Source organism: Lepeophtheirus salmonis, chromosome 11 (assembly GCF_016086655.4).
Source record: "Lepeophtheirus salmonis chromosome 11, UVic_Lsal_1.4, whole genome shotgun sequence".
Lineage (NCBI taxonomy): Eukaryota > Metazoa > Arthropoda > Copepoda > Siphonostomatoida > Caligidae > Lepeophtheirus > Lepeophtheirus salmonis.
Window position 1 is genome coordinate 9,007,845 of NC_052141.2, and position 144,179 is coordinate 9,152,023.

Here is a 144,179-nt window from a genome sequence, read left to right on the forward strand (position 1 = left end):
CCAACAAAGACATCCACGAGAGGCTTAGTACTATGCAGAATGTTGCACGTCTTTAGTTTTAAGATTCATACTAGTGATGTTAATTTTTGATTTATTTGACGAGTCTGACAGTTTACTGTATAAGATCTGTTATATAACTTTCGACGGTGAAAATGGGCGGTAAGTATGTAGCCCGGAAAACATGTTGGAGACAATAATGTATGACGGCAAAAAAGGTGGACGGCAAGGGTGCTGGAGGCCAAAGAGTGCGAGGCAAACATGTTTGAGGCAAAGCTGCATGTCACCGAATTTCAAGTATCCACTCTCTTCAATTTTGAGGTAGAATTGCACGGGCAAACTTATACCATGGACCCCTTATGGTATTACTTAATTTAGACCGTTGTTAACATCAGTTACTTGTTATTTAATTTTGGAGGGAGAGAGGAAATGAATTACCACTAAAGATTTACATTTCAAATGCAGGGAAAATATTATCATTAAATAAAAATTCCTAAATATTTATTTTATCATGCATTTTCAAAACACTTTTTTTTTTTTACAGAGAAAGGAAATAATTAATTATTAAGAAGATCAATTTCACCTACTTTAAGTGCAATATGCAATACACCCAAACGGTTAATAAGAACAACTTGTTGACATAAATTACTGATAATCCGTATATATATTTATACATATTTAACAGAAATAGTTACACTCAATGATAATATATCAACGTCATTTAATTAATATGTGTGGTGCATCAACATAAAATCCATCTTGAACAAAAATCAAGATAGGGAGAAAATCCCAATTTGTTTTTAGCTTCAAATAAACATACAGCCCATTTTCTTTTTATTTAACACATTTATATTTACACATCATATAAACACGTACAATCACACGTAAAGACACATGAAAAAATAACTTAAACTTGTGGTGCCCTTGCATTATTTTGCCGGTTAGGTCTCCGACTGCAGTCCATCCTGTACGTCTTCTAGGGATAGTGCATTTTTCATCCAGCGGCCGACATCAGAATTCATTAAGAAGCTGGAGAGGCTGGAGACGAATTTCCTTGAAAAGGTCGAAAATTGTCCACGAGCCATGTCCACTCTATATACATTTAGGGTATTCATAAACCAGATGAAGTAGTTCTTCATCTCTTAAACCACACCCACGACATAGTGGGCTAATTAAGGTGATAGGGTCGGCGTAGGAGACAATGCCCAATGATAAACTGAACCAAGAAGCTCAGTTTTCCTTTCGAAATATCCAAGAGATGCTTCCCCCTTCCAAGCTTAACTATTGGGAGGATCGCACGGGTTTGACGACAATAGTCAATGTTCGACCAAAATGTCTACCATTTGTCTATGTAATGGGTAAATACCTTCTCCCTAAGACATGAACGAGGGATACCAACAATTAGGATACGAGGTTGATTCAGAGTTCCAGCTCTGGTTAGTATATCAGCCACCTCATGTCCAGCGACATTACTGTGACCTCTAAATCAGGAGAGAGAGAGAAGGACTTCACTAGCAAACAACCTCAAAAGAGTTTTGGTATCTCAGGCAAGGGAACTCTTTGTCTCTATCGATCACAAAGCTCCAATGGGTGCTTGAGAGAAGTATCCAGATGCGAAATCCACAAAGACCCCATTTCTCACAATTATCTTTAATCCAAAAAAGAGCCTCCTTTATAGACAGCATCTTGGCATGTAAAACACTCTTATGTATTTTTTTACTTCAACCATACAACTCAATATTTCATAGGCATATTTGAGTCCATATTAGGCTTATTTTATTCAAATTTCTGGGATGACTTAAGATACCCATGAATTATAGCTATATTTTAACATCGTTATTTGATTTGAAAGACTTTTATCAAAAATGAATTTCTTATTTTTTTATTGTGATGATCGATTTTGTACAACTATTTTTTTATTATGTATATTTATACTATACATAATTTGTCAACTTTAAGTGCAATTTATAGGGAATACAAAGGGTTATTAGGGATAACGTGTTTATAGAATTTGAGGATAATTCATCGTTGAAGAATACAAATGTAATCCCGTGTCAATTTTGGTAAAAATCATCACAACTTAGTTTATTGTTGACGGGGTACATACTTCTAAGTATAGCGTTCTAATGATTTGAAGGCTAATTACTTTGTATACAATATATATATAATTACTTTTGATATTTACATGATAAATCCATACCTACGGTCCTTGTACCTAAGGTTCAATTCAAAAGTTACTTAAGCAAAACGGATTTATTAATTTATGGTCAAAATACATATCTACGCCATATTCCTTAGCTATGTAAATATTTCAAAACAAGCATGGAACATAAACTATTGACATTCAAATACATAGTACAGTTAAATAATTGTCTTTAAGGAAGTGTAAATGAATGCTTTAAATCCATAGATTGTATCAAATGTTGTTAATGAAGGTATTATTTAACTATTTAAATTTCAGGGCGTTAATTTTTATACTTCTAATTAAGAACTGGGGTACTTTTTTTTATATCTTAAGAAACTCAATCAATGTATTTTTAAGAAAATCATTAATTATGTTAGTTATTTTATTTTTATTTTGTTTTTGTTATTTTATTTTTATTTTGTTTCTTGGTATTTTATCTACGAGGCTCGTTTGAAAAGTACGTGTAAAGTCCGAGAGATGGCACTGCTGGCTCGTATCAAGGTTATATTTAGTTAGTAGCATCTCATGAAAGAATATAAACCAACTTTCAGCCAGATCCGTCTATTTCTTTCTGTTTGGAACTTGTTTGAATCGAGGAAGTGGAGGGATTTTCAAAAAATTGACGAAAAATAATTTCGTCTGTTGATTAAATATTACTTTATGAGAGGGTTTAAGCTCTTTTAATAACTAAAGCAGCCGAAATTGAATTTGATATTAACACCCTCCCGCCTATTTTAGAAAATCCTCTAGCACAAAGTACCTCTTAAGAGCGGGGCCAGGGGCACTTATCCCAGGGCTTCCATAATTTTTTAAATATTGACGCACAACATATGTACAGGGTGCGTGGACAAAGTCTGCTGCTTCAAAAATCAACAACTACAAGCTTATTTTATAATATTTATTGATAAAATAAAAACGAATATCTTTATTAGGATATAGAACAGCTATCTATTCAATGTAGCCGCTGTTTGCGGCCAAAACCCACTCAATGCGGCTACGAAACCGAGAGCAGGCATTTTGGATCTGCACTGCTTCTATCTCACTGAATTTCTCTTTGATATAGATGATGAGAGACTGCTTGGTGTTATGGGAGGAGCGGTTGGTCATGTTCTCCACGTAGAACCAGACAAAGTAGTCCAACGGGTTCAAATCCGGCGATGAGGGAGGCCAAGAGGAGAAGGGTACGAAAGCAAAAGCATTGCTTTTCAGCCATTCTTGCGTCCGCTTAGCTTTGTGGGCCGGAGCCGAGTCCTGCTGCCACATCCACGGCCTGTCTCGAAGATGTGGGGCAGCATGACTTGACCCTCACTTGACACGACGCCAAAGTAGATAGTAAAAAAATATATTTGAATATTCTTCCATTCCTGATTTTTGTTCAAGATTGTATTTATGCTAACTCACGAAACATATTAATCATTAAAGATGGATATACTATTAAATAGTGTAACTATTTATGTTAAATATGTGGCCTTTCAATATAAAAGCAAGCGGAAATGATTTTTTTTTTCTTCAAAATCGAGCGTAAATTACCTTTGTATTCGTCAACGACAAATTATTCTCAATCTCTACGAACAAATTATTCTTATCAATCCTACAAATTTCCCACAAATTGCACTGAAAGTAGCCAAAATTGATCTTCACAATAAAAGTATAAGAAATTAGCAGATTTTATGTATAAAATAAAAGTTAAAACTATCGATTAGAGTCTTGGGTATTTCAAATCATCCCAATTATTTGAATAACTAGCCTATACTTTACTCAAATATATCTATGAAATATTGACCTGCATGTTTAAGTATCTGTAATAATCAAATGTATAAAGATTATTTTCTTTTTCCTTCAAAATTGTTTTTGTATTGATGCAATACATATGTACCCGTACTTGAAATAATATGCATCCATGTCCGACACAGGATATGATGTAAGATTATACCACCTTTTGATATGGAATAATTTTAATTATGATTCGCCATTATTCTAAAGAACAAATATACACAATGCAGGGATAAAAATGAACCAATATATCTTTTTCTTACCGTCAATCCAAAAAAATATATATATACCGGGTGGACAGTTGAACCTTACACAGTTGTATTATATTGATTTGAGAGGTTCTCTGTGAGGAAATTAGAACATCGCAGTGAGATTCAAGGATTAGGACATCAACTCTTCTTCGTGCGGGTCATACATTAACAAAGGTAAAGGAATTGCTCGTATGACCATTTATAATGTTACGAAGAAGCTGGACCACAACGAGACCATAGAGAGGAAGCCTAGTGCTATGTCACACAACATTTTTGCCTCCAACGGCATTGTGGTGCCCCTGATCTGGTTCAAGGATGGTTACAAACTCCGGGTAGGCATATAAATGGTTTTTCATTAGGGATACTTCAATTTATTTCCCTTAGGGATAAAACAACGCCTTATTTATTTACTTTCTTTGACTTTTAGAAACCTTATTTGTATATATTCTATCATGGTGGAGCGATATACACTTGATCAGCAATTGCAAATTATCCAAATTTATTATCAAAATAATCATAATGAAAAATAACTGATTTTCATCGCAAAATCATCTTCAGTGATGAATCCCAATTTTGGCTCAATGGCTTTTTTAATAATCAAAACATGATTTATTGGTAAGGCAGCAATCCACGAGTCCTTCCTAAATCATCATTGCATCCTGAAAAAAAATCTGTTTGTTGTGGACTTCATGCTGGAGGGATTATTGGGTAATATTTTTTCGTTGATGATGATAATGACCACGTTACTGTAAATAGAGATCGTTATCGTAACTGATTTTTTTGGTCCCCAATGGCAAGTTATGGACTGGACAAAAATGAGGTTTCAACAAGACGGTGCCATTTGTCACACAGCAAACGGCACAATCGATTTATTGAAAAGCAAATTTGGTGAGCGTGTAATTACGAGAAATGGATGGGTTGATAGGGTGCCTCTATCGTGTGATTTAACCCCTTTAGATTATTTTCTTTGGGGTCATGCCAAGTCATTGGTTTACACCTATAAACCCACAACGTTAGAATAGCTCCGAGAAAATATCGCACGCAAAATTGCTGCAATATCCCTCAATTTATTGGAAAAAGTAGTGCAAAATTGGGTTCAGCAATTGGACTTCTGTAAATGTGCTCGTGGGGTTCCTGCTGGATAAATTGATTTTTATAAATAAATGTATAGATTTATAATTGGTACGGAAAGAATAAATTTGGGAAAAATCTTAAACGTTTTGTGTCTTATTCATAAAAAAGTTGAAGCGCTCTACATGAAAAATCTTTAACATCGACGTTTTCAAGGACAACATGCTCCCCGACGGCAACGTCTTCTTTCAGCTTTATGTTTCCCGCCTCACACTACAAAAATTACTCAGCTAACATCATCATTTTCTGGGACAAGAGAATGTGGCCACCATACAGTACGGAATATCAATCCCTTGACTTTTTTTTCTGACTGCATATCGAGAGTAGGGTCTGTATGATCCATCACGCTAACGTTGAAGCCATGAAGAGCTCCCTTTCGACAAGGAGTGGGCTGACATGTATTAAATTTCATTCACAATACTTGCAACTCTTGCACCATCAGTGAGGCCAATGGCACCCGAATAATACAAATCAATTTGATATTAGCCTTGTATCAGATTTTTTTTTCTATAATTAAAGAAGAGCAGGTTATTTTCTCTTTTCTTTCCATGAGTGTAAATTTCAAGTTTCCACCCGGTAGATGTAATGTATAAATGTCAAACATTAATTCCATGTATTGCTTTACCTGCAATACTTAGTATTAAGTGCCTTTGTGACGTTGATGCATTTCATGCCTTCTCTGTGGATGCTTAAATACACATATTTCAGTCTACGTCTATTTTTCCATTTGCTGTACTTTTGTTTGGACAACATTATAATAACTACAGAAGTACCTCAGCATAAAAACAATCTTGAGCAGACAAATCAAGACAAAGAAAACAATCCAATTTAATTTTTGTGTATATGTTCTGCAGAAGTTGACACTAGTATCCGCAAACTGTATATGTTCCAACAAAAAAATTAGATGGGTAATTTTACAGGAAGGAGTTACAGTACCTCTTGGGATGAGGATACCGCAATAATTGAATATTTCATGGAAGATCGATATATTTATGTGTTACAGGAAAACTCACTGCACTTTGTTCACCCCCAGAATGTTTACCTCCCCTTTTCACTGCAAGACAAATTCATCCTGATGCAAGTTCATGGCAAGAAAGTTAATCCTGAGAAAAAAAAAAATAATAATATTTGTATACCTATAATATAATCTGTATATACACACATAATACGGTTTGTGTGTATGTGTCTTTTGTGGGTGCCCTAGGAGGCTGAAACTTTGTATGGGTGTATCTTTTGAACCTGGCCAGGCTAAGACGAGGGTGTCAATTTTCGAGAGTGGTTATACAAGGGGGTTTACCTAAAACATACAAAACATGCTTTTTGGAGCTCAAATAAACTAGATTGAGCTATACATCAAAAAGTGACTGGTGTCTCAAAAAACAACTGTACGAATAAGGACGTTTTCTAAATTTATTCAAAATCAAAAAATTTAATGAACGAACAATAAATATGTGAAAATTGGACTTCTTTTTTCTTTTTTTTTTAAGAGGTGACGTTTAACTGTAAAATCTGTTATTTTCCGAATAATTTTTCCATTTTTTTCATCAAAGTCAATTTTATAAGAAGGAAAACCACAAAACGACGCATTTTGTACATAAAATTACAGGCCTAGAAAAACCTTATAGCATTTTCAATTTTCAAAACATTTTATTATATTTTTTTTTTTTGCAATAGTTGCAAAAATGAAGCAGTTACTGAAGTTTATTTTCTTTAACTATTTTATTTTCCATCTTTTTTTGTTTTTTTAAGTACGAAATAAATCTCGGTAGTTTTGTGTTCCTCTTTACAATGCCACTAAATACCGTTCCCTACTTTTTTTTTTTTAGAGCAAAACTGTTTATTGCAATTTTCTTCGAGAATTTCAATTTGACAATTTTTGGACTAAAATAAAAGATGGACTTCTCATCAAAACAAATGTTTCCATGGATATATATCTGATATGTTATTTGAAGTTTATAACACTATTTAATAAAAAAATCATAATAATACATTTTATATAGTATACAGCCACTATATTAAAATGCATTATAGAATACCCAAATGCTCGCCCGCACCAAAATGGATCTAAACATTAAAAAAGAATAGTATTGACATTTGTTGATCTGATTTCCATCTCCTTTCTTGGCCCAAGCAACGCTGGGCAACCCTTTACTAGTATAATATTTTATATATAAATTAATACTTATACGAGAAGGTGAAATACGTACTTTGTATATTTTGATTGTATAAGTTCAAAATGTATTTTGAAAATATACAATAAAAGTCAAGATAATTTGAAACAATCGCCGCAAGGAATATTAATACCATGTCTATATTTAATTTAAGGAAATAAAAAGATCTTCAAGATATGTAGCAAAATGATTGCAATCTGCGGAGTCGTTGTCAGTTTTGGTAGAATTGGAGTCGGGAGTCGGGAAATTTCGACCGAGTCCGACTACAAAAATTATTATAATTGGTGTAAACAAAATTTATTTATAATCTATGGCTTATATTCAGTATGTTTGTAAAGTTATTTTCTAAATGGTTATAAATTATTGGTATTAAGTACTATTAATTTATGAAACTTATTAAGTTCCTTAATTTATTAATTTGCTTCACAAATTTTCAACGTGCTTTATAGTCCATACAATCACAATTCCTAAACACTTCTAAAAGTATAACATTGACGTGAGAGGTTATGCGGATAATCGTTCCTCAGTTACGAGTACGTAAATTATTTTTCGAAACTTATGTATTAGCAATAGATAGATTTTGATCCTTTTCATTTCTTTTCCACCTAGTCTTATTTCTAAATATTTTCTTTATACATAGTTACAGTACAAATATTTCCTACATATAACTAATAACTACCTATATCTATAAATGCAAACCTTATTTAAAGTATATACACTCCAATGACTCAATAATACTTTAATTGGCTATAAAATATATTAAGTAAAAAATAATGTGTGTTGGAGTCGGACTTTTTGTACCGTCTCTGCTGCCCTGGTTAAATCAATTTAAGTTCTTATATACATAAATTAGGAACTTCTTTATTAGGATAATGAGTATATTATTGAATGATTCAATCTTTGTGTTAAAAAGTAGAATAAAATTCTACAACATACCGATTTGATTTTTTTCATTAAAATCAATGTATTGTTCGGGATGATTTTTCCTCGGGATGAACTTGTATTGGGGTGAAAAGAGCGCGCGGTGAACTGTACGTATGTGAAATTAATGGCCACTGATGAAAATCTGGTGAAATTTTTAGCTGCCCTGTTTCTTTTTTGTGGAATTGGTTATCTGAAGAAGGTTCATTTTCTTTTCCTTAGATATAGTCATTCATATTTAATTCCTGAGTAGTGAACTTCCTTTCCCAAATGGATTTAGTTATATTCAAAACCTGATTGAACATCCGTGTGTGTGCTCATAAAACACGGCGCGTAATCCTGTGGGTCTGTTGCAGAGTTATAATTGTAAGCCCTTGTTGGACTTGTAGAGTAGAATTGGGGATCGACATCGAAGTAATTCTAGAGAATATCCTTGTTTATATCCTTTTCTCCTTTATCATAGCTGATTGTTGTTCATCCAATGAAACGTCATGGGCATAATTCTTTCTCTTGCCAAAATACTTTTAAAACTATCAGGGTTACCATGTTGATTTTCGTTTTTTTTTTAAAATTCCCTTTGTACAGTAGATTTTCATCACTATTAAATGTGTTATTTTTGGATATTCTAATACAAAAGTATAAAATAAAATCATTCCGTGGTACATTATTAAGTAGTGATGCTACGATTAATCGGAATCGGAGAGTTGGGGTTTTTTTTTTTTTTTTTTTGAAATTAGAATCAGCATCTGAATCGGCACAGTTATTTATTACTTTCCTAAGTTATGAAATAAAAAATATTAGATATATCGATCAAGATATAAAAAAACTACCATGTGAATTTCTTATTTGACTCTCTTAATTTTATAAATATTGTATTAAAGAATTTAGGATAAAAAAATGCTCGAAAAATGAGAAGAAACATATTCAAACCAAACTAAAAGTGAGCAAATGTCTTTTAAACAGATATTGTTATTTTAGAGGAATAAGTTTCGTAAAGGGATCTAGGAAAGGTCATATTTGCAAAATCTGCCATGGGATTTCTTGCACTGAGAAAATTAGGCTCGGAAAAAGCTCGCTGGGCAGAAGAATCGCCTTACTTTATCCAAATTTTTTCTTGATAGTACAAAACTGGCCTGAAAAGAGGCTAATGGAAATGAGCTGGTCAAGTTTTTTTTTACCAATAGGAACGAAGGCTTCTTCAATCGTGGAATTATGAAATAGTCTTCAAAATGAACAAAATTTATCCAACAACACAGAACCTTTCTAATAAAATTAGTCAATGTTTCATTTTGTTATTGTCATGATTATTTATACAACGCGATATACACATTACTAGAGCCACCTTTCGGGAAAAATTGTTGATTTCTATATATTGTACATATTATATACATTATGAGCAATTGGAACCTCATTTAGAGTCCATTTTTATATATTTTTGACATTACCAAGACAAAATAAAGTACTTATGAATGCATAATCTAGGCATGTTTGGTTCTCAATTTTTATCGATTTTCGATTAATGTTGTTGTGGAAAGGGTGTCATATAGTAAAAGAAATAACCTATCTACATATTTCAATGATTTATTAATTTTTACCTTGCTTCAAAGCTTAATAGAGTTGTATGACCTTAACCTAATATTGTAGAGTAATGACGTTTTGCATAGGGTAAATATCTTATCACTTGACAGCTTTTCCACACAAGCTCATAGCCAAATCCGAAAAAAGTAGACAACAGACCCCCCCCTAACTTTATAGATATCAGAAATAAAGAATTAAAAATTCGGAAACATTGACTTTTCGTTCGTAAAAAAATGGAAACAAACAGTTATATACATAGCAAACACTCATATAATTTTCAGATTAAAAGAAAGCGGATTATACCTGGATTGAGGCTTTTATGAAGAGGCCTGAATATTAATGATCTATGTATGCATATATCATAATTATATTAGGGAAATAATGTGAATCGCAACGTTCATAAATCCAAAAATATATATGTATGATCATATATTTTGAAGGGTATTTGTATATTTAATTCTTCTTTTGAATACATAGTTGTGCTAGACATTTATATCCACCAATCAAATGCTTCAATTCAAAAATTGACGAGTACGATGTTACCTAACTAGCACCTTATTTTTTTTGTCAGCTGTAGATATTTCTGCTTCTATTCTCTTAATCAATATTGTGAACGTTGATTGTTCTATTACCATTAGTTTTTGTTTTGGTCCTGTAAACAATTATAATTGACTCAGAATTGGCTAAATATCAACTTATTTTGAGTCTTTTTTAGGTTTCTACTTGTATACAAGTTTGTGAGACATATTAAAGGTTTTGAGGTGAGATATGTAATTGGTTTAAATATTATAACTAGTGATGTAACGATTCCAAATAAAATCCCGATTGCTGAAAGTTTTAAATCAATCATAAAAAATACAATTTTGCTATCAAGCGCTTCCACAGAATTATATATATGTATATAGTTTTATTTTTGAAGGGTGTGTGTGTGTGGTTTTTGGAATTATTTTTTGGAAAAAACTATAAAATTAAGTTTGAAATATTAAATTAAAAAAAAAAAAAAAATCAAATATACAATTTCATATTTAATTTTTTTTTCAAAAATCTACAACTATTCTCAAAAAATTAAATTTTTTGGAAAATAATATCAAAAACTCATGGTTTCATGGTTGTTCTCAAAAAATTTTTTTGGAAAAACATTTAAAAATCCATAGCTGTTCACGAAAAGTTAAATAGTTTTGAGAAAATTTTCTTAAATCAGAAGCAATTTACACAAAAATATATATATTTTTTTTAAATTTCCAAAAATCCACAGCTGTTCCCAAAAAAATGTCAAATGTTAAATTTTTTGGAAAAAAAATTCAAAAATCTTCAATTGCTCTCAAAAAAATTCAATGTTTGGAATAAAATTTAAAAAAGTCCCCAGTTTTCTCAAAAAAATAAATTGTTTGGTAATTTTTTCAAAATCTCCAGCTGTTCTAAAAAAAATTTCAAAAATGAAATATCTTATATAACATCTTTTGAAAAAAAAAACAACATTCAAATATTAAACTTTTTTGGAGAAAAATTAAATTAATTTAGATGTATTAAAGTTTTAGAAATTTTAAATTTTCTAGTAAAAAGCAAAAATTCCTTAATATGTGGAGGGGGTCATTTTTTTTTTTTTATAAGTTGGACAATTAACAAATAATATTTGGAATAGCAAATTAAACATTATTTTCCAGATTCCGATTCCCAATTATAAATAACCGTCTCATCACTACAAGTTAAAACAAGCAGTTATCTCACAAACATAAAAATATAATAGGTATTTTGTTGTAGTGCACGTCAATATTCCTGCATTTTTTCTCCTAATTAATATTTTCAACGATGATAATTCAATTAAAACTATCTTTTGATAAGGTGCCTTGAACAATTCCTAACAATATTAAATAATAATTCCTTATTTGTGAAGAATAGGACAACTACCAAACAATTTTGGGCATTTTATTTGTTTATTTTCGGAGATAAGGTTCCGTGAAATAAAAGAAATACCGACGTAAGAGACGTAATTGGTTTAAAGACAAAATACAAAAAATATACAGTGTATTTTTTGTTGTTTGTCGCTGTTTATTTTTCTTTTGTTCAAATCTAGGGGTGTCTGAAGGGGGTCGGCTGGAAGGGCTGTAGACCCCCCCTCCGAAAAATAAATTTTTGCTTTTTACTAGAAAATTTACTATTGGAAATTTAAAAAAAGATTAATATTTGAAATTCAATTCAATTTAAAAAAAAAAAAATTCAAATAATTTAATTTTTCAAATTTTTTTGTGAACATTTTGGAATTTATCAAATTTTTTCAAAAAATTATTTGAATTTTTTTTTCCAACAAATGTAATGGATTTTAGATTTTTTTTTTTTTTTAATTTAATTTTACATCAGCAGTGGCAGATTTTTGATTATTTTTTACAAAAAATTATTTTTTTGAGAATAGCTATGTACTTTTTTCCAAATTTTTTAGATTTATATCAAGCCCCATCAAAAATGTAATCCTGTAGACGCCCCCGTAATCAGTTTTCTGAATGTTAATTGGTTCAATTGGTCATGAACGTTGTTAACTTATTTAGAGTTTGTAAGCAAAGCAAATGAGAGCTTCGCCGTTTTTACGGCGAAATAATAGAAATCCCTTAATAATAATTTTACAAAATGTTATAACAATAATGTTTATTTTCGGATGAGAGGTTGCATGATTCAATAGGGGTTACGACGTGAGATATGTAGAGGCTTAAGTCATGTCATTGTTGCCTTGCTAACACAAATATTTACTATGTTCTTTATTGCCAACTGTCGATGTTTCTACCTTAAAAAAATCTATCAACATTCTCCCAAGTTGGGGAGGAACTCCCCAACTTAGTGTTCTGAACATTCATTGGTTGAATAAAAATTATCTCTTTTTAAGGCACTGTGAATTATTCTCCGCAATTATTCAACAATAAGTATATAGCTGGGAAGACTGAGTCAACTATTAACTAATTTTGGCCTGTTGCCGGTTTCTTTTTCTTCATATGAAAGGTTTCGTGAAACACAAAAGGTAACAATGTGAGATGCGTCATTCGTTTAAAGACTTAAAACATGGGATTATCTTAATAATACAAAAATACACAGTGTATTTACTTTTTAGTTGTGAATATTTCTACATTTCCCCCTCATAATCAGTATTATGAACATTGATTGGTTGAATAAGAATGAGCTTTTGTTAAGGATTATTGAATAATAATTCAAGAGTCAGGAAAAATGAGCCAACTACCAAATGATTTTGGGTCTTTTTTCAAGTTTTTTTTCGGAGGAAATGTAGCATAATACAATAAATATAATGACCGGAGCAAACTAAAGTAATATATATCGTCCGCTAGGTGGTGTTACAAGCCTTAGCTTTAAAAAAATGGCACATCCCCAGTAGAATTTTCACAGAACTTTCTCTGCGACTAATATGCGTTTGTAATTTTTAGTCAATAATATTATCATTTAGGGAGTTGTATTATTTTGCCACAAGATGGCGCCACTCTCTGTCGCTTTGTTTATAAACGAATATAAGTAGATAACGTTCAGGCCCCATTCGTTTAAAGAGTTAAATCACAGCGTTACCTCGGTAACACAAAAATGTACAATGCATTTTATTTTCAACCGTCAATATTTCTGCATTTCCCTGTTCTGAACATTGATTGGTGGATTTAGAATGAGCTCTTGTTAAGTTCCTGAGAACAAGTCCTAATATTAATTGAATGATAATTTCATAATTAGAAAAAAGTGACTAACCATCAACGGATTTTGTGCCTTTCTCAAATTTCTTTTTAGAGGAAAGGTTGCGCGACACATTCAAGGTAATGATTTGAGAGATGTCATTACGTTTTTTAAAGACTTTATATTGGACTGCGTAGGGATAATCACAAACAGAATGGATCTCATATTTATCTGTTTACATTTTTGACTCTGTCACTCTTAATGAACTCTTTAAGGGCCTTTCTACTTGTTTCTCTACAGGGCCCTCCTCAATTTAATAACTTGAAAGAAGGACTTAACATATTATTAGTTACCTTTGTATTAATCATTAGGAGCTCACACGTACTTATCAGTCAGCGCCCTCCTTACGTTATATTTGATATACGCCACGTACAATATTATATATATATGTACTTTTTTACATAGTTAAAATCCTCCAATCTACTTCTAAGCCGTCAGTTGATAAAAAGAAGCAGTGCTTATGTGTATATCATATTATTATGTTTGTGCTCCTTGTGCCTGCCTCTCTCTCCATTAGTACACCTATTCTTAATTAGAACAGTGTCTATCACTCATTATTAGGAGTCGAGATGTGTTCTCATTTTAAAAGCTGTGAATCTCTTACTAATTGTAATTAAATACGAGGGAGTTTATTGATTTTTGTAGGGCGTTTAAATTTTTCCAGAAAGTTTTTTGTATGGAATTAACTCAACATCAACGTGCTTTGACATTCCACACAACAGAGGAAAGGAATGAGAGTTGGAAGACTTACTACAGAGGCCACTTGGATGTGGAAAAGGATTCCCTAAGTCGTTGTCGTGCTCACAAATAATATACATATTGGTTGTATTAATAAGACTATTATTAATAATGTTACTAAGTGAGTCAAAGGCAGTCTCGGCTTTAAAGCCCTGGTGGGACTTTGCATATATTTATTCTGTCATTGCTCTTATCCTTGTGGAGATTTTGTATCTCATCACCTCAATCCCGAGCTTATTCGTCTCTTCTCATTCTTCTTCCTCCGATGATGATGATGTGAGTTGCTTTAAGGCATAATCCTTCACGTTTATGTATACATAGTGTTGTGACAGTCTTTATTTAGGACTTCAGTTTCAGTCCGGTCGAGTTCAGTCCGGGATATCAGTCCTAAAAGTGATATAGTTTGGTCCTTGATGATGTCAATACACATCATTTCCTCTTTTTTTTTCAATCAGTTCTAGTACTGACAGTCCTTAAGACTGACAGTCGTAAGGACCGGTCCTAAGATTGGACTGAGACTAATAAATAAGGACTGACACGACCTGTACACCTATACACCATATCAATTCTATTTTCCTTCTTCTCATTATATGTATGTATAGAAGATCAATTCAACCACAACTCCTGTTGATAACTTTGATCACGAGTCCATATTCCCAATGTATATGCTTATCGTTTTCGTGTGTCTTATTTTGATGGACTTTGCTTATACGAGGTAAGAGCGTGTTTTATTTTATCATTTATGAGGAATATTCGCATTGTTTTATGCAAAAAAAAAAAAAAAAAAAAAAAAAAAAAAAAAAAATGGAGGATTATTGCAAAATATCTCCATTATAAACATTTTGGACACTAATAATGTACATTACATTTATCAAAAATTACATTTACTAAAATATGTTAAAACCCAGGGTGGTCTGAAAAGTTTCCAATCGAACAAATATACTTAACATTTTTTTCTGAATTTTTATATCTCAATAAATAACTTCTTGTAAATCTACACACTTCTTTTAGCCCCCTCCCATCTCTGTAAACCGACATTTTTTTATTGCAAAATAATTGTTCACGAGACACTATTTGTTTTTGTCTCAATTACTCCGAGTTAGATTGACTTTGACGCCTCAAATTTGAACATAACAAGCCTTTATATCTCTGCTACTACTTGAATCTATTTAAAAGTTACACTTTCAAAAACAAATATTTAATGATAGCTCGAACATCGATTGTGTCCATTTTCACACAAACACGATCCTCAACTCACTCGAACGACTGATATATAACAACTACGCCTCAAAAATGCCTGAAACTTTGGTGAGTTACTGTCAAAAGATGCCTAATAGATGTGAATAGCTTTAGTTTACGAGTACGCCCATTTTCACGTCGAGTTTGGAAACTTTTCAGACCACAATCGTACGTATTAGGATCCATATATCTTCATTAGTTCCTTTATAGGAATCTGAGGCTATGAACTCGAGTGAAAATCGAGTCACGAGTAATTTAATTTCGATTTCGTGGGAAATCTGTAGTCGAAGTTTATATAAATTAAGTAAGGCTTAAGTTGGAATTGCATGTAAGAGTCCCCAGACATATTTAGTAATAGTTGAACAAAAAATGTCATTCGAATCAGAGCACCAGTTCTCTTCTCTGCCTGTTCATGAGACATTTTTTTACTCCTTAGAGTCAAGCCTCGAGCTTATGAATTCGAGTTTAAAACGAATCTTTTAACTTTGATTCGGAATCAAACCTGAAATCACAGTGTAATGATACTTTATTGTATTCGATTCCGAGTTATAAGTAAGAATATCGAGCTCTGCATTGTTCATGGGACATTTTTTACATATTCGAGTCAAGGCTATGAACTCGAGTCTTGTAAATTTGATTCGGAATTGAGTCTAAAATCAGAGCGTACTAATACTTAATTGCTATTTGAGTACAATATCCGAGTAAGAATCTCTATTTCTGCATTCTTTATGAAAACATTTCCTTTCAAATGTTCAACTCAAACTCTGTATTGCTTACGCGTCGTTTTTTACATGTTCGAGTTAAGCCATGAGCCTATGAACTTGAGTCCTCTAAATTTGATTCCAAATTGAGCCTGAAATCGCAGTGTAATGATACTTCAGCTCTGTACTATTCACAATGACATTTTTTGAATGTTCGAGTCAAGCTACATATGTTCTCGACCTTAAAACGAGTTTTGTGTCGTTTAACTTTGATTCCAAATCGAGCCTGAAGTCACAGTATGAATTGCTACGCGACTTGAAGTTGCAAGTGAGTTCGACAATGTTGACGGGACATTTTTTCTATTTTTCGACTCAAGTCCTCGAGTCATTTAACTTCGATTCCGAGCCGACCCACAAGTTGTAATTTAATAAGACGTAATTGCCAATGAATTCCTTATGTTTCTTAGAATATCTATGAATTTAAGTATCCCATTCTAAATAGTTCACTATAAACTTATTACTCTAGAGTATTTGGATAACTAAAAGTGCATAATTTTTGTATATGTAAGTTCCTAATGATCCCATAAGTCACTGCCAAAAAGGAACTTTTATCATGACTCTATTAAGAAACATAAAATACAATAGTCATTTCTTAAATATTTATATTTATTTGTATGAGAACCTTTTCGGATTGATATTTAAGACTCCTTCATTTGAATGATTCCCTTTTTCTGAAAATTTAGTTACTTATTTGGCGCGTCAACATCAAAAAAATCTTGAACATTAATAAAATAAAAAAAGTGAAAACCCCAATTTTTATTTTACTTTATAAATCCAAACATCCAATATTTCACAGACATATCTGCGGTAATTATATGTATTTTATTCAAATATATCGCAGGAGTTTAGTTACATTAGTTTAGCAGCTTTATTAGGTTTACAATACTTATATTGGCCCTGATACGGCATTTCAAGTTAAATCTATATAAAACATTTATTTTATCAAATCAACGACCATGGATAATGAGTGGATGATGATTGAGGTAGTTTCACTTCTGCGCCGGACTACCCTTCTCTGATATCATCACTGCTACTAGAGCATCCCGGCTACTGTTTTTCGAGTCAAAAAAGCATCTGAATGATGGCTACGATATAGCCAAGAGCCCAAGAGTGGTAGGCCAAAAAAATTGAACTCAAATCAGGTCAATTAAGCTTTTCAAGCTAAGGTGTTTGTGATTTTTCCAACGACAAGTCTTTCAGCCGCTCTACAGTGTTCAGGGGCATCACTAATGAGGTTGGGACCTCTCTACGAGCTCGTCAGTGGCCTTTTCTCACGGAGGCCCACCTAAAAAATCGCTGTGAACCCTGCAGAAACAACATGAAATTCTAAGACAAGAGCTAATGGCTGCCACACAACCCAAATATCAATCCTCTTGATTACTCCATATGGTGGGACATCGAGAGTCCGTCCTGTAAATTGTGCCATCCAAATATTGAGGACCTTAAGACCTCCGTCAATCAGGTTTGGACCGAAATGTCCAAGGACCACTTCATTAGGGTATACCATAGCTTCCTGCGCCGTATTGGAAGCTGGGGGGGCGGCCATATTATATAATTATATAGAAAATAAAATATTAAGGGACTTTTTTTTCCAATAGAATGCAGAAAAAATGTCTTTAAAATGAAATGGTTTAGTATTTGTCCCCAAAGAGTCTAAATTCTTTTGACAGGACCGTTATACTTGTATATCCAGCTCAATATTTCACAGAGATATTTGAATCAATTAAAGTCCTTGTATTCAAATTTGTGGGACGACTTAAGATACTGAAGAAATTCAATCCTTTGAAAAGAAAATAAAAAATTGGAAAAAAACTTAATTGCTCTTCCTTCTGCATATAAATGTATAAATTCTTCAAATCATTTACCAGTTTTTTTAATATAATAAACTTAAAATACTAATCATTAATTAACAGTGTATGACATTTAGTTATGTAAGCACTAGGCCTACTAGATTATAAAGGAGCTTATGCTTGAGAGTGTCGAATAAGTTGAAAAACTGGGATTTGAAACTTCAAAATATAGACCTTTTCTAGAAATAACTCTTCAAGAAATCCTCAGTGTGACTCTTTGTTTTTCATGAGCATACCCACACATAAAGACTCAGTACTTATATCAATTCATATGTGTTCTCTCCTCCAGAATGAAAAAAAAGATAATAAGAGTTTGAGAAACAAAATTATACGATTAGAATACTAATGAGTCTCTAGTGGGATACTGCTGAATCAAAATGAACGATGCAGTCTATGATTAAAAACAGGCAGCAGGAGTACTTATAGCAAAGCTAAACAAGGACTGCAAGGCTGCCGTTACTTCTAAAAGAGATTCTTCGGATGATTAAGAAACAAAAAGTGCTCAATAACAAAAAAGCCAGTGCTCCCGCTATGTTAAATACAAAACGCCTGCGAGAGCTTATTCAGTTTTACATAAGAGCGTTGATATTTTATTCCGATCTTAACTGAATACATAAGAATGATGAGTTCCTGAGAGAGGAACAACAATATCAAACAGAAACAGACCTACATATTTGATGCTACATTCAAAACACCTGTGATATTTCATTATTTAATATTAGATTGTTCTTTCTTGGATGTAAAATTAGTATATGTACATCAGGGTGCACTACATACCGTGGACTCGTATACACGTTCAATTTTATATGCACACGCCTGCAAAAACTGATTAATACGACTACATTGCTATTTACTAAATCAAAGTATGGATAATCTATCTATAAAAAAATTTCCATTGTTAAATTAAAAAAAAAAAAAAAATACTATCAAAATCCATAGCTATTAAAAGAAAATTAAATTTTTGAAAAAAAAAATCAAAAATCCACAGTTGTTTAAATAATACTTTTAAAATTTAAATGTAAACTATTTTTTATTTTGGAAATTGTTTTTAAATAGTTTAAAATTATACTTCTTGGAAAAGTTTTTCCCAAAATTCACAGCTGTTCCTAAAAAATTAACTTTTTTGTAAAAAATATTTCAAAAATCCATAGCTATTCATAGAAAATTAAAATTCTTGGAAAAAAAAATGAAGAATTATTTTATTAAGAAGTTTGGATATTTTAAGGTGGGGTTTCAGCCCCTCCATCCCAACCCTTGTAGCGCCCCTGTATTGGATTGGGTCTTTAAAGCTTTGGAATGAACAATCTTACCTATTTGGAAGTTTGGGATTGGTAAAACCTTGCTTTTTTACATCACTAAAATTCGCCAAAATTAAGTACAAATACGATTGATAAGTATATATTAATTAACTGACTACAATTTGATGAGCTTTTCATGCATGATGATTGATGAGACAACTATTTGCATATTAATAAATAATATTAAAATTAATTTGCCTCTCTGTAAATGAATGAATGAATGAAAAAAACCTATTCAATAAAGCAGAAAAAAAGTTTTTCAATTCATGAAGAGGATTAAAGTGTATTTAATAAGTTAAGTATTATTAATGTATTCATGTAATGGAAAATAAATTTTATTTACAGGGGCGTCCGCAGGGGATTGCCTGGAGAGGATGTAGCCCTCCCAAAATAAAGGAATTTATGAATTTTACTAGAAAAGGAAAAATTAGAATTTTTTTTCGAAAATTTAGAAATTTATTGTAATTTAATTTTTCAAATTTTTTTCCAAAAAGTCTAATTTTCTTTGAATAGCAATGGATTTTTGAAATTTTTCTACAAAAATTTAATATTGTGAGAATAGCTATAGATTTTTTTTTTTTTTTTTTTTGAGAACAGCTGTGAATTTTGAAATTTATAGCCAGAAAATTAAACTTTTGAGAATAGATTTGGGTTTTTGAAATATTCTTGCTAAAAATTATAGCATTCGAATTTTTCTTTCAAAAATATGATATATGAAATCTATTTTTCCCAAAAAAATTAATTTTCTTTCAATTGAAAGTAATTTTTAAATTTTTCTCCAAAAAATTAAATTTTTTCAGAATAACTGGATTTTTTTACAAAAAAATTAATATTTGATTTTTGGGATCATCTATAGATTTATGATGTTTATTTAGATTTTGTTTTTTCTTTTTTGATCATAGTTAGGGATTTTTGAAGTTTTTTTCAAAAACCATTACACCATGTGCCAAAGTTTAAAATTCTGTATTCTTGGCTTTTTATATTTGCTCTTATGTTTTAAAAAACCCAGAAACTTAAACTAAAAATTATGCTCATGTGTTCTAAGAGGATGATTTGAAAGTTTCCGACCTTACAAAGATACAAAACATTTTTTCTTAATCTAAATGAGTAACCTTTTCCAATATTTTGAAGGAGGCACCGTTTCCCCTTCTGCATTAAAAAAATAGTGATTTAAGAGAGTAAAATCTTACAAGGCTTCTTTTCATAACTAATAGCTTTCTATACTGTACAAAATTAGGAAAATATGTTTATACCAAGTCCATAACTTATTGCACGAGCCTTTAAAATATGACTAAATACGTATTAACAAAATTTATAAATAATTAGTATTTCTATATTTCGTATAATAGTATTTGTAACCACTTCCTGAAAAAAAGATAACATTATTTAACATTTTTTTTCTTCTTCAAATCATTCTTTTTGTGGTAAACTGATTTTAATTGTGTCTCTTAATTTTTGTTTTAAATTAGGTTGGATATATTGTTTCATATATCACATCATGCTATACTATGACTTTGTTCGTAGGATGATAGTTTTGATATTTATTAAACTGAACTTTTTCTTATAATGTATAAAATTAGGATATAAAATTGCGAAACTAATCGGCCCGAAAATCCTAGACTGGTCAAAGATTATTATGACTTTTTGTCGAGCGAACTAATTTGTTCCTTCAAAAAAGTTCGTTCAATACAGTTCTAAATAAAAACTGATTCTAGAGATGAACTGTTGATTGGTTCATGATTTGAAAATGAGCCAATTCCGATACCATCTTTATGAACGATTCGATGTTGATTTCTTATTAATATAATGTTTAAAAAACGATGTACTTGTTTTAATGTTTAACTTTATATTAATTAGGGATCGACAAGCCACAGACATAAATATAACAATCATAATTATGATTATAATTAGTTGTAAATAATTTGAAATTAAAATTGTATAAAATAGTTAGTTCCTCTCCGCTCTCTGGAGTCAATAAATTTTTGGTTGGCTCATATACATCACCCCCACTATAGGAAGACTCTTATTTTCAATGGATAGACCTGAATTTTTTTTATGTAAGTCTATTATTATTGCACTTATTCATGAGCGTTTGAAGGATTATATTTTAGGGAGGCCTTGTTTTGGCGAATTAAAAATTTAAAAGAATTCAAAAATTATTTTTTTTTTGAAATAAATTTCAAGAATGCACAGCCTTTTAAAAAATATTCAAAATCCATAGTTATTCACAAAAAAACTAAATTTTTTGCAAAAAATTAGTGAAAAATTTAAGTTTTTGGACAAAAAATTCAAAAGTTAAATTTCAAAATTTGTTGAAGAAAATTTCAAAAATCTGCAGCTATTCACAAAAAATTAATTTTTTTATTAAAAAATTCAAATATTGAATTTTTTGAGAAAAATTTCCGGAAAAAAACAAAAATTCTTATATTTCAAGGGGGTCAGCCTCTCCATTCCAGCCCGTGCAGACGCCCCCTTATTTTATTCTAAATTAAAAATGAAAGAAAACATAATTTTAACTGAGGCCCCAACAGGTAGAAACCCCTCGTCTTAAACTTATGACCCTCACTACCTTTTATATATATATATATACATATATAAGTAAGCATTGGCATTTATGGAATTGGGATTATTGTCCTGATTCTGATACCAATTTCGATGCACCAGTAATTTGGATCCAACCCAAAATTTATTTCGCTCATGGGCCGAGTCTCAACAGTTATTCATACTATTATTAATCTAAAAATATATATATTTTTTAATATGTATACCTTCAAAAACTCAATAATTAGTTTAGAATAAAAAATTGGTTTATAAATCGGGGCAAAAAATAAATCGGTCTTGGATTTAAATACGATTAAATTTCGATCCATGGTCTGAAATTGCGGTCTGAATCGGAATAATTGTCCAAACTTGTCTAGAAAATAATGTAAGACCAATAAACACTTATTTATTCAAGCCTTTTCATTTACGTGATTAAAGTCTTTAGCTACATGTAAAACGTAAATATTGCAAGTGTGCCAATATCCTATCATCCTCATCATCTTTTTGGAAGATATTTATAGGCAAAACAATTTATAAAAACACTTGATATTTAGAGTAGAATGTGAGGAAAGGAATAATATATTTACATTTTTAACAGCTGTTGTTGAGGAGTTAAAACAAAATATGACCTAGAGATTGATTGTTAAATAATTAAATATGTATTTCGAAAAGAGAGTTTTATGGAATACTAATAATAATTAAGGACTTTATCAAGTAATAAGGATATTAATTGTTAGTAATATAATTACTTAAAATTTCTTAATTAGTGATCCTATATACTCATACATATATATACTTCTATTGGCGGGAGTATAAATATACATTATACCATGTACAATATACGTTTCTAGGAAGGTTGACCTCCGAAATATTGTAATAAAAAAATTGCCATCATTAGAAAATTTACCGCAATTGCATGTTATTTTTGCATACAGGCGTGACCATAAGTTTTAAACCTTTTTAAATTGTGTATATTGAGTGATAGATTGATCGTAGAGAAAAACACAGTAACCAAATATTTTAGAAAATTTATTAAATTTTATTCTATATTTTATAAATTATTCAATGTAACTGCCTCTTTGATTGATTACTTCCTTTAGACGTGATTAAAATGCTTCACATTCTGCATGCACCATAGATTTGGTAAGTTTCGCACATTCAATCTGAATTGAGGTACGGAGATCTTCCAAATTTAAATATTGACGAGTTTTTACCTTCGACTCGAGATAACCCCACAAAAAGTAGTCGAGGGGGTTTTGATCTGGACTTGAACGGGGCCACATTCATATTTGTCCCAAAAATGAATATTTGCTTTAAGCCACTCTTGACATTGAACGGTGTTATGTATTGTAGCTTTATACTGCTGAAAGGTTACCTCACCTGAATCGTTTTAGATTAATTGGCTTTGTACCAATGAATGGCCACAAGATCCAAAACATATAAATGTAGTCATCCGTCTTCATACGGAGGCCTTCCGGAATAATAACCAAAGGAAGCGTATCTCTTTACTTGGAGTACCTCCCCAGACCAAAAGGGATCGACTATTGACCCGTTTCGAAATTCTTCTTTGATATTATATAGGTGATTTTTTGAAGTGCAGGGTGTGGTTTTTAACCTGTCTGAATGACCCATGGTTATGATAGACAAATTTAGTATATCTGGTGTATAATTTGAAAAATTAGAAGAGTTTTATTTTATGTCAACTATCTGCAGATAGAAAAAATATAAACGGATATACAATATACAGTTCTAGGAAGATTGATCTTCGAAATAGTATCATTAGAAATTAACCATTGGTGGAAAATTAGCTCTGTACAAAATGGCCAAGAACTATTTATTATTTGTATAGTGATTCATCTACCAATTTGTGGCATCTACGGATGGGAATGACCCATCTTCAGATCTGTAGATAGTTTTCCCATCCGCAGAGAACCTATTGAGCATAAATATTGGCCGTAGAAGTTGTATTGTAAAAAAGTTTTGAGAAATTTGGCGAATCCCTTTATGGTTCTTGAAGGGGCTGGAAGTTGTTTTTAATCTTCCTTGATGCCTCCGAGCTTAGACTGTACACCCTATTGACCTGTAACATCGGGTATTATATAGGTGATCATTTGAAGTGGTGGCGGAGGTTTTTAATTTGTCTGAAGGTCCTACTATTAATACACAAATCCAGTTTATTTAGGTTACAATTTGAGAAACTAAAAAGATTATTTTAATATTGCCCATCTGCAGATAGGAAAACTATCAAGGAACATACAATTCACGGTTTTAGGAAGACTGATCTCCGATAGAGAAATGCCTCCATGAATATTGACATATGTTGAAAATTGCCTGCAATGTTACCATATATGAAGTGATTTATCTACAAATTTGTCTCATATTCAGATGCGACTGAGGTTTCTAAAGACACGTCAATAGTTTACGCCCATCTGAGAAAAAACTGTTTTTTAATATGCCTTCAGGTTCCAAGTTTATACTGCACAACCTGTTCACCTGAAGCGGATGCCATTCTATAGAGGGTACTTTAAAGTGTTATGGATGGCTTTTAACCATTCTTTAGGTCCACGATTATTCTACACAAATCCCGTGTGCCTGTGATGTAATTTGAGAGATTAGGAGGTCTATTTTATGTCACCCATCTACAAATGGGGAAACTATAAGCGGATATAATATATATTGTTCTAGGAAATTTGATCTCCAAAATAGTGTCAGCAGAAAATAACCATGAGTAGAAAAATTGACTGCAGGAATATTATCATCTGCAGAAAATTTCCCATAATTACACTATGTATATATAGTGGTTCATCTACCAATCAGTCCTATCTACAGATAAGGCTGATCCATTTAAGGATCCGTAAATAGATTTCCTATTTGAGTCAATTATAAGTTTATTATTCAAATTTCTGGGATGATTTAAGATAACCAAGAATTTTAGCTATAGTTTAAAACCTTTATTCGATTTAAAAAACTTATCGTAGTCCCAATATCGCTTATCTTAAAAAATATTTATATTTTCCTGTGCCTTACTTTAAGTGCTATTTACCCAGTACCCAAAGGGATTATTATGAGTATTTTTGATAGAAATAGACAAATATTTTAATAGTTGAGGAATACAAATGTATTGTACAAACAATCTTGGACATAAATCAAGAGGGGGGGGGGGAAATCCCAACATATTTTTTACCTTCATATGTACATGATACATCCCAATATTTTATAGCCACATTTGAGCCTATTAAAAGCTTACCATTCAAATTTCTGGGACTATTTAAGATACTCAATAATTTGAACTATAGTTTAAAACCTTTATTTGATTTAAGAGACTCATAGTGGTCCTGATATGGCACATTTTAGGAATAAAATATATCAATTTCCCCTTTTTTATTTATTGTGAGGATCAGTTTTTTGACTACTTTAAGACCCAAGGAGTCATATCAAAATACAGCTGTAACCTACAGTCAATTTTCAGAAAACAAATTTTAAACTTGTTTTTATGTTGACGGGTCGGATATATATAAATATATAGATTTGTACTACATTTTGATCGTGACATTCTATAAACGATTAGCTACATATGTATTATTGATTCTTTTCGAATTGACTTGGATAACAGCTATATATTTTTTAAAGGAGTATAATAATAAATATTGTTTAATGAGATGATTATTAATATTAAAGTATCGTATTTGATGAATCTTCAAGGAGAAGACAGGATGGAAAACTCCTCCTTCATCGAATTACAACGCAAATGAATATTTTTTTTAACTACCTTCCTACGTAATACTTATAGTATTTAACCTCTTACCTACACAGCCTAATAGGCAAGTAATGGATGTAAAAAAAAAACCCGTGTCTAATTATTATTTGAAATAAAATTCTGTTAAATATTGTTATAGCTATTATAATACATATATAATTAAGTTTCTTATTTGTTTATTTGATTCACACAACCTCTCTCCTCTCTTTATTTTGACACCTTTTATGAATCATATTTCTCTTACAACAACTTACATGTGTACCTCCAACTGTCAAGTCCATCGCAATAAAGATTATATATGACAATAAATAGTCCTTACTTAATGTGTATTTAAATGAAAGAGAAATAAACAAACATGGCCGCCGAACAAATACCTTCTAATACATAGTGTATTGTGTCCATTTTTGAAATCCAAGCGAAATAGGGATTATTTACACATCTTTACCTTGATTGCGTCACGCAACCCTTCCTCCAAAAAGAAACATAAAAAATGCCCTAAATCATCTGGCAGTCAGCTAAATCAGTCAACTTTACCAAATTCTATTTTTACGTAAAGTACTCTCATAAAATCATAAGTCTTATTATTATTAAAATTCTAGAAAGTATTTTATTCGATACTGCATCATAATATTGCTGAATAATATTTTATTAAAAGTGTAGCTATACTTTTGTATTTCTATATGACAGCATAAAATTTCCTCAGAGAAATAATGAGATAGTCAATACAAATACAACGAAGGATCAACAAGGAATTGTATTCCTGTCCTTCTGGAAACGGAGCATAATTATAGTATAACTTATTACTTTGTTTATTTATCAAAAAGAATAAATTATGAAACATACCATGACGTATCAAGTCGGAGGAGGGAATTATCAGCTGACAAGAAAATAAATAGAGGTTTTTTGTGTTAACAACGGTGTGAGTATCGCAGTAAAACTCAATGGGATTTTAAACAGTAATTATGACTACAAACATTATAAAATGTCAAAAATCCGAGCTAAGTTTATATCAGTAGAAAAAAAGGTATTACATTTTTTTTATATAAAAGACAAATTGAAAAAAAAAAAAAAAAAGTTTCGAACATTTTGACATTTAACCAAGATGAATCTTTATTTATTGCTATTATTATAAAAATTTCTCAAAAGCGGGAGCCTTTGGCTCCTATGTTTCCGGTGTTACATATCAGATTCTAATACAAAAGAATATAATATGAATAGGATTCTACGTGGTGTACCCATTTTGTTTGTAAGGATGGATTCCGAAATTCATTTCCACGTTTCATTAGGTAGTATTCAGTACATGACTCTAGTTGTTTGAATATAGGTTTTTATATGCTTAGAAATAAAGGTGAACTGCTTCAGGTGAGGTGTTTATTTATTTATTTGCAAATGTAATAAGTTTGAGGCTTTCCTATAGAAGGCCAGTCTGATAGAAATCCATGAATACAATGTGTATAAAAAATATGTTCAATATAAAAGTGTTGGATTTCGGTCTGAAACGGTCGAGACCGGTATCTTTATTAATTAAGGAAACTCATTTGGTCCTTGAAAAAAGCTCGTTCTCAAAGAAAATGGATGAATCTCATTTAAAATGTCTTTGATGGATTATTGATGGCGTCAGTTGTGTTTCAAACTGGTGAACATTGACCCACAATAACGTCATTCGATGTTAAATGTGGACGAAAAAATCAATCCAATATTTGAAAACGATTTTATTTTGGTCAATATTCGCGGTCTGAACGGAAATATAGTTTAGAAATATGCGGTTTTTTTTTTTTACCTACTAGACATAAATATAGTGGGGAAACAAGGGATCAAAGGTAGCGTGGTTCTTTTACTACATTTCATATAAGTCCATACTCTTCATAGTCATGATGTAAAAGATATATTTGGCCAGTTTACACATAAACCAGCAAGAATTGTTCTTCAGAAACTTGTTTCTGGATTACGGTTGTTTCTTTGACAAGTAATAGTCCATTTCTATCAACAAATAAGTCTTTTAATCCTTTGGATGTGCCGTAAATTGCACTTAAGCCCACAAAAATAATCTTTGAAATAAAGGAATGAACAATTGATAGATTTTAAGAATAAAATGGGCCATATCGGATCCCATATAAGTCTTTTAAATCAAAGAAAGATTCTAAAGTGTCGGTAAAATTCTTGGGTATCTTATTTCACTCCAGTAATTTAAATACTTGTATATGAAATAAAAAATATATTGGGATTTAGTCCTTTTTTTGATTTTTGTTCAAGATTGTTTTTATGTTGACACTCCTCATATATCTGTCCTACTTTAAAGCGTTTTTATTTTATGTCATCACTCTTGAAGTCGACCATCTTTTTTGAAGAGGCGTTAACTATCAAAAACTCGGATCCGTTTTGATTAAAGAACATGGTGAATTAATTATTTATCAATCAAAATCTCTTTGTTTGTTAAACTTTTTATATTAATTGTACTTCTGACATTAAAGTGTATTTATGATAAGTTGAAAACAATACCCAATACATTTTATAGGGACTTTTATGAGCTGATTTCATTAAAATACAGCTGCTTTTCTGCCCTATCAAATTGAACCCTTTCTGTTTTACAAATATCTAAGAATTAAAATCATTAGATATTTTTTCCTTTAGATAATTTTGAGAAACTTGTTCATTTTATTTAATAACACACTATACCAACAACTTTGCCTCCAACATGGCTTATCAAGCCATCCGTAACCTCAATGAAAACAATTTATGCTTCCAAAATAAATCAATGTATTTCCTAGTAGTTATTTAAAAGAGCCAAAGGTTGTGTGATTATTTCACAGTATTTCGTCATAATTATAATCATGTCATATTTTTACTTTTAATGTATCATGCAACCTTTCTTCTGAAAAGAAATAGAAAAAATGCCCTAAAATAAGTTTGTAGTTGGCCAATTCTTCCCAACAGTTGAACAGTTTTCTGATGTCTGATTAGCTGAAGAGAAGAAGAAACGTCGACAGTTGACATATATTTTTGTGTTAGCGGTGTAACACTTTGGTATTTGTCTCTTAAAAGTATAAATCTGGCAAATTATATACTTGCTATTATATGCTATTTTAACATACCTGTGTTTATATTTAATTTAAATCTGAACATATACTGAAAATGCACATGAATTATGATATGATATACGAATGTGGTCTGAAAAGTTTCCTACCTAACCAAGATACTAGACATTTTTTCTAAATTTTTATTTTTATATAGCCACCTTATAACTTTACACACTTCTTCCAAGGATGTTCCCATCTCTGTAATACTTCTAAATAGTACTTGGCGTTTTTATCTCCAAAATAATTGTTTAGGGGACGCTTTTTGTTATAGGTTCAATTAGTCCGAGTTAGATTTACTTAGACACATCAAAATTTAACTCGACAAGCTTTTATACGTCTGCTATTGTTTGAATCTATTTGAAGGTTAAAATTTAAAAAAAAAAGCTCAATAACAGTTCCTTAAACGATTCATATCAACTCACTCAAACGCCTGTTTCATAACATCTCCGAGTCACAAATGACTGAAATTTTGGGGATTAACTGTCAACAAACATTTGATAGACATGACTAGCATTTATTTATTAGTGGTGCCATCTTCACGTTGAGGTCGGAAATTTTTCATATTCCCCCCTTTCATAACAGACCAATCAGACAAACAAACCGAAACATTGAACATTGAAACGTTATACCTTCAGACAACTACAATATCTCATAAAAATGACTACATGATTATTTCTTATATCAAAAAAGATGAATATGATATACACAGGGTGCACTATATCCAGTGCACCCTGTATACACGCTCTATGCTGCATGTAAAATACCTGCTATATTTAATTAATTCTACTAAATGGTTATTTCTTAGATCAAAATATGTTTCTGATATACATCAGGGAGCACTATATATATAGCAATCGGCGGCTTATTTTTATATATACATACAGACAGAAAAAATGTTGTATAGGTATAATATTAATATATGTGTGCACGTAAGTTTTTTTTCAGATATGATTAGGATATATATTATTATCATATATTTTAGATTATTTACATCATTATATAAGATGATATGATTCCGTTATCGAATGTCTACATCCTCACTGTACACTAACAAGTATGCAGTGTGAAATAAATACTGTACTTTTTGTCTCTTGGAGATTGAAAATTCATTTAGTCAAGTTGTTGTTAGGCGAGCTAATTCGGCAAGTTGTCTTCACTCCCCTTTTGAGATTTTTGTGACCGGGAGTAGAGTGTTGCTAAAAAACATTATTGCCCTTGGCGTAGTTGGTCTTCAATTAGAGAAGGGCAACTGTGTCAATGACCTACAAGTACTCCTCTACCAATTCCAGACTTCCTCTAAAGGCTTTTGTTGTCGTCCATCCGCTCATAAATCTTCGTAATAATAACCTTGATAACCTTGTCAGGGATGTCCGCAGACTAATATATATATTTTGTTTTGGGGGGAATTTTTAGAATTTTTTTTTATTTAATTTGAAAAGAAAATTAAATTTCAAATATTAAGGTTCTTGTAAAAAAATCAAAACATTTTTATTGGGGAGATACAACCCTGCTTAAAGTAAAAATAGATATCTCGTCATAACTCATAACTACCTTAAGAAGCGTGGATACAAGATTTCTTTTAGCCTTCATCTCAGCTCTCCTTGATCTGATGAAGAAATTTATTTTACTAGAATTGCTTGTTTTTATTACTTTAACAGTTGACATTCTACTAAAAAATCGGTCAACAAATTCATTAAGCTTATGAAATCTATTCAAAGTTTCATTCAGGATTGGACACGCTGTAAATATATGTTCTATGAACAGTACATAGGCATATAATTTATGTATATTTAATATTTAAAGGTCAAGGAATAAAAGGTTGTGTGATGGGGAATTTCATAATCATTTGACCATCATTGTTTTTCTACGAACAATACTTTTTTTTAATAAAAGTATACATAATTAAGAAAAGTTAAAATATATAATAAAGAATGATCACGGAATGCCTTGACCTACACCAACAGATAGCAAACATGATATTTTACTCGTATTTTAATTAAATGGACATATATTTCTTACCTTCCTTTTGACTTCTTCTCTCTGTGTAATCTTCATATGAGTGAGAATGTCATTTTATTAATGAAAAACGAAGTTTATATATTAGAAACAAAAAAACGGTTGTTGCGTGTACTTTTTCTTCCTTTTGGTTCATTATTTATGGTCACTAAAACCGGGTTTCCGGGAATTGTCAGGGACATTAAGAAAAAAAAATGAATTCAGAAATATTTTGCTTTTCTTAAAAGGAGATTAGGGGTTTAGAGAAAAAATATGTTCAAGTTAAACTGTCATTTGCTCATCTTTCAAATTATTCTCAAAAATCCTTTGTCTTATTCTCTCTTCCCTAAATCTTATAATTAGTGATGGGATGATAAAAATAACATAAAAACCCGGTTAAAATGCAATTCCAAAAAAAAAAAAACGATTCTGCTACGATTCTACTAAAAATTCGGGATGCCGATTCTTGTAAATTTTAAATAGTAGTTAAAAAATGCAATTTTGCTATTAAAGGCGTCCACAAGATTATATTTTGCTTGGAAGGGACTTGGTTTTTTAGATTTAAAAAAAAAAATGTTTAATATAATTTTTTTGGTAAAAATTCCAAAAATACACAGCTGTTTAAAAAAAAAAAAATTCAAAATTAAATTTCTAATATGTAATTTAAAAATAAAAAGAATTCAAATATTAAATTTTTTCAAAAAAAATTTCAAAAATATATGGTTATTCACATAAAATTTAATTTTTTGGAAAAAAATTGAAAAGTTAAATTAAATTTTATATATTACATTTTTAGAAAAAAAAATACAAATATCAAATACAAATATCACATTTTTAGAAAAGAAAAATCAAATATTGATTTTTTTGGGGAAAAAAAAAAAAAATTAATTATGTAACCATGGGACTTCAAATTGTTCAGAAATTATCTTCCGTGGGCAGCCGAGTGGCTTTCATTTTGTCTGTAAGGATATGGCCATTGTAGAAACTTTATGGCTTCATCCACAAGTCAGAGTATATGGCTCTGGAGACTATAGCACGGCTTTCTTGGCACTTTTTAGCAAGAACGTTAATGGGAGTTGAGCCTTCACGAACCGGATCAGACCTACGAGGAAACAGGGAGTCCGTTTTTTCTCACTTTGGTACTAGTGCACTTTTTCTTACAACATATACTCCGTCGTAGACTATGCTCTTTTGATATCTAAGTATTTTCTCAAGAAATAGACCGACATGGCTTCCTACTAACTAAACATAACCTGGATACTCACCAGTAGTACCATCTCTCGGACTTTGCACGGACTTTTCAAACGACCCTCGTACTAAAAATGTTTTCCCCAGATTTTCCTATTCAATTTCTATGCATTATCATAGATAAATCAATACGCAAAAAAATCCCGAACCTTTTTTTTCTTCAAATTTGCATATTAATTCCTCATTGTTTAAACGGCAACTCCTCCATAACTCTATGGGTTTTCCATTAATCTAAGGTTAAATTGCCAAAAAATTAAAAAAGAAAAAAATCTTTTAATCTGATATGCTACGAAGAAGCGGATAATTATATACTTTGGTTAATGGGTAAGTATATACATATGCAATTGAAGAGGTAATTAGGTAGAAAGTTGCAATTTTTATTTGCACATAATGGGTTTAAACCATTTTGGAGAAATGGGGATTTATTATAGCCCTATCAAATTGATGAATTATATTCATACACTTTTTTTTACCTTCATTAAAGTATATTTTAATTACCTTATAAATACTTTACTTATTACACTCGTAACTAAATTCATAATGAGGCCTCCACTTCAGTCCTTCAGTCTCAAATAGCCCTTTATACTTAATGATACTATACCATAGATGCTTAAAACGAAAATAATAAGTAAAAATTTAAGGTAAATACATCACTAAATAATTTTAAATGTATTTTGTCGAATTTTCTGCTCCTCTATATGAGTTGGTATGTGATATTTGTAGGAAAAAAACCCCCCCATACAGTTGAGATATTAGAAAAGGAAAAAGGCAGTGCCTCTTTTTTCCTTTTTGGGCATTCCTTAATAGAACAATTTCACCTTACGTCATCAATTGCATCATCATTGAAAAAAACACCTTTTTGGGGACTGAAATTTGATATTTTTAATTCATAAAATGGTCAAACTTTCAATAAACCTTGATAAAACTCAATCTCATGCCTTTATAAATAAAAAAAACTTTACAGCTGTATACTATATTACTTGATGCCAATTATAAAAACTGATATTTGTATATAATCAAAGTAATATCCATTGAAAACCCCTAAAAAAATTATATTTTGTACAATTTTTTTTTGTTGATTGATTAGGATTGTTAGAGAAAATTAACTCATTCCATTTTAATAGTTAATTCGTATCTACAGCACGGAAATAAGATTATATAACGACGTAATAGCATAATTTTAATACATTTTAGGTTTATATAGATAATAAAACAAGACAGTTGAGCGATAATTTATTGTATAGAGGGTAAAGGTTTTAGACCTCTTATTTGCTGGTCCAATTTTGACATGTTCCAATAGTACCCTATTTTCAGTAATATTAATAATAAAAGGGTTTTATTGTATTAAAAACTTGGTTGTTCTGGCCTACCAAAATGAACCTTCATTAAGGTATTTTAATTACTGTATAAATATTCTACTAATTACACTGATAAATAAGTAGATAATGATGCCTTCACTTCATTCATTCTGTCTCAAGTGGTCCATTTAATACACACACATAATGAGTGCTTAATTCAATATTGTGACGTCACGTGGAAAAACTCTATAGATTGTCGTGGTGTTAACAGCTGGCACTGAAAGAAGAGTTATTTATAATTTTTGATGTATTTAAAAAAATCTTTTAAAAATATTGATAAGTGCCATCTTCTCTCATCCTCAGTCAGGCCAATATACTTAAAATTAAGGTATATTAACCATAATGTTTTGTACTGAGCCAGGCAGATATGACATAAGGAAGATGAATTTAATTTGTTTCTATTCCTACGTTCCTTCTCCAATATAAAAAATAGTACTTGTTTTAATATTTGTTACGTGTGCTCTTTCTTCTTCTTTTTTTCATTGTTTAATAGATCGTCGTGGTGTTAACATCCCCCTCTAAAAGAAGAATTCTTGCCTTCCTTGGTTTAAAAAGTGTTTTAAAAATGCATAATTAAATATATATGACTTTATATATAATTATAATATTTCCCATGCAGTAATGCTATTTTAAATGTGGAAGTCTCTCCTCTTTATAGTAGCATCAGTTTATTAAATTGGTTTTTACGTTCAAAGGTGAAGTTATGCATAGCTTAATATTAGTTTGTAGGTTCATTATAGGTGCTTCGTTGGGCACATCATTTGCAAGGCATATATCTTTAAAAAACTTAATTCCCAGTAAATCTTCAATATGTTTTCAACTTTTAATTAAATAAATTAAGACGGGTTACGCCATCTATCGTGCGTGTACATGTCTAAGTGATATCGTTGATCTTATGTAGTGCTACACATTTTATTTTTTTCAAACTTTTCAAGAGTAAAATTTAAACAGAAAGTTTTGTGAGGACGATTATTTTACAAAATCATCTGAAAATAGTGCATGGCACATTTTTTATTTAATATGTGAGCCCTCAGCTCTAATTATAGACTGAATACAAGGCCTAAATCCATTGCATACCTTGACATTGTAGTCAGACTCGAGTTTGTTCCACTACTTTATGATGGAAGTCCAGTCTAAGGACTGGACATTCCTGTGAGGAGTAGCACACATCCTCTCCTTCAGACGCTACTAGATAGAGTTGTCTAGGAAGGTTCGCGGCTGGAGATGAGGGCAGTCACATGTTGACGTACAAAAGTACGAAAAGTTGTCTCTCTGGAAGGTCTGGGTTTTAGCGGGCTGATGACACGGAGCTCCTCCTTGAGGGAAAACAAAGTTGTCCCTGAAGTTTTTTTTGCCCAAAGTAGCACTTTCTTATCCAGAAGTTAGATGTAACCACCTGCACTGAGCCGCTCTTTTGTCTACACAAAAATGGGAGAACAGAATTTGCATGTACTCTCCACAACATTCCAGATCATGGTGGCGGTTAATAAGTCCCTGGTATTATTACTTGCGTGATTCGTCAAAATCTGTCAGTCTTGCCCAGCAGTCCGTAGGATACATCAAATTGAAAATTATAGCAAGCTCGATTACGTGATGGTCTAACCTTGTATTTCTATTAACCTTGGGTTATACCATAATGCATGTACGACTGTTGTTTGACTTTCACCAAGCTTTTAAATAATAACGTCATAGAGTAGGATTGATTGTGCGTTTTTTTGAAATTTGTCTGTCCTGCTCAGCAGTCGGTACTATACATCAAATTAAAAAAATTTACAAGATGATCGAATAATCTGGATTTGTTTTTTCTTAATACAGGCGTTTCATGTTACTTGAATATCTGTTCATGTTAATGACGGTCAATGTTGACTCCTTCAAATTCAATTTGAGGCACATCCAAAGAGTTAATAACAATAAATTGACGAATATTCGTCAAAGAATACCAATGTAAATCCACTTTCAATTTTGAATATAGTGATTCCATCCTGCTTTTGTATTGACGGGCCACAATTAATAACTGATTTATAAGTGTTTTAATACTCATGTTCATGATTGGGATCTAAATCCCCTCCTTGGCCAAAATGAATAACATTGATTACTCCCTGTATATTTGTTTACTATTTCTTATCAATTCATCTTTGTTTAATAGATTGTGTAATCTAAATGATCTTGTAAAGTAATATTGTATAAAAACGGCGTAGCTAAATGTTTACTTACAGACAGACAAGATATCATACTTACTTATATCTTATTTTGATTGTACTCTTCTACCAGAAAGAGTACAACCTGTCTACATATAAACATACCTTTATAGGCTCTATCATACAAAATAATTCTATTGCGAGACAAATAGTTTTTTTATACACAAATCGTATGTCATGATGTTCACATGAAAATGTCCAATGTAAATACGAGGCCAGTCTGTGTGAATTTGGAAACAAGTTTATCAGCTATTCATTATGAATTGAAACCCAAAGAACATATTTTAGTCAATATATCCGCCCTCAGAATTGATGGTGAGCTCCAGATGGTGGCAGAAGCTCCTGCATACCCTCTGGATGTACTCAGCGCACATGGAGGCCCAGGATTTTTTGAAAAAGATCTTCAGATCCCGGGTAATTTTGTGGCATCTCCCCCAGGTCTTGGACTCAACGTGTGTCTAGATGGAATAGTCTAAGGTTCTGGGCTCTGCCGTAGCCAATATTTATTTGCCAAGAAGTGCATGTTGGCCTGGATTCACTCTTGGGCTTTCTTTGAGGTGGGGTAGGTACTCCATTTTGTTGGAACACCCAGGGAGAATAGGAAAAATTGCGAACCATGGACTTGATCCATGGGAAAACTTTATTTACCAGAATTTTGATTCATTAGCCTTTAACCTGTGTGCTATAGGGAACCAGACGGGATTCATGGGTTTTCTATTGGATCCAACCAGGGCCTAACATCATCACTTAAGCAGGGTGTTTGATGGGGGAGACATATCGGTGCTCCTCTAATACATCCGCAAATCCATCATTCTGCCTGTTGAAGACAGTGTCAACAATAAAGGGCTTCTCATCGAAAAAGATTACTATGAGTCCACTGGTTCCCTGTTTCATCCTCCCTTATTGATACCCTGGGCACTGCTGATGGGCACTTGTTCATCTTCCTTGCCATATCAGCGATTGAGGAATTTGTTTTTTTACATTAAGGCCGACTTTAGACTGTTGATGGACTCGGAGAGTTTCCTGCCTGTGCCTGCAAAGATTGTGTGAGGTCCTCCCCGACCTTGAACCACATTTATACATTGTAAATGGTCTTCTTCGAAGGCCATTCGGCTCCCAGATAACCTTCTGGGACAAACCCCCACGGAGGAGCGCTGCGATCTCAATTACCTTCTTGTAGTGTGTGCTCATGGTGGCGACAAGGACAATGGTATCTTTGTAATCGACAGTTAATTATGTGTTGTACAACATTGCTTTATGGAGCATTGTAAAAAATGACTCCTAACTTTGAATTTGGTAACTGGTTGGAGAGAAAATTGTGTTTGAAAAAAAATGAAATAAGTATACTTAGCTTAGCTTAGACTCATATATAAGTCATTCCATGGAAAATTTACACAAATACTTTTTTCATCCGATTCGAATAACTTTTGTTATGTAAAATACACTAATATTTGGAAACTCAAAAAATAAATCTTAGATCTGTAACTTAATTCAGCTTTGATTTAGGAGCTCTTTTTCATGATGAGTTTGATCTAAAAGTGTCGTGAAGACCTTTGCATTGCATTTGTGGTGAATCCAATCATCATTTTAATTCCTCTTATTCATCCTCATTAAGGGATGGAGTAAGGGACATCGGAAAGTATTCATGGTCTTCGAACGAGTAACTTTTTCCAACATTTCCGAGTAGGAACAATTCCTACCTAAACCCTTGTTACTACTAAATACGGAGTAAAGTTTCTGTTTTTATACAGCTGATATAATTTTCTTTTTTTTGGGTGGGGGGCTTTGGAATAAATAAAAAATCCCAAATTAAATTTTGTTAGAAAAAATTTCAAAAACTATATTTCAAATTTTTAACAATGTACATCTATTTACAAAAATTTCAAATATTAAATTTTCTATTAAAAAGCAAAAATTCATTAATTTGTGGGGGGCTACAGCCCCTCCATTCCGCCCCCTGCGGACGGCTCTACAGCTAAGTTGCTCTCCATAGAAATATTCTTCGAATTGCTATGGTTACTACGTTCATTTGCGATTTCTTTTATTGTCAAATACTGATATTCTATAGTTCACTGATAATTGCATTCTCAATTACCCATTTTAGATTGTGTAAATGAGCCTTAAGGAGAGTCTTAACTTGGTTACTCATTCAGATGGGAATAACAGGGTGTGGAATTAGTAATGTATTTATGTATTGAATTGTGTTTCCAGGAATGATAAAAGACTAATAAAAGATTTGACTTAGAATCACCCGACATTCTTTGAATCCTATCTTATAACAACTAGTTCTTGAGTACTCTTGACTAATAATGATTACATTCTCTATACTACCTATTAACACACACAGAATGAAATCTATGTACCTAAATACCTATTATTTATGCACTCATTGCGTCAGAGTGTCTTACAATAGATATCTCATCCTTAAATTTTATTGTGAGTCATTTGAATAAGTCATTTCTATTGGGGATGGGATTCAGTCTATTAATTCTATAACGGTCTACGTCTATTGTTCTGGGTGTCCTTATTTAGGTCCATGGTCCAGTCCCACTTGCCAGTCCTAAAATGAAGTAAAATCCAACAATTGATTCAAGAATCGATTCAATAATATACTAAAGAACCTCTTCTTTTTTCATGAGGACGCTCCCATATAACTACTCGAAACTATACTAGTTATATCAATTCATATGTTTTCAGTTCTCAAGAAAAAAAATAATAATAATAACGCGTTTGAAATAAAAAATTAAAATGTTGGGATGACTAATGAGTACTTTAGTCTTTGGAGTGCTCATTAACATCAACAAACACAATTAATTTTAACATACGAGTGTTTATATTTTATTCGAAAATACAATGAAAATGCGCATGAATTTGAATTATAATAGTGACCAATAACAAAAAGACACAGAAACAGTCCTAAATATTCAATGCTAACTGCACAAGCCTGCAATATTTCACTAATACGTCTACATTATTATCTATTATATCAATATATATATATTATATAAATCAAGGATCACTATATACAGTACACCCTGGATATACGCTCGATGCTACATGCAAAAGACCTGCCTTATACCATTAATACGACTATGTTGTTATTTCTTAGATCAAAATAGGTTCAGATAGAACATTTTGCTTTATTAATATAATAGATTTACCCCAATTTTGATAATGGAGGAGGAGTATAGCTTTTATACTGATCTCTGTCAGCAAATATGTCATTTATCAAAATTGCCAACATATATCTATATTTTTTTTTATTTAGACAGACGAAGGTTTAGATAATTTTCACAACTCTGCTGATACGTTAGTCAAAACTCCGTGAATAATACTAAAAAAATGATAAATTAACCAAAATAAATCAATAGATCAAGTAAAGATAGTAATTAATAATTAATTATCCATAATTTATTTCTATTACTCTATATCTATTTAATTTCACGAAATATATACAAATTTATTCGAAAAAATAATTATAATCTCCTATTGTAATTTATTATTATTCAAAAGCATGACTCTTCAAAAAAATATCCAATCTTAATGTCTCGTAGCAAATCCATAGTGCCCATGTTGCGTGTATTATAAATAGACTGAATTGCATACCTATCACGTGAGTTTTGCAAATCTATTTTTGTATGAGGCTTAACCCCCCCCCATACCCCCCTGAGGTCTAAATATACTTAGTGCTGTGTTGGTTCTTCTATAGGACACTAGACTGTGATTGAGTCCTGCATATCAGTACCAAATACTTATTAAGTTCAGTCCTGGATCTGGGTGACGTTAATCAACTTAAGATATATTTAGGACCCATACGATTGGTCCTATAACTTGATTGGACCGAATAAATATAGACCAACACAACACTAATTATGACAGACAATGATGGTTCGTGTTAGTTTTTGGTCTGAAAATCTTAGACCAGTCTTAGACCATGATTATTTTTAGTGGATGGAACTAATTCGGTTCTTTTAAGATGATCGGTCTGGACCGGTCTGAAATAAAAATTCTGAATGAATCGATCTTATTTAAAATTCGGATGAACCGATTCTATAAATGAATTGTTGATGATATCGATAAACAATTAGGTCATTAATCATGTTTCTACAGCTCATAAATCAGGAGTGAGGAGAAAATCGGTTAATAAATTCAGACCGAAAAAAATGGGTTCACGATTTGGAAACGATTAAATTTCGATCTGGATCTGAGATCGCAGTCTGGAACGAAATATCATTCCAAGTATGTCTAGGAAAGTCTCACAAACTAAAAAAGAAGTTATGTCTAGGGCTTATTCTATAAAAAAAATTGTGCAGAACGTCAGTTGTATTTCAAAATTGTGCACATTGACCTACAATGATGTCATGGGAAGATAAATGACTAGCATACATCTTATTTATATTACAAGTGTGGAGAAAATCATCAATCCATAGATTGATACCCAAAAAAATCGATCCACAATTTGAAAAAAAAAAAAAAAAAAAAAAATCCGTCTAAGGTTTACACATGGTTACCTTTATTATATCACACAACCTTTCATCATAAAAGAAAGAGGGGGAAAAGCCTGAAATCAGGTTGTAGTTATCAAATTCTTCCTAACTATGGAATTTTTATTCACAGATTTTCAAAGAACTAATTCGTATTCAACCAATCAACGTTTAAAATACTAATTAGGAGCAAAAAAGCATAATCATCGAGAGCTGACAACGAAATACACCCTGTTTTTGTGTTAGTGAGGTTACGTCACGTCTGAGATTGCGGTGTAGACTGAAATATCGGTACAAATCCATTTAGAAAAATCTTTTTAGACGAACAGAAAATTTTTCCGTCTCGAACCAAATCTCAACACTAATAATTATTTGTAAGTTTTAATTAAAGAACTATTCTTGTTATTTGAATGGGGAAAAAAACACTCCGCATTCCGATTCGTCTATTATGAGGACGATAATGATGAGTTTGTTGGAATGCAATGATGAAGGGGTTTTTGATGATGCATGTCTCAAAAAATATCAATGAACAATAAATGTAGTTTACATAAAGAATTGGGCCTTTATCATTATTCGACATTTTGTTACGCTACAATGAAAAGTTGAGTTGTTCAATTTGACGAAAATTGAAAATGAATTTTATGTAGAGTAGATGTATTCTAGATAGATATGATCAAAACCATCTATTCTGGTTACTCAAAGTCTCAAGAAAAATTATAAAACTTATAGTAGCTACTCATAGAAATCATAGATCAGTCTGAAATTGTTATAACTTTAATTGGACCAAACTAATTCAGTTCCTTAAAAAGAGTTTGTTCTGCACCATTCACAAAGAGATAAATGATCATTAGTTCTACATTGGTCCATAAAAAGAATAGGGTATGAATAAACTAAAGAAATATATATCAGTGTTACCCACAAGGTAGTTCGACTTTCTGTAGCCTGGGCTAATATAAGTATTGAAGGCGATGGCGTCTCTATTATAATTCAGAGAGGTGTACTATTTTGTCACAAGACGGCGCCACTCTATGTCGCTTTATTTACAAACTCATATATAAACTATAAATATAATTTAAAATTCGATTCAATGACGTCATGGGAAATGAAAGTGTTTCATATGGCTACAAATCATACAAAAGGGGTATGGAGAAAATTGGTTAATAGAGGGAGACCGAAAAACATCCGCCTTGTCCCGAAATATTTGTCCAAATCGGACATGAAAAATATATTACTTAAGACCCAAACAAAAAAACAAATCGGTATCGACCCGAGGAAGTTTCTTTTATTTCTTCAAGCCTTCAATTAAGATAATTACTATGAGTGAGGATCCACTAGTCAATGAGTACTTTATAAATGGACTCATGATCCCGGATCAGGGACTTCTTTGTCCTTATAAGAAGTATTCCTTCTTTATTTCCTTACTATGTTTCCTTTTTCTTAATTTACAGATCCTTAACATAACTGAGCTGATACAACTTTAAATATTAATGTTAAACCTGAAAACTATAATATAGAATATAAAAAGGCGGCAAATTACACTTATTACTACTTAACAAATCCTTTGTGTTACACTTAGTCATTTATGAGCTCACAGACTCTTGGAACACCTCTATACTTGGGGTTTCTCTCCTCAAGAACGAAAAAATAATGATAACAGCTATAGAAAAAAAATTTTTTTTTAATTTGAAAGAATGCAAAAAAAAAAAAAAAAAAAAAAAAAAAAAAAAAATGCACACCAACAAATGCTTAGAACTTATAACTTCCCACCAACAAATTCTTCTCCGAGTACAACCAGGACTTACTGAGAAAAGACCTCATTTTACTATTTGTCTTTCGTTGAAACACGTACATGTTATGACTTTATACTTAGATGTTCTGTCTTCAAGTATTAAAGAATAATGAATGCAGCTTTGGAAAATAAAAAGTCCTGTTCAAATTTCCAACTTGAAAAAGTAACTTCCACTTTCTATGACATGTTTTATACTTTCATCTTTAAATACTTCCGTTTTCGATACTCAAGTCGGCTCAGAGTCCGACAAAGAGTTAAAACTACTTCCTTCTAATTCCTGAGCAAACACACTCGTATTTACACTTGATACTTCTCTCCTCAATGCATAAAATTACCCGCTCAAAATGCTTAGGATTTACAACACTACCCATAACTCATGCTTAGTGCTACTTTCCGTTTTTCATGAGACTTATATTTTATATTTAAATGTTCTCTCCTCAAGAATAGAAATATAACGAAAACAGCTTTAGAAGCTGTTATCTACAACAACTTTTTTCAACTACAAAAAGTAACATGCTCCTCTACGCTCATATTTTTTAACAATTCTACTCTTATAAAAGCCCAGAGGAAATAGATCAACAACTGACAAAAAATACGTTGTAGTTCTTGATAACACTGTCTCATTTCCAAATATAAAGATAATATTAATGATAAAACAATTTTATCATGCAACTTCCATTTTATAAATAGAGATATGAATACGTTAAGCATTTTTTTTTGCGTGTGTTCAGTGTGTGATGTAATGTTTGTTGAAAGTGTCCTTAATGCATAGAATCCATTCCCTATTTTGTATTGTGAAAACTGAAAAGCCTCTTATTTATGGATTATATTTTTTCCTTATCACGGTTCTTTTTGAATTATTGATAGAATGAATTCTTTTTAAAAAATCCTTGACTAAGTATATAATAGAGTTTTGCTGTGGTACTCAGTCCGAAACAAGGACCAACAAAACACTATGTGCAACTCATAAATAAAGATATAGGAGTGGATCCATAGATTGAGACCGAAAAAATTGGTGGATATATTGAGACGAAAAAAAATCTGTCGACAATTTAAAAACGATGAAATTTCGGTCTACGGTTTGACATCGCATTATGGAGTATTTGTTCAAATCTGTCTACAAAAAATCAATTAAGACTAAACCAAAAATGGGCCTATATCGGGCATAGCTACTACACATTTGGATGTTATGCAACAGATAAAAAAACTTTTTAGTATGTAATAGGGATTAATTTGTTAAAAAATTTATATTACAACTAATGATCTAAGGGATAGGAAAAAAAGACGGCATTTTAGGTTTGGATCGGTCTCATTAAATTTTTTGCCTAGACTTATTCCATAGAGGAATTGTTCATGATGTCATATATCCTACAAAATGGTGAATATAGACCTACAAAAACGTCATATAAAGTTAAATGACGTATAAAACATAATTTCAGAATAAAGGAGAAAATCCTTGGTTCATGGATGAATACCAAATAAATCACTTTATATCACGAGGTTACCTTGCTAGCACAATAAAATAGAGTATATTTTGTTGTCAACTGTCGATGGTTCTGCTAATTTTCTATTAATTTGTTTTCTGAACGTTGATTGGTTTAATTAGAATAAGCTCCTTTTAAGCTGTGATTGAAATTCGGGAATAATTACGTAACATCTACCAATTTATTTTAGGCATATATTCTGTTTGTTTTGTGTTGTGCATGATACAATAAAAATGATGTCGTCACATATTGAGACTCTAAAAATAGATTCAATTTGAAAACTATTTATTTCGATATATGGTCTGAGATAGCGGTCTGGGTCAAAATATTGGTGCAAATCTATCTATAGGGTATTGTAGTACAATTGGAACAAACTTTGATCTTATCCAGATCCTGTATGAGTGAAAAACGGTCCTATTTCTTCCTGTTCATACAATTTCCGTTTCTTTTCTTTTTGAGTCAGTTGTCGAGATGGAGTACTTTAATAGAAACACAATCACCGAATTATTCCTTTGGCATCAAAAAACAATCGCCAAACTCATCGGCTATCCCGGAAACACAGTCTGGAGGGGCGTTAAGAAGCTGGAGACAATACATTTGCTTAGGGTCTGGATGAGGTCAAAGTTTGTTCCAATTGTAGAGGACTGTTCTACGTAAGTTTGACTTAGCAAAGTTTAGATGCAGTTCATATTCGCCGGCTTTAAAAATGTCTATATATTCGGTTCGATCTTAACTGTTGTATCTCGATCATATTAATTATGTAGCTAGGGGAAGAAGAAAAAAATAACATATCAAAATGATTGTCTTTTCGTTAATCAACCATTGATTAGTGTATTTAATAGTCTTTGATTTTTAATTGTAATATACATTCAGTCGATCCATCATTTTTTGGGATTTCAAAATGACAAAATGGAAGAGTTACTTAAAATACCACGTGATGTTGATATAAAATTACAAACACAACAAATATTATAGCTTTATAAATGTACAAAGTTCATATGAGTTGACCAACTTGAATTTCTCAACAGAAATAAATGATGTTCTCCTCAATCTGTTGTGTGATTGAAGCTTGGGCTGCTCCAGATAGTATGGGAGCTCATTTACTATTTCTTCTTCATTATTAATTAATTAATCGTTATTTTCTTTTTTTCTTTTTCCACCAGCTACTTAATTAATTTGTTCGAAATACAACAGTAGAGTTCGAACCGATAATATAACATAAAAGAGCGGTTAATAAGTCAATCAGAAAATTACCGGTTATGGTAGAGCACTACCTTGTAGAAATAGTCACTTAAAACCAAACTGAAAAAAGAAATATTGCTTTCGGACCGAGTATCAACACTAGTAGGTTTATAATAATAGACTTTGTCAATTTGTACTACCACTAATTTGCCTGTTTGCCAACTGATTAGAGATATTCAACAACAAAGTACATTACAGATGGGTAATTCCATGAAAATAATTTATCGAGGTGCATAAATTAGTTAATTTTATTCTTTACTTTTTCCTGTTTGTTTTATAATTACATGTCTTTTTTTTGATCAATTAATTATCTACCTGTTTACAATGTTTCCGTAATTTCTTGGTGTTTTACGCCCACGGATTTTTTTGAAGGGAAATAAAAATCTTGCATTTTACTAACTATTTGATAAAATAAGTTTCATTTAATTTTGTATCATTAATTACATTAAATGTTGAATACAAGGGGATTATATTACACACTGATATAAAGGACTTTTTAGAAATAAATTAAAATATTAATTTAAATAAAACGTCATTAATAGAGTTATAGATAGATGTAAGTCCTATTTAGAATCAGACTAGAATTGAGGATCGATATTGGAGTAATTCCTCCATATATCATTGCTAGATTCGGCGAGGAGGTTTTTGTTTATTTATTTTATCCCATAGCTGCTCGCAGCTAATTCAATGAAACGACAGCTGTGCTGCTCTCGTCTCAAACATTCTTCAAATTGTCAGGGTGTCCATCTAAATTTTAGGGCTTTTTTAACATACTGACAAATCATATCATTTCTATATAGTCATGGTCATGACAAGTTGAATAATGTTTTGTAGGAAAACAGCTGAGCTGTCATGACGCTTATAATAGATCAGCTGCAAGCAGCTGTGGGAGTAAGGAAATAACAGAAATCTCACTCCTTACTTAACATATAGGCTTAAATTACTCTGACGTTGATCCTCACTTCTAATCCGATCTCAACAAAGACTTACCCTATTAATTCTCCAACAGCTCCTTAACGTTAATATACATGTTTCCTGAGAACACTCACTAATTATTACTTTATACCTGGAAGTTACCCTCTCAAGAATGAAATAGTAATATAAAATTTAAAAAAACCTGTTCAGCCTCTTTCATTTTCTAGGACATATTTTATACAATTCTGATAATAAGTGTAAGTTCCTGTTGAAATCGGAGTAGAATCAAGGATCCACATCGGAGTATTATGTTTATTTCCATCTTTTCATGGCTGCACGCAGCTAATTTCATGAAACCTCATGACAGCTGTCCATCTCTCCTCTAAAATATTTTTTTAATTGACTAAGTGACTGCGTTATTTTTGGGCCTTTTTTTTAACATACTGGAATGTCATATTAGATTCCACCATAGTGATAATCCTGACAATTTTAAAAATGTGTTGGAGGAAAGTAGTCAGCTGTTAACTATCGTGGCGTTGCCTTCAGTTGCAAGGAGCTTTTAGAAGAAGGAAAATAAATAAACATCTCACTCCTTATGACTCATGGGCTGAAACGTCGAGGGCTTCACAAATAGATGGTGGTATTTTCTCTTTAAGTTAGTACCAGTCTTCAACGACAGCTGTCAAAATTTAATGAGAATCTGTTCCTTGGTTTTGTGAGTAACTGTGCTAAGTGATACGTTACTTTCTTCGTTATTTCCAAAATAACGGATCGAAACAATTTTGTGTTTTTATTTTACACCACTTTTTGATGCGGGAAAAAAATACCGTTCAAACTGAGCAATGGCATGAAAAGTGACTAAAACGTGCCACTTCTTGCCTTTTTTGCTTCATTTTTGTAAATATTCTCGAGACTTGGTAAATAAGGCGTTCAAAAGGTAAAGAATCAGTTGTTTTTTTTTAACGCAACTTTTTCATAAAATTAACCAAAACTTTTCAAAAAAAAAAAAAAATTAAATTCATGTTCCAAAACTTTTTGACGGTCTGTTGTACTTAACTAATTTAATGAAACATCACGACAGCTAAGCTGCTCTTCTCCCAAACATCCTTCAAGCTGTCGGGTTGACCACGTTAATGTTCCTTTAAAAAAAACATACTTTAAGATCATATTCATTTCAATTATGGTAATAACTGGTCACAAATGATATTAATTCTTGTAACGTTTTGAAATTGTATTTTTGATTTATAAGGAGAAAGAAAACGAAAATCCTCTCATGTTATTCGATCTTTTTAAAATATTTCAAAGTATGTGTTCATTCGATACCTTTTTATGCATATAATAATATCCCTCATTGCAATAGTATTTCTCTTTATTTTCCGTTCAAACACTTCGTAACTTGACATTGAATTGAAACCAAAGCAACTGAACTTTTTATTCTAATAAAGAGATTACTACGTCATTTTGCCATCTACTAATCATTTGGGAGTTATTTATTGATTCATAGGATTGTATATTAGGGTGGGTTTAAAAAAAAAAAAAATCGAATTTTGATTACTAGTAGTTCGGAAAAGTTGTCAGTTGGTAATTTTTCTTTTTTTCTAGAATGTCCTTTTTTAGGTAGCACATCTAGTCAAAGTTTGAAAGGAGACAAAACTAATTCATTTCGTCAATAAGGATTTAAATACATCAGTAATCATTATTTTGCATTTATTAATTATGATAGACCTAATTCTAATCTATAAGAAACATTAATAAAGTATTTTTCTAAAACTACACTTTGGAACAAAAATAAAGAATAGCATAAGACAATTTTGATCGTTCCTTCCGGAAAATATAGAAAAAAGTATGTTTATAATACGCAGATCATTTTAATTTTCCAACTTTTCTCTCTTTTTTTGTTCCGTAAAACATTTTAATAAAAATACCTGGAAAACACGTTTTATAGGTAATAAAAACATCTATCAAAGTTATTTTATGCAAAAATGAACTAAAAAGTTTATTTTTAGTGTCTAAATTCACTATTAAAGAGTGTTTACCTTTTTTTCATAGTTTGATCGAGATGTGCGACCTTACGAGGATGACCTCATAGGACAATGCAATTTTGCATAGGTATTTTTCATACCCTATGACAACTTTTCTGTACTACCCATAATCGAGAGTAAAAAAAGTTGGAAATCCAACTGCTCAATTTGGTATATATCCGTTCTAAATTTTATATCTTTTTAGTTAACATCTACAAGTGTTTTTTTTATTATATTTAATTAGACTAGTAATAGTACCCAGCATTTCCCAAAGTAATAATAAATAATTGTTATAAGTCATTTTTATAAATGGACTTTGAGTTCATAGTAAGGCCGTATCGTTATAATATATGACTTATTGGCGAATAAATTAAATTGGTTATTTACTATAGGGAGTTAAAAATTAATCAATAAAACTTTGAAAGATGAAATGAAGAAATATTTATTCTTCTTGTCTATTAAGAACAGTTTAAAGTTTCTCTAGAGTTTTTTAAGGTTCTCAAACATCTTAAAAGATTGCATAAATATTTTATATTTTATCAAATAAGAAAACAAGTATATAATTATAACTATTCTTATACTTTTTTCGGGTATTTTGATCATAAGATAAGCAGCGGAAATAGAAATATAAAACTCCAATTTCCCATTTTTATGAATACCGAATAGTTAATAAGTATTGCACCGCCACTTTAATTGTATCATTTGAGATGATGAGAGAGTATTAATCATAAAGTTGGGCACATTAATAAAAAGACAAACATTATCTATATTAATCTTTGCCAGATTTAGAAAATAAAAAACAGTCTCAGGATTGCCAATTACAAAAAAAAAAAAAAAGAAAAACACACACGAATAATTAAGAAACAAGTTGAAGTAACCATCACACCATCTACTGAATTCATAAGACAGTGGGTACGACTTCACTGCGTCGTCTTCGAAGCGGTAGAAGAGCCAATTTAAACCCTGAATCTATCAAACAATCTTTTTAAACCAACCTTGTCATGTTCATAACCGAATTTACAAAAAAAAAAGTCCCTAGACCGGTCGAACATGTTGAAGGTCCCAGGTGGTCCATTGAAATCTGAGCACTTACTAATTCAATAATTCATTAAGGTCAAGTGTTTTGAAATAATTCATTTTTGATATATTAAAGCATAAGCAATTAGTTTCAAAACAAAACAAACTTGAGGTATCTAGCATACGTACAAGTCGAGAAAGTGACACTTGTAGGTTTTCGACAAATTTTCATTTGTGCACTCCAAGCAGTTGGGCGTATCCAGGACCACTGCCTACACCGTCAGCAAGTCCGAAACGTTGGGGAGGAAGAAAGGCTCTCTCAAAAAGGACAAACTGGACCCGGATAAGTTAAAGAAAAAAACCCTTGCCAAACCCCTCAAGTCCATGAGGGCCCATACAAAGAATCTCAGGGTTTGAGACCCAACTGTTCAGAGAGCTATAAAAAAGTGTACAGAAAGATCCTTGTGATGGTGGAGGGGCCCCTTTTGACACCAGCAATGAAATAAATCTATCTCTTGCGTTGCTTGACTCTTTTGAACAAGTCTTTTGCGTTATTTTGAACTCTTTTTTTTTACACATTTGACACCCTTACAACCCAGATGCCAAAACCCCCTAGACTAAACTTTTTGTGTGCGTCTCGAGAGGAAGGCCTGCAGTGTATATCATAAAAACACCCAGGCCCAGAAAGCCACCGTCACCCAGCACTGGGATGCTATTTTTGAGGACTACATTCGCAGTGGGTGCAAGTCCTTTTGCCGCCACCTAGAAGCCATCATTGCCACTAAAGACGGCTACATTAATTATTAAGAGAGTTCAGACACAAATCTGTTTTTTGTATTAATTTTATTGAAATTATATTGTTACTTAATAAATTATATCTTGTTAAAGTTTAAAATCCAAAGCGTTCAGATTTTAATGTACAACTCAGTACATTAGATTAATTTATCTTTGATGTCTACCATATCAATTAATATCATCTAAATACTTAAATAAAATGAAGTACATCATCCCATTTTCTCATCCAGCTTCTCAATCATTTTCTATACAGTGCCAAATTTCATCAACATCTTCGATCATGACCCAGTTATTCAATTTGGCTTACATAAAGCTCTTTCTATAAATAGATTTTGTATAAACTACTAAATATGTAATATATGCATTTAATGACTTTTCATCAAAAATTATTTGAAATAGGAGCACTAATTATTATCATAACCTTCAAAATACATTTTTTATTTGTTAAATTATTTGTTAATGGGATCTTGAATATCTACATCTTATATTATGAAAATGTGGGCATGGTCCCACATATTAAATACAGAGTGGTAGAATAAAATGACCGCGATTAAATATAATTTCCTTCTGATATTCTTCAATAATTCTTAAATCCTTTTTATCTTTTATTAAACCGTACAATAGCGTTGAATGAGTGCTAATTATTATCTCTTACATGTAATCGTTCATAATAAATATACAAAAATATTAGTGTTGCTTTGGCTATGAAAATCCTAGACCAATCTGAGAGCTTAATGATTTTTGAAAGATCAAACTAATTCGGTCCTTTAAAGAAGTTCCATTGTGAGCACGTCATAATCTTTATTGTATCACACAGCCTTCCCTCCAAAAAGAAACAGAAACAAATCATACTATTTCTTCACCGTTTTAAAATGAATTACATATAGGTATTAAAATCTTCATGGTATTTTATTCGATTCTTTTTTATAATATTGCTTGGTTACAAATGATAAAATGGCCAAAATATTTATATATATATTGAGACTCGGTACAGCACCGATTTTTTTTTTTCGGTTTGGTCTTAAGTGATTTTTTCTATACCGATTTGGACCGATTTTTTGGCCCAGATAAGAGCCTGGATTGATTTTTTTCAGTATCACTTTGTAGACTGATTTTGATTCGGTATCACTTTCTAGACCGATTTTGATTCGGTCTCTCTCTATGGACCGATTTTTTTCGGTCTCAATTTATGGACCAATTTTTTTTTTCGTTCTCATATATTATGAGAGACCATTTTTTTCTCTAGATCAACTATCATTCATTTTTTTTTTAATCACAAAAGTACACGATAAGTACTAGAACAAATACTATAGACTTATAAAAGATAGTGGAATCGAAATGAATCCGAGCTGTCTCTGTTTAAACTTCGTATAACGCCATTGTACATGAAAAAACATATGATGTCATGTTATAAACAATTTATTTGTGAAATCGGGTTAGACTGAGTTTTTGAGACCCAACTCGACCGAACTTTTCCTTTGAACCGATACAGACTGAATTTTTATATGAGACTGGTCCAGACCGAGCTTTTTGTTGGACCGAACTAATACAATCAAACAAAAATATAACGATCTCAGACCAGTCTAGGATTTCCAGACCGAAACACAACACTAATATATATATAAATTATAAACGATAAGGAATCAAACAAGAAATTGTATTCGTGTCTTTTTGGAAACGGAGGATAAGTATAGAACTTCTTTGTTTATTCATCAAAATAATAAACTATGAAATAGCCATGACGTATCAAGTGAGAGGAGGGAATCAACAGCTGACAACAAAATACATTGTGTATTTTTATGTTAGTTAGGTAACGCCGTGTGACTAATCTCAAAGACAAATCTGGGTAGTTCTCATTGATTCTATAGATGAATTGTACATTATGTCAGTTGTGTTTCAAATTTGTAAAAATTGAGCTAGAATAACGTCAATTTAAGTTAGGTGACTTGCATAAATCATATTTTTGCATGTCATAAATCAAGCTGGATATACCCGGTCCATAGATAAATGTAGAAAAAAAGACTTTTATACCACGTTGTTACCTTATTACACGATCCAACCTTTCTGCCGAAAAGAAAGAGAAGAAAAGGCCAAAATCAATCAGTACTCGGCCAATTCTTACTCAATGTGGACTTATTATTCATTAACTTTTGAGGATTGCTCACAGCTTAAGATAGTGATGTCCAAACCGTGTCCTCCGGGTCGCATTGGGGTACGATTATTATTTTTATGTGGTTCATTTTCAATTCAAGTAGTATTTTTTAGCAAAATTGTGAAAAATATCAGCAAACGAGTGGAATTCGTATAATACGTTACAAACATTGAAATATATTTGACTTCATCTCGTATTTTATGAGACTCTAACAGCGGGAGGGGGCCTAAGGGGAAGTAACTTTCCTTAAATTAAGAAATTTAAAAACAAAATTACTGCTCTGGGAAAAAATGTTAATACGAAAACAGAGAAAAAAAAGGTCATACGATCAAATTATGCAGCGAAGGAAAAATTTCAATTTTGTAAATTTAAAAATAAAATTATATTGGGCCTAAATTTATAGTTAATAGTTTTTGTTTTATAAAGCCATTTTTCATGAAATTTAATCTAATAGGTTCTGTGACCCATTATAATATTTCAAGTGACAATGAGGCCCATTATATAAAAGGTTGGATATCCCTGGCTTAAGGAAGCTAATTTTATTTCAACCAATCAACGTTCAGATCACTGATTAGGGGAAAATACACATCACAATTGACAGTTGACATCAAAATACACTGTAAATTTATATGTTAGCGAAGTAATCCCATTCTTTAAGTCTTTAAACCAATTACATCTCTCACACCGTTATCTTTATTGTATGACGCAGCATATACTCTTAAAAATAACCAGAAAAAGACCTAAAAATGAGTTGATAGTTAGCCCATTCTTCCTAGCTATGGAACTATTATTTAATAATTGTCAAGAAGAACTTGGTTTTGGACCGAATCTCAACTCAAAAAATATGCATGTTGCATTCATACTACAACGGCCATAGTCATGCAGAAATATGCATTTTGTTACGATTGTTGTTTATCATTCTCATCTAATCAAATACTCATTATTTGTAGAGTGTACAATGTACATACTCGTCTTATTATCATTGGTGGGAAAGAGAGATGAGGATCCAAAAAACATCTGTGGACATTTTCACTTCTTTAAATGGGAGTAACATACCAAAAACTTCCAGAATTATTCCATTTCTTGATCTAAAAATAAACGTTTAGTAATAGTAATATGTTATTGTCCGGCATTTTACCGTGATCCCAGTAGTAGCAGGATTAAAAACACTGTATAAAATGGCAATTCCTTTTGTCCACATGACAAAAATCATGAGCGGAAAATTCCACGCTTCACATATAGATGGTTCTTTTTTTAAATTCCCCTCATTTTGAGGGCATACCAACCTTCAAAAGACAGTTGCCACTATTTAATGAGAATCTGTTCTGTAGTTTGTTTGTGATTGTGCTAAGGTTGACGACGCTATTTTTGTTAATTACAAAAAAAATGGATCAAAAACAAATCCGTGTTTTAATTTTACGCTACTTGTTGATGGGACAACACTCCTTTGAAGCTAAGCAGCGGTTTGAAAAGGTCTATGGGAACTCCATAAAAGTAATGGGAATAAAGCAAAGACAAAAAAAAGTATACATATATAATGTAAGAAAGGCCAATTTGAAAGAAAAAAACGTGTTTTCTTCGCTAAGATTGGGGACTTTTCAGGCATTGTGTTATACAATCAAATCCAGATAAAGGAAATTTCCTTTTTTGAGTTGAAAAGTTGACTATAGACGGATTTTTCTTAGATCCGAAGTGTATAACGACTTTACCTCGCTAACACAATAATACCTTATGTATTTGGTTGTCAGTGATCGATTCCCTCGTCTCAATGACAGACAGATTTTGACGACATTATTCATAAAATATTTTGTGGTACACAAACAGTATCACTCAAGGAGAGTGATCTATAGATACTCTTGGTAGCAATTATACTCTATGACGTCACTATTCAAATAGCGTGGTGGAAGTCAAAATTCAGACGGAAAAGCGTTATGGCATAATCTTGTATTTCTATTTATCTTAAAAGTTGGTTAGATATTGGTATGCTTGACTTATTATTTGGCTAACTATCAGATTATTTTGAGTCATTTTTCGCTTTCTTTTTAAAGGAAGGTTGTCTGATACAGAAAAGGTGATGAGAGGATATCAACAAAAAAAAAAAAACGATTTTCGGATACTTATTTTAAAACTTATTATGAATCTCCCCATTTCGATGCAACTATTAATTGATTAGATCCTGCTTTTAACAGATCATTCTGAATTTTTAGCCCATCATTGAGAAAAAGTGTTTTTCAGGGTACATGTATCCGTATTGATTGAGAATCACTTTGAAATGAATTTAAAAAGAAACATAAGGCACAAAAATGTTGGCCCCAGCTTCCAATTTAGACCTAAAAAAAGGGGAAAAACCTCATGGAAGCTCTTCATTCTTATGAAGTGGATAGCAAAAAATAGAAGTAATAGTTTACTTTATTCAATCTTTTTTCTTCATATTTCTTCTATGCAAAGTATTTTATATTTTAAAAAATTGGAATCTTAGAGAATGTTGGCAATAGCGTATTTTCATTATATCTGGATTTGACTGTATATACATATTATATTTAGAAAAATCAAAATGTGTCCATAAGTTGTAATACTATAAGGTATTAATTCTCAGACTTACTTACATGTTAGTGTTGAGACTCAGTCCGAAACTGAATTTTTATTCGGTTCGGTCTGACAGATTTTTTCTATACCGATTTCAAACCGCAATCTCCGACAATGTGTGTGCTTCTTGCACAAAAATATACAGTGTATTTTGTTGTCAGCCGTTGCTGTTTGTGCTTCTTTTCCCCTAACCATTGTTTTGAACGTTGATTGGTTCAATAAAAATGATTTCCTTTGAAGGTTAATCATTTCCAACATTCTTCACGAATAATGATTCCATGAGCGGGCAGAATCTGCTAACTATTAACAAATGATTTGAAGATTTTTTTTATATATGAAAGGTTGCGTGATGCAATAATGGTAACAGCTTGAAGACCGAAAATTCGACCGAAATTTAATGTTTTCCAATCCTGGAACAATTTTTTCGGTCTCAACCTAGAGATAAATGATTTATGAGTTCCACAAATACGATAAATTTAACGTCTTTATCGGTTAAAACACACATAAAGTCATCAAAAGTGTATCCATTGAATTGGTAGTTCCGAATTTTAAATAAAACCAACTTTTTTGTAAGAAAGTATCACAGGAACCCAAAAGTTTAGCTATCACGGACTTAGGTATCTAAAAAGTTGCCGATTGTAATTATAAATCCTTGCGATAAGGGAATGTGACTGAAATCCCTACTCAATCCCCCTTTTTGTCTGTGTAGGCTTTTCTGTATGAAGTAAAAAAAGTTATATGAAGTAAACTTTTTTTGTACATCAAAATTGAATCATTTTTCAAATCGTGGACCAATTGATTTCTAAACTGTACAAATATGATTTATATATGAGTCATGCAAAAAAACTGATGTCATGAACAATTCATCTATAGAATCGGTCTACACCGAATTTTCAACGAGGCTGATCCAGACCAATTTCTTAGCAAGAACCGAACTTTTGACCGAATTAGTTTAATCTACTAAATAATAACCCGTGTCAGACCGGTCTAAGATGCTCAAACCGAAACACAACACATACAGATGTAGATAAATATTAAAGCAATGATTGTACGTTATAATTATTGTTGTGTCGTTTTCTTATTTATTATTTCCAGTCCAGTTGGTCTTTGGATCCACTCCTTAAGACCGTTGGTCCTTCGGACTGTCTGTACTAGAACTAATTAAAAAAAGAAAAAAAGATTTGAATGATGTTATCAAGGACCGAACTTTATAAATTTATGACCCAACACTAGTATATACTGTATATTATATAGTCCTAATTCTTTTTCTTTCTTTCTCTATGTGGAGTAATTCAAGACTCTTTAATACATAGTAGGTATCAAATTAAAATTAGAGGCACTTTACCCAAATGAGCACCTTTGATTATTCAAATCATGACTCATTCCCATGTCATGATGACCACACAGCATATCTTTTCCCAGGATGTTATGTTTGGAACAGTAATTTTGATTATACTCTGCCTCTAATAGTGCCGGTCCGTATACAGGTACAATTTGCTTAGAGGGGTACCGGTTAAAGAGACTTTAAGGACAGAGGAGACAGAAGGGTAAAAATAATAATGAATCATAAAAACATACAGAGTCTAAACCCAAAACTTGGAGTAGCATTTATTTACATTTTTGTACTTGTTTTTTTTTTTAAAATTTAATTACATGGTTTCTTTTATTCCCCTGTATTTAAGTCTATAAATGTCAGAGGTACCACAAAAAAGGGAACGCGTATGCCATCTCCTCTGCACCGGTGTCAGTGCTGAGAAGGCTGCAGAGATCGTTGGCACCCCCATCCGCATTGTCTACAACATCAAGAAGTTCATTAGCCAATTATCCTAAAGGTCAGCCAAAATGAGTTATTGTGCCAGAATACATTGATGCTGCCCAGGAGACAATAAAACAAGAACCTAATGTGCCTTACTGAGAGATTGAAGTATTTCTCGGGATTAGTATGCCTAGCATCTACAGCAGGGGAAGGCAACCTTTAAAACAAGGAGTACCAACTTCAACATTTATAATGAATGAGTCTGCCACTATCAACAATAATGGTACAAGACACACACGCACTACGGAAATATATTCTAATTTGCACGTGCTACTGAATATGCCTCCACGTGCCATCAGGGGAACGCGTGCCATAGTTTACCGACCCCTGATCTACAGGATTTTGCATGGAAATTTGGCTGTTATGGAAGGTTTGTTCAATTTGAATCCCACGTAATCTGACAAATGATGAAGGCTCGTATCGATTGATACCAGAAAAGTAGTTTATTTTGAATGTTACACGACCATTTGTCTGCCGGAAGTCTTCCAAGAAATCTGAAAAAAACAAAAACAGAAGAAGAGGAAAATCATTGTTGGTCTAGACATTGCAAGTGCTCACACTTCGACTCAAACAAACACCGTATAACTCTGATTTATCCTGCTATGACTTTTTTAAACAACATGCATAGATTACGTAGTCATCCGGTTTTCATCATCAGATTGGGAAAAATGCTTCGAAAACTGGTTCAAATGTTAACAAAAGTGTATTGATTTTGATGGAAAATATTTTGAAAAACAGTTTTACTACTAACTATTTGTTTTGTCATTATTAGGACAGACATAACCAAAAACCAAAATATAAAAGATCCTCTTTAGATAGAACATCTGGATTTTCATACTCCAAACGACGTACCTTATCTTTCATGAACACCAAGTTATGTCCTTGTGAGTGTATTCTTGTTTTCATCTTACTGATAAGGGAAAAAATTATCTTTTATTATCAAATTTAACTGTTATATTTCAAGACAAAGCATTTGTTATGCTATGTCTATATATGTTATTAGACCATACACTCATGACAAAAGTTTGTGTGCTTCCTATCCGGGCAAACGCAAATAAATCGATAAATAAGGGTTATATAGAGAGCTTAAATTGATTCGGTATCATACTTGATTTTTATATTACTGTCGTTTGTCCAAATCGGCTTCTTGCAACCGGATTTATTATTGTAAAACACAGCTATTGAAGTCCTTGATGATTTGAATAAAGGAACTGTGTCCTCCTAGCGAGCTGGGTATGAACCACTGTGTGGTGTGTGTATTGGAGAAAGAGTATACACATAAGAGTGTTGACTCCTTGTGGGCTTCCATTCTAGAAGCAGTGGGCAGCATAGGCAAGGAGTTCCTCATCAAGTCTTGTGCCAAGTTCATGGCCAGCTTAGAGGAGGTGGTTGAAGTTGAAGGGGATTCGTCCGAGTGATTGACTTCACTGTGGATCTCATCATATGAGAGCAAAAGATTTGTTAATGTCTAAATTAATTTGGGGAAATTTATTGACTTATAAATTATCCCTAAATTCTTAGAGATTAAAATCCCCAGTCTGTATACACATTAAACCAAATTTATGACAGTATATTTTATTCTTTTAACAAGAAAATAATTTTCAATTGTCTTAAAAAGGTTTTTTAATTTTTGAAAATCTGTAAAATAGAGTGAAAAAATGTTTTTCCTTTAAAATTATCGAGTTAAATTGAGATTCAGGATATTTATTCATATAAGTATTGTATACCAAAAGTATATCTTTCATCAATATTTTAAGAACATTGCTCCAATATTCCTCACAGTCTCAGTGTTTTTCTTCTAAAGATGCTGCAAATAAATGCATATACTCTTGTAGTACTGCATATTACGCGCATACATTCTGATTTGTTTCATTCTTTTTAAAATGATCAATTTTTGTTGTCTGAAATGATAAATAAGTATATTAGTATTACTTATTTGCCCTAATTGAACTCTGAATTAGTCACTTGATATCAAAAAATGTGGGTTGAGTAATATAAATGAAGATACGAATTAAAATATACGTGGGTAATACGCGGTATCAAAAGAGTATATTTATTTACTCGTCACATCTTTAGGACTAAAGTTCTCATAACATTAGGAAAATGAGAGAAATTTTGTTCAGTTATTATACAAAATATACATGGAAAATTATTAATTTAATAAAAATCCTCCATTTCGATTAAGCCCCATAATTTTAAAGGACCAACATGAAAATAATGATTTTTTTTTTCCGATTATATATAAATTTTTAAAACAAAATACGTCCATGAAGCATTTTCTCTATGAGATAATTGAAGAGTATATTTTCCTGTTAAGATGAACAAAAATGCAATATAAAAAATATATCTTGCAATACCAAATTCAGAAATTTAGTCATTTCGGTACAGTCTAATATATATATATACAGGCTAAGGATTTTAAATCCTAAAAATTTAATAATAATGTATATTACAATAAATTTCCCCAAATTAATTTAGGCATTCACAAATCTTTTGCTCTCACATGATGGGCCCATAGTGAAGTCATTCACTACAACTAACATCTCCAGATTCAACCACAACCTCCAACATGACCCTGAACCTGGCAAAAGCCTTGATGAGGAACTTCTTGTCCATGTTGACTACTGCCTCGAGAATGGAAGCCTGCAAAGAGTCAAGACTGTTATGTTATATGTTTGTTGGACTCTCTCTCTCCAACACACACCATACTTAGTGGTCCAAGGGCGTCACATCCAGGCCGCTGGGAAGCCACATTTCCTTTGCCCGAAGCATGAAGGTTTTAAAAATGTGTATTTTTGAGTAAAACATCCGATTAAAATTACCCAATTTGGACAAACTGCAGGAATTTAAAAATCTAGCAAACCAACAGACCACTTAAATCAGTTTCAGCTCTCTAACATTCTTATCCATGGAGTTATTTGCCTCCTTAGGCGTTCACCCACCGCTGAGGCTCACAATAATTGGTGTTGGTATTCTGAGGACATCTAAAAGATTTTGTATTGTTTCTTTCACAGTTTTGCCCATCTAAATCTGATAAACACACTTTTATAAACATAAATCTCATGGTTGCAAAGATCTTGAGGGCTAAGTTTGTTAGTGATTTAACATTGGTACAACCTATCGATGTATGACCATCATTCAATGAGAGGAAACGAGAATTTAAATAAAAAAATGACCAGTAACTTTATTTTCTTTCGTTGAAAAAGATTAAATTTATAGAAACAAATAATTATTATAGGTTTAATATTTTACGTATATGTACTTTTACTCATAAATTATAACAACTTTCTATCGTACACGTTCTTAAATTATGCACGTAAATAAGTTTTTAAACAAAACTCCTTCTGGGTTAAGTTATATGCTGGGATTTTTCATATCCCAGGAAATTTTTTCACAGCCAATCGGTTCTTCTTTCTGACACATCCTGGATCCTAAAGAAGTGACAATTCCTGCAATTATGTGAAAGTATGCTTGTCTGTAAATCCATGAGTCTTTTCCAATAACAATAAATCGTGAGGATCAGGAACGCTCCCACAAAAACTCCGAGGAAAAAAAAAAGGGCTTGAAAAATGCCTATTTTTTTGTTTTTTTAATTATTATTATCCTTTCACATAAATAAAATTCACACTAAAGATCAATAATTTAAATTATAAAAACAAATCAATAAAAAACAGAGTTTTCTCAAGTTATTTAAAAAAAGCATTTCACCATTTAAAATTTATTAAAAGAATTGGGTAACAGTCCCCTTTATAAATTAAAAGGTAAAGTTTGTCTGGCTTAAAAATCTATTATTTCTATATGTCTTGGGATTGTTTTGTTTAGACCAGCAGGAAGAGGAGCCTTTTTTGTTCCTCAAGTGTAGATAATTGTGAGTGTTTTTCCACCTATTGCCTCGAATTTGAAATCCATCTCTTCTCTCATTGTGGAGCAATGATCCAGTCTGATACCTTAAGAGTTATGTTAAATCTGTCGGTAATTATACTCTCCGCCATCAACAATAGAGGTCACAATCTCAATCACAGAAATAAAATAGGTGGAACGAAGATTCTACTTCTTCTTTACAAAAAAAAACATTCAAAATCCGTTTTATTTGACTTGCTGGTGCATATCAAGGATGTGGCCAGCCTGTATGACCACTTTTATGACCATTTAGTAAACGAGTTTGAGTGTATTATTCTTGGATAAATTGCTTCTTCTTCCGTATTAAGTTTATTCTAGCGTTTGGTCGCCAACAGTCTTCGTTGTGATTTTATTTCAGTCATATTTTTCTTTTTTTTTCTTTCTCCTGAACCAATTTCTATAAAGAAGGGGATTGGTGGGCCCTCTTGTAGGAAATTAGCAGCAATAGAAATGCTTAGTTTATAAGATATATAAAAATTATGAATAAATTTTGAATAATATCTAAAAATATATATTATTTTTTCAAACAAAGATTAATTGAAAAAACTACAACTTTTTTATTTTGTAACTTGATTTAATCATAATAAAAAAGTATCAGTGAAGCGCTTGGGTACTTGAATTAATTAAAATTACATTTTATTTTTTTATAGTTATAAAAAGGACCTTTTCAATTAAATATATATGTATATATGCATTAAAATATCAATGCATTTGTAAAAATAACAGGCTTATTTTTCTAATGTAAAGGAATCACTTAGGAACTGGAGGCAATTTTAACCTACGGAAGAGTTCTGATTAATAACTTTTTTTAAAGTAATAATTATATTATAATGGTCTGATAAAGTTATAAATTCTTGATGAGTAATGTCATTTAGAATGTGGTTGTATCTGAGGTAGTGGTCACAATTAGAAGTTCTGTTCGTACCCACAACCAAAAGCAAATTTAGGGAGATAAATCAGGGCCTCGGTTTTTGGAAAATTTTTGCACATAATTTGAAAAATTAAATTTTTTAGAAAAAAATTTCAAAAATTCACAGCTGTTCAAAAAAAATTAATTTTTTTATGGAAAAAAGTTTAAAAAACTCACAGTTATTCTCAAAATATGACATTTTTGGAATAAAATTTCAAAAATTCATAGGTATTCTAAAACAATTAAATTTTTGACAAAAAAATTCAAAAATCCACAATTGGTCACAAAAAATTACTTTTTTTTGGGTAAAAAAAATCAAAAATCTACACCTGTTCACAATATAAAAAAAATATTTTCGAAAAAAATCAAAAATTCACAGCTCTTTACAAAATAATAAATTTTTTGGGGAAAAAAAATCAAAAAATCACAACCGGTTACGAAAAGTTAAGTTTTCAAAAAAAAAGTTTCCCTTAAAATAATATGGGATGTGAAATAATATGCAATACTGCTGATCATTTAGGATTATCTGACAGCACATTAACAGCCTTTCCTTGTGCCACGTGCAAAGTCCGGTAGGGAGAAAAAAGATAATTTCATTGTATCACCATTAACTAATCGTCGAAACAGGACGACCTCCAGACATAATTCATTGGAGATCCTCCTTTATATTCTTCCCTACACTGGGATAGGAAAATTTGAGAGATTTTCATAGATCCAATCTGGATATTTATTTCTTTAGTTTGAATCAGCTGTATTGCTGACTGTTCGAAGGACGGACGGTCTGAAAGACCGGTTCCAAGGACTGAAGAACTGCTTCTAAGAATAAACTAGATTAGACCAAATAAATAAGGTCTAATACAACACCAATCACTACTAACTAATTTTGGACCCTTTCTATCACTTTTTGAAAAAGAGGTTGAGAGATAAGATGGAAATATCTTTGTACTTAATTATCTACCAACAATTTAACATGAGGCAATTTTTGAACCAATTAGACGATATTTAAAGATAGACTGGGCAGCCAACGAAGGATGTAACTTCATACAAACAATATAATTAATTTGCATCCAAACATAAATCATGTTCCAAGGCTAATTTCTTTCATCCAAGTAATTAACACATTCCCAATCCTCACTCATTAGAAATGTAATGAATGACACACCACCATCCTTTGATTTACCTCCTTCTGGATTACCTCCCCTCATGCAATTTCAACATGTCACTCAAAAAAGAAAGAAACACGGATCCAAGCCACTTAAAAATATGTAGTCATTAATAATAATTGCACATCAATTAGTAAGGGTGTAACTTTTATTAATTATATACATGCTAGAGAACAATGGTAGTTACTATACTAGGGTTGAGATTTGGCCCGAGATCGATTATTATTTAATTCTTGAGTTGTGAACATAATGTCCTAAATAGATTCAATTATATTTAAAACATGAAGGAACATTCATCACTAATAATATATTAGGGTACAATGGGGACGGCGGTACCTCACCCACAGAACAATATACAGTGTATTTGGTGGTCAGCTGTGGATTTTTCTGCTTCTTTTCTTCTAATCATTGTTATGAACGTTGATTGGTTGAATATGAATTAGTTCTTGTTAAACAGCTAACAGGTCTCAACAATTATTGAATAATAATTCCATAGTCGACAAGAATTGGTCCAGAATTGCCAACTACCGACTGATTTTGAGGCTTTTTTTATAATCTTTAGCATAAAAGGTTGCGTGATAAAACAAAGCTAACACCGTCTGGTGGATACTATACTACATAGAGTTGGGTTTCATATTTTGCTTCGATCTATTGTGATTTTTTTAGAAGCCAATTTGAATCAATATGTTATCTTTTATTCAGTTAAATTGACGAACTATACATAATAAGCTATAATGATTTTTCTAAAATTCTACTTAAAATAGCCAAAATATATCTTCACAATAAAAGAATAAGAAATGCACATGATTGATATGAAAAGTGTCATATTGGTGCACATTGAAGTCTCATATATACAAAAAGTTTTTAAAATATAGTTAAAATTCTTAGGTATCATATCTCATCCCACAAATTTGAATACCATGCCGATGATTGTGTCAAATATAACTTGAAATAGAGTAGTGATGAGACTTGGTCCAAAATTGATTTATTATTTGGATTACTGATTACTTTTGATCTGTTGCAAATTCCCCTTAAAGTAACTAAAACTGACCGTTACCATAAAATATTGAGAAACTTATTGATTTTATTTGAACCATATTGGACCATAGTCGAACCAATATAAGTATCCTAAATCAAATAAAAGTTATAAACAATAGTAAAAATTCTTGGGTATTCTATCTCATCCCACAAATTGAATAACAAACTTCAAATATGTAAAATACTTGGCTCTATGTAGATAGGAAGTGAAAAAATAATTTTTTCTTGATTATTGCTCAAGATTGTTTTTATGTTTACACACCACATATGTATTATATCAATAGATGTTTCTACAAATTACGACCCTTTCAGTTATATTTTTAAATATTATATTATTCAAAAATAATGTTGACAGCTTTAATTACTGGTCAGATGGCCGACTACAAAAAACTGCTCCCCCTGTCTGGGACATATTTTATACACCTATTTATATAGGACGTAAAAAATAATTTGGGATTTTCTCATTTTCATGATTTTTTTTCAATATTATTCTTATGTTGACGCACCATATTTATAAGCTACTTTCATCTTTGTATGACGTCATTATAGCAATGTTCACAATTGAAAAAAAACACATTTGTTTATTCAACAAATAATTATATCAAATCCATGTAGATCGAATTTTTCTATGTGACCCATCCAGACTGAATTGTGTAGTTATATCAAACAAAAATTGGAACTGTTTCAGATCTCTAGACTAAATCCTAACGATGTACTTGTATGCCTATGTACTTTTTTTTTTTTTTGCTGAAAATATATGTATTTCAATTAATGATTTAGCCATCATAAATTTGGTCTTTTGAAGGTCAACCAAAGAGGTATTTTTTTTAATAATAAAAATTGATAATAAATTATTTATAAATTTGCCAATGGACCATGTCTTTATTAAATATAATATATTTATATAACGTGTACATACTAGTAATATATCGAATACTTGAATTTGCATCTGAGAATAGAGATACGACGGTTTTTGGGCCTGGATCCGATGTACCTAGGTACAGTATAAGTAAACTTGTGTTATACGATAATATCTGAGAACCAAAAATTGAAGCGAATTCGGGTACTCCGACTTTGCCAGATCATAAAAAGCTTATAGTATTGATTAATAAAGATAGAACAGATCTTCGATCTTGATACGAAGTACTCAGGTACGGTAAAGATACATTGGTATTATCGGGGATCCGAACATGCCTTGGATAGTCGTACTTTTACGAATCTGAAAAAGTTTATAGTATTGCTAAATAAAGATAGAACGGGTCTTGAAGCCCGTTCCAAATAACTCAAGTACGGTATTAGTACACTTGTATCCTCCGGTATACGAAGAGGCTTTGGGTACTTGAACTTTTACGGATAATAAAAAAGATCTGAGGGATTTTCCGGATCTTAAGAAGCCTATAGTATTACTTAATACTTATTCCTAATTTAAAAAAAGATATTATATAAACATCGAACGTAGCATCTCTATTTATCTTGATTAGTAATTGGAGCCACATCTACATAAACTGTTACATCACCTGGATATTTCAATATTATATAACAATAATATCATACTTAATAATCATCTTCTAACACTAATAACATTGTTTGTTTCTTTGGTTTGGCATCAGTAATCAGTAAAACTATTACCCTAATCCGGATACAATTTAATTTAGGAACGAACTTCTTGCAAAATGCTCATACAATTCGAGACAAGTGTCGGATCTGACCGGAATGTTTGGGTACCCAAAAATTACTCAAATATTGACGTCTAAAGATCCAAAGCGATCCGGATTCGAGAAAATCTGATTCCGTTCTATCTTTATCTGGAAATCATCCACATTTTCATCCTATTATATTTGCATTCATATCCGTATCTTTTGAAATTCGATACTTCCTTAATGCGGACTTTCTCTTCTCAGTAGAAAACAAACAAACATCCCCTTTTTCTTTTAATAAAAAATGGTTGAATTATTAGCATTTTAGAAAATACAGTCAAACCGGTATTAAGCGGTTAGGGAAGGGAAAATGAGAAAATGACCTCTTCAACAATCTTTTTAATTGATTAACAATTTGGAAATTGTAAATAGGTATGTGGCCGCTTAATGCAGTGACACACTTAAAATAGTTGGCCATAAGACCAAGTTTTACCGTATTCCCATTAATTAGTTAATTCTATATAATACTAAACTAGTTTCCCAAAATTTAAATCTTGATATGTGCTTGTTTTGAGTTTCTTTCTGGAAATCCTGGATCAGATGAAGACGGATATAACTTTTTAAAATACATTTGGTCATGTCTTTCACATAGAAAAATTCAGTTTTTATCGATCTGATATAAAATGCAGTCTAAACCAAAGAGCATATACATATATAGAACAAAAGAGCGATGCAGGCAGTTCAGATGACTTATCATCCTTCTTTTGTTGTGTGTTAAACAGCTCAAATTCAGGCCAACATCTGATGATAAAGATTTACTAAATATCTACTTTTATTACTAGAATTTAAACACGCCTTCTGTTGCTCTCCTTCGTCATTGAAGGGACACTTTGCTCTTCTAATACTTTATATATTGTCTTTGGTTTGAACAAATTATTGATGACATCATATGTTTTTTTTTAAATTGTGATCATGTATGCTGTAAAGTTAGATAACGGTTCAAGTGTTTCATATATGGAAAAATTAGGCGGATAGAATGATATCCTGGATTTCAAAAGGATTAAGTTTTGATTCACGCTCTGAAATCGTGATTTGTACAGAAATATCGGACCAAATCTTTTTAGAAATATGACTGGAGAAGACTAAACCGAAACCTTCGGTCTTGAACATAGTCTTAACACTAATTTATATGAACAAAACAGGTCCCCTCTTACTGTGAAGTACTCCTTTCAACTCAAACTCCTTCTTTGGACCACTGGTTTTTGTAGTTTTGTGTACTTTTTTTTTCTTCGTACAATTATTGATAACATATACGGTGTGTCAACATAAAAACAATTTTGAACAACAATTAAAAAAAAAAAGAGACCATTTTAACTATTTTTTTACCAATGTTTCATACATATACCAAATGATACATAATGATCTGAACACTTTGAATTTTAATCTTCAACAAGTTGTAATTGATTACTTAGTTATAGAATTTCAACAAATTAATACTATCAATAGATGTGAGTCATTCATGGTGCCGCCCTTAGCGGCAATGATGGCTCCTAGGTGGCGGAGGAAGTCCTAAAACCCGCTGCGTATGTAATCATTTGTCATGGCATCTCAGCACTGGCTGACAGTGGCTTTGAGCGCCTCGTTGTTTAGATGACCGACAATGAAGGCATTCCCCTCGACATGCAATCAAAAAGTGTATAAAGAACTCAAAAGGCTCATTTAAAAGAGCCTTGCAACGGAGAAAACGGATTTCTGTCATTATTGGTGTGAAAAGAAACCTCTCTACCTCACAAGGCTCTTTCCAACTACTTTTTTCATAGTTCTATTGATAGTTTAGAGTGAAACCCTGAGATCTCTTGCATGATCCCTCATGGTATGAGAGGATATGCCTGGACTCTTTTCTTTGACTTATCCGGATAAAGGGACCTTTTTGACAGAGCCCTTCTTCCATTCCAAAGTTTTGAACTTGCTGATGGTGTAGACGTTGGTCCTGGAGACACCCAACTGCTTGAAGTGGACGAGTGGAAATTTGTCAATCACGTTCAAGTGTAATTTTCTCGACTTTTACGTAAGCTAGAATGCTCAAATTTCTTTAATTTTGTAAATAATTGTTTATGCTTTAATATATCGAAATATGAATGATTATTAATCACTCAACCTTAAATAGTTATTGAATTAGAAGTGTTCAGATATTAATGGACCACCATGTATTTGGGGTAAATTATAGGCTATTTATTGAAATTACTGAGATAATTTAAGATAACCCAATAATTTTAGATAATGTTTAGAACCTCTATTTTATGTGAATGGCTCATATTGACCACCGATATATCCCTTCAAATAAAATACTTCAAATTCTCATTTATTTTTATTGTGACGATTTATTTTGGCTAATTTAAATGCAATTTGTGGTACACACAATTGTTAATAAGAATAAATGGTTAATTGATAAATATTTGTCGAAGAATACAAATCAAATCCACACTCTAATTTGATTAATGATCATTCTGTGCAGGGCACATCTATAAAGTAATGATGAAAATTTAATATAATTTTAATGCAAAAAAGTGAATCCACTTTTTGTTGATTTGACTTTAATTGGTGATTACTTTATAGTAACTATATTTTGATTCATAAAAAACGTTTAAATTAATTAATTCCCTTGATTACTCTCATGATATGATTCCTTATTGGTAAATAAATAATTGATATTTTAAATCAAATTAAGGTTTTCTTTTGATTGACAAACAAGGCAAATAGATTAGGCCGGTTTGTTTTTTGACTTTTTCCGAATTTTGATTATAGCTAGTGGTGACCAGTTGGCAAATGGGATGAGAATTACATATACAAAATTTCATTGTCCTCAGGGGACATCTTTAGATCGGATATCTCGATCAAATTATGAAAAAAAAACACAAACTCTTTACTTCGTAAATATTGATATTGAGAAGACATTTTTAGTCATTTTACAGAAAATAATTTTGATAGTCATTTTTGTAACTTATAAACTGTAGTAGTTTACAATTTTTTATGTCTAAAATTCTCCGCATTTTCAGAAAGGAACGATCAAAATTTTCTTAAGTTATTCTTGCTTTTTGCTCAACAGCGTAGCCTCAGAAAGAAACTTTATCAATATTTTTCATAGCTTAGTATAATGTCTAAATTTGAACTAGATGTGCTATCTACAGATGGCATTAGAAGGCAATGCAATTTTGCATAAGGCCACCCTACCACCCCAGCATGAACACCACCCTAATACGCATACTTATTAAATAGCAAATACAAGACTTAATCGAACAATTTTCATAAGTCAATTTGTTAGCCGACAACCCAAAAGTTCTCATAAAATGGAATGCTACAAAACACGTATTTTTGTATAATTTTTTTTTTGTTGATGTTCTACAAAAAAAAAAAATCAAAAGTAATTGTAGTAGATAAAAACAAAGCAACAATTAGTGAATGGAATTTCAAGGTCTACCATTCAGCAACGTGATCTGCATATGAGTAAATGGCTGTATTGCATAATAATAATTAAATTAATGACCCAAATTAGCATACAATTATGTTATGTAAATATATCTACAATAGGAAAAGGACCCCCACTGGACAACTACCCCCCACTGTCCTTTTAGACCCCATTCATTTCACTCGTCAAACTCTTTACCCGCAGCCATTTTTAATACTATTATTGAGAAGTCCTTTAATCTAGAGGACCCCATTCATTTCACTCAAATAGTCAAACTCTTTACCATGTAAAGACAAGTTAAAGATCAGCCAAAATTTTGAAAAAGTTTTGAAAATACTTTGCTGCGTTATTAAAAGTAGGGAATATTCCGCTTTATAAACAATAAAAAAAAACTTTTAAAAATCAATAGTTGTCAGCATGGGGGCAAAAAGGCAAAGGGGCTTTGATTTGCTCCACGATCAAGTGAGTGTGGAGGAGATCCTGGGTACTGGGGGTGTAGGGTGCTCCTGGAGCCGTGTTTACAAAATTAAAAGTATGGTGGCTTCATCCCTTAAGAGATCCTCGGGCAATAGCCGGTGACGGAAAATCGGGATCATGGTGTGCGGCGTGACACGGCGATCAACAAAGGTCCTGCCAAGTCAATAAGGCAGCATACCAAGGCTCTCAATATCAGTGATTGGACTGTCTTGAGATATGTAAAGTATTTAGAGAAGTCCTCTTATGTACGACGACATCCGCAACTGTTTTCTACAGCAACTAAGGCCAACCATTTCAAGAGAGGCCCAATATTGTTGATACGTAATGGGTCGGTTTGGCGATACTGATCCCCAGACTCTTTCCTCCTCGACTATGCTATTTTGGGCCTATTCAAGAAAAGATCCTGTTTTACTCCTTATCAAAATTCGGATGACCTCAAGACCTCCAGCAAGCAGGAGTGGGTGGTCATGTCCAAAACCTTCATCAAGAAGTACAACAGTGCCTTTTTAAAAGATGAAAAGATATATGAAATAAAAAGTCTTTTGATAAAGTCTCAATGTTTTATCCTTTTCACTCTTGCAAAAGTTCATCCTATTTGTTTGTTATGAAAGAGTCCACGATTTTATTTCGCACGCTGTAGATATATTCCTTTTGTATAAAGATTATATTTACAATGCAAATGGGGTTTAGCAATCAAAGAAACCCTTCCAATCCTGAGCCAAAGACAATGGGTTGATGAAGAGATTAATGATGCCTCGTGGTCGTTTATTTTGGCGTTTTATTATTAACCTACGTTCAAAAAATATCAAGTAAGAGACATCTCTCTCATTTTTTATTTTAAACTCGTTTTTTTCCTGATGTTAATTTTTTTTTTTTTTAATTATTTAAACTGATTTAACTTAAGGACACGGAATCTCTTTCAAACATCTTATGCCCATAATTTCTACAGATTTGTCCAAGTTTTCTAAATATGGTGAAAAAAAATGAAAAGGATTAACTTAATACTAGTACCTACTCATCAAATTAAAGCCTTGCCACTTGAATTTAATATGAGCATCATCTTAAGAGCATGAATATGGAATAAATTCCAATTTTTTTATGTGTTAAAAGTAAATCTCATTAAATATTAATAATGAAAGGAAATAGGGAAAAGGTGAAAAAAATAATAATAATAATAATGACCGATCCATGTAGAAACTTTTACTATGATGTATAGATTACAATTCGTTATAATATCCACTATAATATATATATATATGTAGCCTGTCAAGACAAAAGCAAGCTAGAAGAATTTATATCCAGATTGAGTGAGGATTACCCTTGTATTTGTAGACAAATACTCGTCCATTTCCACTTTAAGTTGTTAAAATGATGGTCACAATGAGACGCTCCATGTCTCAGATGTTTTTGAATTTTGGGTATGATCGTCATCTTTCATGAGCACACGTACTAGACCTGTAAATCAAAAGCATTTTGGGTATATAAAAAAACCCTTAAAATTCACTCTGACAATTTGAAAATGTTTCGAAGGACTATAGCTTAGCTGCAATGACGTTTCATTACCTTAAATGTGAGATGAAGAAAATAAACACAAGTTGGAGAGATCCGCAGGGGGGGAGTTGGAGGGGCTTCAGCCCCACTGCAAAATTCAAGGTTTTTATTCCTTTTTAATAATTTTTTTTTAATCATTCGAGAAAGTTATGGAGCAGAGCAAAAAAAATAACATTTTTGAAAAAAATTTCCAAAAAATATAATTTTTCAAATTTTTTCCCCATAAATATAATTTTCTATTAACAACAAATGAATTTTTGATTTATTTTTTACAAAAAAATTAATTTATTGTGAATAGCTATGGATTTATAATTTTTTTTCCAAAAATTTAAATTTTCTGTGAATAACTATGGATTTAGGTGTTTTTTTCAAAAATTTAATATTTGAAATATAAGTTTTGAAATTTTTTCCCGTAAATTTAATTTTTTGTTAATAACTAAAAATTTATGATTCTTTTTTTAAATAAATTTAATATTCTGTGAATAGCTATGGATTTCTGATTTTTTTCCATAAAATTTAATATTGAAATTCAATTATTTCGAAACTTGAATGTTTGAATTTTTTTCTAAAAAAATTGTTAATTGAGAAAAATTTAATCATCTGTAAATAGTAATACATTTTTGATTTTTTTTTTTAAATAATATAATTTTCCAATTTTTTTTTTAAAATAAATAAATTTTCTATTAATAATGAATTTTAGATTTTTTTTCGAAAAAATTTAATTTTTTGTGAATAGCTATTGATTAAGGATTTTTTCTCCAAAAAATTTAATATTTGAATTATATGTTTTGAAATTTTTTCCAATAAATTTAATTTTTTGTAAATGGCTAAACATTTATGATTTTTTTTTCAAAGAAACTTAATTTTCTGTGAATAGCTTTGAATTTCTGATTTTTTTTCAAAAAATTTAATAATGGAAATATAATTTCAAAAATTTAATTTTTGTAGTTTTTTTCTAAAAATTTTAAATTGTTATGATTTTCGAAGATGTATAAAAAATTTCTCAAAATATGTAGTTATCTGTAAATAGTTTTGGATTTGTCACTTTTTTTTCAAAAAATTAAATATTTGAAATTTTTTTTCAAAAAATTTAATTTTGGTATTCTCTGTGTTACTCACTGTATTTCATGAGCATACATACTCTCTAGTCTAAGATCATATTTTGTACATCTCTACTCATTCATTCCTAAATGATTTATGCTATCATTATAAAAACTATTTTATCAAATCACCTTCCATTTATATTGTCATTTATCCTCTATACGGGAATAACCATACTACAATGATCATTTGAATGATAACCATAAAGGAAGATTCATGTGACCTCATATCAGAGATGTAATATTTTATATAAGTTAGTTATTGGAGTTAGTTACTCCATTGTTTTCCTATGAAGCAATATGCATTTATGTACAATAAATGATTATTAACAATGGCTGTGTTTGCTCTGGAGGAACAGGTTTGGTAAATCATTCTTCTTCTTTTAATGTACATATTCATAAAGTATCTACATGATTTTTGTATTCTCCACGTCTCAAAGGATTGACAAAAAACTAAATGTGTTACTATTATTATTAATCAAAGCGATCAGGCCTGTTGTTATATATTTATCTATGGATTACCTAATATTTATAAATTGTCCACAAAGATAATTATCATGTTTTGGTTAATTGTGTACGAATAACCAGAAAGAAAATCTACTCCTGCCTCCTCAAGAGATTGTTTCAAAAATAACCCATTAATATAGTTAACATGTTTGTAATTAGTGTTATGTGAGACCTTATTCATTCGGTCCAGTCTAGTCTTATGACTAGCCCTATCAGTCCTTGGAACCGGTCCTCAAGACTATCATTCTTTCGCACAGTCATGCCTACTATAACTAAATAAAAAAATGTTGATTGATGTCATCAAGGACCAAAGTATAAAAGATTTAACACCTGCATTAAATAATCATATTTGAAGCCAATGATATATTAACAGGTCAAAAGAACTCAAAAGGCCCATGCAAAAGAGTCTGGCAGCGGAGGATATGGGTTTATTTCATTGTTGCTGTCAAAAGTGTCTTCTCCGCCATCACAAGCCTCGTTCCACCCACTTTTTTGATAGCTCTATAGAAAGTCTAGTTTGAGACCAACAGATATCTTTCATGTACCGTCATAGACTTGGGGGATTTCCTGGCAGGTTTCTTTAACTGTTACAGGTCCAGTTTGACCTTTTTGACAGAGCCTTTCTTGTTGACGGCGTAAATGGTGGCTCTGGAGACGCCCAACTGCTTGAAGTGTGCAAATGGGAATCGTCAATCATGTTCAAGTGTGATTTACTCGACTTGTACGTAAGTTAGAGAGCTCAAGTTTATTTCGTTTTGTAACTAATTGTTTCTATTTTAAACTATCGAAATATGAATTAATTTGAACAACTCAACCTTAATTAAGAATTTAATTAGTAAGTGTTTAGATTTCAATGGACCACCCTGGTTGTCAAGCTATTTTCTATAATCATTGGCTATAAAGGTGTATTAAAATCAGTGATTCATAAAATATGTCCTCTTGGTATGTAAAATTAAAATGAAAAGAAAATTCTAGCTTCAGACTCAAAAAACGAATTTTTTCAAGAAAAAATTTTAATTTTCTAGAACTTTTTCTTGATTAAATAACTAAAGTACTAAAGAGGGTTTTGAATGGACAATGTTCTCCCTGTTCCTGATTCATCGCTTTAAAATTTTTTTATTATCTTTTACATACAATTGTTATCTAATGAAATAATTATCTATTTGCAAGACTCTATCAACGATGTTGCGTATGTAGAAATCTATCCAGATCTGGAGTAATATATTAATACATAAAAAATGATAAATAAGTAAACAAAGATGCTCTGATAATCTGTAAGGCCACATAGCCACTGATTTACTCTTGATCTTTAACCCAAAATCCCCTTTTATGCAATTGTAATATTATAATCAAATTGTAGAGATTTTATTAAATTTTTTTCGGATTTTTTTGTCTTCCTTTAAGACAGTAGATCCTTCTGAATGTAAGTACTGATTTAAAAAAAGTAAGAAGTTGAGTAACGTCATTAAGGTCCAAACTTGAACAGTGAAACTGAACTGAAAATCAAATATGTTCTTTTCTATAGATGAAGGAATTTAATATTAATTTTGTTTGATAGATTCAAAACTGGTTCCACAGAGTTACAACTTAAGTTTTGGGAACAAAAAAAAAATTGTCACACGGAGCTAAATCAGGCGAATGTGGTGGTTGATCGATAGTATTTATTAGGTGTTTGGCCTTGAATTCGCTCACAATCTGTGCGATGGTGCGTTATCGTCGTGTAAAATCCATGAGTGTTCTTTTTCTATAATTGTTCTGTCCATTTCTCACGCAAGTGCCTTTTTACGTCCAAATAGTTTTTTTATTAATCGTTTGTCCCTTTGGAACGAATTCATGATGCACCAAACCCCAGATATCAAAGAAAACAATGAGCATCACCTTGAACGATTTTTTTCATAAAACTGATTCACAAAAAGCTTTTTCTAACATATTCAACGCGTCAGCACATGAAATTTCGTTCGCAACACAAAATTTAAGGCAAACTCTTTGATTCATAATTTGGTTCATTGTAAAAATCGTGGAGCACTTGTGAGGTAGACTGACTTATCTTGCTAATGCAAGCAAACTGATCTTCAGATCGCGCTCATATTTGGCATCATAATAAAAGACAGTGCTGCCGACCTAGAAAGAAAATGTTTTTAAATCCTTTCAGCGTGGATAATTTGAATTAACAATTTCCCGTCCTTTTTTGACAAAATGTATATTATTGAAGCAACGTTTGTGCGTCTTTTTGTCTGTTCATCGTCACCTAATAATTCTAAACAATGTCAGGTACACTGGGAAACTGCACATCATTAAACTCATTTTAGTATGAGAGGCTCCAACTTCGTTCAAGTCAGTTTAATACTTGTTCCAGTAGAAAAGGCCTTTGGCAGGGAGCAAAAAATATTAACTCCAAAACTGAACCGTCAATTACTCATTTTTTTAAGACATTAGATCTATTTTTGATCTTTTCAACAACCACAACAAACCCAAATATTAATAATCATGTTTCTTCCTTGATCTACACATATTATTATGAGAAATAATTATCAATCAATCAAACTAATCCAATGATTGATTTTATTCCGAACTTTAATGCAGTGCACTGCCGAATGATTTCCTACTGAATTTTTTTGTTATGCTTATGACAGTTATTTGCAGTGATGTAAATCTGGTGAATTTTTTAGCTGGCCAGTTAATTTGTAATTGGCAAACTAAAGAAAGAATTTTCTTTTCGATAGCAGTTGCCATTATTATTTAATTCCTGAGTAGTGAACATCCTTTCCTGAATAGACTTTATCATATTCAAAACCTGATTGAAAATTCGTTTGTACTCCTAAAAGATGGAGCCTAACCCTGAGGATTTATTGCGGAGTTCTAACTCAGGGATATCCGCAGGGGTTGGGCAACAAGGGTTGTATATTAGATTTTTTTTTTCTTCAAAAAATTTAATATTTTAAATTAATTACATTTTTCTATTTTTTTCCCAACAAGTGTAATATTTTAAACAACTTTGGATTTTTGAAAATTTTTGACAAAAAATTAATTTTTGTGAATAGCTGTTGATTAAAAAATTAATTTTCCAAAAAATTAAATTTTTTGAGAACAACTATGGAATTTTGTTTTGTTTAAAAAAAAAAAAATTATTTTCGTCAATTTTTTTAAACAACTGTAGATTTTTGAAAATTTTTGACAAAAAAAAATTATTTTTGTGAATAACTGTAGATTTAAGAATTGAGTTTCAAATAATGTAATATTTTCGGACCATCTATTTTAGTTTTTGAAAAAATTAATTTTTGTAAATTTTTTCCAAAAACTTATATATTGCAAACACCATTCAAAAATAATAACTTTTTTGTGAAAACTTCCAAAATTTATATTTTTTGTGAAAGCTGTGGATTTTTTATATTTTTTTGTGAATAACTCTAGTTTAGTTTTTGGAAATACTCTTCAAAAAAATTAAAATATTAAATTTCTTTTTATATTTTAATCCAAAAAAATTTTTTTTTTTTTTTTTTTGACAAGCCCTAAGTAAAAATATATTCCTGCGGACACCCCCGTAATTGTGAGTCCTTGTTGAACTTGTAGAGTAAAATTTGGGATCAGCATCTGAGTAATTCTAGAAGATGTCTTTGTTGATGTCCTTTTCTCCTACTTTCCTTGTCACAGCTGATTTTAGCTGATCTAATTAAACGTCAATAACATTATTTTTTCTCTCCTCCAAAACATTCTTTAAATTTTCAGGATTACCATATTCATTTTCGGCTTCTTTTTTTTTTAACTTTCCCGTTATACACCGGATTTTCCCAAGGAGTTATGTGACACATTGCAATAACATTTCTATTAGGCATTTTCAAAGGATTTTGGAAGGAACAATCTTTATTGGATTCCAGTGTTCCTTTTTGGAGACAAGTGACCTAACCCAGTGTTGCCATTTAGAAGATATTGTCTTCCATAATTAATGCCATACATTTCTCTTAACATTGAAATAAGCATCCGATCATTTATCTCAGAAAATGCCATTTTTCTTTGAATGTCAAAATAACAGCTCTTATTGGAGAACACATTAGTTATTTCTTTACACAGATCCATTTTTTATGTATAATGCATATCCTTTTTCTCTTTGACAATTGGAACAGGTTTTTTTTTTTTTCTAAATCGTCTTTTATTATTAATTGATTATTGAAGAGAGATCAACTATGTATTAAGTAATCCCTAATGGGTATTTGAAATCTTAAATATTAATTAAGGCATAGGTATTCATAAGTGTTATTTAAATTTGTAAATGTCTAAAAATAGCTCTCAAGCAAATGTCTACACAACATTTAATTTATGCTCATTTTTTTTGAAAACCTGACTTAAAGCAAAAATTAATTAATTACTGTTCTACGAACACACCTTGAAACTCTTGATTTTGTTACTATGGTCTGTATATTCAAACATGGTGATACATTTCTATGTATTGATGATCACTACTCATTCAGGATTCAGCCTTGATGACAACAATATCTCTCAAGTGAAATTATATACATATGTAATGTGTCAACATAAAAACAAGCTTGAACAAAAATCAAGAAACGGAGAAAATCTTAATTTATTTGTTTACTTCATACCAGTTGGTCCATAGAACACTTACTAATTCAATAATTAATGTAGGTTGAGTGATTGAAATTAAATCATATTTAGATATTATAAAGCATAAAAATTTAATAACAAAACAGAACAAGCTTGTGGTTACGTTCACGTCGAAAAAATGACACTTTAACGTGATCGACGAATTTCCGATCGCATACTCCAAGCAGTTTGGCGTCTCCAGAACCAACGTCTACACCGTCAGCAAGTCTGAAACGTTGGAGAGGAAGAAGGGCTCTGTCAAATAGGCCAAACTGGATCTGGAGGAGTTAATGAAAATAGCCGAGGCGAATATCCTCAACTCCATGGGGACCAGATCAATACCATGCACTTCCGGCCATAAAAAATCATTAATCATGACTCGATAGCACAATCCATTCACCATATCTGTTACTTCAGCCTTCAAGATCTTGTAATTTAACACCTTGCTACTTCTTCCTTTGGGCATTGGGAAAGATAAGGTCTACACCAGTAGCCCAGCGTCGATTCCAGACCTTAAAGATGGAATTCGTGACGCTATTGAGGGCATACAACAGCCACTTTGTGATTTGGTTATGGAGAATTTCATGAAAAGGATACGGTCCTGTAAGCGTAGATGTGGTGGCCATTTGGCTACTATTGTTTTCCATTATTAATTGCATACCTTCCTCTTTACAATCAAATAAATATCCGATCATTTATGTAAAAAAAACAACACAATGTTTCTTTGAATATCAAAATAGTACCTTTTATTGGAAAACCCTTTACGGTTTAAAGTTAAAGAAGGAAACCCGTTTGTTGCGTGATCTCTTTTCTTCTTTTTTGTTCCTTTACTTAATGGGCTGTCATAGTCTTAAGTTAAACATTTGAAATAAGCATTACTGCCTATTGTTTTAAAAATCTATAATAAAATAAGTATACATGAGTTGAAAATATAGTTACAATATTTTCCTACACTAGTGCTATTTAAAAGTAGAACATTTTCCTCTTTATATCTGTAACTCATCAACCCCCAAAAAATCATATAACATGCGGCTGATTTTAACAAGGGGCTTAATTCATTTTTACTATATGTATCACACCTACCTTCTCTTCGTGTTCTTTTTTCCTTACAAAAATGGCAACTCTAAGTATTTGTTATTTCTAGAGATGGTATTTGTATAGTGGACCGAGGACAAAAGGTAGGGGGATACATTTGGTACAACTGAGTTAAGACCCTTTTTAATATCCACTATAAACTAAAAGGGGGGGGGACCTTTAACAAGTCTACTCGATACGTGACGAAAATTTAGAGGTATACGAGTTCATTAAGGTGTGTGTCTGCACATATTATGGAATTAAAATATATGATCGTTTAAAATATCATATTTGAACACGAATAGCCCTTCCATTTTGAGTCTAATATTGCGTGAACCTCCTTGTTATATATAATTTATAGCTGACCTATCTCTAGCTACATATTATTATGTTAATGTACTATATATGTACGATTAAACCCACTCATTTTTAATCATACATACATTATCTCATTCCAGAATGTTTTACAATGCTCATCTCATCCAAACCCTTTGTCACATAATGGAAACCATTTCAGACATGCGACAATATAGAAGCCTGGGCCATGGTCTCATCTTTGCAAATACCTTTCATCATGCATCGAATCGCAAGTCACTCTCCATCCTTTTCAAAATTTACAATGCTGTCCGTGTCCTCATTTCGATTTTCCTACTCCTTGTTCTGATATATTCACAGTTTCATGTGGTTATCGTGGAGCATGATAAATCTCAAGGTAAGATAGTTAAAAAGGGATTTATTCAGTGGTTTTTAAAATTTAAACACTTTGAATTTTAAACTTCAACAAGATATAATTTATTAATTAACAATACAATTTCAACAAAACTAATACTATAAATAGATGTGAGTCAGAGCTCTCTTAACCATTAATGTAGCCACCCTTAGCGGCAATGATGTCTTCCAGGTGGCAGCGGAAGGCCTGGCACTTGCTGCAGATGTAGTCCTAGATTACGACGTTCCAGTTCTGCCTGACTGGGGTCATTTGAGTTCAAAAGAACTCAAATGACTCATTCAAAAGAGTCTTGCATCGAAGGAGATGTGTTTCTTTCATTGCTAATGTCAAAAGTGGCCTCTCCAACTTCACAAGGTCCTTTCCACTCACTTTTTGATACATCTCTGGACAGTCTGCTGTAAAACCCTGAGATCTCTTGTATGGAGCCTCATGGGCTTTAATTGATTTTCCTGGGCTATTTTCTTTAAATCCTCCGGGTTCAGTTTGACACTTTTTGTACAACCCCTTTTCCTCTCCCAGGTTTTGGACTTGGTGTCGGTGTAAACGTTGGTTCTGGAGACACCCAACTGTTGGTAGTGCGCGAATGGAAATTCGTTGATCACGTTCAAGTGTCATTTTCTCGACTTGTACGTAAGCGAAAGAGCTCAACTTTGTTTTTTATTTTAACTAATTGTTTATGCTTTAATATATCGAAGTATGAATGATTATTAACCACTCAACCTTAAATAGTTATTGAATTCGATAGAAAGTGTTCAGATTTTAATGGACCACCATGTATTTGGGTAAATTATAGGCTATTTATTGAAATTGCTGATATAATTTAAGATAAGCTTCGATTTCAATGGACCATAAATGTAACATTATTATTTGAGTGTTAACTTTATTGTGCCACTCAATCTTAAATCCGAAAACAAACAGAAAAAAGGCCCAAAATTAGTTGGTAGTAAGGTATTCACATATGTAGAAATATAAGCCATACTACTACAAAAGATCCCACCTTACATTTTAAAGGAAATGTGAGTTTGTCGATGCCTTTAAAAGTGTTTAAACATATTATTATCTTGTTAGGTGCTTCAGGTAAGTCTATTACTCATATTTACTCATATGTTACAAGATTGTGAAAAATCAATATTTTACGGTAAAGTTGTCAATTGGTTACTTTTGTCGTGGCTAATTAAAAATATATGAGGAAAATACTCTGACAAAAGAACCCAAGTTCACCAAGTTAGGGGATTATGCCTGATTGATTGTCTATTTTATTTCGCTTGCGATGTATAAACTCAGTTAAATACTGCTTATCGTAGTTTTTGGCAAGAAGAAAAATCCTCGTTTAATGAAATCCGCGTTGTACGGGTACTTTTTTAGTACTTAAACCTTCAAAATGGGAGAGATTTTTTTTTCAAATTCCACTTTTTACTATTTTTCCTTGGTTGTGTTTTTTAGTATGGATATGACAATAAAAATATTTTATTCATTATTAATTACTGAGAGATTCTTGTCAAATAATTGTGAATCTTAATTGATTTTTAGTCTGATCATATAAATAGTGTAAAGTTTAAATAATTGGAACTTAACCAATATTTATTCAGAAAACTCCCCCACCCAGGAAAAATTATACATTTCTATTTTATGAATATATACGCATAATATGAACAAACTTATCAAAAACTGCAAAAATTCTTGTTTAACTTAATTTATAGTCTTTTATAATTTATTATCTCATAATAAAAAAAGGCGATATGAGTAGAATATACCGCACTAGAAGGGAGGTCAGAATAATTTCATGCACCACGTTATGCAGGGACCTCCTGTAGTTAAATATTCCATTCAAATCAATAACAACAATTTTCTCCAATAAAGTACTTAAGTTATATCGGAAAATGAATTGATGTTCAAGTAAAATTGCATGTCGGACAACTCCTAGTCGTATTTATTTATTCTCAATGAGGTCTAGGAAGGCATCCTTCATTGGAGGTAAACTCCTCCATTTTGGTGATTATTTGTCGGCATGAACCTCAGTAAGTTATTCAGAATATTATCCTTCTTTAGGGATGTCCGGAGGGGGTGGAATTTTTGCTTCTTACTAAATATTTTTTGAGACAGTAGGAAAAAGTTTAACGCGAAAATAGCAGTAATTTTTTATTTATTTAATTTTTCGTGAGCAGCTATGGATTTTGCACATTTTTTAATAAAAAATTTAATATTTCAAATTATTTGTCAACATTCGTGGATTTAAAAAAAAAATCATTTTTTGTACATTTTTGGATAATAAAAAAATAATCCAGAAAACAAACCCTCCCCAAAGTTTAATCCTGCGTAAGACCCTGTTCTTGATTTGTGATATTGAACTAGTGACTGTTTCCAGAGAAGATGAGTAAACCCTTTGACAAACTTTACCTCCTTAACTTGAGATTTAAATTGAAATGTGTGAAGTTGATCAATACAAGGATTTAGACAATAGGGTTCTTTATCATGGTTTTTTACCTTTGACTATAACTATCAACTATTTTGACATGCGAGTTATTCAGTAATTAGAAGTTTCTGAACATTAACTAATATGTTTAATATATGAAACATGGTGTACTTTTATTCTCAACACTATACTCTTATAACTCAATTTGATCAAAAATGTTACTTGGGGCTTTCGTCGTGGTAGGGCATTATTGTTCAATGAAGAGAAATTGTTTGCAGTTTAACAATAGGGACTGTTTAATGTCCGGAACGTCTTGTCTACAGATGCATAGCGCTAATATCCCGGCAAGACTCAATAGGCTTTTCAACGATAAATTTGACTGGAAGCATTATGACATGTGAGAAATCTAAGCTGAAACCAAATTTACATTTTAAGAAAATGATGCCAAAGAGTCATTTGAATTTTTCTACGAAGAATTGACAAAACATGCACCACTAGACTCATACAGGTTAATGATACTTTTGCATTCGTTTTGCCTTGACGAGTGCCTCAATGTTCGGTTCCCCTTTTGAAATGAGGCAGCACAAATAAGATTCAAGGTCAATCAGGTAGTTTTTCAATTTGATTTTGATATCAACTTTTCTCCAAAATGCCAACTTGCGTCAGGCTCCGAAACCCCCGCTGGGTTGATGGATAGCATCTCACTTTTATAATGGGATGGGGAAGAGTGTAGGCGGAATTGTATGTGCAAGCTTGGCGCGTGTCCGAAACGACTGTAAACAGTCACGTGATTAGGAATGCTCCCACACAAGCCTGACTCTGCACCACCTACCACTCGCCTTTTCCCTCGCATTCACAAATCTTATCACATACAATATCATCACAACATACACACATTAGATAAAAGAACCATCAGAATATATACATGTTTTAGTAATTACTTAACAATGGGAGCTCTGTTACACTGAGAAAAGACGATATTAGAGTGAGTTTGTTGGGAGCCGCTGTTGATATTTATAGCCCATTAGTGATGCCACTATTACCCAAAAATGACTTACTCTACTTCGTATACTGTTTGTTTTTGTTATAAAAACAGTCTGTAAATGGTTGTGATTTCAAATTTGGTGGAAATTAGAACAATTTTGCAACCATACTTCTGCCCGACCGGTCATTTTCCACTTGGCGACTCCGCCATTCCTTACAAGTGGGGAATTCCCCACAAGTTAAGAAGCACTGCCTTATAGGGACTGCTTAAAAGATGCACGGATTCAGTATCCCGGCAAAACTTAATAGGATAACAAACGATACTTCTCACTAAAACCATTATGAAATATGGAAAATATTTGCTGAAAGCAAAGTTTATTTCACAATCAAATGATGCCACGGAGTAATTTCAAAATTCTTGACAGAAATTTGACTATCCTCTTACTGTTTAAAAATTGATATCCTGTCATGTTTTTATTGGATAGAGGGAGCTCTTGTGTCTATTTTTTTTTATATACATCAAACAGGACCTATAGCTAATTATAACTCGACCAACAAATGCTCAGAAACCTGTCGAAAGAAAAGAAACAGAAACATGGACAACTCACAACAAAATACACTGCAAGTTTGTGTATTAATTAAGTAACCCCTTAACCAATGCTTTGAGGCATTTGTCTAAAGTGTTTGATTGTAGTCATAAAATATGGACTCTTTAAAAAATATATATATCTTAACACTCCCTGTGCATCATTCTCTCTTGTTTCGTGTTGTATTACATTTTATAAGATTTACACCTTGATTAAGAAATACGAACCGCTTCATCATCATGCAAATACTTGCTGACAATGTGGAATAATTATATAGTCCATATTGTTGCATGATTCAATTTCTGACTTTTCTCTTTTTTTTTTTAAATAATTTTTTTCTTATTAATTATGAAGTTTTCATATGACGTCAGCATTGATGATGTCAGCCATTTTAAGATCCTAAACAATCAAAATATACAACCATAAAAATCATTTTTTCATAAGCAGAGGAGTCTGCAGGATTATATTTTGGGGAGAGCTTGGTTTTTGGATTTTTTTTTGAAAAAAATAATTAATAAGTTTAATTAAATCTTTTGCGAAAAAATTTTAAAAATCCTTTGTTATTGTCAAAAAATTAATCTTCTTGGAAAAAAAAAGTATAAATATTTACAGCTCTGCACAATTAAATAATTTTTTTGGGAAAATAATTCAAATTTTTAATTTTTATGGAAAAAAATTTCAAAAATTGATAGATTAGTTATTTAAAATTTAAAATTCATAGTATTCTCAAAATATTATTTTTTTTTAATAAAGAAATTAAAATTTACAGCTTTTTACTAATTATTTATTTTTTGGGAAAAAATTTCAAATATACATTTTTAAAATTCACAGCTGTTCACTAAAAATTAAATTTCTTTAAAAAAAATTTCAGAAATTAAATTGAAATTATAAAATTTTGTTGAACAAAATTTCAAATATTAAATTTTTTGGAACAAAATGTCAATTATTAAAGTTTTTTTATACAAACTTTCAAAATTTATAGATATTCACCTTTATCACATAAACTTTAGCCTTTATCAAAAATATATTATTCCATGTCCCACTGTCCAGTTTTATTGTATATCTGCCCTAAAATGTTCTACGAATTTGTCACTACATCGTTATAGAATCTTATTTTCACATTCTAAATAAAAATTTACTAGAAATGAAAGAGTTCCTTTTATTTAATAGTTGTTTTTTTTATCAACCAATACTTCCCTATTCTCTTAATATTAATGAAAAAAAGTATTTTTATTGTAATAAAACTTATTTGTTTAGGCTTGTATAATGAACAATAGAGCGTTTTTATGAGAGATTCATTTTATGTGGTGATAATAGGAACCTTGAGCCCCCAAAATAGTGTCTCCTTCAATTATGATACAATTTATGACGTGCGTAAAAACGTTCCGTAAAATAATTAGTACTATGTACAACATATCGCCCAATTTTCAATAAATATTACTTTCATTTAATTCAAACATCAGTGTTTTACATTGGCATCAATTAGTATTCAATAGAGGTTTTGAGTCGTTCACTTTGATTGAGTTGAATCATGAATTTATTAGAAATTGGTCCTATTTATGTACTATAAATATAAACTTTCAAGCCCAAAATGGCGTCTCCTTCAATTATAATACAATTTATAACAACAATGGAAATCCTCTATATAATATTTTTATGTTTATTTTTCAGGACACAAAATGCTTGAAGTCACGTCCATTATTATACTTTTATTCCAATTGGGAGTTTTGAGCTATGCCATCCTTTGGTCTTTTCTTATCACGAAGAAATCCCTTTGGGGACAACTCATGAATGTATACAAGAGAACCTTGGATAAAATTGATATCGCTCGTGGAAGATGTGTTCCATCCCCTCCGAATCAACGGAGGGCTGAAAGGATACTTGATGCTCTAAATCCATATGTTTCCAGTGAGAATATTCAACTTGTTCTGGATCTATTGGCGTACAGGTGAGCATATAAAAAAGAAGGAAATTATAAACAGGGACGCAATGTTATCAGAACAAGGTTAGACAACAATAACATTGAAAATCCCCAAGATCCGAACTATATCTTTTACAAATCACAAAAATGATACCATTAATTTTCCGGATCTTAAAAGGTCTATAGTATTGCTGAAGCCTTGTTTAAAAAAAAAGATATTATCTATATTCAGCATAGCATTGCAGTCCCGTCCAGTTCAGTCTCGTTCTGGTCCATTTCAGTCCTTCATTAAGTCCTAAAACTGATAAAGGTTGGTTCTTGATGACATTCATCAACTTTATTTCTTCTTTTTAGTCAATTCTAATACTCACAGTCCGAAGGACTGATAGTCTTAAAGACAAGTTCCAAGGACTGATATTCTTAAGGACAAGTCCCAAGAACTGATAGGAACAGTTCTAAGTCTGGACTGGTCCAAATAAATAGAGACTAACACAACATTATTTAAGAAGTCAAATTTTGTCTTTTCTTACTTTTTTTGGTATTTAAACAAATATACCTTCTGGCAAAATTGTCATAGACTAGTCTAAAAGCCCACTAAACCAAGTCACGACCCTGACTATAAATTGTTTCATTTTTTTTTTAAATATATATTTCAGAGCTGGCGTTGGAGTAGCACTCAGAACATTGGCTCATTTGGAAATTGATGTTCAAAATAACTGGAGACCCTTTCGCCTTGGATCCAAGGTTTTGTCAAATGGTGCTTTAGAAGTAAATTGGAAGGATCCCCTCGCCGTTGTATATCTCCCTCCATCTTTTCCCTCCAAACTCCGGCTTCATTACGGAATTGAAATTACATTTACAAACGAACATACAGATATGGAACGGATTGTAGAGATCATCGGCTATGATGAGACCCGTTACTACCAACAGGTTTGGAATTCCTCCCGACCAAACTCAGTGTCAGATCTTCGTTCATCTGACTCGATGCAATATGTCGAAGTATTTCGTGGAATCCCATCTGGAGCACATGTGGAAATAGCTGTCTGGACCATCGTGGATGGAATGCTAATCTCCCGCTCCACTAAATCCAGGGAACAGTGCATTCCCGCAAACCGTGTCCCCAAACCTCCTCGAACTCTAGAAGGAAGCCCTTCCCTTCCCAAAGAGAGTCCAACTCCATCAGATAAGATGGAGTCCTCCTCTAGTCAGCCAGAGCAAATGAACCCAAACCAAAAAATGGATGTGAAAAGTAGTTTATGCAATTCCTGTTCATCATCATCCACCTCCAGCTCCGACTCCACTTGCTCTCAGGATTCAGAAAATTGTGAGGAGGATGAAGATGACGAAGGAACGATTCAAGAGATCCCCCATCAGCGCTTCTCTACATCACTCGTCTCTACAGACTCTGAGAGCAGCATCCTTTCCCTAGACTCCTCTCATCCCTCAGAGACTTCTTCCACGAAGCCTCTGAGCACTCTTCCTGCTAAGACCAAATCCCTTACGAATCTCATTTTACAGCATGAAAATGAGACAGTCATGAGGAAAGTACGATCCTCAGAGAGTACTACGAATCCTAGTAGTGTCCTTCCCTCAAACATTCAAAACAAAAGACTATTTTCAGAGTTTAAGAACAATAAAAACAGTGGGAGTCATCATAAAAATGCAAAAAATACCCCCACTAACAATAATTCCTCTTCCCCAAACTCTACCTATATGAAAAATCCCAAAAAGAGAGACAAAAAGGACTATAGACTCAATCCAAACAATAGCAACAACTTTGCTAGGAACACGGATAAAAGAAAGAGTCTTCAAATCGGCTCTGGTTATATGAACTATGCCTTTGAGAATGAGGCCGAACAAAATAATCCCACAGTCATTATTTAAGTAGATCATTAAGCTATTAATACGTAATTATTTATGTACCTATCCTCCCAAAGTTATGTTTTAGTAAACCAAATTTTTTTTTTTGCTTTGAATTAAAACTATATTATTACAAATATTATTTAATAAATATTGTTATTCACAAAATATAATTTCATTTTTGTACGTGTTGAATAAATTTATTATAAAAACATAACCATTGTTACTTTTATTGAATCTCGGAACCTTTTCTTTTCCGAAAAAGAACAGAAAAGAAGGCTCAAAATCTAAAGGGTCTACGCCATTTTGCCGCAAACATTTTTGGCATTGGTAATTTTGCCTCGTGGGGATTTTGATGGATGTCATTTCGTACATTATAATTTTATATCAACATCATCTAGTATTTTAAGCAGCTCTTCAATTTAAGGGTAATATTTAAAACCTCCAAAAATTGTGATTTAGGCAAATGTGATTGCCTTAATGCATGTATAGCCTGTTTACACGATCAATGTTTTATGCACACACCTTGAATATTTCATTAATACAACTACATTGCTATTTCTTAGGTCAAATTAAGTTTATTATTTACTATATACAATGGCCCCAGTTACACTTGTTTTCATATATTCATACATTCAGACAGGCAAACTTTGTTTTTTTAATAATATACATAAGTAAACATACCAATATTAACAATACAAATTTTGTCTTGATGTTTTGGGTTACCTCGTTTTTGAGTGTGAATACTTGATCTAAGAAATAGCAATCTAGAAACGAGCGAGTGTAGTTAAAGCTCAGACTGTCGTATCAAAAAAGAAAAAACAAGGGGTAACTAACAAATTTAAGGCTGTAAATCCTAAGCATTTTTTTGGCGTGCGAGTTATATTGTTGTCGTTGTTGGCAAACTGAATATTTATTTTTATTTTATAAAGCTGTTATCAATTATCTATATCATTTTTATATTGAGGAGAGTAACCGAAGTATAAAGTGTAACCACGTGTGTGTGTGTGTGCGATCATTAAGGACGGAGAGTAAAGCTAAAGGTTTATCCGGAGTTATGTTTAATGTAAGTCACTTTTGATTTTGTCCTAAATATCTAAAAGAGGGCCCCATGCACTTATTATGCACGTATCTACTATTAAAATATTAATCTTGAACGATGTAGGAAGCGTCTCCTATAAAAAAGGGTATTTAGATCAGAGACAGATACTTCCATTAGATAAAAACGAAAGTCGTTCAGAATTATGTGTTACGTACCTAAGGCTATGTTCCATTATGATCAGACCAGATTCCTGTGCTCTGGAGGGCAAGTTTGCTTTACCACTAACTTGTTGATTTTTTCCAATAAAACAAGATCGATTTTTATGTTCCAATGTTTTTTTAAGGTTTGGGTTGTTGATTCAAAAATGCACATAAAATTGAAATCCAATACGAGTTATTGTAGTAACGGAGAAAGTATTAAATACGAAATAAAAAAAAGTGTAATAGGTTCTTGAAGGAAGAAGAGGATTAGCGAGTGAGTGTTAGAGTATATATCCTTATTATGGTTGAAGACGGAACATATTTCTAATTATTTTAATTATAATGGCTCAGTGAATGAAATAACTTCAAATTTTGTCTATCGATAAGTTTTATTAAATTCTGGTGTCATTTAAATCATTAATAAAATAATTTGAAATAAAATATATGATACGGGTACACATTACTATTAACGTTTTTCTATACTAATTTATAAATGACTGCATAAAAACTATAAAATGTCGGAGATATGTGGTAGAAATGTGTGCATAATCCCATCAATAAACCCATATTAAGAACTATGTTACTAACTGGCTCTAAGAAATAACATTGTAGTAACAAGCTTGAGTAGTTGAAGCTCAGCCCTTCATATTAAAAAGGAAATTAACAAGGGAGTACATAAAAGAAAAGAAAAGAAGAAGTTTAGCAACGAGCGTGTGAAACTAAAGCTGAGTGTGTCATTTTAAAAAAGAGTAAATATATTCATGGTTGTAAATACGGAGTATTATTCAGAGAGTCGTTTTTGGTGACAGTAACCTGAACAATGTTTATATTTTCTCAAGCTGATATTTTCATTCTTGAAGAGAGAACATCTAAGTCTTGAAAAACTGTAGAGTAACATAGAAGATCTATTGGCTAGTTATCTTCTATATTATTAAAGTATTGTATGTCTGTTCGTCGAAGCCTAATTAATTCGAGAATGTCGGGTAATATCATGTAAAAAATATATTGATAATATTAATATATATCTATAGAGTTGTATAGAAACACCATGTTAGGACGAATCTAGTATCACGTTGTATAAAATAGATTTTGAATGCTCATATTTAACAAAAGAGATGTTTTGTTCGTTATACATCATATTAATAAAAAATATAAAAGGAAGTACTTTATGTAATAAGCATGTAACTTTAAATTAGATCGGGTGTTGCGAAAAAATATTTACACTTTTAATCTAGGACTTTATCAATATCAGTTATCAATAATAAGGTATGTCAATAAAATAAAAATCACTAATATGATGTTTAATCATCGATGTAGCCCTCCACCTTGGCAGCAATGATGGCTTCCAGATGGCGGCTACGGCAGGCCTTTCACCCATTGCGGATGTAGTCCTCAGACATGGTATCTCAGTACCGACTTGTTGACGTTGTCCTTGAGGTTGTTGATATTTGAGTGACGGACGTACCAGATTTTGGACTCAACATGCACCCAAAAAGTGAAGTCCAATGGATTGGCATCTGGTGAGTAGGGGGCCATATTTTCTTTGCCTAGAAAGACAAGTTGTCCTCCAACCACTTTTGGGCCTTTTTAGACGTATGTACAGGTACACCATCCTGCTGGAATACCATGTTCATGTCCAATTAGTTGGTTTGGACCTATGGTAACAACTTATCCTCCAAGGCCTGCACGTAGTCTACCCCTGTGAGCGTGTATCCGACTGATAACCAGATGAGTGGAATGGCCGTGCCATCTGAGGCCACAAAACACAGGGCCATGGCAAATGCAAACCTTTGGGATGGTGAGAGTCCGGAAAGTCTTTTCAGCCTCCCCAAAGGACAAATACAGGCATTTTGGCGGTTTTTGCACGTGGTCCAATTTCCATGTCTTCTCATCCCTGAAGATCACAACCCAAGTGGCCTTGGCTTTCCTGAGATCATTCAACAAAGCAACAGTTCGGTCCGAAAACCATAGTCCTTGGTGTGCTCTCATATCGATTTTTGGTCTGGGCATCCTCCTTGACTTCTTTCAGATTCAATTTCATTTCCCTGACCCACCCAAGCTTCCTGTCCACCTTCTCCAACTTCATAACGGCATAGACGGTTTGCTTGGGGATGCCCAACTGCTTTGTAGTCTCCATTGGTTTCTTGTCAGCGTCCAAAAGTCCGCGGGTCAAAGTTCGTTTTTAACTTTCCGATGGCATTTTCTCGGTTTCTAGGACACTTAGGAAGATTTAGTTTTGTACTAGTTTTATTTTCTGGTTTATTTTTAGTATTTGACCTGAACAATTTTTTGTGATATTACACGAAAAACCCTGATTTATGTAGCAAAAACAAAGTGTAAAGATTTTTTTCGCCGCAAACGGTATGTACGTTCTCCTTTTTTCGTCCTTTAGTGGACATTAGACCTGTTCAAATTTTAACTTTTTTTTTAAAACCTTTTAATATTTAATTCTTACCCGTTCTCCAAGGTATATAGAAACTAAATATAACAGTCATTACTGCGAATTTGAAACTTACTAATCCGTGGACAAACAAAGAAACACCTGCTATAATATTATATTATTCTAGATTTAAAAAAAATACCAACTGTCTTTTGGATTCTCAAGGAATAACCTCATTGACTATCTGGAAAAGAGTAAAGCTATTATAAGTATATGTTATTCATCGTTATTAGACCGTTTGAAAATCCAGCTCCAAGAAAACGCCAACGATTGGCCCACAAAAAAAAGTACGATTCAAACAGAAAAAAATAAACTGATCGGGCTGAAAATTGGTGTCTGTTCTTCTAAGAAATCCTACCTACTAAACAGAACCGTGATAAACAACAGTAGTGCCACCTATCGGACTTTGTATGGACATTTCAAATGACCCTCGTATATATAAGTCGAATTCGAGAGCAACCAGAGTTCATTTATTTATCAGAATTCTATGTGATGGGATCATTCTTTTGTAGAATTCTTTCGACAAATATCAAATACAAAATCAATGTTACGAGTATATCTATACATACATATTCGCTAACGGAGCTCTACACTAGTAATTTTTACGACCACGGGTATAATCTCAATTATTGAGGGATAAGCTCGAGAAAAGTCTCAAAAGTAAGGTCCAATATCTTCAAATATGAGTCCCAGGGAAGTTGAAAGTTTTTGGGTACGTGAGTTAGTGAGTATCAAGCCTGGAATTTTATTAAATTCTGAACCTTGTCGAGATGATGACGAATTCTATTAGAGATACGAGTGTCCCACAGAGAGACGTAGTCTAATCGGAAATTTCTTATTTCTAGCCCAAATTGCGTTTTCGTAGAGTTTGAAGTCCCAATTTAATTAGAGTTAAGTACAACCCGTATACGAGTCTCCAATTCTGATTACTGAGTTATAATTATAATTAATTGATGACCAAGTAAACTGAATATTATTTTCTTCACTTCTATGCATTTAGCATTTAATATAATAGAAGAAAACAGCACACACTTTCAGGACGTTGAGTGAGCCATTCAAGTCCTAACGTAAAAGTTGGCTATGGTATAATTTATATTAAAATGAGTGCGTTGTATAATTTGCTTGTACACAAGGGCGTCCGTAGGATTATATATATTTGGAAACAAATTTCAACAATTAATTTTTTTTCTAGAAAAATTTCAAAGATTCAAACTTCATAGCTATTCTCTAATAATTAAATTTTTTGGAAAAAAATTTCCAAAATCCATAGTTGTTCTCCAAAAATTACATTTTAATTCAAAAAAATTCTAAAATTAAATTTTCTATGTAAAACTTTTCGGAAAAAAATTTCGGGATAAAATTTTTTGTAGAAAAATTTCAAAAATCCATAGTTACTCAGAGAAAATTAAAATTTTTGGAAAAAAAAAAAAAATTCAATGTTAAATTTAAAAAATAGATTTATCTATTAAATTTTCTATTAAAAATATTTTAAAAAATCCTCAGTTTGATGGGGGGGGGGACTACAGAACTCCCAACCCTCCACCTCGGGACACATGTTCAAAATGTATTTAAAAATATAAAATAATTTTTTTTAAATTTGAGACAAGGAGTGATAATTCAATTTAGCAAAATAAAAATATTCTAAAGTTATGTTACAAATATGTTGCAATCCGTGGTTGAGGGTTAAATAAAGTGTTTTGTTGAGTATAAGTTCTTGTTTAAATGAGGAACTTCTTCCAACACTTTTTTAAAATCACATAATCTATTTTGTCCATGTTGCTAGAACTTTCCTATTAGACGTACTTTCATTTTGTAAATCATATATCCTTATCAATTATCACTAACAGACTTGCATGTTTGAAGTTATAGCCCATTTTTGATAACCTGCAAATGGCCTCCAAAGTTGTATTAATGTATTTATTTTAATTTAGCTACTAATTGGGTAATAATTCATAAACAGTATTATATGTTTGATAAATGACTTATACCAGAGATGGCCTACCCGTATCCCACCTAATGTTTTATTGTGGCCCACTACTCATTCTCATTACAAGTAATATTTTTTAGCGAAATTGTCAAAATATCATCAAAGCGCGTGGAACGCGCATAATCCATACAAACAATGAAAAAATATTTCAAAATAAACAAAAACATATTCAGTACATATTTTCAAAAAAAGTCATTGAAAGGGCTGTCAGATTGGGCTTTTTTGAAGCAGTTTGAATTTAAAAAGTTAGATTTGGCCTAAAATTGCAATAAATATGTATTTTATAGTTTTGTTTTATGAAGCTATTTTTAATAAAATAAAATTTTATAGGTTCTGCAGCCCATTATATTATAAGGCTGGGCATCCTTGAATTATGCAGTACTAAGGTTAATAGAAATAGAAGGTTATACCATAACTCGTGTACGACTGATGTTTGACTTCATCCACACTTTTAATATTGACGTCATGAGGGCTGTGTGCTATTTCAAAATCTGTTTTTCTTGCCCAGCAATCTGTAAAATACATTAAATTGATCATTCTAGCAATAGGGATATGATAGACTAAAAGTGGTTGAGTGTTTTGTCAAAATCTGACTGTCTTGTCCAGCAGTCCGTACAATACGTCAGATTGAAAATCCTAGCAAGCACGATTACTGGACGGCCTAAACTTTTATTTCTATTAACCTTGGGCAGTAAATATAAGGTGGACAAGAAGTATTTATTGGGCTGTATATAGGTTATAAATCCTATTTCATGGGCATCCGTAGGGTATTGACTGGATCGAGGAGCTGTAACCCTCCCCCACAATTTTTATTTATAGATTTTGGGGTTTTTTTTTGGTTTTTTTATGTCATATCTTAATTCCACATATTAAATAGTATCTAGTAGTATATAGTATTGATTTGTTTCATCAAATAAATATTCAATATTACAAGGTAACAAAAAAACAATACTACTGTGCATATCTTTTTTCTACTATTACTATCGGTAAATATAAATATCATCAACATATTAATGTAGCATATTTAAAAATGGAAATAGATAATAGATAATATCTCTCAATAATAATATTTAAAGAAAAAACCAAAACACTAACGGAAGTGATGGTCAGTGACAATTATTTAATAAATAGGTTTTATACGGTTGAATATCGGTCTAAAAACTAGAATAATACGTAAAAAAAAATTCTTGTTCAATAGAACTAGGTCATTGTGTAAAGAGACCATAGCAACATCGTATTACTCGAAATCAAATCATTGGAGGCATTCTCTTCGAGCTTCCTTGTCCATGCCGTCACAAATCCTCTTTTTATATTCATTCTCTTCGCCATCGCCACAACTACCATCATATGGAATTTAATTATGCATTTATTTGCTAATGCATACCTCTCATGATCTACTATAAGCCCATACTTTATCTGAGACTCTGATAGTTTTCTCCCAATAAATGCCTCCATGCTCTCCTTAAGTGAAGTGTGTTTTAATGCATTTACATTCTCATATAAAGGGGTCAATTGTTTTAAGAAAAAAAGGAACAATGATCAAGAAGTAGTATTCTTGAAATGTTTCATGTTTATGTATAATAACTCAGGAGAACGTGTAAGGAATCAATGATCTGGGATGCTGAGTCTATTCCATTTTTTCAAGCCTCAACTAAAGCCACGACTATGATTAATTCACGTGCCACTAGTCAATGAGTCCTTTCAAAATAGACTCAGCATCCCAGATCCATGATTCTTTACTCATTTCCATTAGTTATAATCATATATAAACAGTACAACTATAACTTCTTCTCCAAGCCAATGTTACTAGAACAAGGTTAGGCAACAAGAAAATGGCTGGGCATGCACAGTAAACTTATTAAATAAATATCTCTCTCTTTCTATTTCTGGTGACGTCATTGGAACGCGCCTTGGTTATTGGCTATTGCTACTACATAAATTTAAATAGTGAAAATTTAAATAAAAGTTGTCATTATCATAGTATTGGTGTTGTTCGATCTTTCTTAAGCGTTCTAGTAACATTGCTCATAGCTATATTATTAATCTGATCAAAATACAACAGTAACGTTCGCCCGATAATAGAAAAAACATAAAAAGGCGGCAAAATCTCCTGGAGGAAAAATTACCAGTGGCAAAAATGTAGGGGACGAAAATGTTTAGAACAAAATTACCTAGACTATAAAAACACTTACGTATTTTTTTCAAATTTATAATTGTACCTGGTATTATTGACAAGCTAAATAGAACTTGTGGGCATCCTCTTCCGATATTTATATTTAGTCCTCTGCCTAGGGGGATATCTCTTTTTGATCCTTTTAAAATAGATGTCATCCTGAGGTATATTTAAATAATGGAGCAAATGAATTATATGATTTTGCTATATTGTATCAAATGCTTTTGTAAAGTCTATAAAAACTATTATTTCTTTTATCCTACATTCTTATCCATTCTCGAACGGATACCGCTACATCGCTGATTGATTTGTTTTTTCTAAAAACAAACTGTGAACTAGGTCATACTTCTTGTAGAATTGGGCTCATTCTCTCGACAATTAATCCAGATAAAATTTTAGAATGTACATTTAAGAGTGTAATAGGTCTCAAATTATGCACATAATTGGTATTTTTGCCCCCTTTTTTTAAAGAGTACTATAATTCCTTCCTTCATTTCTTGAGGAAGAGATTTCGTTAAAGTAGTTTGTTAAAATAGGGATTGTATGAGGAAACTTTGGATAAAATTCTGCACTTATTCCTGATGGGCCAGGGGATTTTCCATCTTTTAATTTTTTGTTTGTGTATTCATATACATCTTTAATCGAAAAATTCTTTTAGTAAGTTTTTTTTTTTCTGTTTAGTAGATAATTTAACCTTGAAATCAAATTTTGAATTTTTAGTAGCGTTTCCAGATCCATCGAATATTTTGTTGTAATAATCTCCTACAATCTTCTGCACCGTATCTTCATCGACTCTCAGTTGTCCTCCTTCATCATAAAGGGATGACTTGTTACAGCTTTATCTTTCTTCGAACATCTTGATTTGGTTGATGTTTTTTTCATTCATATTTCGATTAATTTTCTTTGCTCCTATGAATGCCGACTTTGCTTCTTTCTTCATAATGTCTCGTATTTCGATTTCTGAACTCTCATCTCCTGACTGTGGTAGTTTAATAATTTTTTCTTTGTATGATCTTTTTTCTTTCGCCTTTCTTCTCCCTTCCTCCGTGAGTATATATTTTCTTTTTAGGTGCATTTTTTTAATTACATTGGATATTTCCTCACCTTCATCCATTTCCTCTTGTATTTCTTGCAACATTTGCTCTATTCTTGAACAAACATCATATGATTGTAGCAATTCGTTGTTCATTTTCCAGTGTCGTCGGTATTTTTTCTTATTCGGTTCTGCAATATTTGCAAGTAGAAATTTGTGATCAGCAGATATACCACCATTTTTAATTACTTTTAAGTTTTCTATCATACATGCTATTTCTTCGTTGGATAGAAGGTAATCTATTCGTGCTACTGATTATTTTTTCTATAAGTTTCTGTAGTGCAAATAGGCATGGTCTTGATTGTTTCGGAACCTTCCCAATGTCTACAATATTGTTGTTTTGGATCCAGGCTTCAAAGGTATCCGTATTTGTGCGGGTTTTGGCATAGTTTCTTGTTTCCTATTTTCCCACTTTGGAAACCTTAAAGTCTCCAGTAATTATATGTGAGTTGTTATCCTTAGGTGTTACTTTTTCTAAGATATTTTTAAATGTTTTTCCCCGAGGGTACATAGTTTGTTAAAATAGGAATTGTATGAGAAAACTGATTTTCCATCTTTTATTTTTTGTTCGTGTATTCATATACTTCTTTATTGGTTAATTATTTTAGTGAGTTTTTAACTATTTGGTAGATAATTTAACCTTGAAATCAAATGTGAAAAAAAAAAAGTAATTCTAGAATGAATATTAGGATGTCTCATATTACCATAGTTAACCTTATATTATTAGATGATTCAATCCTTGTATTAAAAAGTGGAATATATATAATAATTAATTATACGTATTTTTTTAAATTAAGATATATGACAAATATATATGTTGGTGCCCGGTAAAATGATTACAGACAGAATCGTTTGAGTAATATCGTTGCGTTTTAATATCGTGGTGTACATTATCATTGTGAGAGAATCGTGATGTTGGTAATATAATTTCGCAGCAACATCATTGTAAGGAATATGATTGTGAGTACATAATTTCATTGCAAGACAGTAGTACTATCCTGTGCAATTTCGTTGCAATTTATATTATATTCTGACGATAAAACTAATAAATGATGAAAGTTCCACCACATCCTTTTCTTTGAGCATTAAAGATCCCTTTCACACCATGAGGTTCAATTTCTCAGTCGCCGCTTCCTGAACATTAAGGAACCCTCCTAATAACCCAAAATATGTTGTAAATGATAATATATTCTTTAATATTACTTCTAATATTATAATATACATCCCCAGGCCACGGGTTCCGCAATCATCTACTTCTACAGAAGTACTTTGTACTTTTTTGTTCAATGCTATGTATAACATATTGGGGGTTCTAAGATAATTGGCCAAAATATTTTTTCCCGAATGTACACTTTACCGAAGGACAATTTGCCAAACAGATATTTTGCTGAGAGTCTATTTGAAACAATTGGCCGAAAAATTATATTAAATGTATTTATATATACAATTCCATATTTTAATTCAATTTAAAATGATGGTATGATAAATAAGTATTCTTGACATACAATATAGGTATGCCATATAGGTAGATTAATGAGTGATCTTTTGCAGATAATTATTTTTATATTAATTATATTAATGAAATTTCATTTTATAAACACAACACAATAGTATGTGTTTCGAACATAGTTCGAATCTACCAGCGACGTGTTTTTAAGTACCAAGAACCCCCCTTCTAATATGCCATAATACACCCCGTCCCATAGGTTGTGTAGATGAGCTATTGTCCCCCGAACCAGGTTAAATTCTTCTGCCACTGCTTCCCTGAGCATCAAGGAACCTTCCCAATATCCCAAAATACACCCCGATACTCAGGTTTTACATGTAAAGTGCTGGGGCAAGAGACCGTTTAAATTCTACCGTCCACGCATTTCTATGAACCAAAGTTCCCTTCTAATAAGCATATCATATTATAGCATAATACATCCCGACCCACGGGTTGTGCTGATAAATTGCTGAGCCCCGAAACAAGTTAAAATATTCCGCCACCGGTTCCCTGAGTATCAAAGAACCCTTCTAATATCCAAAATACACTCCGGCGATCAGGTTGTACAGGAAAGTGCTGGGCCGAAAGGTACTTTAAAATCAACTGCAAGGATCTTTTCTAATATGCTATGCTCACCATGTACCGCGGTTGTGCACTATCCATCCTTTAAAATCGATATATATCAGACTTCATTAGTCCAATAAACGATAACGAATACAAGTAAAGTACATACTTATTATATTTTTAAGTACGAGTATATTAATTTTTATTTAACACCATGCATAACATAAAAATTGCAAAAAAAAGTATTAAGTACTTGCGTAGAAGTAGATGGTGATAACTCGTGGGCCGGGTATTTGTCATAACATATTGGAAGGGGCCCTTGGTGCTTAGAAAGGTGGTGGCGTTTAAACTGCTTTGAGGCCCAGTAATTCATCTGTACAACCCGAGGGCCGGGTTGTATTTTTTGGATATTAAAAGGGTTGTTTGATACTTAAATAATCTGCAAACGATGGCATTTGACCTACCTCAGAGCCCAGCCGTTCATCTGAAACCTTTGGTTCGGGATGTCTTATAAAAACACGAAACAAAGACACTTGCGTCTTTGTTTCGTTTCAGAATGAGTTAAAGGTTAATTCATAAGTTTATGAATTAACCTTTAACTAATGAGAGTGGTCAACAAAAATCTTGCTTTTTTTTACTACATACCTAGTATATTTACTTAAAGGACCATAGTCACATGAGGTTCTCGTTCTCATAATGACCCAAGATGAGAGATATTTGTTGCATAATGAGCCTGTTTAAATGATTGTTGTAGGTATATATCATATGCTATATTATATTATATAGCAGAAACGGGTTTCCCTGATAAAGTTTCAGTTAGGTCTTGAAGATATATATCCTATTATAATATTTACTCTTTATTCTTTTCTAGCAACACTTGCTTGAAATTCGATGGACTTTTGCTGAAATTAAGAACACTCATTAACAATCTATCACAATCCGTCATTTAAGTAAAAGAACATTATCAAAGCCTCAACCCACATCTCACATACATAGAGTTGGCAAAGGAGTAGGTACTTATACTGGGTTGTCCATTGAAATCTGAATAATTACTACTTCAGTAATTAATTGAGGTTGAGTGATTGAACACATTCATATTTCGATATATTAAAGCATAAACCATTAGTTACTAAAGAAAACAAGGATGAACTTTCCAACTTACGCACAAGTCCAGCAAATCACACTTAAACGTGATCCACGAATTTCCATTCGTGCACTCAAGCAGTTGTACCACCGTCTACGACGTCAGCAAGTCCGAAACGTTGGAGAGGAAGAAGGGCTACTTTTGGGTTCATGTTAATGGAAAGGCCTGACGTGTCCGTTATCTAAACACCGACGCACTCAAAGCTACTGTCAGCCAGCACTGGGATGCCATGATAGAAGATTAATTTCACAGTGGGTGCCAGGCCTTCGGCCGTCTGGAAAACCGTCATTGCTGCTAAGGGCGGCTACATTAATGATTAAGAGAGCAGCTGAGGCACAAATCTGTTTATAGTATGGATTTTGTTGAAATTATATTGATAATTATATCTTGTTAAAGTTTAAAATTCAAAGTGTTTAGATTTTAATGGACAACTATTCTTTCTTTAATGAGCAGATACATTATTGCAATTTGTTTTAGAACTTTTTTTCGATTTATAAAGTCCCCTTTGGAGGAAAAGAGAGAATAAAATTAGAAGATTTTGATCTTTAATTTCTCAAAACGTAATAAAAATGATGCACAATATAGGCAAATCATCAAATCTCCATAACTTTATCTCTTTTTTTGCTCAATAGAACAATTTAAAAGAAACAAACTTAATAAATACTTTTGAAAAGTTAGAAAAATGTCTATGGGATATACATATATTATGGAAAATAACTCAAATACCTGCTTAGTATCTTTGTTTGCAATGTAAAGATTTTTTGTAATGTGTTTTCCTTAGTTTATTTTTATACCACATCAAAACTTTTCCGCACTTACCGTCATCTAAATCCAAAAAAATTGAAAAACAAACCACCCCACTATACATCCCTATATTGAATCTTACATCATAATCAGTGTTGGAGTGGCAGGGTGCCCATGGATGAGTTGGATAAAATATAACCTGCCAGTAATGTATTGGGAGGGTAAGAAGTCATTAATCCCCTTTTTTGGTTTGAATTTAAAAAGTGCAAGTCAATTAACTGAAAGCTGTGGCTCACATAGTATAAAAAAGCTTACATTGACGTTCTAGAGCACGCCTCCAAGACTTTGTCTGACATCATGAATACCCTTAAGCAGGGGTCCAACCTTTTCATTAAATGGGCCGTATTGTCACTTGAAATATTTTAATAGGCCACAGAACCTATTAAGTTAAATTTCATGAAAAATGGCTTCATAAAACCAAACTCTTAAATGCATCTTTATTTGAAATTTAGGGAAAATATATAAAAAATGGAATTTTTTAAGGGAATCTGCTGCATAATATGATGGAATGACCTTTTTCTCAGAAAAATAAATCCTGCAAAAAGTTTATTTCTCTTCCCCCCAAGCGATAATTTTTCAAAAATTCCTGTTTTTGGTAAATGTTTTTCATTATTTGTATATATAATGTGTGTTCTACTCGTTTTGAGATATTATGACAATTTTGATCAAATACTACTTGAAGTGAGAAGGAGTATTTGGCTGCAATTAAACATTAAGTGGGACACAATGCATCCCTGGAAATCCCTCCCCTAAACGTATATAAGCCCATTGTATTTATAGTCATACATTGTGTGTCCTTTAGGGACAACCTTAAGGGTAAGCCTAAGAGTGGTAGATGAACAAAGTTAAGCACAAAGACGTAAGGAAGGCTTTTAATGAGAACCCGGAAATGAAGTTCGTAAAGGAGACCATGAATATGAAGGTGGACCAGTCCACAGTTGAATAGGCTGAGCAAAAACTCCTAGTAAAAGTCATATTTATTCCAAAAAATAATGAGAACGAACTACAACATTTTTGTTCCCTCAAAAATTCAAAAAATATCTTTGGAAACTTAGAGTTGAAAAGATGAAAATTTTGAAAAAACACAAAAAAAATGTCAATGAATAAATTTATTTAATAGTTAAAACATTGGGTTAATCATTTTATAGATTTTTTTTTATATTAGATCAATTTATGGTGGAATAACCGGCAAAGTAAAACTATGGCTCATTGCCCTATGGCCTCTTCCCAATTGCTGGTATCGTTTGTCGTAGAGTCAATTTTTAATAGAGTACTGGGCAAAGAGGCAAAGTCGAACAATAATATCATACTCTTCAAAATCCACAACAAGGGTACAAAAAATGTATTCTTGTACCATATTTTCTTCATATTTTGAAATAAATAATATAGAATTTAATAGCAATCATAAAGAGTTATCAAATTCAATTACACCTATACAAGAGACAAAATGTGCGTTGCCCATTTTTTATTGTGCGCACTCACAAAATTAGTAATTGAGCAGGAGCGAGCTCAGAATTTCTGTCTAATGCTCAGCCTGTAGGTCATATTTTAATTAACTCCACCACTTATTATGTAAGATTCACTATATGTATCTGTATGTACTTTTTTGCCAACTTTATGTATATATGTGAGATGTAGGGAGGAATTGAGGAGGCCCATTGTTTGATTGTGTTGTATTTTTTGTATGATTGATTGTGATATATTGTTCAAGAGTGCTCTTAATTGCAGTAAAAGTCAATCAGACTCTGAACAAGAAATATTAGAGAAGGTTAAAGAGTAATTATATTCTAGATCCAACATAAATTTAATCATGAGTGAGATATTAAGGATAACAGAATGCCAAAAAAATCAGAACTCGCACGTTAAAAAAACTTAGGATTTACAACTAATCAAAAATGGACGTACAGGGAGCGGGGATCAAATTGTCGCCAGAATATTTTTCTACAAAAAACAACACAAAATATACATTTTTTAACTTTTTTATTGAAAATCAAAACTATGACGAGCATATAGGTATAGACTAGCCATTCATTCGATATAATCACCGTTGGCATCAATAACGGCCTCTGAACCGGCCGCAGGCTCTTCTGACCATCTCATTGTCCATGTTGCCGAATACCTCCTTGATGGAGTCCATCAGGCTGGCCTTGTTGCTATGGGGATGTCTGTTGGTATGTCTCTCGACATAGCCCTAGACAAAATAGTCCAAAGGATTAAGGTCAGGAGAGTTAGGAGGCCACAAATCCTTGGTTACGACGTCATAACAGTTCTCAGTTAACCACTGCATGGAGATTTTGGACACATGGCAGGGTGCTGAGTCCTGTTGCCACACCCAGGGCCTGTCTCCGGCTACCCTTTGGCCTTCATGGACCTGGTAGGGTCATCCTCAACCATCTTCTTCACATTGTCGACAAAGTCGGTGTCCCTGACCTTCCTGTCGGCGCCCTCCTCCTTGGGTGCCCTCTTTATGGTGGCATCAACATCCCAGGTGTCCTCTAGCTTCTTACAGATACGCTGAACAGTCCGTAAATTCACTTCTAAGGTTGAAGCAATCGTTGAATTGGAGATTTCACCTCCATTATTAACCAATGCCATGACTACGGCGGACCTCGAAAGCTCCTCGTTCCACTTATAGCTCTTTATCTCCTCATATGATTACGGCATGATGCTAACTGAACTACGTATCGTCAGCTGACGAGAATAGTTTTCCTATTTGGTAACCGGTTTTTTTATTTTATGTCGTCTTCAAGTTATCAAGGTTTAAAGTAGGCAACAATTTGATCCCCGCTCCCTGTATTCCTCCTTCATTTCATTTTTTAAAATGAGACAAGTAGTGTACACACGTCCGTTCATGAATGTCATCCGTCCTTGACAACACATCTGAGGGAGTTTTATAGCAAAAAAATTCAGCGATTGTAGCGTTATTCTAAAATGCCCAGTACGCTCCTGTTAGTTATTTAAAACAATAAGTCCGCTTTCGCTCAAGAATTTTGAGTGCTGATCAATTGAGGTTATAGAATGTATGGGAGGAGAGCAGCTTAGCTGTCATGATATTTTATTAAAACAGCTGTAAGATGAAGAAAATAAGCACAACTCCCACTTCGTATCCAGCAAGGATATAATCATGAACTGCTCCGTTCTACTTTGAGTACAACAGGGACTTACAGAGGCGTTCTCAGGGGGCTGGAGAGGTTGTAGTCCCCCTCCCCCCCCTAAAAAAAGGGGGAAATTTAAAAAAATACCTTCAATGGAAAAAAATTAGCCTCTAAGGATTTGTTTTCCATAAAAATCTCGATTTTTCTTTTTTATAAAAAAAAAGGTAATTGAAGTGAACAAAAAAAATTAAGGTATTTTTTCTAAAAATAGATTAATCGAGGATAAAAATAATTGTTATTTATATAAGATTTATTTTGTAAAAGAAAAAGGTGTCATTCGTTGTAGAAAAAAACCAAGCCTCCAAAAAATACAATCCTACGGACGCCTCTGACTTATAAATCCCCAACAAATCCTAATTGATACTCTCTGCCATTAATGAGTATATATACTCCGACGTTATCACCTTAATAATTAAAGATGAATTATAACGGTTTGGAATCACTCCAATTTCATCTTAAATTTCAATTCTACAGCGAGCCAAACAAAGACTTACATTTATAACGAGAGATTCATATAATGAAAAAGGTATTATTTTTTAAAAGAAGCCAAACAGAAAATGAACTTGGTAATCCTGACAATTCGAAGAATATTTGGAATGAGGGCAGCTTAGTTTCCATGATGTTTCGTTAAATTAGATGTGAGTAGCTATGAGATAAAATAAATAAACTCAAGCCCCCATTTTGTACATAGCAATTATTTGGGAAGGATTTAATCCGATATCGATTCCTATTCTATTCCGAGCCCAAAAAGGGCTAATATTTATAACTCCCTAACCAATTGTCAGTGTTACCCTTCGTTTTTCAGACAACAGTAATTAATTTATCCTTACATAGTCTTTCTTTGGAAATGAAAGAATACCGAATGGCTCATTAAAGTCTGAACAGTTTGAATTTTAAACTTCCACAAAATATAATTTATTAATTAACAACAGAATTTTCACAAAATGAATACAATAAATAAATCTACGTCTGAGCTCTTTTATTAATTAATGTAGCCACCATTAAATAAAATGATGGCTTCCAGGCGACGGCTGCAAAGGCCTGGAACCTGCTGTTGGTGCTGTCCTCTATCATGTCTAAAGTTGATAATATTGTAGAGAAAAACGCGTGCAAGGAGAAGGCGAGAAAAAAGACATATGGTATCATTGTTTAAAATACTGATGTGATTATCAGCTGCCTGCTTTATTATGATTTTTGAGGGTATAACGAAAATATTTATTAGCAACATGTTTAATGTAAATATTCAACGTATAATTGACTTAGACATTTTTTATCCGTTACAGTAGATTTGAAAACGTCACACTCCATGAAATTGTAATTCATGATGAAGCATATTCTCAGAATAATAACTAATGAAACAACAAAGTAGAGTATTTCGAAAAATATTTGAAGTTCCAAGTTTAAAAAGAAGGCTTAAATTAAATATAATCTACATACTAAAAAATAAACCATCATACATTTATATTAAATATACAAAATTAAACAATTGTAATCATATAACTAATAATAACAATAAACTATAAATACAGGATATTGAAATAATAGATTGATCTAAATAATATCTTCTGGTTCTGATATGAATTCAGTTAAATATGTCTAACTTTAAGTTGCTAACCACAAGCCATACGTGGAGTTTAATCAAAAAGATCATCACCCATTTTTCCTAATGTGGAAGTTGCTATATACAATTGTGCACAGGATAGATATATCTCAACAGATGAGATCTAAATAATTATCAATAATAAAGTAAATATCAAAATTATAAAATTAGACAACAAATATACTAATAAAAAAAAATGTTAGAAAAACCTAATTATGTAGTAATGTCCGGCGATATTACTCCTAATTAAGAGCATCAAAAAATAATTTTTCCCCGTTATTTATGCTTATATAACAACATATTATTATCATGAAGGATATGCACAACTGCTAATTATAATGTTACACTCAATGTAACTACCCCCGTTGTTGTGACCATTTAAGCAGTTTTTTTTTGCCTTTTATGAGTTTTCTGAACACCATTTCTTGGAGCCTATCAACCATAGCTAAGCCTTAAGTGATAAAAAAAGTAATATTTATTGACTATGTCATATTGGAAAACCTAATTATCATACCCAAGTCTTTAAATGAAGAAACTAGTCTCAGACAAATTAGTTGCGAACCTTATTTCCCATTAAATTTTTCGACCACAACTGCTGAGATGTGAACTGGTGCATTGTCGTAATGGAAATAGCTCTTTTGCGGACCAATCGATGGTGTTTTTCTTCCAGCTCCATTTTCAAACGGAGCTATAACGAGAAATAATATGCACGATTAATCGTTTTATACATTTTCAGATAGTCGACGAGGATTTTTTCCTTGCGAATCCAAAAGACCCTTGTCATAATATTTACGGGCGAATCAAACGAATTCCAAACAGAGAGAAATTGACCAATCTTGCTGAAAGTTGGTGTGTGTTCTTCCAAAGGATGCTACAAACTAAATATAACCTCGATATGCGCCAGGAGAGCCATCTCTTGGTCTTTGCGCGTACTTTTCAAAAGACCATCGTATATCAGAATATGAATTAATTTCAAATAGTCAACCATTATTAATTATTGCATTGGTAAGTGCTCAAATTTCAATGAACCACACGTTATAATCTATCTGATCTTGTAAAGATTTGCAATCTCATGCACCTTAATTCTTATGTCGTCCATCAACAAATAATGGATTTTATAAATAATTTCTGGAACAGTAACCTCAACAGAACGTCCAGAAATTCAGCGTGACTAATGCCCATATGGCCACTCCAAAAATTTTGAAGCCACTTATCTGTTCTAAGCGAAGATGCAAAGTCCCCATAATGTTTATCAGGCTTCTTTTTAGTCTCATGAGGGGTTTTTCCTTTGATAAAGTAGTGTTTAAGTAAGATACGATATTTTTTTTCGTTCATCTTTTGAAAATCACTCCACTTCCTCAATTCAAACGAATGCCAAACAGGATGATATAAGCCGATCTTGATAAAAGGCGGTGTGAGTTCTTCCAAGAGATGCGACTAACTAAACATAACCTCAGTAGCCAGTAGTGCCATCTCACATACTTTTTCAATAACCTTTTCATTTCAGAATAAACAATTAGTTACAAAACAAAACAAAACCACAGCTCTCTAGCTTACATAGAAGTCAAGAAAATGACGCTTGAACTTGATCGACGACTTTTCTATCGCACACTCCTTGACGCTGGAAAAAAAACATTAACGGAAGTATCCAAGTAGCTGGGCGTCTCTATGACCACCGTACACACCGTCAGCAAGTTCGAAACGTTGGAGAGGAAGAAAGACTCAGTCAAAAAGGCCAAACTGGACCTGGAAGATTTAAAGAAAAGAGTCCATGCCAATCCCATCAATTCATTGATGGCCATGCAAGATTTCTCTGTTTTAAAATGTCCAAAGAGCTATCAAAAAGTATAGTGGAAAGAATCTTGTGAGAGTGGAGATGCCATTTTTGACACCAGCAATCAAAGGAACCCATCTCTTCCTCTGCAAGACTCTTTTTGAATCTATTTTGGTCGCCCTACAGTTATGATGCCAACCACCTCGACTTCACATTTTGGAACCATGTCGAAGGGAACCTGTGTCCGTCGTCTAACCCCCTAGGCCCTCTAAGCACTGTCAGCCACCGCAGTGGGGCATTCTTCCCCCTGGAAGCCGTCATTGCCGATAAGGGCAGCTAAATTAATGATTGTCAGAGCTTAGATACACACATTTATGTATATTATTAATTTTGTTCAAATTATATTTTTAATAAATAAACTATATCTTGTAGACGTTTAAAATCCAAACTGTTTAGATTGTTATGGGACACCCGGTACAAACTAATACATAAACATGAATGGATAAGAAATAGACAACGAATATATCAAGTAATCGTTGTTAATCATTTTGGCCAAGGAGGGATTTAGATTCCAATCATGAACTTGAGTATTAAAGCCCTTATAAATATGTTAACATTTTTGGCCCGTTAACACAAAGGCAAAAAAGAATGACTTTACTCAAAAATGAGATGGGATTTACATTTGTTTTTATCTACAAATTATTGTTATCAACCCTTTGGGTATGCCTCAAATTGTATTTATTGGTAGAAGTCAATATTGAACAATATTCAACTTATATGAAACACCGGTATGTTCAAAAAAGAAACAGAATAATAACCGAGTAATCCTGACAATTTAAAAAATGCTAATAAAAATATTAGCCCACTCTGTATATTGAAATGATAAGGCATGAATTACAGCGATGCTGATTTATTGAATGATTAGCTCTTTGTATTAAAAGTAGAATTATGTAAACACTGCTTCATAGGGTAATTATTTTTTATTAAGATATATTCCAAGTATATGAATTGTTGGGGATTGCCAGGGGCTTGGTTTTTGAAATTTTTACGAAAAAAAAATTCAAAATTAAATTTTTTGGAAAAAATTTCCAAAATCCACAGTTATTCACAAAAAAATTTGATTTTAAGATTATAAAAATCAAAAATTAATTTTCACATATTAATCTTTTGAAAAAAAATAACTCAAAAAGTGAATTTTTTTTAATATAAATTTCAAATATTAAATTTATAAGCTTCAAATTTTAATTTTCTTGGGAAAAAAATCAAATTTTTAACTTTTTTGAAAAATTTACAAAAAAACACAGCTATTCAGAAGAAATTCAATTTTTTTGGAAAATATTTCCGAAATCCACAGTTACTCACAAAAAATTTAACTTTAAGATTAAAAAAATCAAAAGTTAATTTTCACATATTAAATCTTTTGAAAAAAAAACTCAAAAAGTTAACTTTTCTGAATATAAATTTCAAAAATTAAATTTTTCCAAAAAATTTCAAATTTTGAATTTCTTGGAAAAAAAAATCAAAGTTTTAAATTTTTTATTCCAAAAATTTAAAAAAAAAACACAGCTATTCCGAAGAAATTAAATTTTTTGGGGAAAAATTCACACATATCCAGAAAAAAAAAAAAAAAAAAAAAAAAAAAATTACATTTTTTTTTTGAAAAAGGGGATACAACCCCTCCAGCCCACCCTCTACGGACGCCATGATTAATATCGGAATGAACTTGCCTTTGTGTGAAAAGAGAGACGTAAAACTTTCGGAAGTAAAGAGATTGTGGTAAATGATCCGTACACGAAGTTCACAATGACAATATTCCAGATAACCGTTGAATCAGTTTCGTTGCTGCTCTAGTCACACCTCCAAAAAGAACAAAAAATTTCATTTATAAACACTCAAAGTTCATAACCAATCATGTTTTTACTCATGCTATGACACAATCAAATTGACTGAAATATATTTTAAGGATGAAATTCCGGGTCATTTGTAGTTTAAAAACACTCCTTTCTCTCGTATTAAGGTATTTGTCTCTTTTTTTTTCAAGTCTTGATTTGTGTTGACCATTGTCATAATTATCCATTTTCTTACTATCAGAAAATATTATTTGTTAACAGAAAATTATGTACATGGGATGGTTCAAGATCTACCATGGAAATATACATATATTTCCCAATAATAAAATCCCTTAATCTATTGCCGTACATATAAATGGAAAATGCCTTAGGAACTCTTATAATGCATGTCTAACGCGTATGCAAATAAAGGGAATTATAGGCACTTGTGAACATTGTTTGGTAAAACCTATTTGAAATACGGCATAATAATTTAGAGTCATGTTTTAAAATTTTTAAGGCTCAAAGTTATTCTTGTAAATTAATGGTAAACAAAGATGACAAGACGACAAGATACCCAAATCATTGAGCAAAGGTATCAGCTGACAAAAGGGGTATTGTATGACGATACATTTGTTTCTTTCCTTACATCCATAATTGACATTTCTAACTAAATAAAAAGGGTGATTGGAAGATTCGCACAAGGAATTTTTCTTCGGGGAACAGTCGCCCTCATATTTATGTATATTTTGGAAAGAACAATGATGAAAATCCAGTGTAGAATGGGTATGTTAAAAAAAAGAAACCAAAAATCAACATGGTAACCCTGACAATTTGAAGAATTTTTTAGTAGAGAGAAAGAATTATACTCATAACGTTCATTAGATCAGCTACAATCAGCTGTGACAAGAGAGAAAGGAGAAATGGATGTAAACAAGGACATTTGCTACAATTACTCCGATGTCGATCTCTAATTCTACTCTGAGGCCAACAAGGACTTGAGGGTTTGAATATAATTGAGTCTATTTAGGAAAAGATGTTCACTACTCAGGAATTAAATAATAATGACAACTACTAAGGAAAAGAAAATCCCTTCTTTATATTACCAATTACAAATTAACGGGCCAGCTAAAAAACACATTGGATTTACATCTTTGAGAGCATAAATGTATCTTTGCACTTATTTTTTTGGGATAGAAATGGGTCTTCTGTTACTTGAGGTCCTTTGTAATTCATTTTTGTTTCCATAAAATAGCTTGAAATGAGTGCATTTTAATTCAATTTGAATGTATATCCATTCATATTAAATAAATGTTATTCCTTGTTATGATGAATTCAACCCGTTTTTTACAGCTGTGCTTTAGTTGAGAGAAATGAGGAAGAAAGAACAGAATTAAATACATTTGAATAAACAGTCAAGACTTGAACTTCAACTAACAGCTTTAGTTCGAACTCATTATAAAAAGGTGCAATATTCATGTTTGATATTTTTAATATATTAAAATTGCAATTAAATTTGCTTAATTTGCGCTATTGGATGCAGAAATGCATTACAAATGACATGAAGTGGAGGTAGATCCTTTATACCTTAAATTATTTGGGTTTTTTCCCCCATAATAATAGGTGAAGGAAAAGTTCGGAGCGTTTTGTCACTATATTTTGAAAATAAAATTAACATATTTAGGATTTTTTTGATTTAGATTAAATAAGCACCTTTTTGTTTAATAACTTTTGTCCATTTTAAAGGCAACTTCATAATTCTACGATTGCAGAATTCTTCGTCCCTATTTGTAAAAACCTTGAGCAGCAGATTTTGAAAAGCTTGTAAAGATAATAATAATCTCTTGTTGCAAGTGTGGACTATACGGCGGTGTAATATAACCTCCCATCCAATCTCTTGTAGCTTCTGGTGCGTCGTTAAAGATGTGTGTGATCTAGTGCTGTCTTGATGGAATACAACAATATTTCTATTGGCCAAATGTGGCCGCTTCTGTTGTTTTCCCCCATGGGAGCAGTTCATAGTGGATGATTGCTTTGCAATTCGATAAAAAAAAAGCATAACCCTCTTGGCTGTTAGTCCGGGCAGGCGATCGTTTTAGCCGCTTACCCGTACTTTGACTACAATCTTTTTTGACTGCGGTTCTCGTTGGTAACTATTTTTCATCAGCAGTCACCATACGTTTCAAAAATGGATCGATTTCGTTACATTTCAGCAAAGAGTTGGAAACGTCAATTCGATCCAAAGAATCTTCTTAAGACCAGCCTTATGCAAAAGGTTCCCAAAAGTTTTTTGTCTAACCTTCACTTCTTGGAATAGGTGATCACATGCTCATATGTATGGGGCAATACTTTTGCAGGGCAAAAATTCTCATAACAAAAATTCATGGGGAAGACATCCTAGAACCAGATGAACGATATTCATTGTCTATGAAGGTGGGATATAAAGATAACTAATTAACTTATTTATTTATTTTGCGGACGACGTTGAAATTAGAATACACATTTATACCTAGAGCTAAAATAGTATACAGTAATTCCTTCACATATGATCTTAATTCGTACCCTTGACCGAAGTTCGTAAGTTAAAAGCAATGTATCCTATAATGTATAACTAACAATTCTTGACCAGCTGGTATTTTAATAAAAATTCGTATGTTTTGACATTTGTTTTTCAAAATATTACAATATCTTTGTTTCTGCTCTTTGTGATAGCTGACGTTTATTGTTACAGACTCCAGATTTTAATATACAGCAGCCTTACTGTGCTGAACTGCCAATCAAAATCCCTATTATCCCTAAAATCCCTATTAAAATTATTATTAGTAACCTTTTGGATATGCTATCAAATTGCATTCTTTAGGTAGACAAAGTTGATCGACACAGCCAATAAATCACACATTCACAGATTTTATTAGCAAGGCTATATCGGACCCAATCTAAGTTTCTTAAATCAAGTAAATCCTATAAATTATAGCTAAACTCCTTGGGTATCTTAAATTATCTGAGTAATTTGAATACAAAGGTGAAATTAACTTAAATATGTCTATGAATTATTTGGATCTACGTATATATGAAGTAAAAAATGAATTAAATTTCTCCTTTTCTTTATTTGTATTCAGGACTTTTGTTATGTTAACGTACCACAAGAATCTGAATTAATTATAATTTGAGAGACTTTAAACCTTAGAGGCCTATAAATAAGGAATAACTGTTAAGAACTTAAATGTGAAGAAAAGTTTTATCACAGTGGACCGAACTAATACGGTACTGTAATAAAGTTTCGTTATAAATGAACTGTCCAAGAATTCATCTGTGTTTCAAAATTGTGAAGATCGACCTACGATAACGTCAAATATTTTTTGTATAAATCATAAGAGCAGAAAGGTTTCCGACCTCAACGTGAAGATAGCAGCACTCGTAAATAAAAGCTAGTAACATATATCTAGTATCTATTGACAGTTACTCAGCAAAGTTTTGGCCATTTTGGACCTAAAATTGTTATGACACAGTCGTTTGAATGATTTGATCTGACTGTTTTGGGGAAAATGTACAAAATCAAGGCTGGAGCAGTCATTGGATATTTGTCCAAAGCCACAAACGGGATGTTTTACATTGTTAATATTTTGGTTTGCATGCATTATTACTCTTTACGACATCGTTACCTCCATTATGATACACTTTTGATAAATAACAAGACCTTACCTCAATCAATAAAGCAAAATAAATGAAACGATGAAACTTAAATAATTTTGGAAGGGTTATTATCCAGGGCTACAACTTATATAGGATGAAGTTGTATTGGTTTATACATTTTTAAGGTACCGGATGGTCCATTGATATCTGAAAACTTACTAATTCAATAATTAATCAAAGTTGAGTGATTGAAATTAATTCATATTTCGATTGCAATATTAAATCATGAAGAATTATTTAACAAACAAACATGAAATCTCTACCTCACATACAACTGTATGTTACTTGAACGTGATCGACAAATTTCCATTCGCGCACCCGAAGCAGTTGGGCGTCTTCAGGACCACCGTCTAAACCGGCACCAAGGCAGAAAAAACAACCAGTTTTCCTAGATGATACATTCATAAACATGAAAAGTATTCTATTTATTATGACTGTGAATTAACTAGAGTATTTTATAAGCATATGCTTAGCCTTGTAAACCGTAAGAGCTTACAGTATGCATAGATTACTTAAGATCTGAATAAACACTATTCACGCAATCTTGTAAATATCCTTTTCAATTTGATTCAATTTTAATTGTAAAGGAGGAGAATTAATTTTTGTTAAAAATCCCATCGTCCATTGGAGACCCTCATTTGTGATTTAAGTAATTTATAATGGAGCTGTGGAAAATTAAAGATTTTCTGGGAAATTTTCTTTTTTCCGGGTGAAACTTGAAAGAGTGCTCAAAAGCAATTAACAAGTATGATTTAATTTTGTCAAATTGGCTAATTTTTTATACAGGACTTCCTTCTATTCCTTCCATATCTAACATTTAATCCCATATCTCCTTTATTAACAAATACAGAGTAAGGACCTTTTATGAAATCTAATCAAAGGAAGACATTTTTTGATGGAACATGACTTACCGGCCGATCCTGTGAAATATGAACACTTACTAATTCAATAATTCATGGAGGTGGTTCGATGATTAAAAGTTAATTCATATTTCGATACATTAAAGCATAAATAATTAGTTACAAGACAAAACAAATTTACGCTCTCTAGCTTACGGTCAAGTCGAGAAAAAACACTTGAACGTGATCGATGAATTTCCATTCGCACATTCTATGCAGTTGGGCATTTTGAACTGGACCTGGAGGAGTTAAAGAAAATAGCCCCGTTCAATTCCTTCATGCCCATGAAATATGGTAACCGTGACAGTTTAAAAATTGTTTTGGAGGAGAGCAGCTTATCTGTCATGACATTTCATTACATAAGCTGCTTGTAGTGATGAAAAGACGGAAATAAACACACAAGTCGGAATACGTAGCTATTAAAAACATGGGCAGGAGTTCACTCTGTTATCGATCCTCAATTCAACTCAGACGACACTTGCAATTACATTTATAACGTGATGAAAGTCTGGTGTATTTGTTAGCTCGCCCCTTGTTTTCGGAATTGTTAAACTGAAGAATATATGTATATTCCTTTCCTCTGCGTTGTCATTAATACTTAACTCCTGAGTAATGAACCTCCTTTCCTAAAACATTCAATCATATTCAAGACTTAATTGAACATTTGTGTGTGCTCATAAAAAATGAAGGGTAGCTCCGAGGATTTGTTGTGTAATTATAAATGTTGGTTTATATTGGATATAAGATTATTAAGGAAGATCGATATCGGTGTAATTGTTCGTTTGTCTATAGAATAACTAAGAATGTAATAAAACAAATATTGAGTATGATATCACAGATCTGTACTCTCTACTTCATTATCTTTAGTCCTGATAGTTTTATTAATAAGTAAAGATAGATAAACAATTAAATAGGAGAAAATCTTCCTACAAACTCAGACTTACTAAGATCGTGTATTCATTCGAGTCGTTCAAACAATTAAGAAATAACTTAAGTATTCTCCGAACATGTGATCTTCAAATTGTACATTATAGAAAGTGAGAAGTTCAGCGATGCACCCTCCATCTAGTGGTAAGAAATGGAATTGATTATCCTTCGTCTTTTTAGGTATGATTCCAATTTTACAGCACATGACTCAATAATACAAATAATTAGTAAGGAACAGAGTACTTTGAAGGTCTGTTTTTATTGTATTTTCTAATTCTATGTGGTGCATATATAAGATTACAGAATGGGAAGGGCAGAAGTTATCTCTTGATTGTTGAAACGACTTAAATGAATACGACCTACATAAGTATTATACCATAAGAAGGATATTTAATTAGATCTGGAAGTTTTAACAATACGTATTTAGAAGTAGAATGGAATTATTTAACATAATTCATCCGTCGACACAACTCTAAGTTTCTATGATTTTTCAATATTTTACTTTTCAGTGGGAGTTCGCCAATGGGTTATATTGAAGGACTCAGGGGAAAGAGAAGACAATTAGTAGAAGAAAAACATGTTTTGTTGATTGTATAAAAATTATCAGCTGCCATCAGGGCTATTTTAAAGGTCTTGAAGGCAATTTATGTACTACTTTGTGAGCTTAATTTAATTATTTATTATCATTCCTACTCCTCTCGAATGTTGATTTTTAAGATACAGGTAGTATCTTATTAAATATATCTTACTTGGCAAAATATTGCAAGGTATATCAGAGGGACTTTCAAACAAAAAGTTCTACCGGATAGTCCTTGTTTCAAAAGCCATGACAACAGTAACAAATTTGCATTCTAGGATGTTATTTTTGTAGAAACAATCTACAAGTTTGATCAAATAAATAACTTATTATTAATTGCTCAGTAAGTAAGTAATGTTAAAGTTATATGTAATTTTGATTTTAGAAGCTGGTTGAGGTCAGCATATTGCTTTATATGCTGGGAATAAAGTGGATATGTGAGGGCTTTATTCTATATAGAAATACATTTCTAGTTGAAAGGTTCAAAATGTTTCAAGTTCTTATTGGCTTTTGAACATTTTACAAATAAAAGTGGTTTATTTGTTCATACTTCAAAACAAAATAATAGCATTTTCACTCCTCTTATTTTTTGTCAAAAATAAGAATTGGCACACAAAAGGCGTTGTATTAGTATACATATTTGTCACATTACATGGACTCCATAAATGAATGAACTAAACTAACATGTTGTTAACTAAACAATCTACTTTTTCTTTCCATACTAACTTGTAGAAATAATTACATCAAATTTTGAGCATGTTTGAAGGATTTTTATTACTGGCCGGAAGCTTTGAACGGAAGCAGCCCTTCGAATTCTGGGGGACAAAAAAATATTCCAGGGTATTGTTACTTATACCTAAATTCCCGTTAAGATCAGTTTGGATTTTGGTTTGGTTGAATTTGGTTTCGTAGAGCACACTCTACTCTACAGGGTGAGGCTTGTAAATCAGGAAAATTTAGGATTAACGTAATCTACAATTTATTTCCCAAAATTAATTCAGCCATTCAGTAATTTTTAGGTCTTACGTTATGGGGTACTTTGTGATGTCAATCACTCAACCTAACGCCCTCATCTTCAAACACAGACTCCAAAGTGGCCTTGAACCTGGCACAGGTCTTGATGAGGAACTTCCTTTCCACTACCTTCAGAATAGAAGCTCAACAGTTTATGTACATGTTTATTGGACTCTATCAAAAATATGTACAAGGGCTCAGATCCAGATATCTGGGACGCCAGATTTTCTTTTTCAACACATCAAAATAATAAGAATCTGTATTTTTCAGGAATGAAACCGGTTACAGTGTCCCGATTTCTTTAAACTACATCAATTTAAAATTAGAGCATGACACCAGTACTGTACTCTTCAATTAAAGCCTTATTTAAATATGGAGTAATATGCGTCCTTGGGCGTGCCCCCAGAATATAGGCACACAATATAGGGGTGTCAGCAGGGTTATATATAGATTTACATTTTCTGGCGAGGAGTTGGTTTTTAAAATTTAAGATCTTTCGGAAAAAAATTTGAGAAATTAAATTTAATATAATATTATTTTTTTTAAATAATTAAATATAGTAAATGCTTCAGTACTTTTCACAAACAAAAATCAGAGATTAAATTTGTAGAAAGGAATATGAAAAATCTACAACTATTCACAAAAGGTTATTATTATTATTTATTTTTTTAAATTCAAAAATTAAATTTCAGATATTAAGTTGTCTTGTACAAAAAGGTAAACTTTCATAACTTGTTGAGGGCTACAGCCTCTCCAGCCCACACCCTGGGAGTACCCCTACAATTATGGGCCCACGGCGTTTGTATTTGGAGGACATCTAATAGATTACAGTTATGATGGTTGAATCTGATGAGCACACAGTCATCAATATGGATCTTAGGGTTGCCAAAATATTTATTATATTATCTTTTTAAATTGAATAAAAATATGTAATCCAAAGGGCGTCCCAAACTTTTTCAGGTTGGCGCCCCCTATAAACTTCTAGTGCCCCCTCCCTCAACTTATATACGTTTTTTTTTTTTTTTTTAATTTGACATTATAGAATTTTACAATCTCTAGGAATCACCGGGGCGCGAACGTACGTTATATAAGTTTCTCTTCCAATATGAAATTATTTGGATGAGGGTATTTGGCCTTTTTCACAAATATGATGATGGAAAAACAATAAAAATATATTTTCTTCTTATTTCATAATACGCGGTAGAGGTCAGAGACTTTTTCTAGCCAAAAATCTTGGTATCTTATTTCGAACTTTGGACTTTGTTCAATATAGTTCTTGAGTACATTGTATAAGATTGCCTGCACGTCAGTCTTTCTCTTTCGAAATTAGAGACAGGGATAGCAGATAGTCTTAAATTAATTATTAACTTTGAAGCCAAGAAAAGTGGGAGGATATGGACTCAATCGATCATAATTACTCGAATAAGGTTCCACGTAGAATTAGAGAATCATTCGATTTTGTATATTTATGTATGTTGATATTAATTTTTCTGTTAGAGGAGTTATTGGACTTGATAACACTGAAGTTCCTCTTCATAATACCAATTACATTCATACTGTAATGGTTGATGGTAGATACAAGAAAAAGTTGTAGTGCTTCACTTATTCGATGTGATCTCCATCGGCCTCAGTCCACGGAGTACCTCCTCCACATAATTTGACATTCCCTTTACATGATCTCAGAGTACTTACTATCCGAATATCGCGAAAAAGTCGAAATCCCTCTCCTCTTAATACAATATTATATTATTCACCTTGAAAAGTTATTTACTTATTAATAAAAGGTTCCAATAATTGAATTTGAACTATCCATTGTCGTTGTCTCCAGTATCAAGATAAAAAAAAAAGCGCGAACAAACTTATACATTTTGTATAAGCACTTATACATCGTTCTCACTTTAAAATAATTCTTACTCCACCTCCCTTGTTTCCTCACTGCGGATTTCTAAGAATGGATTGACAACCCATTCTGGGTTGTCAATCCTCATATCGTTCAGACATGTATCTTTACAACTTCTCCCAGAGAGCACAATACAATTCAAGGCTCTGATAGATTATTTTCTTTATCCAATTCACTGTGGCATGGACACATTTTTTGTTGCTTCTATTTATTTGATGTAAAAATAATCAAACCCACACTTTCTTTTGACACTCTTAATAATGCAACATATAATTCACCATGTGAAAATAATGATTTTGGTAAATAGAAAGCAATTTTTCAAATGTTTGACCACGTGATTTATTTATGGTCATTGGCATTGCTAACTTGCCATGTCTTTTCTGCAACTATTTCCGAAGATTAACTTTCGCATCCTCTTCCAAATTCCCTTTTTTAAATTTATGTATATAATATACGTTCTTCCCTTTTCTGTAAATAAGTAGGACACACACACACACACATAAATTATTCTAATTATATTGAATACTTTATTAAATAAATGATATTAGACTTAACTTTAATATATGCGCTAAAAAATATTTTTAATGTACCATATTATTTTGATATGTTTTTTTGATCTTATCAAAGTTTTTTTCGCTTAATACTCTGCCCAAAGTGATCCTTCTTTTCTTTAGCAAAGTGTATCATGAATACAGAGATCATTTTCCAAGCAATGAAGTATACATGATTATGGAAACTAAGAACAAAACTGCTTTGTTCTTTAAAACTATATTTATTAATTCTTTCACCTCCATTTGCTGAGTAGTGGCTGCAGCAAATAAATATTATTATAAATAATATTGACAACTTTCTGTTCGACAAAAAGGATTTTTATAAAACCCAATTTTCTCTCTAACCAATGATCAGATTTAAAAAAAAAAAAAGTCATATTCTTAGAGCTTGATGTATACTGATATATTTTATCCAATAAACTCGCTTTTAGCAACAATTATAGTCTCTATTCTAGGCCGAAAGCGCGAGTAGTCCTTTGCCACTTGGTCCTTCAGCAAGTAATTTTGTTCCTACTTGATCCGACCGATAAATTATCCTTTGGTGTTGCAGGGGGTTCGGGTGGGTTGTCAATCGATCGTATCCCACACACAAAAAAATCAATCGAATTCAGATCCGTGGAGTTTGGAGGCCAAAAGTCCGGTGAGATGAAGTCGTTTAAATGTTCTTATCCACCTTTGAACTTAACCTGCATTGTTGTTGCCGTAAAGTCATCACTGAGTCTTAGAGTTCAATCTTAGAGTTAATGTTGTTACAGATTCAATGAAGGACTTTGTCGATTTTCAAAATATTTGGATAATAAATTGGTCAATGGACTCCATTTTTTCCCACTTCCTACATGTTTGAATAGGCTATCTAACAAATATATATATCCCCTGCTTATTTGTGCGTTTGTCAAGAGAGTGCACCAAAGTGACATCAGAGATAGCTAGTGTATACCCTTTATGTATTAAAATATCTTATTATATCAAGATAAATTCTTATTCACATAGTTTAGATAATCAATTATTTTTCTCATATTGTCATACTTTTTACGTCTCTAATGGACCAAAAACAAAATGAACTAGAAGATGTGCTCGTTAGAGCGCAAACCTCCACCTATAAGAATTTTTCCAGAGTTGGATTTTTGCTCTATGAAGTATTAAACCTACATAAGAACACCAATTTGAGCTCTGTACCCCAATATTTTTCTATGTTGATTATGTATTTGAATTCGTTTGTTGCTACCTTGCAAACTTTAATGACTTAGGCTCTTATTTCGATATATTCTTCGTACCAAGTTAGATCAAAAACAATTATTAACTATTATCGTAATCCTGACGACCAACTGACAAACAAACAGAGGTAAAAACACAAAGGAAAATAAAGAGGACATGCATTCACCAATTTCACCATATCACCAAGTTTAATAGGAATACAAGGTTAGATCATCAAGTAATCGGGATTGCTAGAATTTTCAATACTAGCAGATTTGACAAAACACGCAACCAAATCATATTCTACGACGTAACTATTAAAAAGCATGGTGGAAGTCCTACACAGGTTATGGTATAACCTTGTATTTTTATTAACCTTGCATATCTCCATATCCTCTTAATTTAAGCAAAATCCCTACTAAGATTATTGGCCCTATTAAACGAGATTCTACATGAGCTAAATGAAGTAAAGAGATGAGATAGGGAGTATTACTAAAAAGGCTAAAGTTATTATTGAGAACACAACTAAATAATCTTGCTAATGTTGTTCAACTTCGTTGGCCGAAGTAATTTAAAAAAATATCACTTTCCAAATGTATGATTAATTTGCGAAGGATAAGGTTTTTCCAAATGTCTTCATAGACATTGATTACACATAAAACTACTTTATATAACACTTTCTAAGGATGCCTAGAGGCTACCCCCCCTTTATCACATATCTTAAGGAATTCAGTAATACCAGATTTTATGGTATTTAAAGAATTAGTCTCATTGGCTCTAACTTTTTTTGATGACCTCTATCTTTTTCTTTGTCAGTGAGATTCGATAGGAACTTATGTGGTTTATGGCTTGTTTCACATCCTGGAGCAATAAACAGGTCTGACGTTTTTGCAAAAAGTTAAGATCTAAAGTTTCATAAATGTTAAGAGTGAAACAGAGTTCTCAGACATAATATTTTAACTAATCAATTTATGGTATAAATATATGAATATTTGAATAAAATAAGAAAGATTTGTTATGACGACTTATGACTTATGGAAAAATATTTTCTCTTGTTCATATCCTTCTATTGTGTAATCCATGCTACGTCCCTTTAGGCTCTTTTTTGTTATCTTGTCTGATAAAAGCCTTAGAGTTACAATGTATACCTGCTTTATCTGTTTATTTTGAAATCCTACCTTTTTATCAAATATCTCTTCCGATTGGATTCTAAAATAAAAATACTTTTTCCAATGAGGACAAAGGGAAATTTAGCCCTGCTCTGAATTTATAATCAATGCTAATACCATAACTAAAAGTGAAACTCTTTGTAGTAGCCTACATATTTTAAAATGATTTCAAATCATGGCAAAAGTTATTCATTTTGTAACAAAAATATCCATAAAATATCTGACCTACTAATCATTTTTCTTCATAATGGGATTTGATTCCTGATGAATGAATTTATTAAACCCACAACAGATGCCTATATTTATATTCTATTGACTTAATTTTTTGTTTAAATTGGATCCAAATAGAGATATCACAATGGTGATGAACAATTTTGTTTTGCTTCATATATACATACACCCCAATATTTAATAGACATATTTGAGTCAATTATGGTCTTCGTATTCTAATTTGTAGAATGAGTTAGGATAACCAAGATTCTGGGTTATATTTTAGACTATTTAAATGATTGAAGGGACTTATATCGGACCGGACATGTCCACTTTACAATAAAATCTCTCAATCTTTTATTGCGAAGATCAATTTTGCCTACTCTAAGATTTCCATTTACAGCAGGGGTCGGGTAACTATTTTAAACGTTACCCAGAAAGAACTTGTAGTTAGATTAATTTACCCCAAACTAGTTGGATGATATTTATTAGTTTATTTCATTTGGCTCTAGGAAGTAAAAGTCCTTCTCTACGGGAAGGTCCTCCTATTACCACTTGCATTCTCTAAATTACCCCTCTTCCCCCACGACAAATCTACTGGGTGACTATTAAGTCTTAGGATAGCAACTTCAACTTAATATTTCACATAGAAGGATATTTATTTTGTTGATTATGTTTGTTTCATATGATTCACGCAACCTTCATCTTTCTTTGTTGTAAAACAAACACTTTTTTCTAAAAAGTGTTCTTGAGCCTCTAACAACGATACCATGATCCCAAAGCGCGCCATCAGTTTACTTAATTTGAAAGGGTTAATATAAATTAGTTATGGGAGGAATTTATAATAAATTCCTAATGCCGATTCCAATGCGATTCTATTAAAAAATCCCGATGCAATTCCAATTCTTGAATATTTTAAATAATGTTTAAAAATATCATTTTGCTATAAATCTCTCAGAATTAAAATTGATAAAATTAATCGCCTTCCTTTAATTAATGTAAATAATATTTATGGTGATGTGTCGCAAGCTGAATTTTGCTGCATGATCATTTTCAAGTTTCTTAAAAAACACTGGATGAATTACAAACTTTACCCGTTACTCCTCTGAATACTCGTTAGCCGTTACTTACCCAAACAATTTTGCTTGCTAAAACATTTCTTAGAAAATGAAATAATATGTTTATCCTTAAAGAGGGAAAATTGTTTAGAAAAATATATATTTATCCAGTTGTAACTACTATTTAAACAAAGAAGCTAATAATAGTTAGTAAGAAAAATAAAGTACTCTACGTCTGAAATGCTGCAATTGCTAAAAGATTAGAGAGTATGTTTAAGCATAAATCTCAAAGGATATGCCAAATGAATTCCCGAGTGTGATAATGTCAATCAACGCATCTATCTAGACATGTTACCGTCCCAAGTACTTCCCTGGATCCAGGAACAGTACTAGGAAGGAGCTTACTGCTTCCATCAGGACGGAGCACCTTCATATACTGATTAGTCTGTGCAATAGTAGTGTAATAGTTGAGTACTATTGGAGCAAGGACATGTAGCCCCCTAGATCTCAACGTAATGGACTTCTCCATATAGTCTATTCTGAAGATGGATGTTAGTGTGACTTCCTACCGCAGCATTGACGATTTGAAGTCTGCATTTGACAACTTGTCGGAGGAGACCATCCAAACAGCGTGTAAAGAGTAGTAGTTGCTTCAAATGGTGACAATGTGGAATGAACTGGGACTCATTTAAAAGGAAATTTGGTGCTAATTGCAATGGGATAAAAATATGTTTCGAGAAATAAATATTTATGTACTTTCTTTGCTGTTGAAGTTTTCCATAGACTATGGGTCACCCACCCTGTATTTGGTTGTTTCATTTCGAAATATGAGTATGAATCGAAATTATAGTCTAAAAGCTTGAGTTATAAGTGTAGATTGAATTGAGGATTGACATAGGAGTAATTATGTCCTTAATTCTGAGTTTAAGGCTCAGTTATTTTAATATGTATTGGGGCAAATTTAATCTTTTATCCTATACACTTGTTAGGTTTAGCTGGCATGCCTCGTCGTTATAGGGACTATCCTGACTTTTACTATTTATGAAATCAGATAGCAAGCTTCGGCTCATAAGTGACTTTATTTTTCGTTGTAGTATTTGTTTGAATAGTATGAATCCTGTATTATCTATTTTTGATAGGTGTAGCTCATTGAGTGTAAGTATACTTATCCCAATCAGAACCATTCTTATAATCCGTCCCCTTGGCTAGCTTTAGCTTAGTTTTCAATATAAGAAAATTGTTGAAGTTAGTTATTTTCCTTTTGTACTAATAAATAAACAAAGCTTTGGACATAAATGAGTCGAATTTGTGTCTTTCCATTCATCTCATAGTTGTTTGCAGCTGATTTAATGACACGTCATTAAAGTTAAGCTACTCTTTTCTCAAAAATTCTTCAATTTGTTAGGGGACCCCTTTCATATTTGGTTTCTTTTTTATCGGCAACCTGCCTGATCATATTTCTTGCAACTATGATAAAAGAGTTAAAATATACAAGGCGCACCTGCTACCTGTGCGCAAAAATGATTTCTTTTTTATAACGCCATTTTTTTTCCAACCAGCTAGTTAGCAGATTTAAAAAATGGAACGAGCTAGCTCAATAGAAAACACTCTCGGGAGAAATTATTATCTTGAACTCAATGTGCGTAGGTTCGTGCCTCAATCATTTCTAGAGAAGGATATATGAACTTCAAAGAAGATTACTAGGTCAGATAGAGTAAATGTAATACTATAAAGTTTATTTATACTTAATCAGTGCAACTCCATCTGACCAATTAAAAGAACACTAAATAAATAAATAAAACAGATTCTGAAAGTTTGATGGATTCTGTTTTGCTTTTTTAAATCAATAAAATCACCTCCAGCCTGAATTACAGTTTCTATACAAAGTCTGGAGAAGGTCATCTCACCTTGATCCCTTGGCAAAGCCTAGAACTCCTTTTTGATCCGACTGATAAGTTCGTCTTTCGTGTTGCAGGATGTTCGGATGGTTTGTCGTTTGATCGGACCCCTCATACTAAAAAAAATTCAATCCGAAGAGTTTGTTGGCCAAAAGTTTGACAAGATTAAGTCGTCAAAATTGTCTTGGAGATATTTTAGACTTAGCCCGCGTAGTTATTGCCTCAAAATCCCCTTTAGAGTCCTCAAATTTTCTCCTAACTTTGCAAATGAACGTCTCACAGAGCACCAGAGCTCGAGCAATCGTTATATTGTAACCCATGGTGTGGATTCCAGGGAGGGCTCCCTGCCTATTCTAAATAAATGGGACAACCAATTTGTTAACAGATACCTTTTCTTTCCAACTGTTGCAAGTTTGAACAAGCTATCTACTAACAAAAAAATCAACTTCTTAAGTACCTAGGTTTGCCGTAAGAGAGCGCGCCAAAGTGGCAGCATATATAGCTACACACCCTGTCTATGGTAGACAACCCTGATATGGTAGGCTTGAACACAACAATTTTTATTGTTTTCTTTGCTTGGGATAGCATAATTGATTAACATACTTTTTAAATAAGCATTTCTCTAGTGTTTAATGACATTTCAAATTATAATCTTAGTGAAAGACTCGAGCGTAAGAGGGTTTTAGCGGAGGAAAATATATATAAAAAAAGAGAATTTGGACCTAGAAATAGTTACTTTTTTTATATTAAAGGATTGGAAAATAGATGGTCGAGGTGGGTTTGCGAGGAAAAGTCTAGTAAGTCGGTAGTTTTGGGCTAGATATAAAAAAGATTGCACTAGAGGACTTGAAGATCACGGCTACATAGTTAATAGGTAGTCTTGGGAGTGGTTTGATGGAATTATCTCTATACTGGTTCAAGTAAAAGGTAATTACCAGCACGGCAAGACTTATGAGGAGAGGATCTGGGTTTTTTTTTTCTGTGGAAGGGGAATTGAGACCACGAAATATTTATTGTATGAATGCAGCGAGACAAACAAAAAAGAAATATTTCTCTAGACACATATATATTGCAATATGAATCCTTTTGAATTACTGGATTGCTCAACACTTCAATTGTTATTGGAGAGTCATTAAAAGTTTCCACTTTGGTTTGACAATTTTACAATTATTATTTTTATTAGTATAATCATAATGATGGATAATCGACATTATAAAATGGATATATTGTATTTTTTCTTCAAAATCATGTATTTTTTTAACAAAATAAATATTATTTATTTTAAATTTCACTTTATTTACAAAAGATAAGAATTTCAACTTGATTTGCCAAGAAGAAGGAAGAAGTTCTTACTTGTAAGTAGGTTTGCACTTATAGATATTAGTGTTGCAACTCTGTTCAAGATTGAAATAATATTTCTAGAATAATTTAGACAAATATTTCCGTCCAAACCACAATTTCAGACTGTAGATCGTTTTCAAATCTTGGACCATTTTCTCCCCTATTCTGATTTGTGAGTTGTAAAAATATGATTTATGAGCAGAGTTGCATAAAATATGACTTACCCGTATGTAAAAATAAATGAAACCAAAAATGAACATGTTAATCAGGACAATTTTACTAATGCTTTAGAGAAGCTTAGCTGTCATGCCGCTTAATTAGAAAGAGGGGCGTCTGCCGGATTATATTCTGTAGGGAGCTTAGTTTTTGGATTTGAATTTTTGAAAAACTCAACAAAAAAAAAAATTGAAGAACTTATGAAATTAAATTGCTCATTCTTCATTTTTTCGAAAAAAGTTCAAAAATCCACAGTTGCTAAGAAAAAAATAAATTTCAAAAATTTAAAAATTCACAACTCTTGAAAAAATTTTGAAAAATAAATTACAAATATTAAATTGCTCGGAAAAAAAGTTAAAAAATTCACAGCTATTCAAAAAAAATTGAAAAATAAATTGCATGGATTAAATTTTTAGGAAAAAAATTCAAAGTTCACACCTATTCATTAAAAAATTAATTTTTTTCAAAAAAATTTAAAGAAATTCTTTCAAATATTAAATTTTCTATTAAAAAACAAAAATTACTAAATTTGGAGAGGTCTAAAGCCCACCCCCCAGCAGACGGTTTGAGTTCTAGCGGTTCAAGAACCGGAACCGCTAAACCGATAAGGAACTAATCCTGATTAGATTAGCTGCTAGCAGCTTTGACATGAAAGTAATCTACACAAATCTCAAAATTCTACCTTGCGATGATATTGTTGTAAATAATATTATCTTGTAGTAGGTAAAAAAATGAAACAGAAAATGAATGTGGTCACTCGGACATTCACTCTCCGAAATACAGCTACGAGTATGTCCATCCTCTATTATATACCCAGTCCAACAGGACTTACAAAAATGACTACCAAGGAAACCCTCATTGTTACTTTAAGTCCTTGTTTCCCGACTTTTCTGGCGCCGTGACCCTGCAAAATAACATTTGCCAACTTAGGGTGATCCTAAAAAACAAAATTAATTGAACTGATTCTTCTCCACGTCATTTTTTGGAACTATCTAGTACGAGGCTATATATAAAGTTTCACTTCTAAAACTCTAAAAATAGATATCGAAAAATAGACTTTAGACAAATCGTCAGGCAACCCCTTCTGGGGTTGCGACCCACAGGTTTGGGACCACGGTTCTAAGTCTTTCATGAGCGCATGCACCCAATATTATATTATTCTTGCATGTTCTCTCTTCAAGAATTAAATAATAATTATAACAGCTTTGGACAATTGTTCAGATTGCCTACTAGAAAAAGCCTCTCTCGCATTCTACGACATATTTGATACATGCATATATATATATATACAGGGATAAAAAAATCAAGAAATCCTACCCCGTTGATAGCAAGGTGATGTTGGTCCTCAATTCTACTGCGAGTACAACTAAAACTTCCCTCATAACTCCATGACAAGCCATCAGCCTAACTCTTTGTCTTTAAGGAGCACAATTTATTACTTTATACTTCAAATTTTCGTTCTCAAGAGTTAGAGCTTTAGAAAAATATTCGGTCAAAAAATATTAAGAAAATTTCTCACCAATCCTGATTTATGAGTTGTACAAATATGATTTATGCAAGATATTTAACTTGTTTTGAGGTTATTATACGTCGATGTTCACAAATTAAAAAAACAAACAAACAAAACAACTTAACAACAAAACAACCTTATTAACAATTCATATATGCAATCGTCTGACCAAATTTTAGATACGCCCAATCACGAGAGATTTTCTTGTAGAACGGTCCAGACTAACTTATCTAAAGGAAATTAGTAAAACCGGCTAAGACTATAAAGATATTGGACCGGAATAGGATTTTCAGAATGAATCCCAACGTTACTCGGATTTTTATTATTTTTCCTTTCATCCTTATTTAGGACTGAATAATACAGTCCCGTCTAGTTAAGTCTCGGTTAAGACATCCTAAGGACCGGTTCCAAGGACAAAAATGACCAGTTCTTCGACTGAACAGTACTGTATAAGAAAAGACTGACATTACACTAGTTGAATCGAGAGATGATGCATTGAATAACGCATCATTGAGAATTACTAACAAACATGTACGAGTAGGTTCTTGATGATTCCTATTTTTTGTAGGACCGATCCAGATCATTTTTGGGGAACCGATAAAGATCGATTTTTTGTGTAGAAGGGTCCCGGCCAAACTTCTATAAAGGATTGAATAAGTTCGACCCACTAAAAATAATAACGATCTCATACCGGTCTACGTTTTTCAAACCGAATCCCAACACTACTTAATGACTATGTAGGCATATATAATCCTTGCTTGCTTCAATGAACAATCTATATTCTTCCTCCTTAGACTTACACCTTTTTGTAGTTGCTATAATGTATAGTATATGCATATATTTAACCTACTTATATCTAGGTTAAGATTGACTGATAAGGAGCTATGTTCTGAATTAAAAATAACTTGTAATGTTGCAGATTTGACAAGTTTGTTCATCGATTGTATTTGATAGGATAGTGCTTTGTCAAGAAAATATGATTATGTTCTTGAATAATTTTAGAGAAGGCTTTTTCCCTTTTAAAATAATTTTTTATAGTTTTTTAAAATAATTTTTGTAAATACAGCAGAAGAAAAAATTAATTTTTTGTCAATAGCTGTTGATTTTTGAAAGTTTAAAGTTTTAAATTTTTTAATTTTCTGTAAGTAGCTATGGTTTTTTGAATTTTTTTTCCAAAAAAATTTAATGTTTAAATTTTATTCCAAAAATTTAGATTTTTGAAATTTTTAATATAATGGTTCCATTAAATTTATGATACACGTGGTACTCTTGTATCCTCCCCTCATTATGTTTTGTATCATGGATTAATATTTGGTTTTAGTCTTTTTATAATCGTGAAAGGTTAGTCTAACAAATCAAATATTGCTCTATTTCAGGAAATGAATCCACATTTCTTGCATGCACTTTTGGCAAAGGTAAGAGGAAAAAAAAAAAAAGTGCGACAACATAACTTCCTTTTTCATAATGTATGGCAGCCACACCATAAAAGTAGTAGCCAGGTAGTCGTGGTTTCATTCTAGAGGCGAGATTCTCAAGTTTTTTTTTGAAAATACCTTCAGTCGCTTTCATGCGTTGGATTTTAGAGGAACGTGCGTTTCCTGACGAAATAAATATTACCAAAAAATGATTTGATAGAATATTTAAAAAAAATAAAGTAATTTTAATTTACCTTCTGAGTTTCTATTGGTTCGAATTATGAAAACCAATTAATTGCTTCAATTTCAAATACACAACAACAACTTTTTCAATTCATTTTCCTAATTTGTAATTTGCAAAACTATTTGAACGCGAATTATTTAATAAATAATGATGATAGAGAGATCAAATTAATACTACAATATTTGGAGTTATATTAGAATTATAAATTAGTGCGATATCTCCAAATCTGGCAATTACAACCGGATTTATTCTGTATAGAGAACATTTTCCAGGTCTTTTGGTGAATCTCCGAAAACTAGTACTTTTATAAGCTAATCCTCTACTATTATAAAAATTAGACATTTTTTTATTTAAATTTAGCATCTTTTTGTATAAGGTCCTCTAAAATCTGACAAAAGAAAAATTTATTAAAGAGGAAGAAAAAGAAAATATGATTATGATAAGTGAAGTCCAAATTATGCATAAAAATGGAGCTAAGTATGCAAATAAAAATGCAGGGAAAAAAACGGACAATATAAATAAATAGACAGAAAAAGGCCTAAAATACAAATAAATCAAGTAAAAATGGGTTAATTTGGAATTTTGATATTTTTATTAAATTATAAAATTTTAATAACCAGCAAGACCTTATTTCACTAAATAATCATTCGTTCGCTCAGATGGTTCTCCATTATCCTCTTACTCTCATTTGTGAAAAGTCCTTGAAAATGGTGAAGGATCTTTCCTCCTCCACGGATTTCAAGGGGACGCAATTGAAGCTGGCTATGATTATGGGATTCTCCTTCTGGCCAAACATATATTGTCACCAGAGAGATCCAAACCAATATTACAAATATTCGTACATATTGGGTTCTTTTTGAGAATCTCCTCCAGCAAGTGGTAAACCTGGAAATGGTGAGGCTCTCGCGGGCATTCTGAATTATGGACAAGAGGCAATCCTTCCTCTAGCTGAATGATGCTCTTCTTTAGGACCTTCAAGTTGGACGTTATTAAGGGAAGGTCTTGATAAAGAGAGGCAGTATTGGCGGTAAGATAGATAAGATCAACGGGTGTGAGGAGCCTAAGAGATAGAGTTCTCTTGTTTTGGAGGGAATCACTTAGAGAGTGAGTTATCAGGGCTGTTACTATGTAACGACTGCAGTAACACAGTTTCCTAACTAAAAATGGAAATTAAGGACGAAAATGCAAAAATGTAAATAAAAACCAAGAATGCAAATTAAATATTTTTTACATAATTTGGACATCACTAATAAATATATAAAAAAAGTAAAACTTTTGTTATTTATTAGTGATGTCTAGTTTATTGCCTTTTGGAAAGGAAGTTATGTTGACAAACCCTGGAGCAAGAAATAACCAACATATGCCCCACGAAGAGTGGTGCCCATTCTTACATTTTTTTATATCTTGCCACCTCTTATCCGAAAAGAAACATAAAGAAGACCAATGGCAGTTAGCCAATTCTTCCTAACTAAGGAATTTTTGTTCAATAACTGTAGATAAGTCTTCACAGCTTTACAAGAGCTCATTCTAATTCAACAAACAAACATATGGAACACTGATTAGGTAGAAAGAATCAGAAACATCGACCACTCATAACAAAATACAATATATATTTTTGTGTTATGTAGGTTACGCCATTGCCGTATTCAAACACGTCCAAAATTTAAGATAATAGACCAACATAATTCCAGTGTGAATAATCATCGTGGGGATATTTCCTTTGGTTCCCCCAACGGCACCCTTATACTATACTAAATGAGTGACTAAATATCTAAGTGTCATTGGCTATTTTTTGTCCATCGGTTTATTAGGCTTCAGGGATTTTGTCCAATTAGGGACTATCGGGTGGAAACTTAACTTGAAACTTACACACTAGTGTTATACTTATTTGAGAGGTTCTATGTGCGGAAATTGGAACTCTTTGTAATTGTATTGGTAGCCATATATCTGACACTTACTGTTGTTTCATTTTTTTTTTATAAATCGGACAATAAATGCCATTGCAGCGAGATTCCGGTCTTATAGCATCAACATTTCTTCGTGTGGGTCACACTCCAACTGAGGTGCCCATGCTGATGAAAATGGTTCGTAGTACCATTTACAATAATAAGAAGAGGCTAGAACACAACAAGACCATAGAGAGGAAGGAATGCTCTTGAATGAAGCCCATCATTAATGCTCTCAAAATGGCCATGACCTAGTTTCCAGAGGGTTAGTGGCTCACCACGAATATGTACATCGACGTTTTCATGGTCAACCTGCTCTCCTGGGCGCAGAAAAATTTCCTCCATGGTAACTTTGTTTTTCAGCAAGACTCATTTTGCAAAAAATACTCAGATCTTTTTAGTTAACAACATCGCTTTCTGGTTTAAGAGATTTTAACCACTATACAGATTTTAATTCCCTTGACTGTTTCTTTTTCACCACAAATCAAGAGAAGGGCTTGTAGCATCTGTCACTCGAGCATTGAAGCCATGAAGACCTATGTCGATGAGGAATGGGCTGTCATGGGCCCAAACTTAATTTGCATTACTTACAACTTTTGCAAGAGGCATGTAGCAATCTGTGAGGCCAATGGCGGCCAAATAGAATAAGTCAATTTCACATTAGTTATGTATCATAAAAAAATTAATGTAGATCTTTGTTAAATATATAGTTAAAGAATAGGAGGTTACTTTCTTTTTTCTTTCCAAGTGTGTTAGTTTCAAGTTTCTGCGCGGTATATTAATGTCAAGCTTGGTTAACGTGCTGGATGTGCAAGTTGGACTTCATAAACAATTGCTGTGAACGTAAATTTGTTCAAACATAGCAGAAACAATATTTATATGATAATACAACTGTGTCACAAGTCAAAACGAACCTACCTTGCACGAATTGGAATCCCCTGTCCGTTCAAATAACATATACACTGTATTAATCTATCCGGCCGAACAATTTGCCCGTCTTGGACGGTGGGAATAGTGTTAATGGAAAGCCATGGCACTTTTTTTGTTTTTGTAGGGTGCTACAACTTTATTTATGTCCATGGACAGAGATGAAAAAAATATGGACAAATATAAAAGTGTTATGGCGTATCATTTAATGATAATTAAATTAGGCAATTGTGTGAAGAATGTTGTCCACCCTATCTATAAAAATATCTCTGTGACTCCTAAAATACTATAGGGGCGTCTATTTTAGAGGGGGCTTGGTTTTGGAATTTTTGTTGGCAAGCCAAAAATCTAAAAAAATTCTGAAAAAAAATTTCGAAAATGAAATTTCAAATATAAATCTTTTTAAAAAAAATTCAAAAATCTACAGGCTTTTACCATTTTTTTTTGTTTAAATCCATAGTTATTTAAACAAAGTTTCAAAATTAAATTTTTTGAATAAAATTTCAAAAATCCACAGCTTTTTACCAAAAATTAAATTTTTTGGAAAAAATTTCAAATAATAATTTTTTTGGGATTTTTTTATCAAAAATCCACAGCTATTCACAAAAAAATATTTTTATTGCTCCACTGCCCCTCTACCCCGCCCCTTGCGGACGCCCCTTTACTCTGAATGACGTTCGAACATATTCTTATAAGAGGAATTTATACTCGAAGAATAAACTGATAAATGATTCCAAGTCCAGCTATGGTGTGTTTTAAGGTTAATTAATAACGGTCATTTTGGGAAAGATATAAACTATTAGTTTTTATAACAACTAATTAATATTAAAGGAAAATAGTAAACTGTTGGATGTAAAAATGGGACCAATAAATTAAAGGACCTCACAGTCTATTAAAAATGTATCTTTCTATTGACCAGTTTTATTATATATCTGCCCCTAAAAGGTATCATAAATAGGTCATTACATCGTTAAATAGTCAAATATTCATAAAATAGATGGAAGTTAAATATTAAAATGGAGAAAATGAGATATTTATCACTTGGTATGCTAATTTTCTTGTCTCTAATCGATCAAAAAATTAGAAGTACACATTTAAATATTTCATAAGTATTTTCAGTACAAATATGTTACTTCGGTTGAACTCAAATATCAGTGTTGATCCTTGTCATCAAGTAGTATTCAATGCAGGCGTGTCTTTATTCTTAAAGCCATTTGTTAAAGTTGGTATAAAGATTTATGGGAAATTTATTAAGTAAAAATATTCATTTTGACACGTAAAGACGACGTATCCTTCAATTATAATGTAATAAACCGAGAGTATGTCCAGAGAATAGAATGTGTTCATTCTGTAAGAAGGGGACATCATTTCATGTTTTTAACTTTTGCCAAATGGTTGAACCCATGTTGAGAGTTGTGAAGGACATAGCAGAACTTCAAAGTGTGTCTTATCCAGCTGAATTGGCTTGTTCTCACGTCACCTTCATATAATGAGTGTCTCAAAATAGAGAACATTATTTCAATGGTCCAGGAAATGCTCTACGCGGCAAAGCACACGAACGGGATTATTCCACCCGGAATCCAAAGCTGTGCGTCCACTTTGGTTAAAATCATAGGCTCCTTCTCAGTAGGAGGCACATCACTTGCCACTTAGCAGTTTTTAATGGCACTTTAATGAACTATTAATGTATTAATTAAAAATTAAAAACGCCAGTTTTGTCAGTTTAAATGTCTACATAGCTTATGAAATTGTTATTTTAAAAGTAAATAGTTGTATGCCAAATAAGATTTAATAAATAAAAAATATCTAAATATATATAAAATGATAATAATGCAAATTATGATAATCAGTGAAAAGGCTCTATTAGTATAAAGCAAAGGTGCTACCTTTTTTGTATCCTTCAACATTTCCTCTGAAAAGAAACTGGAAAGAAGCCAAAATTTGTTCTTGGCAGTTTGCTTATTTTTCCCAACTATAGAATTATTTTTCAAATTTTTGTATGATTTTTCGGAAATTGTTATCCAAAATATTTTTTTTTGTAAATAGCTGTAGATTTTAGAATTTTTTTTACATAAAATTTAATTTCTTTGTGAATAGTTATAAATTTTTGGGTTTTTTTTCCATAAAAATTAATTTTTGTAAATGATAGTAGACTCCTAGAAAAATTTTAAATATCAAACTGAATTTGAATTTTTTTCCCAAAAATATAATTTTTGAAATTTTTTTCCAAAAAATTTTTTATTTTTCGATTTTTCTTTAAAAAAAATTCCAAAAACCAAGACTCCCTCCCCAAATATAATCATGTGGACGCTCCTGATAGCAAATAGTATTTGGTATTCCTTAACTAAAATTTAAAATATAACAGAATCGGAAACGAGAATTATTGCTAGAATCGAATCGGAAGTGGCATACGGAGTTTTTATGGAATTGTCCATCACTAACATCAATAAATAGTTTATATTTGTCCTTTTGATGTTTTATCAACTTTGAGCCCCCAAAATGGCGTCTCCTTCAAATATGTACATATAATGTAATTTACGACTGATATTTTGACTGATTACTGATACCGGAACAAGGAACAACTCAATATAATTAATGTTACAACATGGTTATGAGTCATTATTATTGAAACTATTATTATAATAGTATAAATGTATTAATTTCTCTGATGCGTAAGGAATAAAATCAGGTGTATTTTTTAGTGGCCTTGTTTTTTGGTTTTTTTTAGTGGACAAACGGAGGTGTGAATTTACTTCTCCAAAGCTAATGCAATTATTATTAAGCTATTGAGGAGTAAACTTCCTTGTCCATTAGATATAAACCATTAATTATAGACACATTTAGCTTAGCTTTTATTTTTTTTCTTCATTGACATATACGAAACCGGATCAAACATCTGTGTGTGCTCATAAAAGACAGAGAGTAACTCTGAGGATATTTTTTGAGGTTGGTTATATATATTTATATTCTTTTCAATGTTCCGTTAATTGTTTAAATGGACTTGTACTGATTAAGTACAAGTAAACATTCTAGTATTAGTTTTATTCCATTCAACCTAAGAATTTTTTCGTGAAATCCATATGCATTAAGTATATTTCTTTCTTTAGGAATCACCTGGGAGCGAACGTACACACATTAAGTTCAAGAAAATAACTTCTCTCGAGGAGCACGATTCTATTATATACAAGCCATGAATTATGGACAGATGTAGCATAGCTTGTATTTTTCTTTTCTTCACATGCATATACGAAACCGGATCAAACATTTGAATGTGCTCATAAGAGACGCAGAGTTTTTTTTTGAAAAAAAATCCCCCCCCCAAAAAAAACCACCTGCGAACACCTTTGTTGTGTTACTCAGAGCTAGAATGGTGCTAGAATCTGAGTAATTCTTGCATATACCTTTGTTCATTACCTTCTCCCCCCCCCCACACACACAGCTGCTTGTAGCTCATTTAACGAAACGTCTTGACAGTTTGATTACAGATTACTCTCCTAAATTCTCCGGGTTATCCTGTTGTTTATTTTCAGTGTCCTTTATGTATCATGCCCAAACTCCTCCCGTTTAACATAACTGTTAAAGCTAAGGGTAGTATAAAAATTGGGTGTGTTTATTTATCTCGCCCGCTTTTTTTAGTTGTTAATATTCCCCCCTCTCTGCTATTGCCATTGCTATTTAACTTCTGAGTAGTGAGCTTCCCTGTCTTCTATATCCAATTTAAACCTTTGTGTGCGCTCACAAAAGATGGAGAATAACCATGAGGATTTGTTGCAGCGTTATAATTGTAAGTCAATGATGGACTCAGAGTACATAGAAATGAGGATCGATATGGGGGTAGTTCTTGCCAATGACTTTGTTTATTTCCTAATCCCTCTCCTTCCTTTTGACAGTTGATTGTAGCAGATTGAATTAAACGTTATGATAGTTTTCCTCCAAACATTCTTCAAATTCTCAGGCTGAGCATGTTGTTTTTCGGTTTCTGTTAAAATAGCATGCCCAAAAGGTATACCACATAGATCTATTTAATTTTTCAGAATGAGTAGCTGAAGTACAACGCCATTTGCAAATACCCAAAAGGTGATATGTATATAATCAATTCTTAATATCTATTGATAATGATATACCTGAATATTGTACAAATTCAAATACTTAGGTAATATTATTTACAAAAAGAAGGGGGGGGGGGAACTGTGCAAAAATCATATAATTAAAGCTATGCACTTTGATTGCTTATTCGGTTTGTTTGACATGAAATGATCGATTTGTTCATACCTCAATAATTAACTATTACGTCAAATAATTCAGTATTATCTTAAAAAATGGGAATGGATAACAAACTAATTAATTATTAAGTTGTACCTTGCTACTAATTATGGGGGGTAATTAAGTACTGGATTTGGAGAAGATATTGATCTTCCTTCCGGATCCATATTCCAATTCGTGTTAGTAAGTTGAAAGTGTGGCCCATCAACACAAAAGTATGCTAGAATGTTTGTTTCTCAAAATGGAGTGTAGATTACTCTTCAACGAATTGTCATCAATTTCTAGAAACTAAGTATTCTTATTATCCTTTTGGATCCGTCGCAAATTGTATTTGCAGTAGTCAAAATTGATGTCACAAAAAAAGAAAAAAAGAATCGATTTTATGGTCGAAAGGAGCCATATACAGGCCAAAATTAGTCTCTTAAAAAATCGCGTAAAGGTTAATCCTATGGTTAAAAGTCTTGGCCATCATAACTTATCCCTGTAACTTTGAATAATGAGCCTAAAATTGACTCAAATATGTCAAAGGAATATTGACTTCCATGTAATATAGTTGTTTTGAAATAAGAGGTTTTATTTTGATATTGAAAGAAAAATGGCATTTTTTGAGATAAGTGATGAGTGAAAGACATTATAAACCGGTCCAAAAATCTATTAAAAAATGTGTTAATAATAATTAATTCATTGTTTGTATAGTTTCATTCAACAACGCACTTTTTTCGCTCGTAAAAATGTCTATTTTTGTCCTACAAACTACGATGTGCGGACATCATTGATTTTCTATTACCCATTAAAGAAAAACGCTTCTCAAGCCCATCAAATGCTTGAAGAAGCTTACGGTGGACATGTTCTAAGCAGAGAACAGTGCTTCAGGTGGTTTGAAATATTCTAATGTGGGGATTTTGACTAAAGAAATGAAGAGCGCGCCTGGCCACCGAAAATGTTTGAAGACGCCGAATTGCAGGCATTGCTCGATGAAAATAATGGCCAAACGCAAGAAAAACTCATAGAACAGTTGTCTATTGACCGTTGGACCGTTGGAAAACGTTTAAAAGCGATAAAAAGCGTAAAAACACTTATGAAATAATACTCATACTTACCTGGTACAAAAGGAACTTGTTTTTACACCTAATCGTAATTGGCGATGAAAAGTGGGTCTATTTAAAGAATCCCAAACGAAAAAGATCATATATTGACCGTGGCGGCAAGACAGAACCGACTGTAAGGCCAGATCACTTAGGAAAGAAGGCAATACTGTGTGTGTTCTGGGACCAGTGTGGTGTCATATGGTATGACATTCTACAACCCGGTCAACCCGTTACTGGTGATCGCTACCAACAACAATTTGCCCGATTGGAACCATGTTATACGCCAAAAAGACCCAAAATATTAAGCCAGGAAACACAAGGTAATTTTCCTTGATGAAACCGCACCACCACATTGTTTCATTGCAACCCGTCAGCTTGTTGAATCGTACAACTGGGAAACTCTTGCCCATGCGGCTTACTTACCAGATCTAATTATCACTTGTTTGCATCGATGGGTGACGCACTCAATGATTTACGCTTCGATTCTCTCGATGGTTGGTTTGCAGCCAAAGACGATTTTTTTTTTGGAAAGGCGCCTACTTTGAAAATTAAATTTGTCACCATTTTTTAAATAAACGTTCAATTTTTTTTTAAATGGTATAGGATATTTGTATTATTTTAAATGGGCTCTATCCAGGTTAGTATAAATTTTTTAAATCCAATAATGGTCCTAAACTTTAGACTTGAGTATCCCATAAATTTGAAAACAAAGTTTATAATTGACTCAAATATGTCTACAGACTACTGTGCTGTATGTATAGGTATATGAAGTAAAAAAAAAAAAATTAAATGGGATTTTATCCTTTTCTTCCAGATTATTTTTGTGTTATCGTATCACATATCTGCTATATTATTTTTATTCGTTCATAAAATGAATCCATTTCAGCAGTTGGATGTTAATAGTATAATAATTAATAAATAAGAGTGTTGGAATTTAGTCAAGAAATCTTAGATCGATTTGAGACCTTTGTTGGACCGAACTAATTCGGTCCAACAAAAAAAGCTGGACCGGTCTCTGGAAAAATTCGGTCTCATATAAAAATTCGGTCTAGTTGGGTCCCAAAAAAAATCGATGTTGACCGATTTTACAGATAAATTGTTAATAACATGACATCATATAATTTTTCATGTACAATGACGTAATACGAAGTTTAAACAGAGATAGCTCAGATTAATTTTTATCCCACCGTCTGTTATATGTATACAGTATTTGTTATAGAACTTAGCGTGTACTTTTGAGATTTTTTAAAAACAAAATGAAGGACAATTGGTTTAGAAAAAAAAAGGTATCGCATAATATATGAGAACGAAAAAAATCAGTCTATAAATCGAGACTGAAAAAAAATCGGGCTACAATGTGAGACCGAAAAAAGACGGTCCATATTCTGAGGCCGCTGTTTGAACCACAAAATTTGTCTAGAAAAAATCATTTAAGACCGAACCAAAAAAAAAAAAAAATCCGGAGCTGGACCGAGTCTCAACACTAATAATTACATAGTAGGATTTTACCTGGAAATAAATCCACGTCTAGCAGCCTTGTTAATAGAGCAAACTTACATCTATTTTATATTAATTTGAATACATATCTTATCATTTTAACGAATTTATCTATCAAGGTTAATAGAAATCCATAGTTAGACCACCATCATGTAATTGGCCTTGCTAGAATTTTCCATTTAATGTAGCTTACCGACTGCTGGGGAAGAAATACAGATTTTGACAAAACACACAACAGCACCTCCACTATGACGTCAATATTAAAAGCGTGGTGGAGGTCAAACATCAGTCATACACGTGTTACGGTATAACCTTGTATTTCTTTTAACCTTGATGTCGGTGATCTATCGGAGTGTATGAATATATGAAGACAAAAATAAATCGGGATTTGTACCTTTTCTTTATTTGATACTATAATTCCGATCTGTTGAATAAGGAGGCCAAAAGTTCACTAAAAAAACTAGAAATGAACTTGATGCACCTTGAAAGGGTGGAGCCTTTCCCAAGATCCGTGCACTCCTTGACACGGTTGCCTTTGAGCCTATTTTCCGCACAATAACTGCTTTTGGGGACATTCATGTCGCAAGTAAGGTTGTCATCTTCTGTCTTTATTGTTCTTGCGACATGCTAATAAACTCTATTGTTTTGTATTCAACGTAAACAAAGTGGGGAGACTTCAAGCTCTCTGTAGAAGGTAAAAAGAATAAACTTGCTGCATTAAACTGCTGAGTTATTAAGGCTTAAAAATTATCTCAAATCTTTTGCACGAGTCTGAAAAAATTATTTCAGGATTTGAAAACAAACACATTTCAGTCTAGAAATATAGAAATGAAACAGAAATTCGGTATTGAACCGAGTCTAAGTACTAGTAGATACCTCTTAAACGGTATATTCAATAACATTAGATAAAATGCGAATGATTTATATTATAAACATTGATGAATGAAATTAGATACATGATTGACCACGGAGCCATGAACATAATCATTCAAGAAAATATAAATTAAATATGAATCGTTTATTTTTTCATAGAATGGGATCATTTCCATTATGAAATAAATAAACAATGTTTTCCCCCAAACAGTAATTTCAATTAGCGACAAATAACTAAATATGGGTTCATACAAAATTGAAGCATTATGAATGGGGATCTTAAATACTTATTGATATTATTAAAATGTATGTAATATTTTTTCACCAAATTGAGCATTTGAAAAGATTTTCTTTAGCAAAATAGTTTTTGTAAAATTATCCTAGAACCAGCACTTGATTTTGGCATAAACAGGGCCTAGGGCAATGTTGAATGTGGGAGGACACTTTTTATCTGTTCTTTTTTTTTTAAATTGGAATATTGAATATTCTGTTCACAAAAGGCATTAAAAAAAATAACATTTTTGTAGAAAATATTTTTTATTTCTTAAAGGATTTATTTTCTAAACAGAAAAAAATCTTTTTTCTGTTCATTGTTAGTAGAAGCGTTTTCATGTGACGTAAGCAAGGTTGATGCCAACTTTTTTGGGAGCCTAAGCCGACAAGTTTTACTAAAGTAACTATCCTTTTTTCCATCAATATTAAAGAAAGAACTGAACTATTGGATATCATAGAAGAACTAAACAAATAAAAAGACTTAAAACACAAAAATTATTCTGATATGTTGATAAAAATTAATCATTAAAACAAAAAAAATAACAATTTTTTTTCTGATTATATAATTATTTTTTTATTGATAAAAAAGTACAAATTTAGATATTCTATAAGATTTTCAGTAGATAAATCCTTTATTTAGTTCAAATATCACTGTTTATCATTGACATCAAATTTTTTATCCTTTAAGTAATTTTAATGGTTTCAAATCAAGATTTATTGGAGTCTTGTACATTTATTTTGTAAAAGTATCAACTTCACGGTCCTTCATTTAAGACGTCAGTGAAACTGCAATATATTTTCTATTTGAAAATATTTATCCAATCAAGAGCTTGGGTTTGGGGGAAATACACTCTATGCCCCCTAAAACCGACCCTTTTTACAATTTATAAAACTCAATAATAAATACACTAATCAAAATGTATGGGTCAAATAATATTTTGTAAAACTACAAAAAATACTATGAGGCTTTATTTAAAGTATATCCAAGGTCTGCCTTCTTTTTGGATTAAAAATCTGTTTATATTGAAATCAGATTAAACGCCTACTAGCTTCAATTTAAAAATGTCTTTGGCGAAATCTTTTCTTTCTTGTAAGAGACTCCTTGCTATACATTGACTTTTCAACATGCCCATAATACACATGATTTTCATCGCCAGAAGGGTTGTGTATGTCATTATTTAGGACCGCGGACCGCAATCAAGTTCCTTCCAGTTCCTTTTGTTAATAATAGAAAATAAAAATAAAAACACTGTTCAGGTTGCAAACTATGATTACTAAGGACAAACTAAGATTGACAACCCTATTTAGAAAATAGTCATCTGTAGAAAATTGCCTGCTGAAAAATTTCAATCAGCAGAAAATTTCCCGCAAATATACTATATATGTACAAATTCATCTACTATCTGTCCCATCTAAGTATCCATAAATAGTTCTCCCATCTACAGAAAAACCATTTGAAATAGACAGCGGGCATTGAAGCATTTTAGAATATTGTAACAGACAACTGGCTTCCCCAAACACAAAACTGTAAATGAACTTTTTTAAGTTTACACTTAAGCTCTAAACATACATTTTTTATGTAATGTATAAAACGTGAGATATAGCTCACAAAAGACATCTAGCGAAAAACTTTCATAATTTTTTACTCAAGGTAATATAAGTTTAAATCTGCAAAAAGGCTCGTCTAATCTCTTTGGTTTATTTCTACTCCATCTTCAAACCATTAGCACCCCCTGATACCTTGATAATAATTGGTATAATTAAATTCCATTTCCAACTTTGTATCATTAGGAATTGCTTTGTATATCTTTGTCTGTACTTATCTTAGTATCACGTCATATCGTCCATTAACAGTTGTCGTTTTTTTTCATTTTCTATTCGATACTCTATATGTAGTGAATAATAGTGTTGAGACTTGGTCCAAAATAAAATTTCTTTTGGATTTGGTCAAAAAAAGTTTTCTATATACTTATTTGGACGGATACTTCGGTCCAGACCGAGCTCTTTGACCGGATTTACAAGTTGTGCAATTATGATTTATGCAAGTAATTCAAGTGTTTATCACGTTATTGTAGGTCAATGTTTACAATTTTGAAACACACATGACGTCAACAAAACTTCATCTGTGAAATCGGCATAAACGAATCTAAATCAATTGAATAAAACCAATCCAGACTGAATTCCTTCCTATGTCCTGGCTTGAGACAGAGTGGAACTTGTGTTGATTTTTTTGCTCATATAGCTGATTGCAGCAATGGCGACGGAATATTGGGGGCTAAGGGGGGATTGGTTCCCCTACTTTAAGGGATTTTTTTTTGTTATCGAAGTAAAAATAAATCGTCTCGTTTAAAAAAATGAAAATGTCAGAATTTATTGATTTTTTTTTCTTCAAGTCATTATTAAAATATTTCGTTCTTTGTTCAAATTTGATTCCCTCCAAAAAAAAATTAGTGCTAAAATTAACAAAAAAAGATTTTTGCTCTGATAAAAAAATAGTTCTTAAGTACTCTGCCAAAATCTGTCAAAAAAGCCAAACGGCAGTATACAGCCCCTCCACAAACAAACACACCCGCAGATGCCCCTGATCATGTCACCATTATATAATTAGGCCCCTCACTTGCAAATACATTACGGTGCCTGTGGATTGCAGAAAATCTAATGAAACATCATCACAGCTCAGCTGGTCTCCTCCAAAACTAGTGTAGAGACTCGGTCCAAGACCGAATGGTTTTTCCGATTTGTTCTTAAGGGACTTTTTCTAGACAAATTTGCACTGATATTTCGGTCCAAACTGCTACGTTAAATAGATATGCAATCGTCTTATAGTCTTGGACAGGTCTTTGTACTACAATCTATGGACACCCGTCGATGTTCTCACTCCAGATTAATGAGTTATACAAAACTGATTTATGTAATATGCTTACCTTCATATGACGATGCTTACAATTTTGACACATTAACAATGCATACAACCAATTGGTCAAGACGAAACTTTACATGAGACCGATTTTTTTAGTAAGATCGATACAGACAAAATTATTTATATAGACCGGCCCAGACTGGACTTCTACAAACAAATAGAACATAAGCAAACTAAAAAAATTAATTATCCGCAAGATGGTGTAACAGTCTGTAGCTTTTTCTTTAAACTAGTTGTTTATAAGTGGTGAAAATAATTTTTTAAGCGTTCGTTCTCTGTTAGAGCAACATTCACTTTTATTTTATATTAAATAATATTATGATTTAAGGAATTGTATTTTTTTGGGGCGCAAGGCGGCCAAAAATTACGGATGGTTTGTTTAGAAACTAATATCCAAGTGTGCTCTGAAAATTTTCTGACCTCAACGTGACAGGTGTCACTACTCGTAAATAAAAGATACTCACATTTATTTAGCATCTGTTGACAGTTACTCGCCAAAGTTTCAGGCAAATTGAGCCTGGATGTGTTATGTAACAGTTGTTTTGAGTTAGTTGATGTGAGTGTTTTTCTGAAAATGGACAAAATTGAGTATGGAGCTGTGATTAAATATATTTTTTTGGAAAGTGTAATCTTTCGATAAAGAATGTACAACCCATGGCCCACTTAATGCTTAAGTGCGGCCTACTACTCATCTCCACATCAAATAGTTTTTTAAGCAAAATTGCCACAAATTCCAAGAATCAAAACGCATAGAACGCGCGCATAATATGTACAAATATTTCCCGAATAAATAAATTTTGAAAAAATATCCATCTGGGAACAAATTTTTATTATGAGAAAAAAGTCGATTTTTTTGTATGGAATACTTTTCTTAAAAAGGTCATTCGATCAAGTCATTCAGCGGAGTAAAAAATATAATTGTAATTATAAATGACAATAATCAAGCCCCAAAAATATAATCCTGCGGACACCCTCGAACAGCCTTGGCATATTAGCTATGAAAAATTATTTTTGGCTCCTTTTTTATTTGGCCTAAATTTGAAATAAATAGTTTTTTTGATGAAATTTTATTTAATAGGCTCTGTGTCCCATTGTAATATTTTATGAGACAATGCTGTCCATTATATTAAAAGGTTGACCATCTTTGCTTTAAATAGATTCAAATCTATAAGGGATAGTTGTTTTAAAAATTTGACGCATCTAAGGTAATCCAGCTTGGAGTAATTGAGACCAGAAACAAGAAGTGTCATGTGAACAATTATTTTGCTGGAAAACATGCCTAGTACTATTTAGACGGTACAAGTGTGTAGAATTGCAAGGATACTATGTTGAAAAATAAAAAATTAGAAAAAACTTCTTCTATCTTTGTTAGGTTACAAACTTTTCAGACCACCCTCGTAAGTAGTAATGAGACGATTCATGGGAATCGGGAATTAGAGAATGGGATGTTTTTATTTGAAGTCGGAATTATGATCCAACTTAGGAAAGTAATGTTTAATTTGCGATTAGGATTCTTATATATTACTATTTAATACTAGTACAATTTATGAAAAAAAATGGCACAAAAATCAAAGTGAGGAATTTTTGCTTTACAACATAAAATGTAATATTTGAAATTTTTACTTTGAAAAATTTAATATTCCTATAATTTAATTTAATTTTCCAAATTTTTTTCCAAAAACATAATTTTCTGTGCATATTTATGTATTTTTTAAATTCTTCTCCACAAATATTTAATATTTGAATGTTTGTTTTCCAAAAATTTGAAAACACTTTGGATTTTTGAAATTATTTTCCAAAAAAAATTAATATTGAATTTTTTTATCTAAAAAAGAATTTATTATTTATGAACAGCTGTAGGCTTCTGAAATTTTTCTTTAAAAAATTAATTTCTCGTGAATAACTGTGGTTTTTGAAATTTATATCAAAAAAATGAATGTTTTTTTGTGAACTTTTGAAAAATTTGAAATTTTATTTTTGAAATTAAAAAAAGTAATATAATAATTTTTAGTTTTTTCTCAAAAAATTAACACAACCAATCTCTCCCCCCCCAATAAAAAAAATATTTATATATATTAACCTGTGGAGGCTCCTGATAGCAAAACAGTAGTTTTTAACTATTATTCAAAATATTAATGAGTCGGAATTTTTACTAGAATCTCATCAGAATCTGCATCATATTTTTTTGGAATCGTTCCATCACTACTCGTATGTCAACAACACTCATGCCCCTTTAGTTTGTTCCACTAAAATAACTGTCTCAGAGCAGTTTGGCTTACAAAAAGTCATAACGATTTAGGATTTTTAAACCGAACCACAGCACTAATAATCATATAGGCTAGGTATATGCATTTATAATCAATCATACTGAGAAGGGATAAATTATATATATAATGTACACATACAAAAAACACATAGGCACTGGACAATGTAGTACCTAGTCCACGAAGGAAGACATTGATAAATTATAACAAATTCTTTTGCTGTATGTCTTTATGTAATTTTCCCATGGGTCATAAATGAACTTATTTGCAAAAAAAAACATAATGTACAAATCATTTCGTGTCTACAAAAGTATTTTACAATAGTATCTTATAGACTTGAGTCGAGTCGTTAACATGGCTAATACTGTATTGTATTATTTCAACCTTTCTTGGGAAAAGTAGCAGAAAAAAGGTACAAAATTTGTTGGAAGAAGTAAGTCATTTATAACAAAATATCAAGAGCGTCCACAGGATTATATATATATGTTACAGGCAATGTGGAAAATCCGGCATTTTGAAAAAAAAATCCAAAAATTAAAATATTATGATTTTTTTTTTAAATTCACAAAAAATTTCAAAAATTAAATTTTCTACAAAAAAAATTCAAAACTCTGTAGGTATTCAGAAAAAAAATCATTTTTTGCACCTAATTTCAAATATTTAATTGTTTCTAAAAAAATTACAAAAATTCACAGTTGTTTCGGAAGATTATATTTTTTGGAAAAATAATCTTAAATATTAAACTTCTTGGAATTTTTTTTGAAAAATCTGGAATTATTTATAAGAAAAAAAATTGAATTTATTTGTAAAAATTCACATAAGTTCACAAAAATTAGAAAAACTAAGTTTTAATATTGAATTTTGAATAGTTTTTTGTCACAAATCCATAGTTATTTATTGAAAATTAGATTTTTTTTCAAAAATTAAATTTTTTGGAAAAAAATTCAAAAATTTACATCTTTTCAAAAAAAAAAAAAAAAATTCAAAAGTTAAATCTTTTGGAATTTTTTTTCAAAAACCCA

The 144,179-nt window shown here is 31.9% G+C and overlaps 1 protein-coding gene across 1 annotated transcript; it reads left to right on the plus strand.

The window, feature by feature from the left end:
- Positions 1 to 14,134: 14,134 nt before the first annotated feature.
- Positions 14,135 to 86,216, plus strand: LOC121125948 (uncharacterized). The gene is made up of 5 exons (XM_040721218.2): positions 14,135 to 14,738; positions 15,065 to 15,177; positions 77,963 to 78,216; positions 83,890 to 84,166; positions 84,796 to 86,216. Exons 1-5 carry the CDS (start codon positions 14,574 to 14,576, stop codon positions 86,021 to 86,023), a joined length of 2,037 nt encoding a protein of 678 aa, XP_040577152.1. The 5' UTR covers positions 14,135 to 14,573; the 3' UTR covers positions 86,024 to 86,216.
- The last annotated feature ends 57,963 nt before the right edge of the window (positions 86,217 to 144,179 follow it).

Coding starts and splice junctions, on each gene's coding strand:
- LOC121125948 (XM_040721218.2), top strand. CDS start 14,574: ATGTTACTAAGTGAGTCAAAGGCAGTCTCGGCTTTAAAGCCCTGGTGG. Junction 78,217..83,889: donor GGAGCATGATAAATCTCAAG/GTAAGATAGTTA, acceptor TTTATTTTTCAG/GACACAAAATGCTTGAAGTC. Junction 84,167..84,795: donor CTGGATCTATTGGCGTACAG/GTGAGCATATAA, acceptor TATATATTTCAG/AGCTGGCGTTGGAGTAGCAC.